This window comes from Dysidea avara, chromosome 3 (assembly GCF_963678975.1).
Source record: "Dysidea avara chromosome 3, odDysAvar1.4, whole genome shotgun sequence".
Taxonomy (NCBI): Eukaryota; Metazoa; Porifera; class Demospongiae; order Dictyoceratida; family Dysideidae; genus Dysidea; species Dysidea avara.
The window spans coordinates 17,906,415-18,050,593 of NC_089274.1; the positions used below are offsets into that span (position 1 = coordinate 17,906,415).

General features: G+C 38.0%; 8 protein-coding genes, 3 long non-coding RNA genes and 1 pseudogene across 16 annotated transcripts; 6 read left to right on the forward strand and 6 right to left on the reverse strand.

Annotated features, from left to right (window-relative positions):
- Positions 1-329: 329 nt before the first annotated feature.
- LOC136249858 (solute carrier organic anion transporter family member 4A1-like) lies at positions 330-18,273 on the reverse strand. 3 transcript variants are annotated; one of them, XR_010698360.1, is made up of 7 exons: positions 17,987-18,273; positions 7,050-8,003; positions 6,820-6,973; positions 4,274-4,427; positions 3,818-3,984; positions 3,696-3,761; positions 790-853 (listed from the first exon to the last, which is right to left on the reverse strand). XR_010698360.1 is itself a non-coding variant. In XM_066041983.1 (6 exons), exons 1-6 carry the CDS (start codon positions 18,159-18,161, stop codon positions 520-522), a joined length of 1,938 nt encoding a protein of 645 aa, XP_065898055.1. In that variant the 5' UTR covers positions 18,162-18,272; the 3' UTR covers positions 330-519. The 3 variants fall into 3 exon arrangements, 2 of the variants coding, with proteins under 2 accessions (XP_065898055.1, XP_065898056.1); XM_066041983.1 differs by lacking the exon at positions 3,696-3,761 and having other exon boundaries at positions 330-853; positions 17,987-18,272; XM_066041984.1 differs by lacking the exons at positions 3,696-3,761; positions 17,987-18,273 and adding an exon at positions 14,788-14,957 and having other exon boundaries at positions 330-853.
- Positions 18,274-22,158: 3,885 nt separating this feature from the next.
- On the reverse strand, positions 22,159-34,319 carry LOC136249859 (solute carrier organic anion transporter family member 4A1-like). Of its 2 annotated transcripts, none has more exons than XM_066041985.1 (6): positions 34,059-34,307; positions 29,857-30,804; positions 29,659-29,812; positions 29,451-29,604; positions 23,678-23,838; positions 22,159-22,702 (listed from the first exon to the last, which is right to left on the reverse strand). In XM_066041985.1, exons 1-6 carry the CDS (start codon positions 34,243-34,245, stop codon positions 22,324-22,326), a joined length of 1,983 nt encoding a protein of 660 aa, XP_065898057.1. In that variant the 5' UTR covers positions 34,246-34,307; the 3' UTR covers positions 22,159-22,323. The 2 variants fall into 2 exon arrangements, with proteins under 2 accessions (XP_065898057.1, XP_065898058.1); XM_066041986.1 differs by lacking the exon at positions 22,159-22,702 and adding an exon at positions 28,084-28,165 and having other exon boundaries at positions 23,684-23,838; positions 34,059-34,319.
- Positions 22,874-25,408, forward strand: LOC136249862 (uncharacterized). Its single transcript, XR_010698361.1, has 3 exons — positions 22,874-23,466; positions 24,431-24,485; positions 25,224-25,408. It is a non-coding gene; the product is annotated as an uncharacterized lncRNA (long non-coding RNA).
- A 3,309-nt stretch (positions 34,320-37,628) lies between the features above and the next one.
- LOC136249860 (solute carrier organic anion transporter family member 4C1-like) lies at positions 37,629-56,816 on the reverse strand (annotated as a pseudogene).
- Positions 46,793-49,208, forward strand: LOC136251588 (uncharacterized). The gene is made up of 4 exons (XM_066044049.1): positions 46,793-47,194; positions 47,631-47,936; positions 47,987-48,425; positions 49,108-49,208. Exons 1-4 carry the CDS (start codon positions 46,847-46,849, stop codon positions 49,206-49,208), a joined length of 1,194 nt encoding a protein of 397 aa, XP_065900121.1. The 5' UTR covers positions 46,793-46,846.
- Positions 56,817-58,047: 1,231 nt separating the features above from the next.
- LOC136249864 (uncharacterized) lies at positions 58,048-73,495 on the forward strand. The gene is made up of 3 exons (XR_010698362.1): positions 58,048-58,150; positions 72,557-72,749; positions 73,000-73,495. It is a non-coding gene; the product is annotated as an uncharacterized lncRNA (long non-coding RNA).
- LOC136249863 (solute carrier organic anion transporter family member 4C1-like) lies at positions 71,666-107,483 on the reverse strand. Its single transcript, XM_066041987.1, has 7 exons — positions 107,465-107,483; positions 107,173-107,431; positions 83,126-84,076; positions 82,925-83,078; positions 82,717-82,870; positions 82,238-82,398; positions 71,666-72,118 (listed from the first exon to the last, which is right to left on the reverse strand). Exons 2-7 carry the CDS (start codon positions 107,366-107,368, stop codon positions 71,749-71,751), a joined length of 1,986 nt encoding a protein of 661 aa, XP_065898059.1. The 5' UTR covers positions 107,369-107,431; positions 107,465-107,483; the 3' UTR covers positions 71,666-71,748.
- Positions 93,735-96,219, forward strand: LOC136251795 (uncharacterized). The gene is made up of 6 exons (XR_010699202.1): positions 93,735-94,706; positions 94,757-94,817; positions 94,881-94,927; positions 95,016-95,116; positions 95,671-96,041; positions 96,085-96,219. It is a non-coding gene; the product is annotated as an uncharacterized lncRNA (long non-coding RNA).
- A 13-nt stretch (positions 107,484-107,496) lies between the features above and the next one.
- LOC136249865 (transcription elongation factor B polypeptide 3-like) lies at positions 107,497-115,660 on the forward strand. 3 transcript variants are annotated; one of them, XM_066041990.1, is made up of 14 exons: positions 107,505-107,633; positions 112,201-112,286; positions 112,793-112,858; positions 113,047-113,240; positions 114,143-114,366; positions 114,419-114,508; positions 114,553-114,606; positions 114,653-114,707; positions 114,753-114,795; positions 114,847-114,948; positions 115,001-115,079; positions 115,137-115,238; positions 115,290-115,332; positions 115,384-115,660. In XM_066041990.1, the coding sequence occupies exons 2-14, from the start codon at positions 112,233-112,235 to the stop codon at positions 115,412-115,414; spliced, it is 1,137 nt and encodes a 378-aa protein (XP_065898062.1). In that variant the 5' UTR covers positions 107,505-107,633; positions 112,201-112,232; the 3' UTR covers positions 115,415-115,660. The 3 variants fall into 3 exon arrangements, with proteins under 3 accessions (XP_065898060.1, XP_065898062.1, XP_065898063.1); XM_066041988.1 differs by lacking the exon at positions 112,201-112,286 and having other exon boundaries at positions 107,497-107,633; XM_066041991.1 differs by lacking the exon at positions 107,505-107,633 and having other exon boundaries at positions 112,189-112,286.
- On the reverse strand, positions 115,485-116,071 carry LOC136249866 (putative peptidyl-tRNA hydrolase PTRHD1). Its single transcript, XM_066041992.1, has 2 exons — positions 115,804-116,071; positions 115,485-115,700 (listed from the first exon to the last, which is right to left on the reverse strand). The coding sequence occupies exons 1-2, from the start codon at positions 116,002-116,004 to the stop codon at positions 115,530-115,532; spliced, it is 372 nt and encodes a 123-aa protein (XP_065898064.1). The 5' UTR covers positions 116,005-116,071; the 3' UTR covers positions 115,485-115,529.
- A 7,361-nt stretch (positions 116,072-123,432) lies between these two features.
- Positions 123,433-133,611, forward strand: LOC136249867 (phospholipase ABHD3-like). Its single transcript, XM_066041993.1, has 8 exons — positions 123,433-123,841; positions 124,453-124,571; positions 124,627-124,687; positions 128,304-128,462; positions 131,387-131,569; positions 131,623-131,683; positions 131,733-131,898; positions 133,374-133,611. Exons 1-8 carry the CDS (start codon positions 123,594-123,596, stop codon positions 133,556-133,558), a joined length of 1,182 nt encoding a protein of 393 aa, XP_065898065.1. The 5' UTR covers positions 123,433-123,593; the 3' UTR covers positions 133,559-133,611.
- Positions 133,612-134,420: 809 nt separating this feature from the next.
- On the reverse strand, positions 134,421-135,844 carry LOC136251798 (glycoprotein 3-alpha-L-fucosyltransferase A-like). Its single transcript, XM_066044203.1, has one exon. The coding sequence runs from the start codon at positions 135,807-135,809 to the stop codon at positions 134,652-134,654; it is 1,158 nt and encodes a 385-aa protein (XP_065900275.1). The 5' UTR covers positions 135,810-135,844; the 3' UTR covers positions 134,421-134,651.
- Between the last annotated feature and the right edge of the window lie 8,335 nt (positions 135,845-144,179).

Here is a 144,179-nt window from a genome sequence, read left to right on the forward strand (position 1 = left end):
CCATCTAAATAGATAAGTACAAACTGTATAATGTGGAACCTCCAGATAGCTAGGCACTGCACGAGGTACCTCAGTTCAAATGCACCCTGAGCCTCTTGGGGTCACAAAAAGGATTCTCATATGCAAAAAAAAGTTATACAAAAATACTTTACACAAAGAGATACTAGCCAAAATTTCCAAACATTTACTGTGTGGCCTACTGCCTTTAGCTATTGGCTTTCAACTAAACCACAATATGTATTAAAGAACATTGCTAAATATTAACTATCAGTGCTGCAAAAGATCAAAATGCTGCAAAATAAAGTTGTTTGCTGTAAATCGTATGAAAATATTGTAAGCAAAAATTTTTATCATGGAAATTCTTTTTTTGCACAAAAACAAAGTGAATTACAATAGCTAACACTGTGCACACTTTTTTTGCTGTGATTCATATGATAAGTACAGGTGTTCAAAAATATAATAAATATAAATGCACCATTCATTTCAAAGAGATTATGTCACATCTGCATCCATCGTAACTTAATAATATACATCTTCCAGCTGTCGTTGTTCATCCAATTGTTCTCTTTCAATGCCACGATTGCATAGCGTTTTGTTGAAAAATCCCCAGGCAAGAAATCCAAATAATACAGACAGTGCTCTAATAGCTGCGCTTACAAGAAACAACCGCAGACTAAGGTCCTCATTGTTTAGAATATAACAGTTTCCTCGGTCTCCACACTCCTCTTGCCAAAACGCACAGGATGAATCAAATATAGCACCCACTATAATAGGACCAGGTATATTTCCTAGAACTCTCACAATCACTGACTGCATTCCCAATGCTAGACTCCTTTGTTCATCTGCAATACATCTGTGCAATGTGAGATATCATTGATCAAGTGAAATTCAATAACACTATATTACATCAGTCTCAACATGTAAGTTAACAGCTATGTCACAAAAGGATTGGAATATCTTAGTTATTGACATGAGTTGAGATGAAGACAAGGATGAGTGTCAAAAACTATGATTGCTATAATATGGCTTGGCTTCATAGTTTGCATAAACATATCATTTTATTGTTGCATGTTTGTAGAGGAAAGATGTGCATTTGGTGCTTTTGTTCCATCAGTTAATTTTCTTTCTGTTTGCAAATAAACGCTTCTTTTTGACAAAGGTGTCAACTAAACACCTGATTATATGGTAGTTATTGATCAGACAATAACTACACTATACCATATTATGTATAAATTTTCAAGGTACATAAGTTACATGGATCAACAAATGTTACCCAGTCTGGGAAAACCAGTCTCATCGCCTATTTAAAAGTATCAAGAAATGTCAGTTTTAAGTATTTAGTATGTTGTAGCTTGCCAATAGTTGAAGCTATGTGTGCCAAATTTTCATAGACTTTACACCAATTCCTTACCTTCCAGAGCATCCAACAGCTAGTAGCCAACAGTTAAGTTTCCCGCCATTATTAGGCGAGCTCCAAAAGGGGAGGGAGATAACCTGAATGGCCCATAACTTGGCCTAATTTATCCCTATGCCTTCCTTTTCGATTTTTTAAACAGCCTCTTTCCCTCCTTCCGGGCCCCCGCCTCTCAAAACTGGCTTTAATAAAAGGAAATTCACAGCACAGGTCTTTATTCAACATCATGGAGCTGTACAGCCACATACAGCCATGACCAGAGCTCCATTAAGGCACGTATGGATTGCCACTGGGCTTGGGAAAAGCAGCCAGCAAGGGTAGACCACTCAAGTCTAGCTGATTTTGATTGTGAGTTTATTTATGTAGCTTTGTGTTCTTGGCGAAAAATCAAATCTGCTGTCATAGGCAATAAGACTGGGTTTCCCAGATCCAGTCACAAATTTCAATATTTTAATTTTGAGGATCACTCGTTTTTCACTGATGTTACCTATTTTTTCAAGGATGAAAATTTCGTGGACAGCCAAGCAGCTGTGAAATCTGTGAAAATTACATCCCTCAAAAATATGTACGTATACAATAGTTCTTTGAAACATGGCTTCAGTGGGCTTTAACTATAAGCACATAACACTGCATAAAATAACCATTACCTATAGCAAGTTTTCTGTAGTACCTGGCAGTGCTACAAGACATCTTGTAAATGATTCATGGGAATATAGTTGGATGTTGACCTACTGCCATTTCTAGGGTAAGTATAATTCTAGGAAAACAGGAACAGAAACAACCTACTGAAAATGCACAATAAAGGTTCTTCATTATGGCAATAATTTTACAGGTTGCATTTTACAGCACAGTGCTTCTTTGCAGCGTTGTATCCTTTTGCTAAGATTGAAACATTCTAATAGAGCAGTCACCTATCTAGTAGAACAGTTAAGGATAACTATAGATCTGCATTGAAAGCCTGTGATGGACCATATAGACTAGCTAAGTCATCAAAATTAGTTTCTATCCCATAAAGGTAAGCTGCTTCTTTGAAATCATGAATAGTGACCTGCTGATTATACTGGCATAACAATGAACATAATAGGTGCCTGAAAGCATTGAGCATAATGCTAGCACAATAAGCAAAACACTTGTGTAATACTATAAATTCTTGCTTATCAAATGCATATCACAGAAAAAAATTTGATATACTCTAATAGAACAATCAGTAACTCTAACAGGTAGCTGACCGTTCTATAAGAGTATATCAATCTTGTCTGTGACATGCATTTTGACAAGCAAGGATTTAGTCTGTGCTCTATTTCCCCATAAAGTGCAAATTTATCAGAAAAACATGGGAACTGAAGTATAAATGTTAAGCATAATAGGCAAAATAATGAGTATAATTGGCGGGTCCCTAGCCATAAACATTTAAAAGATTCAACCATTAAACATGAAGAAGTTTAAAGTATTCTAATTAACTGACAGTGCCTGTATATATATATATATATATATAGATGTGGGAAATCTAACTGCAACCTCGAGATAAAAGTCACATGATGGGGCTGAGTGTGAGGTGAAGAGACTAACTACAACAAAACAAATATAGGAACTCCTATTGGAGCTGTTTCGCATACTGATGCACACCTCCATCATTTGACTATCATATCTGGAAGTAGTATGCAGGTGCAATTTCCAAAACCTATAAGTTTAATAGTTGAATCTTTCAATATGTTTATGGTTTCAAGCTAGTGTACATACCATAGGCGGTGGAAAGGGGGAATTAGGGGGCTGAAGCCCCCCCTCAGAATGATATCACGCCGAAATTATCCTTCTGGGAGTGGGCTGAAAGCCGTGATAAAGATGGAGATACTCTAATAGAACAGTCACTCTAATAAAGCAGACAGTATTAGAGCAGTGTGTAGCGAGCTATGTAAGGATTTTTATGTAGTTTATCAGCTTTAAATGTGTAGCTGGTGAGGTGGGCAGCTATCATCAGCTGGCTGTGACCTTTTTTTTTTTTTGGTCTCACCTTACCAAACCAGAGACAATGTAGTGCCTCAGTTCATTTTGACCCCCCCCCCCTTCCATAAGTCAGGATCTTCCCTTGGTCAGCCTCCCCCCTCATATCAACTACTTCCTCCGCCACTGGTACATACTTAATCTATGTCTGCTATAGTCCATCAATTCACAGTGCTAACAAAATGTTCTTGACTGCTCTATTAAAGTGCTTCAAGTTTAGTGGAAGGCCGAAGAAACTTCGTGCTAAATTCAACCTGTATATTGTTCATGACATGATCACCTTCATCAGGCATTTTCCATTGGTCATTCTCATTCCCGCTTTCTGTTCCTGTCTCATTCTCGTTTTCTAAGAACACACATGACTACACCACCATTTTGGGCTGCGTGATTTCTACAACCTACCTTAAAACGATTATCAATCTGGGTATTAGTGTTATCATGTTAGTGACCAGAGCAAGTGAAATAACTACCAGAAATGGAGCAAGGGCTTTACAATTTTCATCACAAAATCCACGTCCAGCTCTTCCACTGGGAGAAGTACTACATGTACAATTCTCAAACCTTGGTTCCTATAACAACATTAAATTTCACCCTAGCACAATAAAAACACTATTATGCATACAATTATACATAATTACATATATATAATTTTAAAAATGTTATTTAGTGGGGACATTGGAATGGACTACCTTGGAGTTCAATGATGCCATTAAGTAAACAAAGTTTGTGTTATAGCACTTAGTGTACTATATACCCATAGACTGTATATCATAGCAGGAGTAGAATGGCTTTGGCTTTGATGTACGGATTTATGCTGCTGGGCTACAACAATAAAACTGCTGACATCAATATACTCACATCTCTATCACCATTCAAAAAGTATTTGTCACAACCAGCTCGGCAAGGAGAGAAATAGGTGATCCCATCAGAACACACTGGTTCAAATATAGTTGATTTACAGTCACAATGACTGTTGCAAGTAGCATTAAGAGTCTGATCATCAAATAGTGTGCTATTTGGCAAAGAAATGACACAAGTATCAAAACACTAGCACACAAAAAATGACGGTTAAGGTGACAGTTATACCTGACAATTTCCAGTTTTAATTCAGATATGAACACATTTGGAGAACTAAGTTAAAGTAAGAGTTCATAATATATGTATATATATATATATATACTGAGGAGAGTATTCTACTCTCATATACCCCTGTAGAAGGGGGTACCGTGAAGTTATGATGTAGCACTTCCGAGTTTGCCTGTTTTTCTTTGTATAATTAATGATGTCATTAGTTGAACATGGTATCGATTGAACATGTGCCTAACAACGTCGCTAGCAACCAAATTAACTCCAGCTCTAGTCGTTTCTCACCGAACTACAATCATTCCATCATGGGCTAAGATCACTTCGTAGGCATTTCTTGTTAGGCCATTCGTAAATACGGCTATCCTGAGCATCGTGAGTGTGGAATGGTGCTAACAATTCTTGCACTTACATTGTAGGCTGGCTCTTCCTCTATCTACATACTGATTTGTAAGCATGGCCATCAGATCTTGAACAATGGTACTATTGTAACAACATGTGAAAATACTTTCAGTGTCGGTTTATGCAAAGCTAAGGCAAAGTAAATTGTGGAATCTATTCTTTAGCAGCATAAACAGGGTGCAATGAATACAACTTCAGCCTACACCAGCCTGAAATTCCATGGCTATGGCCTGGGATTTTAAAGTTTTTAAGGAACCTAAAACCTGCTGTAACATTAACAACCAGTACAAAAATACTCTTTTCTCAACATGCATCCCTGCTACAAATATCACTCACTTAATACAGAGGTCTTTCTCACTAGTATAAAAGAAAAAACTGACTCAGTAAGTTGTACTAACACACTAGTGTACCATACTTAAACTGCAAATGACATATGCTGCCGAAGTTCTACACAAAGAGCCCAAATCCCATGAACAATAGTTTTAAACTACTTTACTTACTTTAGAGGATGTATTCTTTATAAAACAGTAACAAATTTCTTCTTATTACAAGGCCATGAGCCTTAGTAGTCTGGCGGTGCCCACCCCTTTGAGTAGGGTCTGGTATGTTTAGTATCACTGGAGGAATTTAATTTGAATGTAATGATGTAACAATAATGGCTTTAATGGAAGTGCCTCACCCAAAACTGTGGCAGAGATATTAAACTTTCTTTGCCTTTACACAGGCGAAAGTGTATTGGTCTACTTTTATAGAATACACATGTCTCCCTACCTAGGAAATCAGAGTGTAACCCGGGTTTTTCGAGTATCAAACAAGGCAAAAAGCTCTTCCTGAAATAACACTTTCTTCTCTTTGTTCTTTATTAGCAAACTCCTTTTGTTTCTTTCAGTACTGTTAGGGCATTTGATTCATTCTTTGACATAACGTCAACAAAAATGCGCTGATTAAACGTGGAGCGTTCTGATTGGTTGCACCAGTTTTTGGTAATCTGGTACAACTCCACTGTACTAAGCGTACCAGACCCTTACTCTATGCGAAGGGGCGGGTGTCACCAGACTAGAGCCTTAGCACTTGCAACAGCCATTTTAATTATGTCAACTTGATTAGTTGTTTCGTGGGACCAACCAACCCACCTTTTTCATTGATTGAAAATTAAAATAAATTTTCACCAGTCGAAAATGAAGCTAAAAAGCCTGAGCACAAGCCTCATATTTTTCTAATGTAAATTTTACCTGCACGTATTTTCTCAAAACCTAGATCAGCACACTATGGCTACAAATGAGTGAGCAAACGAGTTTCCATTACATCAGGACCACGTTCCTTATTTGTATTTAGTCCTGATTTATGTTAATAGTTTTATTTATATACCAACCTATACCGACCCTATATACTCTTGAAATTTCATCTGTGAAACAACTTATCAAGTTGAAGTGGCCTAATTACATGATGCAATTAATGAATTTTTGTGGTGTGACATATGGCTTTGTTTGCAATGTTTTCAAAACTACAACCTCCAGGTAGAGAGGTTGTCCATAGAACTGCATATTGGCTTCAGTTTTAACATATGGGTTGAGCAGTGTAATTGTTTAATTGCTTTGACAGTTGGAGGCATGGTGCAAAATTACAATTTCACTATTTTTCTTTAACATAGATGCCTTAATGCAAATCGACACCTTGTGCTGTCAGTAAAAAAAGAAATGGGACACAAAGAGCAAAGTAAATCCATGATGCATGCATTGTATGTACAGTGGTATGCTAAAAGGCATCCGTCAAGCTCAAGCATTGAAAAAATCAAGCTCATCGCTATGGTTGTCTGAAGCATATATTTTAGTCAGTCAGTCAATTATTCAGTAGAAAATTCAGTGTCAAAGTGGTAGATAGTTACATAATAACTACAATATATAGTACAAAGAGTTTACCTATTGGGATAAGGCACGGTTACACCAGCAACATCATATGTTGGACATCTTATGAGGAAGACAAGGTAAAACACTGATGATATGAAGTTAATCACACTGAAGTAAAATGTCAACCTCTTCATGGGAGGCTTTAGAAAAGACACCAACAACGAACCTGAAACACAAATAAGTGCTACAATTTCATACAAAATTAGTGAGCATTAAAACTATGTGAACTCTATATGACCAACCTAATATGATTCCTGCTCCAGCAGTACTGATTGCAATCGATCCACTTATTAATCCACTAGTGGAAGCCGTAAAACCAAATTGTGACTGGATATACTTGGGTATAAATGCTACTAGTCCTGCCACTACAAATATTTGCCCTGCAAATGCCAATACCAGGAACAAAAATGGTAAGCGAGCCATTATATCAAGAAATTGTTTTGGGAGATCTTTCGACTTTGGCCACTTATTTAAGTCCTCCTTTGTAACTTGTTTATTACGTTTGATAGACATCTGTTTAATTCTTTCTTGTTGTATGGAATAAGTGTCTAGGTAAGTTTCAGGAAACATGAAAAAAGGAACTGATAGTATTAGAGAAAGTATTCCAAACAACACAAAGCCCATCCACCATGCTCCTACCCATCCGGTATCTGTCTGTTCAAGAGTAGTTTCTGTCCAAGGATCAACATATATAGTGAGAAATGCACCACCCAATCCAAAGCCTACAGCAGGCCCAACAACTGCAAGAACAAATACAATACCAATCCAGATGGGAGCACGATTAGGATGAACAATATCATCTATGTATGATATCCCGACTGTAAAAAGTGGTGAAGCTCCAAGTCCCAACAAAATCATCGCAATGATGAACAAAAAGTAAACATTGTTTGAATTATCATCACATTCTGGAGAGAAGTCTGAAGGATCACTGCATTCTTCCAAACTTAAATTTGCATCTTTTCCAATTTTGTAATCTTCAGTGACAAATTGAGGAATTGCAAACACTAGTGCCCCAATTCCTTGTATGAAACAACCAACTCCCAGCAATTTGGGTTTATATCGTTTTCCACCAAAATAGCTGACAAAAAGTACAACCAAGACAGTAACAATATCAAAAGTGCTTGGTAACATTCCAAGTTGAGTACTGGAGAACTTGTATTGCATCTCCAATGATGACAATGAGATAGGTATTAAACCTATTAGTGATAATATCAATATAAATAGCAAAGAGGAGCTTAATACGTAACTTACTGTTGTAATGTAAATACAATAAACTACATCCACCACTATTAAAAACCTGTACAGTCCAATTGTAATGAAGGCATATATATGTAACACTTTCACACCTCAGATCAAAGGAGCCACCTGGGCTACATTTCGTATGTAACCCAGCTAGTTGGGCTACATACAAAATGTAGCTGGGCTACAACTGGGCAGTGATTATATAGATGTTGAGGCCGAAATCAATTGTGGGGATCGATTAATACTCACGTGATTAGGATGCACGACTTGGATTTTGTCATGAAAACTGCTCAGACGGAGGAGGGTGTTTTGTTATCCTCGCCATCCTACAAGTTGAAAAACATTGAGATAGAGTGAAAAATGTTGAGATAGGGTGAGTAAGAGTGCTATAGCTTATTCACCGAGCATTTCCGCATGTTTTCGAATACGGACATGTCCCCATCACGAAGTTACCACTCTGCACAGAGTAACTACTTTACAAGCAAGCTTACCTATCTAGGCCTTTAGTGAACTTCATAATTTTTCTATAAATGATTCAATAGCACTGATTAAAACATTAAACTAGCATAACCAAAATTCTCCGTGGTATCTCTAGGATATGTCCGTTCATCGTAACTGAGAACAAACTAGCTGCTGACCCATAAAAAATTTAGGTATGCATATATAATACATCCAGTGGCTGCACTCGTATTGGCTTGGGTGATTGACTGCCCTGTGATATGTATGCTCTCTGCCCGTCAGGCATACATATCAGGCAAAGCCCTTATGCCCGTGTTACAACTATTACATATTATATAGGAAAATTATTTATCTGACAGCTATAACAATTTCAATATACCAACAGTCTACAATATTCTACTGAATAATTAGTTGGTTTGTATTTTACCGTAGAGTCTGGTTGCTAAGAGTACATAATATATATTAAGCACATACTATTTGTTAAGCATGTTGATAAGCACATGTGGATGAACATCACAAGGTGCAACTATACAAGAGAAGAAATGCTAGAGGTTTGTCAATGGCACAAGGCATGAAATTTCACATGGTACATGGTTAATAATGTACTTCACTACACTTCTGAAGTGAAACGGTCTCCTGCAGTATGCTCCACATGAAGGACATGCACAGAAACTGGACTCCAAATATTGGTACACATGGTGACTACAAATCACACCACCCTAAGACAGTAAATCCACAATTTTTTTATTAGGCTCATGCGCAACAAATATAATTGTTTTGCAAACTTTTAATAAGCATATGTGCCTAACAACCAGACTCTACAGTATATTATGAAAACTTTCCTAAAAATGACTTTGCTATCATACAGCACAGTAGGGATCATAAAGGTTCAGGCTTTCCTGCCCGGAAATGTATACGACCCTAAAGTCACCCTCATTTTTCCTTCACTATAACTTGGCATACTGGTCGGGCATAATCAAATTCAAAGATGCCTCCATAGTGACCCCAAACACTTTAACAAGTTGAATAATTACTTATTCAACTAATTATTAATTTAATTGAATTTTCTACCAACTAACTAAATGACGCCTTCAGCCAAGAAACTATTTGATGTCACTTAGGCCTAAGTTGTACCTTTTCACCTACAGCAGCAGCTATAATGGATGCGTCATGGAGTCTCCCAATTTTATTCTCCAACACCACGTACATAGGTGTTGATTCACAGGTAGTGCATAATAGCTCCCTTGTGTTGACCTAACAGAAATTGTCCATGTAGCATAATACAAATGTGACTGTTCTATTAGGGTGAAAGCTTTGAGCATCTCAATCTTTGCGGGGCATGGTCGCAGTTCCTAGTTTTCTGGTAGCTAGAACATTTTTGTAGTGAACCAATCAAGTACAAAATTAAGGGTTGCCATATTATAGAAAAGCCAACCATTATTAGTGCAGAACATTCAAACAATATTGTGGTATCTATGTTGATATGGAAAATTAATGCCTCAGTAAGGCTACCTGCATGAAGATGATGATTGGATCAGAGATAAAAAGGTAAAGGCAAGGTGCAGAAGGCTTTAAAACCTCATAAAGGCGTGTGCCACATGTATGAGCTTGCTGTTGTAGCATGAAATGGTGGTTGTATGCTGTGGTGTTTACCCTCCAGCTTTGTGACTGTGGTCAGGCATGGCAGACTAAAACTCAAGTCTTGGCAATTTTTGAAAAATTTAATAGTTGAGTTTCTGTAACATTTTCAAATGTTTTAATCCTATAGTGTTGGAAGACCCATCCGTAAAGTGCTTTTCATCACATATGATATATTTCTGGAATGATTATAATAGCAGTGGTTTGGCAGGTGCCCATTATCTTGCAAGGTTCCCTAGTATATATTACCATCATACTATATGATAAAAACATACCAGTAAAATAGTTACTGAAAATATGTAAAAGGAAATATATATATGTTAGCTAGTTATAGCAGCTAAATGACAGAAATTCCATGCGTGCCATACTTCTATCTCACAGGGCCGAGGAGTGATATGAAGTAGAAAAAATAAACTGCTGAACACTGACTGGATAACAGGTTTGCTGAGGTATTTATTTACTCAGAACATGCCTTACAATTTATACAGATTCTCAGTAGTCTAATTCCGTAACAAATTACAACTCTTGTTTTAATTTTTTAGTGATTGACTATGGTTTGTCCATTTCCTGCTCAACACAGCCATCTTACTGGTCAGGCCACATTCAGCAACAAGCAAGGATTACTCCTGATGCAGATAATTTCCTGCCAGAGATGAACAGGATGCTATCTTTTCTTTATTACATTGGATTAACACTATGCACAGCTCATTTTTAGGTCTTGCAATACCAATACCACAGCAGCAACTACTACAACAAACTTTTCTTTTCTGCAGTCAAAACACACCCCTACCCTCCCCTCACCTCCGTGTCCAACCCTTTCCCTATTGCTTTTATAGTGGCATATAATTAGTTAATGTACTTGAACATTTTTTCCTTGTATCAAACACAGTATGGTAGTATCGTTTTAGTAGGGATCGTCCCAAAAATTTCACGTGCCACCCAAAATTCCACCTTTGAAAATCATCCTAGAGACATCTTACGTGACAAAAATCACCTTTACAGAATAGTACTAGTCCATACAATATATAATACAGCATTAAATACAACAAACACTTACAAGTGGCCGGATATAAATTTTTTTTTTTTAAATTGCAAAAACCTCAAATTTTAGTCTCACTGCCTGACCACAGTCGCAAGGCTAGAGGCCAAACAAAGCAACGTACAGCCACCATTTTACGCCACAATAACAAGCTCACCAGAGGGATGTGCCTTTTGGGGTTCCAACAAATGTAGGCCCTCTGTGCCTTGTCTTTTATCTTCAATCAGGCTGCTTGTTTTCTTCATCCAACAAAACCATATCGAGGCGTCTATTTTCTGTATCAACACTCTTTTTCAGCAGCATATTTAGACACCACAGAATTATTTCAGAGCTAGATTTCAGAAGCACTTCAGTCCTGGTGCTACTATAAGAGGTATACTAGTTAGATATTTGGAACTCCACGATTGAGATCCCGTTTGCAATAGATTAGCAACCACACCCATCAAATAAAGATCTAGGTGGACTAATAGCGATAGAACATGGTGACCACACCTCTTAACAACCTAGTTATTTACTTAACAGTAAACAAGATGACCTCACCCCTTATTGGTCTAGCTAGCTGCACACCCCTTGGCTGACTCGAAATACTCTAATACAACAGTCATGTTTGATATTCTAATAGAGCAGTCACAAGTTACACTGTAACTAGCTGTGCTACAATAAAAAAACACCAACTAAACAAACTAGCATTTAAAAAAATTGTTAATTTAAAAATGAAATAGGGATCTATGCAATAAAAAGTAGTGAAACAAGAGATGAATGATGGTATTACAGCATAGCTTGGTGGGAAAGTCCCTTGTTTGGCATATTGCATAGATCCCTACTTCATTTCAAAATTATCATTTAAAAAAATACTAGTGTATCTTACTATCCACAATTTGCTACTTTTCCTGGTAATAATGTGATATTTTGTTTACACCGACAATTGTTTTCACTAATGTTTTAAAACTCTGATAGTAGAGCAATGTATTAAAAAAAATTTTTTATGCCAATGCTGATTTTAGCGATTCGCCAAATCTTTTACATCACCAATGTTGTGCACTATACAGTAAGCATTACAAACTCTGTGTTTCAAAAAGGTCTCAAAAGAATGCCTAGTGCAGTCACAATTTCTAAAGCACCCCACAAGCAACAAGATAAGCAATGAGGTGAAGAACATCTGATGGTCATTTCAAACTTAAATCTCTGAAATATGAAATCTTAAAAGGGAGCACAGGTCACAGCATTGAGGTACTGACTGACATAGTATTTACTAGAGCTGGGCGATATACCGGTATTATTAGTAATCTGTGATATTTAAGTCATACTGGTTTTGATACCGCCTGTTTTTATTAATACCGCCATACCATCTGGGCACTATGGCCTCCCTGTGGGGGAGTGTATAAACAGTGGAATGGACTACTGGAATGGTGGAATACTGGAATGGAATTTTTTAAAGGTCAATATCAGTTTTTACATCCAAATAAGTATAACCCCTCCCATTAAGTAAGCAAATAAATAGGATTCCACTTGAAGTCAGCTCTTTTAGCATAATTCACCTCACCATAGACAAAGTTTACCAATGTAATGTACTGCAAGTCAGTTATGAACATGCACAATAGCAGTTTATTGGGACTCCTGACTTAACCCTTGTTCCCAAATGATAAAGAAGTTAGCTAGCTAGCTGATTACATGTATGCATTGTAAAAGTACATTCACTGTATAATGAAGTATTCATTTATTTATTATCAACTTTACCAGTTGGGCACTGGAGGGTGAACACAGAAGGCAGAGCCTGTACGAGGTGTTTACCATTAACCTAGGAGCCTAAGCAAAAATCTTTGGGTAAAGTGAAATTGGACTATCTTGTAAGCATTTACAATGAGCCTTTTCCACAATTATATCAGAAAACAAAACTTAAGCCAAATTCGTTGTGGCAGTGCCACATTGCACACTGAACTGAACCTTCATTGAGACAGTTAGTTTCAGACAAGTATTAAAGTATTGAGTTATAAGTCATACAAGTGCTGTGGTGAGGAAAAGTATGTTAAATGAGCTGACTTCAATGGGAATCCTATTGTTTGCTTACTTAATGGGAGGAGTTGTACTTATTTGGATGTAAAAACTGATATTAAACTTTTAAAAAATTCCATTCCAGTATTCCACCATTCCAGTAGTCCATTCCACTGTTTATACACTCCCTCCCTGTGGGCTCCATATTTGTATATCGGATGGCTGTGGTATTCGGGATTAATAGTGCGAGCATTGTAAACAAGAAGGAGTAAAATAGTGCGAGGCGAAGCTGAGCACTATTTCCTTCCTGTTTACAATGCGAGAACTATTAATCCCGAATACCACAGCCATCTGTCCTATAGCAAAGTAATCCGACAACCATAGCAACTGTTACTAGGCAACAGAAATTCAAAAATAACCACTGCAAAAGACCAATCACACTTAGCAACCGTTGCCTGGCAACTGTTGCTATGGTCTCAAAATGAGTTTTGCCTTAGCAACGGTTACCTAGCAACCGTATTGTGTTATACCTTGGGGCATCTATCACTATGGTAACAATAGTTGTCAAGTCGGACATTTACTTCTAATAGAAACACACCACACTATTCTAGCCAATCAAATTAGTATTATAGATTTTTGTCAAGGGACCTTGACAAACAAGTGTAATACTAATTCTATTGGCTAATCGCTTGACGTATATCAATATAATACATCAAGCTGCTATTGAGAGTATTATACAGTAACACATTCAGTTGTTGGATTAAGAAGGTAACCAGACATGTGACAATGTTTGTAGGCAGGTGCTGATGTAGTCAGCTAACCAAACTATGTAAACAAGTTTGTTTGTGGTAAATGGCAGTTACTTTAATACTAATGGCTTTACCATCAATACTGTGATATTTAGTAATACCGTGATACTTTTGATGGAAGGTATACCGTTTGCTATTTTTCAATACTGCCCAACACTAGTATGTACCACACAATGCATGCAGCCATACACACACAGCATGTATGCATGCACACAAAAAATATTAAATACATATACACAGTATTGGGCGTAACGCGCTACTTTTGTAACGCTTTATGTAATATTATAGTAACGAAGTAATATGTAATAGTTGTATCATGTACCCGAGTGATTTGCCTGATATGTACACCCAAGCTCGAGGGCCGTTAGGCCCGAGAGCATGGGTGTACATATCAGGCAAATCACGAGGGCACGTGATACAACTGATATGTACCATGTAGGCTAATAGCCTACTGTGGCGGGCGACTAATCACCCAAGCCAATACGAGGCAACTCGCTGGATTTATTATATAGAGAGTCTTGTAAAATTCGATTATGGGTCAGCAGCAAGTAACGTTGCAGTTACGTTTGTTAACATAAACGGGAAAATCCTATGAATATCACGGAAACACTCAATTTTGCGATTTAACAAGTGTTTCAAAGTTGCTACATCGTTTAACCACTGTTTACAATGTTTTCTAAACATCCAGAGGGGTAAGCTTCACTGTAGAGTGGTTACCTCGTGATATACGAAAAGTGGGCGTGGTACGTAATCAAACACGCGGACACGCGATTGTAAATTAACCATGACACTAGTTCTCACCTTAAACTTCCTTTTGTCAACTCATAGGGTGGTAAGGGTGTCGAATCGCCTTCGTATGAGTGCTGCAGAATGCAAAATCGGGTTCATGGTTTTCATCACGTGAGTAATAATAAACTCCCACAATCGAATACTGCCAGGATTCTTATAAAAACAAACAACGTTACCTCATCAGATATATCAAGGCCATGGTACATTTAAATGTATCATGGCCAGCCATGGTTTATTTAAATGTACCATAGCCAGCCATGGTTTAACTTAAATGTACCATGGCCAGCCAGGGTTTATAAGATATGTACCCTGGAATTTGGCTTTGAAGTTAGGTGGTTTCATGGTACATAACGTGCTGTAATATATCTGTAATATAACGGCTACATTTCCAATGCTAGTAATATCTAACGGATAGTTACTTTACATAAGTAATGCATTATTAAAGTAGCGCATTACTACTCATTCGTACTATAATATTATTACCTAACGAAGTATCTTTATACATTGTGTAATATGTAATATAACATATTACTAGTTACTTTTAAACTGAAGTAATATATAGCAGTGGCAGTAATGAGTAATAAGTAATATATTGAGTAATAAGTAATATATTACTTTTTAAAAGTAGCGGCCCAACACTGCATATACACACTACACAATCTGTCTGTGAAAATTTCTGTTTCAGAAATAACTCACTATACAGTATCACTTTTGGTTTACTTTTATAATCTACAGATTCAATTAAAAAAACAATCCTTATAAACACATCAACAACTTAACACATTAGATTGTTAATAATCCTATAGAGCTGTATATTAAGCCAAGTACACAAAAAAATTGCAATTTTCAACTAAAATAGGGACCATAGCACATTGATAAAAAGTACTGAAACAAGTTGGAGTAGTGCATGATATTAAAACAATAAGAAGTATTATGTGCTCAAGATACCACAATGGAATGCACAGTAGGGTTATAATACTTCATATTGTTTTATTGTGATTTAATATCATGCACTACTCCAGCTTGTTTCAGTACTTTTTATTGATGTGCTATGGTCCTTATTCGAGTTAATTTTTTTGTGTACTTGTTTTTTTAAAAAACTTTTTGTCAAATAAAATTATTATGGCAGGTGAACCCACGCATACTGCATCAAAAAGAAAGAAATGGCACTGCTCCCCACAGCTATCAATTATCATCTGAAAAGTGAAGTATCCATTACGCTTCATTGTCAGCTATGTTCAACCTGTTACACAGCATTATGAATCAAGAACTGTTTGAAAAGCACCTCTGCAATCAAAGTAGCCACTGTGAAAAACACGGACAATTTCTGTTACGAAGGGAAGCCATCATGTCATGCACTACCGCCAAATCGACACCTTTTGCTGTAAGCAAAGATGAATGGGACACAAAGGAGGACACTGGTAAGTCCATGAAGTGCATTGCACGTACTGCGGTATGCCAAAAGGCACGTGTCCATCTGAAACGACATCGAACAGTGAAAAAAATCAAGCCCGTAGCCTTAGAGTTATGTTTGTCTGAAAGCATCAGTCAGTCAGTCACTAGAAAATTCCATGTAACATTTTTTTTTGTTGTTAAAAGTTCATAGCAACTTGTTAAAAGCATTTCTGAGTCTTGTTTGGGTTTAGTTTTATCTACTTCATCATCGTTATGGCCATGCCCAAACCTTTGTGCTCCCTACTATACAGTACTATCGTACTGTATGATAAATGAAAGTACAAGCCTAAAGTATGCTGTTTTGTACATTACACCCATACAAATTCTGGAAACAGCCAACAGTACAATGGGCTAATTAACAAGCCCAACTCACACAGGTCCCTAATCAGGAATTGAATGACATATTAATACCTTTCATATATGGTAGAATTGTTTGGTCAGTATACTAAAAGTGAGTGAAAGGTGTTTAGCCATATCAAAATGCTTGTCAGTTCTCCAGATCCGACATAGAAATAACACTGATTTACAGAGATTTTGTTTAATTTATTAGACTCCTCGACGATTTGAATGATGTGTTAAGTTTTATGTGTAGTAATGAAGAAACAACTCTTGCATTACTAAACTTACATGTTCAGTTGTGTAATTATACCACCTTAAAAACACATGTTTTCAGCATGTTTCACAACATATAATTATTATATGGTTGAATTCTTTTTCAGAGCGTAGAATATGAATTTGCTTGAGAGTTAATTGGTTGTAACTTTGCACAAAGGTAATAGAATTTTATGCTATCAGCGGTTAATAAATGTCTTTATTGGTAACATTATTAGTAAGTGTGGTTGACATTATGTAGAACAGCGCAGGGTTTTCTATTTTGTATGCATGGTGTGCTATAGAGATTATGGATCCTAATGACTATTAATCTGCATAGCTAGTGTAAAATACATGCATTTCACTTTCGACAAAGAATGACAGAGGCTTTTGATTGACCTGTTTGAGTATATAAAACTTCTTTTTATTCCATTTAGGCACTGGAGGATGTGCACAGAAGGCAGAGCCTGTACAAGGTGTTTACCACTAGCCTATAGGAGCCTAAGCAAAAATCTTTGAGTAAACGGGACAAATAGATAGAAGGGTTGAAAAAAGCAAACCCATTGTGACTTGATCTGTAGGCCACCTGGATTCCAGCCAAGCGCTACACTCGGTGCCAGAGGCCATGAAAAGCAGATATTAATTAACTTTTAGGTAGCTAAAAGTGAAAATTTAACCAATTCATCAGTTATGATAAGGCTACTCTTTCGTTTCTCTAGCCCAACCAACCCTTTATTTTTCTATACAAAATACTGATTTATGTTCATCACACGATCACCTTGCAAGTAGAGATAACGCCTCAAAAGGTGCGAATGCTACCTTGAAGATCCCGGCAGATCACAAAGTGAGGAACACCAAATACTGCTGGCTATACTGACATGTCAGTGCCACAGCCAATCATAATCTACTGTTTGTCAAACAGATTGATCCCGGCTGAGCCAGAGCTTGGTAGGAGAAACACAAGATTTAGTTTAAGTGGCCTAGTAGTGATTTGTCACAAATTCCATACAGCTATCTATTATATGCCACCTTTTAACATACGCATCCATGCATACACATTTCCTCGCACATTGTCAGCGCCGGGTAGTCAAGTATAATTTCAACCTAGACCGCGCTGGGGCAAGACTTAATATTTTCCTTGTTCTATAACATGCTGTATCCATACCTGATACAATAGCTCCTTCGCACACAGTGAAGGAGTTAAGGATTAGCAAGAACCAGTACGGCTTGGCAAAGAACTGCAACCATCTCGGTCGACAGCCGAAAAGGCTGCACTTGTGCGCGCTGGGTTTAATATCATCATCTTTTCCCGTCAGTTTATCATTGCCTGTCGCGTTCATGTTGTAGTCACTCACTACCACAAAACGGAACAGAGTGGAATCCTTTCACATTCACAGTTTCCCAGTTCCACACCACCCATTCTGGCGGGCGGCGCTATTATACTTTAGGACCTCAATACACAGCTTCTACCGTGTTTTTCAGGTTTCTGGCGAAAATCAAAGCATTAACGTGATCAAACACGTGATCCGTGCTTCGAACTAGCAAGGCTTACATATCTTGCAGCATACTAGCAATACTTGAACGTGTACAATGATCGGGAAAAGGTGCAAGTATTCACTTTAAATACCTTGCAAGTTCGAGATATTTGAATTACAGATCACGTGTTTGATCACGTTTATGCTTTGATTTTCGCAAGAAACCTGAAAAACACGGTAATAGTTCTCGCGCGACAACAAAAACAAGCGAAATCACGTGCATAGGATTTCGACTAATCAAATCGATTTATTTTTGAACTTCAAATTATAATTACCACACGTGACTTCCGCTTTAAATTTGTCGACGCGCAAGAACTATTAGAACCTGTGTAGTAGCAATCGAAAATGCAATCCCTTGAAATTTTAGAGTGCACCTCATTGATACATTCAAGGGCGTAGGCAGGGGGGTTCGACCATTGCAAATCGTATCTATTACATCACGTGATCAATTACACAAGTGATCAATTGCACACGTGATGCATGGTTGAAATGGCGCGAGTAGGACTGTTCAATGGTTGGTTGAGACATATTAGCTACAAGGCAGCAGCTGCTAAACTTGAGTGGTCGTGTTATAAATGTGTCAGGTTAGAACAAACTGTGAATTGTCACAGTGAGGTATATTTACCTGATGAATTGTTTGTTTGTTACATGTTACAGGCTCTGCCTTCTGTGCAAACCCTCCAGTGCCCAACTGGTAGACTTGATAAGAATAAGAATAGAGTTGTGGGCACGTGATGCATTGAACATATTGGAGTACAAGCCAAGTCTGAAGTTATTGACCATCAACAGGAGGACCGGCCGAAAATAATGCTTAGCTGGAAAGAAGTGCCAACTCGAAGGGACTCGAGTGTGGAGAGCTTCCGTGTGCTAGGAAATTGAAGTTGGCTGTCAGTATGCTGTCTGGAAGTGAAGATTAGTTAGTTTTACAGTAGGTTTATAGTTTCTATAAGCTGCGTAAACAACAGTGTGTAGGTTTTAGCTAGTTAGATGCACAAACAGCACCTTTTAATGTTACTACCTAAGGGCACATTTTGTGTATGCTTCATTCTCGTTCAAACATGGTCTAGGGGAAGCACCCAGACTTCCCCTTAAGGCATTCCACTTTTAACTCCGAACCCCCTTCAAAAAAATCCTGGCTACGCCCCTGGCATTCAGCCACCATTCCTGGATTTGCAGCCCTTAATATAAGGGAGAAGATGCAAGACTTGGTGGAGGCTGGTGGTGGTGACTTCAGCCTATATGTTAGTCTGGCGCCGCCCGCCCCTTCGCATAAAGTAAGGGTCTGGTGAAATACAGATACTAAATCATTTCTAGCGCCCAGATTCGGCGCTAGCCAATTAGTGCATGCCAATGACGTTCACACAGAAATCGCCTTGGCAACACAATGCTTTTGTTCGAATTGAAGTGTAATCATCTGACGTAACAAGCAATACGTACGCTGTCTAATTGAATTCCTTTTGAAATGATTAGGTATTTGTATTTCACCAGACCCTTACTTTTTTGCGAAGGGGCGGGCGGCGCCAGACTACCTATATGTGTCAGCCCCGAGGGGTCCTACACCACCCAAAAGTCACGTGTAAGATTCCAAATCTCACCATTTTTTTGCAAAGATTCTGGATTCCAAATTTGGAAATTTACGTAGCTAGCAACACAGATTAGGCCACTTCAACTTAATTTCATGTTTCTCGGGCCCGACCGACCCATTTAATTTCTTGGAACAATGTTTATGTTAACTTTTAAGATCACGTGAGTGGAAGGAAATGGCATCGATGGGAATTCCGTATCAGTAAAATGCGGAGTGAATTTGGTTATTGCAAGAAAAGACTTAGCTATTTTTACTTTTTGTTGTAAAATAACTTGGTGTATGAAGCTTACTTTTTGGGTGCTTATATAATACTGCTATAAAGTTCTTAGTTACCTGACTATTGACAATATACCATTGTCAGAGTCTACAGGAATTCTAACTGTCTACAGATCTAGAGTTCCTCTTTTGTCTTCAATTTACTCTCTGTACCAATATAATATAAACAAGTTTATTTGCATATAAACTTTTATTTCCATAAGTAGAAACTACGAGGACTTGTATGCCTCCGGTCTCCTGGATGAGTTCACCGATGTGATCACAAAGACACCATCTAAACTGAAATCTCGACAGTCATTCTCCAAGGATACTGAATATACCTTGGGTCCGTAACCATTTAATCAGGTAGAGTCGATGCCGCTGAACCATATTATTCAAATATTGCATGGTCATATATACTGTGAGTGGCATGTTTAGCTTTAGTCTAAGTTAAGAAAAAAATTATTTTTATTTTGCCTACCTACCGACCCTATGTTTGCCTATCTTTTGCCCGAGAAACATTAATTCAAGTTGATGTGGCCTTAACACATTTTATGCATTCAGCTGGCTTCCAGGCTAATTGGATCATTTGCGAGGCCTGTACAAATGTGACAAGATATGTGCACTATGCTCATGAGACTAAGCTGATTGCAACACAGCATATGAGATAATATACAGTATAATTTACTAGAAATATACGAAAATAATCGGACTTATAGAACATTTGTATTCTTGCCCAATTTACAGATTCCATTGTGGGATTCCAAGTGATTTGAGTCGGATTCCAGCTGGTGTCGGACCCCCCTGTCAGCCCCCTATGCTTCAGCATACAGATTATCTATGACTTCAGTAGCTGATTAAGTGCAGACACCTTTTAGCATACTGCTCTTTTACTTGGATTTGGCTATTCCTAGAAAGGTTAACCTTGATTGAATGACTACTGAAGTGTCATGGTGTAGCTACAGTCATGCTATATTAGCCAATCAATTGTCCAAGATGATTGGTTACAGGCCCTATTGGGTGACTATACTGAGTAATTCCTTAAATCTATTACTTCAGATTCTATATTATTATAGTTTATCATTTGAAACACCTAGCTCTTTCAAGGCAATAATCCTAAGCATCCAGTGTGGATCTAAAATTGGCACTATATTACAATTCTGCGAAAGCTTACCAGGTAAACTGAATAACCAGCCAGTTATTATTTTACATAACTGAATAGCTGATCTCGAAGATATTCACTCAATAATATATGGGTATATATACTTACAACATTGATATCACACTTTTAGTAGGATTCTGATATAGCACTTGCTGTCTATTACTTTGACCACTATAATGACAAACTGTACTACAAATTTTTATATAGGGTATTATATGTTACATGTTGAGTGCAGCATGAAAATTGCAGAAAATGTCATTCAATTCAGTTAACCAAATAACCAACAGGTATGATCTGCTCAGTAACCAGTTAGGATATTCTGTCCAGTTACACTATATGTATAGTTGTGAGAAGTTATGGTCTTATAAGTACCAATAAAGATTGGCATTTTCATGTACATAAATGGTATAAGTTTTAAAATATAACCCATAGAAGAGACTATATGGCTCAGCTTTTTTACTACTTACATTATAATTAAAGGTATAAAAAGATGGTAGAGGTGCTACACCCCACCCCCTAAATCTGCAGTGATAAAACTATGCCATTAGGAAGAGCAGTTGCTAACTTGGAGTGTGTTTTAACACAACTAATAAAATTTATATTATTATGAGGGTGCAACAAATGTTATACCCAGTCACTAGGCAACACAATAAATGCACCAAATCACTGAGAAACAGGATATAGGATGACTGCCCTATATGGACTTGAGGTTTGGTGGAATTTAAACCACTAGAATAATCATGTTTGTTTGAGTTGGGAACTCCTGTCATTACCATGTAAACACCAGTTAAACAACCATGGAAAACAGTAATATGATTAAAGTATGTCACTTTCTTCAATTATGTGTATGAATACAGTTATGTAGTTACTTATGGGACACACACGCACACAAATTTATCGTATTTACACAATATATTATTACAATATAATGCACATAGCTTGTGCAGGAAATAAATATCAACAACTTAATAATAAGTCTCAGTATTACTTGTCTCAGTTTTAGCAGCAGAGCTATCATTCATAGGAGTCATTTCTTCACCATGTTTTTCCTGCTCTTCTACTTTGTCATGGTTACAGAAAGTGACATCAAAAAATATCCAAGCACAAAACGCAAACATCAAGGACAAAGCTCTCACTCCAAAAGTCATACCAAACATTCGAAGACTCAAATTGTTATTGTCATACACCCAACAGTTTCCCCTGATACCACATTCTTCTTGCCAATACAAACACGATCCATCAAATAGTGCACCAACTATGATGGGACCAGGAATACTACCCAACATTCGTAAGAACACAGACTGTAGTCCTAATGCTAAAGTTCTTTGTTCATCTGCAATACATCTACGAGGATACATATACAATACATTATACTATGAAAAGTTCACATGACAATCAGGGTCATAGTTCTAACTGTAAACTGTAAAAACCTTCTTGAACATTGAATGTAGTACACGTTGGCGTACTTCTTCATTTTGTATTACCTAACCGTATAATTATCATCCTTTGTAAATACTAGAGATGGACCGATACCACTTTTTACTGATATTTCCGATACGAATATTTGTACTGAAATTATTTGCCGATACCGATACTATACATTGAAGCCTAGACAAGTTTATTATAGAAATTTCATTGTTGTGATACATAGCTAGCTATTAAAATATCACAGTAATTGATTGATCTCAGTTCAATCAAGTTTTAAAATATTCATTGTATAACAGCTAAACATGATAAACATCATGGTAGATTACTAATTTCTTGATTCGAGGTAGTTTTCTTGTAAGCTTATTGATAAGGCAATTAATTGCGTGGGCGGCCGATAATTGTACAATGTTTGTTACAGCTTATCAACCAAACCTTTTCATGAAAAAGCAAGCCAAGTAGTCATAAACTTATTTCTTGAGGAACAACTGCACTACCATTTAATTACAAAGGATTCACATGTTCTAATATATTAGAATACACACGGAGCAATTGCAGCAATACTTGGAAAAGAGTAACAAAGGCTTTGTTTCGCTACTTTGTTAGCTCAACTAAGTTACTGATTAGCTCAACTAAGTTATTAGCTACTGGAAACTTAGCTTAGAGATGGTTAAATAAAAATGGTGAGTGTCTACTGTGGTATCTGTACCTTGTATTACCGATACCGATCCGATACCACTGGTATCGGCATCGATACCGATACTGGTATCGGTATCGGTCCACCTTTAGTAAATACCCTGACTGCTAGAATAGGACTATTGTACTAATGTAAGAAACATCTGGTTCCAATGGCCCTGTTATATCACACAGCAAATACTATGGCATTGTACACACCTTAAAGTAACCACTACATTAGGAATCTGAGTAGACATGTTGGTAATGAGTGCCAGTGCAATTGCAATCAGGTAGGGTCCAAGCATCACACAGTTCTCATCACAATATCCTTCTTCTGCAGTATCAGCACCACCACATGTGCAATTCTCAAATCTTGGCTCCTATAATTGCATACAAGCTAATAAGTTTTCATTCTATAAATTGTGGCACACTGATTGATAGTCTATCATGCATATCATAACAATTCAATATATTTTAATGCCTTCAGCTATAGTATGAAAATGTACTGTTTGTTCAATTAGAATTTTTTTTAAAAACTGATTCTACAAAAGCCTATTAATTTTAGCAACTTTTCTATGCTCACCTGTATAGCGCGTATATCATATAGGGGGTGGGAGGGTGCGGAGGGGAGGGGTGGATGGGGCCGCCCACGCACAAGAAGTGGTTGACAGTGAAAAAACAGTCTATAAGTATCATGCAACTGTTTAAATATATACGTTCTTTGATATTGTATATGCATTAGTTTGCCAGTGATAGTTATAAATGGCAAACAGAATGTAATGAATTGCCCGCCCACACACAATTTGCGCCTTCGTTAAAATGACCTTGCTCAAAGACGATTAAATGTCTAGGACGTAGTTTTCTGTATAAATACTTTGGTTTGTTTATCATGCTATAATATTGTGCTGCTGTGTTATGCTATAATAATATTAAGCCTATATTATTATTTTAATGATGTTTCTATTACTTTAGTGCACGGTGGGAGGTGGAAGTGTCCATGATGACGATTGGGCACTGTGCAAATAAGGTGAGTGTATGTTTTGTACAAAGAAGCCCACGTAGCTATGCAGGGCTCATCTTCTGTACAGGCTCAGCTTCTGTATAGTATTTTTGTTTTTTGTTTTTTCGAAGGGTAGCCAACTCTCACGCAAAACACCGAAATGGTGTACCAGAGGGGTTGCCAACGCCCACGCAAAGCACCCAAATGGTGTGTACGAGAGTCCCAATCTTTAAAAGCATTTAGTGAGATTGCTAACTAGTAACTACTGGTACAGTTGTTGATCTAGCTATTTGTGATCGATCATTGTCTACTTTGTTGAACTCACTTTCTCCATTATTTTTACGTGATTTTGGATTTGGTTTCTAAAATAATTGTATATTTCTGATTGGATTTCTCACATAGTGTACAAGAGTCCCAAGGCATTGGCTACCCCTCGCTTTTTACCAAAAGTCAGTTCATCTCTAGTTGACAAAGGTAGTCTGACCATCAAATTATGATATTAGAATCTAAATTAAATTCTTGATCACAGATACACATTTTCCTTGTTGCTATATGTGGTGGACCACAAAATTAACTAATGTAAACAACCCTTACCATACCTTGTAGTGTTTTATTTTTATGTGAATATGTAGTGTAGTGTATGTGTGTGTGTGTGTGTGTGTGTGTGTGTGTGTGTGTGTGCGTGTGTCTGTGTGTCTGTGTAGTGTGTGCGTGATAAAGATTGTTTTAAATTCACCAATTAAAATGTGACCATTTTTTCCACAGGTTTACATGCTGGAGATCTGCAAACAGCTAACTTGAAAGTTTTATAATGACCATTTTTTTAAAAAATTAATATTTATTTGATTACATGTACAAAGTTGGATCATGTGATCAAAATAGTTTAACGTGTTATTAGCATGATGTACAAGGACTATTGACTATTGAAAAGTTGATGAATTAAACATTCATGAAAGGAATGCTTCTCCATTGCAACTCGCCCACGCAATATAGCGCACGCGTCACTAATAATCAGTGCTCGGCCGGGGTATGCGACTGAGATGGTGATTTTTATAAAATTATTTGTATCATGTAAACGTTCGTCACGAACGGTATAACTAGCTGAAGTATTCAAGCAAGGAGCGATCTAGCCTTGTATTACCGGGATTCGTTAAAAAGTCCGTGCCTGAATTGTTGGGGTGAGCCAATATTTTCATTGCCAATGGTTTTATGTGTAATGTTAAACCCCCTACTTTGTACCATGAAAAAGGCCGTATTAAGCTGTTACGTTTTACGTGAAAGTAGATGTCATGCTGGCCATTCCTGCTAGAACCGGGGAAAGGTTTAAAAGTTATCTGACGTTCCATGACAGAGCCTTGAAAACCTGCTTCCAGTGTAGACGCGTGTATCTTGTGAACAACAAAAAAAAAATTTTTAAGCCACTTAATTGTTTGATATGGTTTGCATAACTATAGTATGCAGAAATTGTGGCTTACGGGGGTGATGGGTAGGCAATAAACATACACTTTTCACAGGGCCCACAAAGGTGCATAAAAAATAGTGCTACACTTTTACAGAGAGTTTCATGCTTATTCATCTCGCAGGTTGTCATAGGCTTGTACAGGATGTAACTTGAGCACAAATTAGAGAAGTAGCTACAGTGGGACCTCGTTTATCCGAACCCACTAAGGCCAAGCCCTGTTCACAACTTTGGATAATCCGTAACTTTGAATCATCCATTAGTGCATGCGTAAATGCAGTCACTTATTCAGTATATACCTGTTAAATGATGGTACTCATACTACTAATGGTCAACACTGTAATAAGAGCACTTAGTACTTCAATACAAGTAGGTTACCCCACTGTCTGCTAGGGTTTGGTCTGTGGTCACCTCCAAACTATCAGCAAATTAACCAATGATTACCACCAAACCATCATCAATCCATCTAATTAAATGCCAATGTCTTTGAATGGCTGCCCTCCAGCTGGCAAGCCAATAACTGCCTTCAATTATTAGTCACGTGCAGTACTTCAGACCCATTCGGTTAACCGAGTGTCCGGATGTTTGGGGTCCGGATAAACGAGGTCCTACTGTAACATTTAGTATACTACATCCCAGTTTGGGTTTTGAGGTATGGTACCACTCAAATGTAACGTCTTGTGAGAGTGCGAGTGATTATAAAAATTGTTAATTAAAGGTCGTGGCACCTGTTTCACTCGTGAGTATTCATCCTGTTTTGTTTGGGATAAACACTTGTGAACAAAATGGGTGCCACGGCCTTTAATTAGTGAGTTTTTTAATCACTTGCACTCTCGCGAGACGGCATTACGTTTGAGCGGTACTGTACAAATGATAGTTTTCACATCAATTTTATCAAGGGTTCTACGTTAAAATGTAACAAGAAAGGTGGAAGTAAAAGTAATCACTGCAGAATAATGCTTAAGGGTTCCTGATTATGTTTTGGAAACTTCCATTCCAGTGGTATAGCTACCATTGAGGCAGCTGCCTCGGTAAAAGTTTGATAACTGCATTTGAATGAAGGAAATTTATTTGGTACTGCCAAAGATCGAGATACTCTAATAGACCAGTCACCTAACCATAACTCTAATAGAGCAGTCATGTGTGCCTCGTCTTCTGGTTACACCGTTGAATTTGTATACTGCAAGGTAGTGCTGCCATCACCTACATGCATGCAATTACATATGCTCTATGTGTGTGCATGTACATAATAGAATAGTTAGACTGGGTTCTACAAAATAATTATTATCCACACAAAAACAGCCAAGCTGTGAAAAAAGGTGCGGTCTTAAAAAGCTTGGGTGAAAAAAGTTGTGAAATCAAAGGTGGTGGCCAACAAATGGCTGTAATGATGTTGGTATTAATGAATTAACAATGCACAGCCATTATTAAATTTTAACATCATTGCAACCATTTGTTGGCCATCACCTTTGATTTCACAACTTTTTTCACCCAGGCTTTTTAAGGCTGCACCTTTTTTCACAGCTTGGCTGTTTTTGTGCGGATATCACTTCTTTTTGTAATTGCAAATTCCAAAGCCAGCCTATGGTTGACCTTGATAATTCCTTTTAACTTTTTTCCCTTTACTACAGGAATCATCAAAGACTCCGTGGCTATATGAAGAACTGAAATAAGATGAATTTTGAAGGTTCGTATACCCCAATGATAGCTGGGTTGATTTGACTCAAACTAGGAATGGGAGATGCCCTACCCTGAGGAAGCTTCCACTGTAGAAATAGTTAATTATACCATTCAAGCACTATGGAGCTACGGATACATGAAAACTTTTATATTTATATTTTTTATTATTATTCCCAGGGTTACCAGCACCCCTTGCCACCACCCTGACATCACAGAACTATATGACACTACTTCTGAAGAGAGACAAGGAGAGCAAGTCTTCTGTAAAATACAGCACTGAGCAGCATGACCCATGCATACTACCCCTTAACGTTGAAAATACAAGTGGGGTAAAAGAACCCATCTCAATTTCATTGTTCATACTTCCGTTGTTTCTCATGTTCAAAATGTCGATAAACCATGGTGAGTATACTTGGGTACCACGATATGAAGGTGCAATAGCCTTAACTTTGACATTACAAAAAACGCCTTCAGATGTTTGCTTACCTATCCAGAATCCTGAAGCATAAACGTCTACACGAGCTCCATCCTCATTATTAGCTGTTGCATATCGAAGGCCAGGTCTCACCTGTAAAGGATGCATGAAAACGGCATTTTCTGGTTCTATAAAACGAGTATGTCGCCCGCCCACACTGGCTGTACTTGGCTGCATGACACGGCTACTTTCATAATTTTTGTAGAACGTTCTAGAACAATCTAGATTTTCCATTGGTAGATCTATGAAATTATGAACTTGACTATTGAATAGATTTTAACTAGAATTTTCATTTATAAAGTAGAAATAAAGTGAGGTGATCAGCCATGATAGCAGCGGTTCAGTGGTTAAGGACTCGAGTGTTCAGTATGGAGGTCCCTGGTTCAAACGCTGGTCAGTAACTTTTTTTCGACATTTTTATGTACCTTTATTACCTCACTATGACTGTTCTATTAGAGTATTTTGACCCCGCGATTTACAGTTGTTTGGTTTTTGCCTTGTAACTCTGTAGCTGTTAATGCGATTTCTTTTAAACCACAAAAGGTTTGAGCTATGATGAAAGTTATTCCCATAAGTGGTTTACCCTGTAGGCGTGACAACAAGTTGGCCTTTTTTAATGCAAATAATCGTCCATAGCTCTATGAATATTAATCAGATTTGCACCAAACTTGGTACGTGATTGTGCCACAATACATTCTTAAAGTGTACCAAAGCTCAAGACAATTGAGCTACATATTTGCATTTTATAATGGTTTTTGTAAAGTGTGTGAAAAGAAGAATCTAAGCCCCCGAGCCCCCCAAGCAAAGAAAAAAAACAACAAAGAAATTAAGTCGAATTTTGAAGGCTTATATTTCACGATTGTGTTAAGCAATCTTGCTCAAATTTGATATGTGGGGTCCTGAAGGTGGAGGGTGTTTGCAGTATAAAAATGATTCCATTTCAAGAAGGGAGCACGGAGCTACGTACGCGTGAAAACAGCATTTTATTTCTTCCTGTAAATATACTCACGATGTGGCGTGCCGGCTTTCTTGGCCGCACGACACACTACCGTGTGTTTTGATTATTTAGTAATGTAGTTGTGGCACTGGAACGAGTGAAGCTGCTACTACAGGGCCTAAAAGACTTTAAGCGTTTTAAAACTAAACTTATTCAGACCGCAAATTGTTGTATTTTCACAGCCGATTGTGATATGGAAAAGTAACATTAGTTAGTAGACAAAAACAACCCCATTATATCTAGCACAACACAAAGACTATGCACTGGGTGTTATGCATGCACATGTGTGCATGGTGTGAATTTAATACAAGGTAGTTTCTAGTATTTGTGCATGCATACATGTAAGCGTGTGTCATTGTTTAAGTTTATATGCTCACTCACATTTCTATCACCATTCAAAAAGTACTCATCGCAGCCAGCTCGGCAGGGAGAGAAATAGGTGATCCCATCAGAACACACTGGTTCAAATATAGTTGATTTACAGTCACAATGACTGTTGCAAGTAGCATTAAGAGTCTGATCATCAAATAGTGTACTATATAGATCATAGAAAAACATCTACACATCATCACACATTACAGTCTACTACCTGTTGGGATAAGGGACTGTTACACCAGCTATGTCATGTGTTGAACATCTCAAGAAGAATGCAGCTAGGAAAAAGGCTGCTATCAAATTGAGCACCGCAAAATATAAAGTCAATGTTTTAGTCATCGGTTTTCTTAAGAACACCAGAAGAGCACCTAAAGTTGAATAGATAGTTAGTGTCAAATAACAAACAGCTTACCCAACATGATTCCTACTCCAGCAGATGGTATAGCTACTGCTCCACTTATTAAACTAGCAGCAGAAGCAGAGAGACTAAACTGTGTCTGAACATATTTGGGGGCAAATGCAACAAGTCCTGACACTACTAATGCTTGAAGAGCAAATGATATCGTAATGCACATAAAAGGCACATTCGCCAATAAATCAAACACCTGGCGTGGAAGTTCTTTAAGGTGAAATTTAATGTTCAGGTCTTCTTTGCTTATTTCTCTTTTATACTGAATCGACATTTGCTTAATTCGTTCTTCTTGTATAAAATCAGTGTCTGGATACTTCTCAGGAAACATAAAAAAAGGAATACTTATCAATAATGAGATTACTCCACAAATAACATAACCTATCCACCAAGCACCCACCCAACCTGGATCGGATTCTTCAAGGGTGGTCTCTCTCCAAGGGTCAACATAAACTATAAGAAAACCACCTCCAATTCCAAACCCCAGTGCTGGCCCTACCACTGCCCAAGTATAAAATATACCAAGCCAAATAGGAGCACGTTTAGGATGAACAATATCATCAATATAAGATGTTCCTATTGTGAAGAGTGGAGCAGCTCCAACAGCAATCACCATATTTGCAAAAATAAATAGAACATAGATATTGTCTGACTTCCTACACTCTGGGGAGAAGTCATTCTGATCTCTGCATTCCTCAAGTGTCAGATTGGCATCTTTCCCAACATCATAATCACCAGTAATAAACTGTGGAGATGCAAACAATAGTGCTCCAATTCCCTGTATGAATACACCAGCTCCCAACCACTTGGCCTTGTGGGTCCCACCAAAATAACTGATGAAGACTACAGTAACTAATACAGTAATGTCAAAAGCACTTGATAACATTCCAAGTTGGATACTGGAAAATTTGTATCTTGTCTCCAGTGTTGAAAGCACAACAGATGTCAATCCTGAAGGTAAAGAATACACTAATGTTTTATGTGTGCATCAGTGTTGAAACCGTGTTCACCCGGATGACTCACTGAACCAGATAACAATAAGGTCAGCCCCAGATGTGACTCAGATTAATTAAAACTGCAGCATGGACATTTAGGTGTTTCATTAGCAAGTTAAGTGATTGGGTGGCTATATGATAAGTAAGTTTTGTGACCAAGTCTGCAAAAACAGGGAATCTAACTGGCTATAACTGGCTAACATCTAACTGGCTATGTAAGTGGCTATATAATACAAGTTACAGAATGCAGCTGTGTGATGGGGTGTAGTTTGTTCCCACACACCCTATTTTCACAGTACCAGTCACAAAATTATTAATGATCAATCACTGGGCATGTTTCCGCATAAGCTTACAGACACCAAAATACTTTTCCTATATATGTGGATGTGGTTTTGTGCATACCTACACCTTACTGATAAATTACCGTGACTCCAAGCATTCCCAATACAATGGCGTGGCTCATGAAAGAAGCTGGCCTGCTGCAGGACTAGACTATGACTCATAATATAACAAATGATTAGTGGGTGTGGCTACATGTAAGCCTGCAGACAACAATGAACATGGATTTGTGCATACCTTATACTAACACATAATCACGATAAGTAGGCAAGGTTCACAAAGGAAGTAGCAGGACTAGACTATGACCCTCTAATAAACTTCAACATAATTACTCATTTTACATGTGAGTCAGACCCGGTATTCTATAAAACCAGACAAAATGTGACCCGGTTGACCCAACCATGCTTACACAATAAATTATTGTATTACATATAAAATCCTGAGTGCTAGGAATGTAAGTAACCACTTGCCCTTGTTTGAACCCATCAATTAATTATGAGAAAAAAATTGCAGTGGTTTCTAGTTGGTTGATACTCATTACTCAAACTCTCACATTATAAATCCAATCTCATACGTGAAATCACTGTTACCATTATACTTACCACATACCTGGGTCAGGTCATTTGGGTGGGCCTTATCCACATTATAGAATATCACAGATCAGATTACATGTAATGATCATTAACTGGGATTATACATACTATAGTATATACAAGTTGGGCTGGATCTTGAAAAACAGCTAAAAATTAAAAATGGAATTTTTCTCAACAGAGTTAAGATTTCAGTCAACCAGATGATTAGTGATGACAGCAAAAGTGTCAACAACAGACAAGCATGGATTGGCTCCATTACAAATTCGGGAAAAGGCTATAATGGACATTGCACTTTTATGACTTCCCATAGGAAATGTATGGTGAAAATTTTGATTGGATATGAATATTGTGTCAGACATTTGAATGAAAAGATTTTGAAATATTTTTAGCGGGTCAAGCAGTGCTACAAATGAGCCAAATTTCAAGACTGTGTAATTGCATCCGTGAGTTATTAAATGATTTTGAGGATCCAGCTCACATACTCAGGGTAGCTCACATACAGGGAATGTGTATTGTCTTTGGGCATCTATGGAGCCACACCCACTTATCAATTCTAGGGTATAGTTACATTTCACTCTTGCCAAAAATCCTTTCTATATATATAGTGCAGTTTCCTTTATAATCTACGCTATAAATTCAGGATTAACTGCCGTAACTCATAAGAACTGTGCATGGGAAGATATAACGGTACTGCTCAAATGCAATGCTGTCTTGCGAGAGTGTGAGTGATTAAAAAACTTACTAATTAGAGGGTGTGGCACCCATTTTGCTTGCGAGTATTCATTTGGGATGAATACTCATGAGCGAAACAGGTGCCACGCCAGAGTCATTTGGGGTGAATACTTGCGAGTGAAACGAGTGCCACGCCAGAGCAAATTTTTTAATTGCTCGCACTCTCACGAGACAATGTTGTGTTTGAGAGGTACCGTGGAATGAATGTGAACAGTTAGTATGTGACCGTTATAGAATGACATGTGACACAGCCTGGGCACAACAAGACACCAACGGGGTGTTCTTGAACAAGCATAATGTCCAACCCTGATGGATTTCATGAATTTTTTGCATTCAGGTTACAGATGGCCCTCTTTACCAGTTGAGCATTACCTTACTCATGCTATATGAAAAATATACATAATACTCGAAGAGCATTCATGAGACATGAAGTCAAGTGCTATATTTGTCTCCACCCACTCTTTTGCATGCTGTATTTTGTGTATAGTAGTTGCAGTGATGTTTGAACTTTTGCTTCATACAACATCGTGCCCATGCAAAACTGTACCACATATTATTATTTCGTTCTTGACACACTCCTAGTAGTATCTGGTTTCAACCTTACTACATATACACTAAAACTGTTTATTGGCCAATAATTGATGTTTTATACTACACACATACCATTCATGTTAGTATGTTTCTCAGAGGACTACAAAGCTAACTTTATAACCACAGATTATAGTAATTATTAACTACCTTTACTGTTCCTTCCATGTCTACATCACTTCAACAGGTAACTTAACAGAAAAAAACATGCATGTTCACATCCTTGCATGTAACTATGTTTGTGACAAAACAGCATATGGTACAAACATGCAGCAGAGAAACACACCCAACACAGCCTAATGCTAACTGGTAGAATTGTAGCTACAAAGGCAACAAAGTTATGGAATGGTCCACAAGAACCAATCATGATCCTTACTACAAAGGGATCAATCTATGCTGGAAATGATCGAAATATGAGGACTACCTCAGGGGACACATTTTTTATACGAACTCTTTAAAATTATTGTCATGTAGTTAGGCTTCTCATTTCATCTTACATACACAATAGTGGCTGCCATAGTATTGCCCTGCCTGTTCCTGTAACTCAACACTGCAAGTAGCTGGCTGAAACTAACAACCTACTGAGTTACATTTGGTGGCATGCGTAGAACAAAACCTTACAAAGCAGTTCACATTACAACACTTGATGCCTGCACACAATGAATACTCTTTTTGAGGTATACCTGTGTCACCCTTATAAGGTTTCCTCGTGCCAAACTTGGTGTAGAGGCTAACCAACTGTGTGAGCTGGCACGACTACAGCCTAGAATGTGGTGTGAAAATATCACAACTTGAAATCTCACATTCAGGCACTTTTGCTGCGGAGATTGTACAATAGATGCACGCTTTATACCCTCTATCTCTCGCTCAATTTATTAAGCTACTTTGAGAGCTACGTATAAACTATGTCATTTTATTAGGCGTTTATCTACAGAACAGTACAACGTTATTACCTTACCAGACACAATAGTTCCCTCCACTATGCAGTAGATATTCAGTAGGATCAAGAAGACGATTGGCTTCGCGAAGATCTGCAAACAACGAGGTCGCCAAGGACCGAATCCACAGCCAGGCGTAGACCGATCGAGATCACCATTACTTTGCGTTTTCATTAAATTCGCTGAACTATCCTTTTTGTCCTCCATGGCTGCCCAGAACTCAAGAAAGAGCCTGGTGCCGATGCTTGTATAAATAAAAAGCGACCCGCCCACCAAAGTATCCTGGTTCCGTGTATGAGGCTGTGATAGATTCTGCCACTGAGTCCGGATGGTAGCGTTATATGGAATGATTACGTCATAATGAACTTAGGGACTTTACTGCTGCTGCTCTGTCTGAAGTATTTCATAATGTGGCCATTGAACCAGTGCTGCAACCCCTGTCTGGTGAGTCCTTTCGCTATGCCACAGCTAATGTGGAGGATGAGGCACGTTTAGATGTAAGTGCACATGGTTTTTGGGGAAGTCGTCATCAGAAGGCTTTCTTTGATGACGACTTCCCCAAAAATTTTCAATCCAACTGCTCCCAGTTATCGAAACACAGCGGTTTCTTCCTTGTACAGAAGGTTTGAATCCAACTGCTCCCAGTTATCGAAACACAGCGGTTTCTTCCTTGTACAGAAGGTTTGAAAGAGATAAACAAAGGATGTATGAACAGAGAATAAGAGATGTTGAAATGGGCTCATTCACTCCATTGGTTTTCTCCACTTTTGGAGGGATGGGTAGTGCAGCTACAGTTGCTTATAAGCGTCTAGCCATGCTATCTACTCAACGGGGCCAATCTTACAGCAGTGTTGTATCATGGATTAGATGTTCCACCAGCTTCTCTTTGCTCAGGTCAGCAGCGACCTGCTTGTGTGGAGCAAGGTCACACCGTGGCAGCCCTGTGACTTGACCTTGCTATTTCGGAAGGCCAAGTGTTGCCATCTCATTGATTTTTTGAATTTACAGTCTTTTTGTCCAGCACTTTTACCATCTGGTGCTGGGGGTGGTGGCAAGGGGTGCAGGCACCCCGGGAAAAAAAAATGTTATATGGAATGATTTTTGGAAGGACAGGTGAAGGAGGAGCCTCCCAACGATTTACCACGATTGTATGTCGGTGGATATATTAAAGAATGCCTCACTAACAGGTCCAAAGTCGGACGAGTCTTATGGAAGTGTGCACGTTGATTGATTTGATTTAGGCCAGGCAAACTTGATTGCCGCTGGTTTCTCATCCACAAAAATTCAGATTTCCATGCGTGTTAAAGAAAATACTCCAAATCAAGTGGTCTTTTACTATAAAGGTTAGCCCTAAACTCGGCTCTAAAGCCGTTTAAGAACTAGTACTTAGTCTACATTTTACCACCATTTCTGAGGTGCAAGTGACATTTGCTGTGCTGTAAAATAATCCACCTATTAATATTATGCCCCACCACCCCCCTCCCGGGCAAGGGTAGGGGAAAGGCAGGAATTTAACTTTTTTTCAAAAATCAAGTTTCCCATCGTGGGGCAAGGGGGGTGTCACGTAGGTACGCGCTGTAGGTAGATCTGCGACCACGGTAAAGGACTTGACCGGCCCAAATTTTGCTTTGACCCGTGACTAAGAGCTTTTTCGACCTTTGACCAGTAACTTAGCGACGATATTTCAGCACTTTTCGATTTTGGGTTGGAAGCTTTTTACCATTGACCATTGAATTGGCACGATTTTGGTGGCCTTTGACTTAGACTTTGACCACGGTCGCAGATCTACCTACAGTGAGTGCCTGTGTGTCACCCCCCCTTGTGGGGCATGACGAGTAGTCAAATCCACTTTGGGAAAGTAGGTTATTCTCGCAGGAAGTGCATAGCTTATAAAGTCAAGCAAGTGCTAAAATTTTTTAACAGTCAAATGCCCTACTAGTGGGGAGATTTTAAGGTCAAATTCCCCCCCACCCACCATTCCCTCGTGTACGCCCGGGAGGGGGGTAGTGGGGCTTAATATTGATAGGTGCACAATAGCCAGCCTTCTCAACATCAAAATACGTGTGCACATGATAACAGCAATAATGATGAAATTAGATGCGATGGAGTAAAATAGTATCGCGGGGGCCAGACTGCTTTTTTCTCTTTGTCATTGGGTAGGGAGAAAGTTTTCTTTCTTCCTATCCAATGACAAAGAAAAAAAAGCGGTCTGGCCATGCAAGACCAGGGATAAAAAGGGATGTAGGTGGGGATGAGAAACAATTAATCAACTGGTTTGCTTGACTTCATTGATTTAACCTTGGTTTTAACCTTGGTTTTAACTCTTCGCAATCAGCTAAGCCGTTCTTTCTTGCCAGGAGTGGTAGCACAAAATACAAAACAAGACATATAGGCACAATAAACAAACAAAAAAGCCCTCCTGGGTAATTGAATACAACAACAAATACTACTATTACAATCAATCATTGAATGGTAATCATGACGGAATTACTGGTAATGGAGGTCCTTGATAATCGAATGAAAAGTGGATGATATAGCATTCCACCAATGGGAGGCTCTAGCACAGAAGTATTTTTGAGAGAAAGTGAGGTGAAAACTTTCGGGGTTATTAAAATAGTCTTTTACTCTGGTGTCATATTCAGAATGACAATGACCAAATTTAACTGGAGGTGACAGTGGAATGCATTTAGAATGGTGGTATTGACAATACATTAAACAAGTAGCCTGATATTGAATGAGCTTCCTAAATGGCAACCGATTGAGTTCGGTAAAACACTGTGACACATGATCAAACTCATAATTGTTTGCATATCTGTACAGCCCTGTTCTGCATACATTCCAGCTACCACTTGTATGGACATTTGTTATGTGCAGAACGGTGTTTATAAACCAAACTGTTAAGTGATAGCTTCAAATGTGCTCAATCTTTGGTTTGTAGGGCACGAAATAGCTAGTGGTTTACCCATGTAACCCACCATTTGGTGTTTTACTAGTAATTGGATCACACAGCAGTAGTGTTTTTGTGCTTGACATGTAATTTGTCTCCATCCCAATAAGCCTTCCTCCCTTCCAGGAGCTATATATAGGCATTTTACTTGTTTCAGGACTAAAAGTTTATGCACAAATATCTAAATCATACTTTCTAAGTGATCTATACATGTAGATATCAGTGACAGTCATAAGTTCCATGAGCCAAAAGTAAATCATCATAGAGAATGATATACAAAGTGAATTTAATTTGCAAAGAATTCCTAGCAGGCCACTAAGTGTGCCAATGGGTTGATGCTGCAGATGCAAGTTTTCATACTCAGTGAAGGATTCTGAAGTGTTACATACAGTGACTGTTCTATTAGAGTATTTGTCCGACTGCTCTATTAGAGTATCTTGTGCATAGAAATTCCTTTGTGTGAGTGCATGGGGGAGGGGGTCCTCCACTGGGCTTCCTATTGTATCACAAACTATTGTAGCAGTTGAGAATAGGTACACTGTAGAATGTTTGTAAACTATAAATCATCACTATCCTTGCAAGCAAACACACAAAAAGACTAAAGTAGGCTTACCCCTTTAATACTATGCATTCACCTAGTTATTACAAAAATATGTCACTATTCAATTATAAATGCATTATTGTGCAATGTAGTTACAGAACACACATACAGAAATTATAATACAAGGCACATAGATTGTGCAGGAAATAAATAGCAGCAACTTAATAAGTAGTTGCTATTATCAATAGTTCATGAATTCTTGTATTAGTTGAGGGTTCTCATTTATATAGTTGTCATTTCTTCACCATCATTTTCCTGTTCTTTCACTTTGTTATGGTTACAGAATGTAACGTCAAAAAATATCCAAGCACAAAATGCAAACATCAAAGACATGATTCTCACTCCAAGAGACACACCAAACGTTCGAAGACTTAAATTATTATTGTCATACACCCAACAGTTTCCCCTGTCTCCACATTCTTCTTGCCAGTACAAACATGATGCATCAAATAGTGCACCAACTATGATGGGACCAGGAATACCACCCAACACACGAAATAACACAGACTATACTCCCAAGGCTAGAGTTCTTTGCTCATCTGACGTACATCTACAGAGATATAATCTACACCACATTACACCATGAAGAACGACAACTACTAGTTGTGATCATTTTGTATGATGACTGTACTTCACTAGAAATTGTCAAAGAAACACAAACTGTAAAAACAGAATGCAGAAATATAATTATTTGATACAGTCCAAAGTAACCACCTTTTATATGAGACCACTTTTCTCTAGTGATAAGCAATATGTGACCTGCTGAGTAAAAACCTGACTTGTTTGCATTTCTTCTAACTTCATTTTATGACTTGTTTGTTGTCTAGAGGGAAAAGCCAATGGGCTGGGATGAGCTAAACAAACGATCTGTACAGTGTACTTGTTTGATCAATCATAAATTTCAAGCGCAGGGCTAGGACTTTTGTCATTCTATTTGCCATTAACTGGGGCATTCATCATCAAAGTATAGTTTTGGCCTAAATACACCCATGCTATTAAACAAGGAGGTCTAGAAACAGCAACGATAAGGTTACGTTTTATCATAACATAACTAAATACACATAACTCACGCTTGCTTCATTGCACAGAAACAAAACAAAGATATTCTTACCCATTGGTATAATAGATATTTCAATTTGAGTCTTCCTTCATTGTTCATTAAAGTGATTAAAACATGCGTAAAATTATCTATGTAGCATGCATTTTTGCATTTCAATGGCATTTATCTCAACAACAGAATTATGCAAACAAGTCAGGGTCTTCACTCAGCGGGTCACATATATCGATAATTCTGTGTATAGTGATAAATTTATATTATCCTAGTGTGTGGGAGTCTCAAAGTGCTGTGACAGGTGATAACTACCATACAGTGATGCATAATGGTGTTGCACTTTTATACAGTGTTTACTGAAATGTGACCTGGTCTGACAAAATTAGTCTTATATTTCAAAGATTGAAATTCAATAACTTTTCCTGTGGACATAACTATTTAAATATTTCACCACCTATGTAGATATTTATGGAGTTGTTCCCGAAACTTACAGAATTGTTATATAGTGCACAGAAATGGAGATACATAATATTAAGTGAACACATGTATTTTCCGGCTATATTTTGTCAGACTCGGTCACAAATGTTTAAGGCAGTACAGCATAACTTATTTTCTGCAATAGCAACTTCTTAATTTACATTGTGTTGTATTGCTAATTTTCATGTACAAGTGCTACATTTGTCAGTAATTTGTTACCATGGTTTCATGCTGATTTATATTATCATGATAATTTATTGCATCATGATTAAAAGGTGTACAATAATCATCAAAGTATTCTATATCACACAACACATTACTTCAACATGTACTTCATGACCTCACTAATAAGGCCAGGCAGCCTATTACTTAGATATATCCCAGACAGACATTAACAGCATCATGGGGTGAGCCTAAGTGTGTAGACAACTATCATGTGAGTATAGCAGCTGCTAAGCTATATATACATAAATGTTATACAGTAAAACCTCGATTATCTGAACTAATTGGGGGGAAAAGGGTGTTCATATAATCGAATAGTATGTAAAATCAAACTTCCATACATTTACATACAGAGCTTTGCTCAACTACTCTAGTAAAGCATACACTTTTTGACAAAATACCCTAATTGAGCAGTTGATTTGGTGTTTGGATAATTGAGAGTTTGGTTAATCGGTGTTCGGATAATCTAGGTTCCACTGTATAGGAATACACATAAAAAAGGAGTTTATTGATTGCTGAAATTGAAATCGTCAAAGAAAGACATAATATGTCTACTTCTTGTAGTATTAAAACTTAAATGACTACTGTAATTGCCTTACTTTTGTAGACAAAAATTTGACTCCTTTACCTAAAGAAATTTTATGCTAGTCTAACTAGCTTAATATGATCATGCTAAGAATAATAATTTATGCTTAGTATTGATGTGCTTGTGCCAACAGGTGGTAACAGGATAACAGTGTGTGTCTACAAGTGGAAAAGTTACAATATCTGTCTCATTATCTAGGCATAGCCAGATAAATCACAAATGACTGCTCTGTTAGAGTATTTCAGCCTCCACAACCTTATTAGTGCAGTGGTAGAAATCTGCACAAACAGCCAAGCTGTGAAAAAAGGTGTGGCCTTAAAAAACCTGGGTAAAAAAAGTTGTGAAATCAAAAGTGGCGGCCAAGAAATGGCTGCAATGATGTTAATGTTAGAACTTTTTTTACCCAGACTTTTTAAGGCTGCACCTTTTTCACAGCTTGGCTGTTTTCGTGCGGATATTACTTCTTTATGTAATTGCAAGTTCCAAAGCCAGCCTTTATGATTGGCCTTGACACTTCCTTTTAACTCACCTTTGAACTTTTCCCCCCTTTACTACAGGAACTGATTGTTGAAGACTGCATGGCTAGCCTATATGTATTTACGAAGGCACGGAAGATAGCTGGGCAGATTCGACTCATGGAAGATTCCCTACCCTGAGGAAGTTTCCACAGCAGAAATGATTAATTCCTTCAAGCACTATCGATATATGGCCGGATACATGAAAACGGCATTTTCTTGGTTCCAAAAAACCAGTATATGTTGCCCCGCCCGCACTGGCTGTACTTGGCCACACAACACACTTTTCACAATTTTTGTAGTACTCTAATAGAGCACACATTTTTTCTGAGCACTTCAATATAACACATACAAAATGTTTCAGAATTTCCACTGATAGAACGAGTTATCATTCTAGTGTACTAAACCAGAACTTTCATTTATATGGTAGAAATTAAATGAGGTGAGCAACTGACAGTAGTGGTAGCAGAATGGTAAGGGCTTGGGTATATAGGTGTGGAGGTTCCTGGTTCGAAACCTGGAGAATTTTTTTTCCAATGTTTTACATCTCAGGGACTGTTCTATTGGAGTATCTTGATCGCACTTTTTTTTTCAGCATGTTTGATTTTGCTTTATATCTCCTTAGCTAATACTCTCAGTACTTTCAAATCACAAAAGATTTGCACTATGATAGTAACTTCATGTACAGACCGATTTTCAAGTTATTCTATCAAGCGGATTACCCTGTAGGTGTGACAACAAATTGCTTTTGCAATTTTCAAAATTGCTCTTAATTCTGTTGTTCTTAGTTCGATCTCTCTCTATGAAAATTTGGCTGTAAATGTGCTGCATTATGTTCTTACTGCCATCCAAATTTGAAGTCAATCAACTAAAGCATGCGCAAGTTATACCAAGTGGAGCAAAAAGAAGAAAAAAAGCAGCAGAAGATGAAGAAAAATACTTTGAAGGCGCATATCTCAGTGATGACTGGGAAAATTTGGAATAGGAGGTGCCCTACCCTGAGGGAGTTTCCACAGCAAAACTGGTTAATTTCCATTCATGCACTATTGAGCTACGATTGTGTGAAAATAGCATTTTCTTGGTTCCTATAAAATACACACTTGTCTGTCACATGTCCACACTAGCTGTAATTAACCAAAAGACACACTATCATGTGTCCTGATAGTATTGTACATTTTTGATACTTCAGTTGAAAGTTAATATGTGGCAAGTTATGCATGACGTTCAGTGGTTAGCTACTGTATCTATGCTATCATGAATTTTTGCACAAAAATATAGTGAATTGTAATAAATGGGAAATTCTCACAAAAGTAAACATTCGTGAGTTGAGCATTCCTGTGGAAACAAGCTGAATAAAAGCTAACATTGCAACATGCTTATCATAACAATGATGACCGTAAAAGCCAATAAGGAAGTTTAGCAACATGATTACTGTAAACATTTAGTGATCATACAAGTAAATAAAAGGAAATCTTTGCAACATCGACCATACAAAGAAATACGGAATGTTTTCAAGACCCTCACTAGTGTGGCACTTGCCCTAATCATAGGCTGGTTATTCTACTAGATATACATCTAGTTTATAAAAATCCCCTGATTGTTGTACTAGAATTTAACTGTTGTTGTGTTAGAGTCTTTCAACTAAATGTGCATGGTTGGGAACTAATTTTGATCACACAAACTATGATATTTCACAAACCTTAAAGCAACCACTGTATTGGGAATTTGAGTTGACATGTTGGTAATGAGTGCCAGTGCGATTGCAATCAAAAACGGTCCAAGCATTACACAGTTCCCATCACAGTATCCTTCCTCTGCGGTATCAGTACCACCACATGTGCAATTCTCAAATCTTGGTTCCTATAATTACATTCAAACCAATAACTCCTAATTCTATTATTAATGAAAGAATCAATGATAGAAAAATACAACATCATATAGCTTGCTAGAGCTATACAGTTGGTTCCTTCAATTGGAAACTTTGTCATGTATATACATGCAAGGTTGTATAGTAACAGCTGTTGTCACCAGTATACATGCATGTGTATAATGCATACACAAGAGGTATCATAGTGCAGAGATCTGTGAGTGTCTCAGTCAATTTTAAAGCTTATCATTGTTCAACTATCCCTCTAGGGACCTGCGGTGAGGTAACAAGTTAACCTGTGGTACAGGGAGTCAGAAACATGAACCTGAAAACTATGCTGAATGCAGAAAAAATCCCAAACCAGGTGGAGACTTGATCTACAGACAGCTTGCAGTCTAGGCAAGTGCCTCAGGAGCCACACAGCCTGGGATCCAGGATTTCCTTTGCATTCAGCCAGTACTTAACAATCGTGACTTCTCGTTTTTTTTCATTAGGGTTTATCATTGTTCAATTATCACTCACATCTCTATCACCATTAAAATAGTACTTGTCACAACCAGCTCGACAGGGAGAGAAATAGGTGATCCCATCAGAACACACTGGTTCAAATATAGTTGATTTACAGTCACAATGACTGTTGCAAGTAGCATTAAGAGTCTGATCATCAAATAGTGTACTACATAGATCATAGAAAAACATGTACACATCATCACACATTACAGTCTACTACCTGTTGGGATAAGGGACTGTTACACCAGCTATGTCATGTGTTGAACACCTCAAGAAGAATGCAGCCATGAAAAAGGTTCCTATAAAACCCAACACTGCATAATATAGAGTCAGCATTTTAGTCTTTGGTTTTATGAAGAACACCAGAAGGGCACCTAGAGTTAAATAGATAGTTATAGTGTCAAATAACAAACAACTTACCCAACATGATTCCTACTCCAGCAGATGGTATACCAACTGCTCCACTTACTAAACTAGCAGCAGAAGCAGAGAGACCAAATTGTGTCTCAAGATATTTAGGTGCAAATGAAACTAGTCCAGCCACTACTAATGATTGAAGAGCAAATGATATTGACACACACATAAATGGCACATTAAACAGCAAACTAACCAACTGATGTGGAAGCTCTTTAAAGTGAAATTTAATGTTTAGGTCTTCTTTACTTATTTCTCTCTTATATTTAATAGACATTTGCTTAATTCATTCTTCTTGTATAAAATCAGTGTCTGGATACTTCTCAGGAAACATAAAGAAAGGAATACTTATCAATAACGAGATTATTCCACAAATAATATAACCTATCCACCAAGCGCCCACCCAACCTGGATCAGATTCTTCAAGGGTGGTCTCTCTCCAAGGGTCAACATAAACTGTAAGAAAACCACCTCCAATTCCAAATCCCAGTGTTGGCCCTACCACTGCACAAGTATAGAATATACCAAGCCAAATGGGAGCACGTTTAGGATGAACAATATCATCAATGTAAGAAACTCCTATTGTGAAGAGTGGAGCAGCTCCAAGAGCAATTGCAATGATTGAAAGAATAAATAAAAAGTAGATATTATCTGACTCCCCACACTCTGGGGAGAAGTCACTCTCATCCCTGCATTCCTCAAGTGTCAGATTGGCATCTTTCCCAACATTATAATCACCAGTAATAAACTGTGGAGATGCAAACAATAGTGCTCCAATTCCCTGTATGAATACACCAGCTCCCAACCACTTGGGCTTGTGGCTGTTCCCACCAAAGTAGCTGATAAAAATCACTGTCACTAATACAGTAATGTCAAAAGTACCTGATATCATTCCAAGCTGGACACCAGAAAATTTATATCTTGTCTCCAGTGATGAAAGGACAACAGAAGTCAATCCTACGGTAAATGATACCTCAATGTGTAATAATATGTACATACAAAATACAAACATACATACACACACATATATATATATATACATATGTATGTATGTACATAGATACATACATATATGCATACATACATACCTATGTACATACATACATTTACAGTGAAGCTTCCTAATGCCAAAGGTAAAGTTTAGGGTACACAAATGGTTTACCATATAATTATTGGGAATGATTTGTGGAAGAAAAAGCTTGTGAAATTTGCAAATTCATGAAGCATATTTTTCATTATTATAATTATGTCTATCGTAGAAAACTAACTTTTTGAAACTTCTCATTCCTTTAGCAGACATATAGCTGTAACTTTTAAAAAAGTAATTACTTGCACAGAACTCTTGTACAATTTGATACCTTAGTTCAGCCTTCATATGGCAAGTGGGAATAGTTATACTGAGGTTTGTAGTAGGGCTGAAACGGATAGTAGTTTTTACTATCCGGATATCCTGAACAAAATCTTTCCAGATATCCTACGGATAGTGACATCATCACTTGCTATAAAAGCATTGTATATTTTGTTGTGAACATGTTTGTTTTACTAGTACTTTAGAATAAAACATAATACTTAAATGAAGATTAAGTAAGTTTGTAATAATGTTTAACTGGATCAAGGAAACATTAACATAAAATTGCTTCAAATTATTAGAAATTATCCTGATGGAATCAAATCACTATCTGGATAGTAAACTATTATCCGGATATCCGGATAATACGGATATCTGTAGTTTGTACTTTGTAGTAGTGTTCAAATCGCACAACAATCATGTGGGGCGTAAGCATCATCGTAGCGAGGTTGAGTTTTGCATCATGCTAACTGCTACACGGCTAGCCTCAATCATGCACAACGCCATGCAATTCAAACAGAGATGCAAACGTCATTAAGTGACAGTGGAAGAAAGCCAGTGTTACTCAAGAGAAATGGGGCAAATACTTAAGTTGATTCACTATGGCATGCCTATTATCTGCTCAGTATTATGAATGTCACTCGCTTCTTTGCTGAAAATCAGTCATCCACACCCTTGTCACAGTCAACATGTTACAGTAACAATTTAACAGTCAAGTATGTGCCCATCAACTGACTAGTTGTAGGCGTGTGCCCACAATAAATTGTGAATGTTCTCTCGTGAATGAGGAAAGGATAGACTATTCACGAATATTTTCTTCCATGAATCATTCCCAATATACAATATCTGTAAAATCATTTATCTTGTTTCACTGGAGTGCATAAAAGACACAATTACCAGAAGGTTTCTTTTGGAGCAGTTAGCCAGACTGATTAAATCTGAGTTGAAAGCCTTATGTTCTACTAAAGAAAGTAATATGCTGTACCAGAAAACCAATGAGGCTCTGAACCAGTTTTCCTGATGTCAGAATTGGAATCGAAAGCCCCAGTTTTATTGTACATTTTGAAAGTTTGTACAAGCACCAAGGGCCAGAGGATCAATACCAATGCAGTGATTGGTATGTGTATAGCTATCATCACTAAACACAGATACTTCAAAATGAGTTTGGTGCAAAGAATCATCTCCCTAATTCTTTACAGTGGTCATGCTAGCAAACAGGTATTCTGGTGGCTTGTTTGCTTTAGCTAGTCCGCTATAATTCAACAGGTATTTCAACGTCTGCAAAGGCTCAATCTTTGTTTGTCTCACCAAGTGACAGTAACACTGGTCAAATCATTAGGAGAGGATTTTGATAATCAAGTACTGAAGTGGAGAAAAGCTTTGGCTACCACATTAGAAGACCAACAAGAAGTATGTATGGTAGTTTGCATAAGCCTCAACAATTATATTGTTACGTGACCCAAGTATTTCTGTATGCCTTAGTAGGGCAAATTCAATTGGAATAGCCACAATATCATAAACTGTTTAACAATTGGCTAAATCTTAACTTTTATATAATTATGGTGTCATTCATATCATTGTTTCTTTAGGTGGATGCCATTGCAGAAATGTGTGATATGCCTGGAACATGTGTGTTCTCCAGTAGTTCTGATGAATCAGACTGTGATTCAGACCAATCAGAAGGACCAACATATTCTATTTTAACTGATAACGAAGTGTGTGACTTTGATGATATTTCAGTTGGTTCACAAGATGACGCACCAGAATTGGCAATTGATGAATCTTTATGTTCTCCATTTACTAATGAAGAGTTCGAAACAGTTCTGATTTCTACGGATCCCATTTGCAGTAGCACTAGTACTACCAGGGGTAATGAAACAGTTCTGATTTCTGTGGATCTCATTTTCAGTAGCACTGCTACTACCAGGGGTGATGAAACAGTTCTGATTTCTACGGATCCCATTTGCAGTAGCACTACTACCAGGGGTGATGAAACAGTTCTGATTTCTACGGATCTCGTTTTCAGTAGCACTACTACTACCAGGGGTGATGAAACAGTTCTGATTTCTACGGATCACATTTGCAGTAGCGCTACAACCAGGGATGATGAAACAGCTCTGATTTCTACGGATCCCATTTGCACTGCTACCAGAAATGAAGAAACAAATTCTAGGGATCCCACCAATGATGATACAGTTCTGATTTTTGGGGTTCCTGATGCTGCCACCGTTGATGAAAGAACTGTCAATCCCATCAACAATTACAAACTTATGGGGGACAACATAGACATTTCTATTAAGAGTAGGTATATGCGTGCTGGTGCACATCTTCACAATCAGTCGCTCCACTATTTCCAGTTTTTAGCAGTCCGTGACAGGATCGATTTTAGTGAGTTGGAGACAGTCCCAAAACAATTGTGCCATAACAACTCATCAAAAATAGCTAAGGAGTTATTACCCAACACTAATACTGATCATACATTGCTCTCAGATTTTTCTGTGATTGTGTCACGCATTCTAGCAGCAAACATACCACTCTTTAAGTTTGCTGTAGCTGATGTTGCTACATGGCACAAGGACCACAAACATTATGAGGAGATGAGTTTGAAATCAGAAGTGGTAAGCAGTATAATAATTGTCTATAATTATGCTATAGTGTGTAAGTATGTACATGTTGAGCTGAGCCTTGAGAAAGCAGCTAAAAATGAAAAAAAATGGAATAGTGGTGACAATAATAGTGCCAAAAGCAGGCACGTACAGTTTAGTTCCGTCATAAGTTGAGGAAAGGGTCGTAACAGACTATGGACTTTACTGGCTTAAGAAATACATGGCTAAAATTTATTGTTCAGAAATAATGTTGTCTCGTTTTGGAGTGGAAAAATTGAAATAATTTTAGTGGGTCTATCAGTACTGCAATTGAAATAGTTTTGGTGGGTCTATCAGTACTGCAATTAAGCCAAATTTCAAGAACTTGTGTAAATCCATCAATGAGTTGTGTGTTTGGGAACTCAGCTCAACTTGGACATACAGTACTACAATACTATGTGTCTTGCAGGTGCCGTTGGGTGTTTTATTACTTAACGAAAACAAAGGCGATGAGATGATCAAAATTGTTAACCATATGCACCAGTATGTGCCAATTGTTGAGCACACAGCAGATGTGTTGGTGCCAAGCATCAGTGATGTAGTACAAGTTGTGAAAACTGAGTGCCACCCAATTCTCTTTGGTGGAGACCAATTGACTGTTGCTCGAGCACGTGGATCTCAAGTAGCAATGGCTGATGGTTGTTCAGTGTCCAAAAGAATGGAAGGTCTGATCCCTGTGGTCGAGGATTGGCATGCCAGAGTTGTGTTGGCTGAAGTAAGCTTGCTAACATGGATTATAATGCTATATGTTATGTAAATTTGCAGGTTATATGGAAGTATTTTTATAAAGAGCAGTCTGAAGGAGAACATGGTACCCTGTATCAGTTTAAAAATCTGATTAATTACAAAAATGTCCCGAAGAATCCAAAGTCCAATTTTAATGCAGTAGATGATTTTTTAGAAATTGTGATAACTGCTTACGTAATACAAGGAGCTCTGCATTTGTTGCACATGTCCAGTATTGATAGCGAACCAGATAGTGCCATAATTGCATCCCCTGAGTTGCTATGGACTAAAACTGATGAAGAAAGAAAGGAAGTTTTGATGGAAGTTAGCAAATTGTTTGTTGCTGAATATGTTGACTTTTCACTTAACCCACCAACACCAACCAATACTAGTGATTATGTGTATGATTACACCAGGCATTTTATGAGTATTGGATGTTTTTATTTGAATTTTAAAGATGCTATTAAAGAGGGGGATGGTGAGAGAGTTCTAGAATGCTGGTGTTACTTGCTCCGTGTTCAGAAACTCTGGAAGAAAAAACTATTGTTATGAAGCATTCAACATGTTATGTCAGTACTATTTTGATTTGCCTCCTCTCCAAGCTGAACAGCTATTGTGGTGTTGATTTGTCAACACCCACGGAATTAGGGGACAAAACATTCCTTTAGATTTGCACCAAGAACATCTTAACCGGCTTTTGAAGGACATAATCAAAGGTATTGGTGCAAATAAAACTGAAGAGGCGATAGTTAGATCTTCAAAAGCTCTGGGGACTCTGCATAATATGCTTTCCCAGTTTGATAAAGATAATCATTTGGATAATACTAGTGAAGTTCATCGTCCACCCTCTTGTAAAAGGGAATTGAACACTATAATAAAAGAACTGAAGACACATCAAGTTTTTGAATTTATTGATGGCAGAACATACAAAACCTTTCCTAAGCCAAGATGCATCCTACGCTTACAGCCTAGAAAAAAAGTCAAGAAGTGGTTGAAAGATCACATAAAGAAGCGGTATTTTAAGTGACACAGGTACATTTAGAGTGCATTAAACACAAAATAATTCATTGACAGTTTCACAATGTGTACAACGACAAGTTTTGACACATACATCACAGCATGTGCATGGAGTACTTGCATTGTAGCTATACCCTTCGTAGGCTTCAAAAAGAATTTGGCGTCAACACTGGTCAGTGTTAACCATATACTGCTTTATGCTTGTATCCATGTCGTGGATTGTCATTTCCTTGACTTGCATTAACAGTGCAAGTGACTTCTTCCTGAAAGTCCTGTTTCCTGTATGTAAGAGTCAGTGCTCTCTGGTGGTCCCAAGTGGATTACTTGTGTTACATCTTGACAATCCACACCCATTCCAAATGCCACAGTTGCTAAGACTACTCGGAGACATAATGGTGCACAAAACATCTTCAGTATGGTGTCTTTTATCCATGGATAAGTACAGCTGTGGAACATACCTACAAGTCTAAATTGTGGTAGATCAGGTGCATCCAAAGGTTCATTGAACTCATTACCCATCACCTTTTTAAAGTATTGATATAACTTGCCACAGTAACTATGTTTTTGGCAATAAATTATCGTTCTAGGGAACCTGTATCTCAACCTACGTAGTTTATCAGCCATTGTGAAAAATGCCTCTTCTATACTGTCACTTTTTCTAACATAATAAATCATATTAGGTTTGCAAGGTGACACAGCCACAATTAAAGGGTTCCTCATTCCCAAAATCTTGCTGACATCTTCCCGAACGGCTGTAGTAGCAGTGGCAGTCAGAGCTAGCATGCGTACTGATGCTGGCACCAAAGATCGTACTTCATGAATACGCAGCATTGTCTGACGAAAAGTTTCACCCCACTTTTTAACTGTGTGTGCCTCATCTATGACCAAGACACGCAAGTGCTCTGCATATACAGGAGATGATAATAGCCCTTGCCATCGTCTGGTTAACAGTAATATCTCAGGTGTAAAAAACACGATCCTATAGTGGCCATCAATCACTCCCTGAATAACATCCCCATCATCTTGGTCTCCTGATATGAAGGCTGCTGGAACTCCTTGTGAAGAGAAACGTGTAACCTGTATAACAAAGGAAAGACGATCATTTTATTGATGAAAATTGAGTGTTACAACAATAACATTTGTGTCATTACACATATATACAACATTTTTGTATACAGTACAGAACAAAGCACTTGCAGTACTAACTGTATGGGGGTATACGAAACTGGTATGCAAATCAACATAAAAAATGGCTGCGTGCCATGCCTGTTCTACCCATGCAGTGAGTTAAAACTTTTAGTCTAACCTGATCTTTCATGATGGCGATCAATGGACTCAGTACAACCACAATGGACATCGGTACTCCCATCAAATGGTTAAACACGCCGGGTAATAGAGCAAAACAAAGGCTTTTGCCATAACAGTTGGTAGCACTGCGAATACGTCTTTCCCGCTTACCACATTGGTAACCACTCGCAGCTGTTCATCCTTCACTCTACGATAACCTAACAAGCTCGCTTCAGATTCAATATCGTTAATAATACTCATGGTGACCGATCTTTTACGTCAACATTGAAAAATGCACTGATTATGTTTTCTACGATTTGATTGGTTGCACCAGTTTTTGGTAATCCGGTACAACTCGGTGATACTAAGCATACCAGACCCTTACTCCATGCGAAGGGGCGGGCACCGCCAGACTAAGCTACACAATGCTGTAGGCGTATGCAAGCCAGATGAACCAGATAAAGGAAGACAGCCAAGCCACTAGAGCCTAGTAGCTACGCCAGGTGAAGGCAAAAAAGATTAAGCACGTATTGAATTGCCTGACACCAACACAAAGAAAGTTCGCCATGCCAGCTGCACAAGACAAAATTGTTTACTTGTATTTTATATGTAACTGTAAGCTTATTGTAAAGAGCGTGGCATATGTCAGTTTAATGTTTTCTTGTATTGTTTATTTACGTGAATGAATCCACTGGCAGCTGGCATGGAGACTTGAGATGTTACAAACATAAAAACTTACTTGTAATCTTCTTGTTTACACAAGTGGCTTCTGGCTCTCCTGCACGGGCATCACTAATCTTCTTCGCGCAATATGTAAGTAATTAAGCAAGGGCGTGGTACTGGGCGTTATATAGAATTACACGTATGGTCAAGTCATCAGCACAAACAGGAGCGACGATTATACGTTTGTGCCTTCATTCACAGGCGAATCTATCCCCGGTTAGTTCATGTCTCTAGGCCTCGTAGTTTTCTCAAACATTAATTATTTATTTATGACGGAATTTTAACCGCGTTTCGTATTATTCTTAGTACTTGGTTGTATAACTAGGCCCAGGGCACATATAACCAAGTACAACTACCAACGGGGCAATCTATAAATGGAGCAATCTACAAATGGGGCATGTACAACAGTGCATGACCAGCACAGTGAATAGTGATAGTCACAGGTTTAACGATAAAATAACTATTTTGCAAAAAAAATAAATTCTTGCAGGCTACATAAGTACAAGTATAAGAAAAATTAGGACTACACTGTAGAGTAGGAACAATGTACATGTATATGTGTATATGCAAGTAGTCAGCAAATTTTTGCCGATTAGTTAAAAGTATAATGCACCACATATTGCTAAACTGCATGTACTCACTTAGAAGTTTATCAAGTTATCTAGCTTAACACAAGGTTCACTCACTAACTATATTTACATGGTATTACATGTATAGCTATATTATGTGGTTTGCTTGACATATCATGTGAAGAAACACAAAGAAAGTCACGAAGGAAAGAATGCTACCAGTCCGGATATGATGAAACAAACAAGAGAAGTGTGCTTGACTCTATCCAACCAATACTGTCATGTCATTATGAAGAAAAATCAAGGCAAGTTTTTGGGTGATGTTTTATCACCAGCCGCGCCCACCCTGTAATCATCTTTACTATGCAGTACTATTGTACTGTATGATAAATGTGCCCTTGGGATGGTGCTACTGATGTAAGTTTTCATACTCAATGGAGGATTTTAATAGTGTTGCATATGGTGACTGTTTTATTAGAGTATTTGACAAGACTACAAAATCTTGTGTACAGAATTAGTGTGTGTCTGTCGGTTGAGTGGTTTCCACAGCCTCAGCCTGTGCATGGAGCTAAGGTCCATTGGAGAGACAAGGCGAGGCAGGAGCCATAGGACCTGATTCAAGAGATTCAGTACTGCCTTGCCACTACAAGGACAAAGAATAACAACACAAAAGTACACTACAAAGAAAAGAAACAATAATTACAATAAGCAAAACACACAGAGACTTAAAAAGCTACGTACAAAAAGATGATAAATGGAGCGACGAAAATAATTTACAGATTTAATAGTGAGTGTATCAAATGATAAAGTATTCCACAAAAATACAGTATTCCCTAAAAAAAGAATAACGGTGACTGTTGATAGAAAATAGTAAAGGTACAATAGACAGTTCATGGACTCTGGTGCAGGAAGTATTACAGCGATAGTAATTATAAAAGTTAAGAGATGTTCTGTTGTTGAGGATATCATACAGTGTTGACACAGACAGATAGTTATGACGATCAGTGAGACTAGGCCAGCACAGTGAATTGAGACAATCAAGTCAAAGGAAGGCAATCAAGTCAAAGGAAGGCAATCAAGTCAAAGGAATAGTCAATTAATGTCATGCACTAGTAAATATGGAAAAAGGAATTTTAAGGTTGCTTTAATTAAACAATGGCACTCGAAGAATGTTTGATATTTGCAGGGTTCTTATTCTGGACACCTAGCAACAAACTTTGACAAACCAACTGCATATCATGTGATTCCTAACAAAATTCCAAAAATAAGGCATGTCAGTAGCATTACTAGAATTCTTCAGTGGAATAACACCTTTCAGAAATGATCACCTCATGTAATAATGATCACCTTAAGCTTGGTGACTAATTCACCATACCTTAACCACTGAAGAATCCTAGCACTCCATGTCTTACCTATACTAGTAGATCAGGGCCGGTGTAAGCACTACGGTCACTGCCGTAGCAGATTTTCACAGCCCAAGCCAGTCATGTGAGCGCATGCCTAGCTAAGCTAATATAGCTACACACTAATAAGGTAGCTCCGTATAGTAGTTACGTCGTCATGACATACACTAATTTATATGTTTCTAGACAGACACCAACCATTCTAACCTTTAATGCAGTAAAAGGATGTGCAACCGACTTCACGTTACCACTTGCTTATCCTCTATTATATTCGTGCGTCTAATGATCGAAGCACGTGATGACCAGTGAGGTGGACGTTCTTCCAGCTCTGCTGAAAGGTAGGTTATTATTATGGGGGTACAGGTAAGAAGGCAAAGCCTGTAAAAACTTGATCAATTCTATAAACGAAATTAGACTTTACAACATACAGAAAGGTAGTGTGACAGCTAGGGAAGTTACAAAAGTCAGTGTATGTATGAAGCAATATCTTAAAATCAACTCTTGTAAAGTGCTAAAATTGCTTCAGAATGTGGTTTACAAACACTAAAAATTCAAAATTTTCCTGGGGGGGCATGCCCCCAGACCCCCCTAGAGGGGCATGCTTCGCGGCACAGTCACTCGTTGTGCTTCGCACACTCATCACAATCCCTGAACCAAAACCTGGCTTGTTGCCTGACCAGCCACTAAGAGCTTCCACCGGCCCTGTAGATGACAGAGTTACACAAGTCATAATAGGCTCAGTGCTAGGATTCTTCTTGAATAAGCATTATCCTGAAGGTGATGTAATAATCACCAAGGCAGAGCCAAGGTGATCATTCCTGAAGGATGTTTATCCACTGAAGAATCCTAGCAATGTTCTTGCTTGTATGACTGGAATTTTGTTATGAATCCACAAAGTATGTGATTTGTGCCTCTATGTACAGGTCTCTTAGCTAACAGAATAAAAAATCCTGTAGCTGTACCTTGCAAATATCAAAGCATATTCTCCAAATGCTATTATTGTTAAGCAGCAGGACCTCATGATCAGGCGTGATGATGCTGAAACCATGTCCGGCGCATTTCCTTATACCACAATATACGATATTCTGTATCACCTTACCAGATACAATAGCTCCCTCCACTAAACAGTAGATATTCAGCACGATCAAGAAGACAATCGGCTTCGCAAAGATTTGCAAGTAACGAGGTCGCCAAGGACCCAATCCGCAGCCGGGAGTAGACTGACCGCCCGCATTACTATGCGCCACCATAGATACAGTATACCAACAGGGATTGGAAACGGAAGTAACTCACGTGATATCTCTGTACAAATTCCCAATATGACGTAACAGACGTGAAATACCATCCGTGTCTCGAGCGCGAGTGACCGTCACCATAGATACCAGTGCAGCGCGAATTCGTTAGAAGCCACTTTTGTGCACGTTGTAGAAGAATTACAGCCTAAGCGTTGCGACAATTGGGCTAATTGCTGTTCTATTCGAGGGCGAAATTACCTGTGCGTGTTCTAGTACACGAGTGATTTGAAACGACCATTGACGCTCACTTCTGTGGTAAGCTTAATGTAACCCAACAGCGCTTCTAGCAGTTGTGTTATTTTGCAAGCCTGCCAGTAAGAGCAGTTAGAAAAGTTTTATATTTTCTGGTGTTTACATTGTTAGTGCCGTGTAAATAGCTTATTGAAATTACTATTCGTGTTACCATACTGGACATTTTAATAATTTTACAGTTTACACTTGTGTTATTTTGGAGGACACATCAGTAACTTTGTGTACCAATATACCATGTCATCAGTTACTAGTACATTAGTAGAGTGTAACGTGAATATTAGATTGTTCTGAAACCAATCCTACAGGAAATGGGAGGTACAAAGATGGAATCCATACCTATACACAATATTGCTGAATAACCACCATTAGCACTGAAGAATCTGAGAGTTGTTTACCATAAGGACAAAAAAGAACAGTGCACTGATGTGAGAAGCACAGCTCAAGATTCACTACCAATATCTTCTGATAAATGATACTTCCGTGTTAATGTATTGACGACATGGCTTCAAGTTCACTATCTGAACACTTGGATTGTTCTGCACATACATATACTGGAATATATTTGAATGTGACTTGGTAACTGGTTATATTTGTTTGTTTGCTTTTCTTCCTTTACGTTTTGTTATCTTGTGTGGTGTTGCAAAATTAATGTTAGCTATTCAGTATTTGTTGTACTATTATAGCAATGAGCATGCACATTATCAGTTGGTCACTAATATACTGAGCTTTAAATTGTGTTATATAAAGATGGTGCCAGCTCTGTTGAATGTGTTGTGTAGACAAGTTGGCATGAAGGGTACATGTGGATTGTATGAGCTGGCTGCATGGGATGTCTAAACTCCTGCAAAAGCGCTTCCAAATATCATGCAACGTGTGGAGTCTTTTACGGTGGAATTCACACCAGAGTTTCTCTTTCTTTGTGGAGGTGGACTTGTACTCCCTCAAATTTTCGAATATTTCCTTAATTGACATCACTAGCTCTTCGCTGAATTCGTCAAAAGCGTCCATTGAAGCGTCTCCGTTCGTAATATGCCGTAGCGATTCCGGGAGAATTTCAAACTTTATGGAAATAGTTTTTATTTAGCATAGCCTTGTGCAGTACTCTCTGAGGATCTCATAAACACTTAGTTTTTAAAAATCTGTCATAGGATGGTGGAGTTATAAGCAATTTTGTCCTTGAAAATAAGTAAAATTTTCTCCATATCTTTCCATTGAAAATAGTCCCAAAAATGGCACAATTGAACAAATGTTTATAAGTGAGCTTTGCAATGACATTTTGATCTTCTGCTTTCTGTTGTAAATACCTTAATACATGGACCACAGTGTAACCTTACTTGTAAGACCCTCTGAATAAAGGTCACCCCCATAGAAAGCCACTAAATAGTTGCATGCATTTAGCATCTTGCAGATGGCAAAACAGTATACACATGGCGAAGTGCAACCACTCTATACCAGTCACCTCCACTCAAAAATACAATGTGCATGCAAAGCAAGGAGTTGTACTGTTGATTTATAGCTGCTTATATGATTATTTTTTCTCTTAATGTACAGCTCCTTGACAGCTACCAAAATGGTGCATCAAAGAGATGAGCTATTTGTGGTGCAAATTTGCTGACTTTTAGCATAGTTATATTGAAACCTACATGGACAAAAATGCTCACCTTGGTGTAACTAACATGTGATGGGTCGTTTCTTGCTAAGAGAACATAACATTGTGGTGGCTATATTGCAAAATAATCTTATAATTGGCATAAAACTCCACACAAACATATTTGTAGCAGAAAACTAACTGCACCATCGTATTTCTTGCCCCCAGAAACCCTAGAAACGATACAATTGTTTGATCAATCACTCGTACAGCAGCGAATCGATTGTGCCAACTCTCCAATGGAAGATTCACGGAGAAAAGTTTACGCAAAATTTACGGAATTCCGGAATCGCTAATTATTATATGGTACAAAAATGCTTCGAAAAACTTTCTACCACTCTCCATCCGGGAAATTCTTCCGCTTCGTCACAAAACTACTTATAAAACTACGGACAATTCCACTCGCCATTACTAGCTACGGATGAAAGCCCTAGTGACGGTGCGCTCTTTACGTCATGCAAGACACGGATATGTTTGTGCGCGAGTCTCCGTTTCCAATCCCTGTTGGTATACTGTATCTATGGCGCCACGGTGTTCACTAAATTCGCTGAGCTATCCTTTCTGTCCTCCAGGACCATGTCTGCCCAGGACTCAATAAAGAGACTGGTTATGATAGAAACAGGACCTACTCATAGAGAGTAGGGCTGTATATACTATCTATGACCTACTGCCACCATAAATTAAAATTCTATGGTATACGAGGGCCTCTTCTTCAATGGATCTCTTCCTGGCTAACCAAACGATATCAAAGGGTAATTGTTGATGGAGAATCATCTAGCACAACAAATGTTAAGTCTGGGGTACCACAGGGTACTGTACTAGGCCCCCTTATGTTTCTTGTATATATTAATGACATAAATGAAAACATTACATCTTCAGTTCGATTGTTTGCTGATGACTGTGTTATTTACAAGACTGTTACAACACCGCAAGATTCAAAACAGTTACAGGAAGACTTACATAAAATATGTGAATGGACTCACAAATGGCAAATGAAAATAAATGTTGAGAAATGTGCTGTGCTGAGGTGTACTCGTTCCCTGAACCCCATACAATATACGTATACCTTATCAGGTCATAATGTCGATATAAAGAAGTGCCATACATACTTAGGTGTAGCGATTGATAACACTATGTCATGGTCATCACATATACAAACAGTAAGTAACAGAGCAACCAAAGTGCTAAATTTTATTAAACGAAACCTAAACAACTGCCCATCTGATACTAAAAGAACAGCGTATTTAACATTGGTTCGACCAATTATGGAATATGCCGCCCCAGTTTGGGATCCGTATTATAACACTGACATTTATAAGTTAGAAAAGGTGCAAAGAAGAGCTGCTCGATGGATTTTATCAGATTACTCCAGAAATAGTGTTACGTCATTATTGTCCTCTCTTAGTATACCTACATTACAACAACGCCGTCAGTCATCAAGATTAACACTATTCTATAAAATAATTAATAATACACTACCGATCTCCATCCCCTCACATTATCAAAGAACTCAATTTTGTACCAGGCAACATCACCCCAATCATTTCATTCTGCCACAAGCAACCCTCAACACCTATAAATATAGTTATTATCCTAGAACTGTTAAAGACTGGAATGAGTTGCCAATTAATATAATAGGATCAAGAAATTTGGATGAATTTATTTACGTACTTAACCTTCACTACTGTAATTAATTATCAAATTGCATGTATGTATGTATGTATGTATTTGATTGTACCATTTGGGGTTTTCACCCCCTGGGCAAACCAGCTGAGCTGACTGCCCAGTACCTAATCTTAAATCTTAAATCTAGATACTAGACTTATAATAGGGATTGGCAACGCACTATAAAATTATTATTTTCGTAAATTAATGCGCGTTTCGCTGTTTCGCTGGTGAAGTAAAATATGGTGGAGCCTTTGAGTGACAGGCACTGGAGCAGGCGTGCAGTGCACGTATTCTTCTTGCGTTAAAGCTGAAGCTATGGCTATATGAAGTACATTGGATGGGTAAGTTTCTTATTTGTGTGTTTTAGCGCGCTGTCATTTTGTTGTCTTTACTGTGGAGTTCAACGCTATTTACCGTTGTGTAGTTTTCTTGAAGTGACACAACGTTCCTAAACGGTGTTAATGTTCTATACCATATGCGTATTTTGTACCATAGGCGTATGGTACATACCATATGCGTATACGCGTACGGTACAACCATACGTGTATGGTACAGCAATTCGTACCGTGGCCATATGAGTATAGCTAACCTGCATGGTAGCTATACGTATAATATCAAGCATGCAGAAGATTTTTGCACTGCCATACCTATTGACTATGCTGGCTGCTTTCATTTCCTTTCAGGGAGGGGGAAGGGGCTATAGTCTCCGAGACTCGCTTAGCGGTTTCTGTTCAGTGAAGATCGAGATACTCTAATAGAGCAGTCATATTTTGATCTGATTATTCTATTCTCTAGAGCTAAGATGTATTTTGCTTTACTGTGATTAAGATATAACTTACTTGATTTTCTTTACTGCATGATGCATACCTAGCTATATTATGCAATTTAAAATAAAAGAATATTGATGGCATGATATAAGTAATGAAACTGACATCTTATTTTGTTAGGACAATATATAGCTACAACATAACTGCAAGGGTCTAGACTCAAGGGTAGCATGCACTGATACCATGCACTTCTGCCAAATCATAGAATAACCACTGATAGCTACTGATGAATGAATGAATTGGACCAGACATTTGATTGAGACCATCTGTAGCATTCTACTACAGTCATCAAATGACTTGATCATGATGTATTTGTAAACATTATGCAAAGATAAATGGTACATAGCTATTTAAATTAATCCTTTACAGAATTGTGCACAAAGTTTAATTGCAATATATAGCTATTGAATAATACTTTCAGAACTGCGGGTCTACCGGTGTCACCAGTGTCTAGCACTGGTAGCTGGACCTCAAGCTGGACATATAAAATTACTAGTAGGTAAAATTTTAAGGGGTATATAGGAAGAATCCTATAGTTAAATAATGAAATAGTTCAGGAATCGTGGAGCGTTAATTTGCAGCAGGGACTACTAAGTACAAAATTTATTGCTGGCAAATTTATTAATGGAACATTCCAAATAATAATTTTTCAATATAAATTTATTTGATGGGATAGATCAATTATTGGTGTACTGTTCCACAGTCTCGGTAGCTATATGATAAAAACAGTAATTCTGGCAGATCCAGTCTTGAATTGTGTTAAGTCCTGCGGATCTAGTAGGATCTGATAAGAATTCTACATAGTGAAAATTGATAAAGGATAAAGGGAAATAATCAACTGGGTTGGAAACTTCACGAAAAAATGATATCACTTATGTACATGCAGTAAGTCATAAAAGTATAAATCAAAGGAAGGGGATTAAATATCATAAGTCTTGATTTCTAGTCATTGATGTAATCTATAACAAATGGATCTCATTGTCTGCTTAACAAATGTATTTCATTTCATCAAAGTATCTGGCAGTTTCAATACAATAGTGCCACCATGCACCCATGGATTCCCATCTTGCAATTTTATAATAAATGACTTCATTTCTCCACAGTGGAAAATGCTATTGCTTTTAAACTACACAAGCTGGTATAATGCATGCTCTTTAGAATAGTTGAGTTAAAATTATTTATTTATTTATTTATTAATGCTTTACAGCACAAGTGCTGAAGGTCTGTAGGACACCTGGTCCTACAGCCTGCTCAAAGACTTTAGCTACTTAGACTTTAACTACACTACTTAAGGTGTGTTTGTCTAGCTGTTGCATAGCAACCGCATACACTGAAAATGTATGGTAAATTTTAATTTTTGTTTCTTCTTCCACACAGTACATTGTGGCTGCAATTGCTACACATATATTGCTTCCTATTGGATTCATGACCCATTGTTTAATTGATACCTGAAGATAGTCAAAGATTAGTACAACAAAGCTATAGAGCGATATTACCCAAAAACTCTACTAGGGGCTTCTCTATACTTGTACGAACTTTGTAAAAATAATGTGCTTGTGTTTATGGTGCCCAATTATCCTTTCAACATAAAACCAGAACAGTATGCTCCTTGCCTTACTCAGAAATCTTGAAGTTTGATCTTCTAAAGCATTATTTGAGGACAAAAGACATTGATTTCTGTAAGGCTGTAGAACTGTTTCCAGCATACTGATATTCATGATTATTTTTTCAATGAATATCATTGAATGCATGGTTTTAAGTGATATAAACACTAAGCCAGTAGAGGTAGTGTTGTAGCTCAACATAAACATATTATAGATTTTGATTAGGCCTGTGCGATAATGAAAAAACCTATATCTCGATAAATTCCGATAATAAAAGCCTATTTATCTCGATAAACGATATTATCTTGATAATGATCATACAATATAACACTGAACACTAAAGAACTTTCAAGTAAGTGATGGTTGTTAAAACAAAAGATTTAATCTCACAATAAACAATATTGTTATACTGTTAGTCATACTGTTACTTTTAAATTTATCTTTTCTTCTGGTTAACTTCTAGGTTTGCACCAAGGAAGACCAACATGTTAACATTCTCCGGTAGTAGACAGGCTCTTTTTTCATTTACTACATGTCCAGCCACACTAAACGCACGCTCTGATGGTACTGAGGTTGCTGGAATACATAAAAATTTCCTGGCTAACTGTGCTAACCATGTGGATAGTGTTTCTGATTGTCTCTCCACCATACTAGAGGGTTACCCACTGTACTAGGATCAATTTCAATGGCAATGTAATTGCTCATTTCCCTTTCTACTTCAGCTTTGATTCTTTCACTGTCTGATAGTGGTGCACCTTCATCTTGAGATTTGGAATTAACAACATCATCCAACAAAGACATCAAGCCTTTCTTGGCCTTTTTAGATGGTGGAGGAGCATCATCATCATCAGTCAGATTAATAGTGCTTGTACTAGTATCAAGGCTGTTGCTATCATCATCATTCAACTCTTGTGCTTCTTCTTCCACAGAAGCAATTGTAAAGCTCTTGTCACTGTCAGTCATGAAAGCAAGGGCTTTAAATCTAGGGTCAAGGAAGCATGCCTTGTTAATCAAGCTCATGACATCATCGTAACGATCTTTGAGATCACCCATCACAATCTTTTTCATTGTTTTAGCCAGTGAGGAATCTGAAGAATTTTCAACCAAATGTATTGACAAAAGCTTGTATAATAGTGGTCTTACGGCTGAAATGGTCACTAATTTTTCACCACCCAGTGTCTCAGTGATCTCCACAATGGATTGTAAAACTTCCAAAAATGTTTCCATTATTCAAATCTCAGCATCACTAGGCATAAAATCTGTTGTTTTTTTTATTTCAATTAAGGTAGCACACAGTGGCTGACGCTGTGTGAAGCAAACGTTTCAGCATGTAATACGATGAGTTCCACCGTGTAGTGACATCTTGAACCAAACTTAGTTCCTCAACATGCAAGTCTGTTTGTTTCTGCTTTAATATATATGAAGACTTAGAAGAGTGATGAAAATGGGTCACTACATGGCGGGCACGAGCAAGAGCTCTTGATATTTGTGGAATTTCCATAGCTTTCTTAACTCCAATTTGAAGAGTGTGGGCTAGACAACCAAAGCGAGGCCATGGTAGTATTTCAGTTGCACAAACAATGTTTCGTGCATTATCAGTGGTTATAGACACAAGGTCATCATCTTTAAGATCCCACCTTGCAACACTATCCTTTAACTCATCAGCTAAATTGACACCTGTGTGTTCCAATGGCATTTCAGCAGTGTCCAAAAGGTGAGCTTGTAGATTCCATAATTCATCAATATAATGCACAGTATGCGTAATATAACTATGGTTAGCACGGGAGGTCCAACCATCGGTGGTAAGTGAAAAATTCTTTAGACCATGTGCCATAGCAGCAGCAATTCTTGCTTTCTCACTCTGATAAATTTCTGGAATGTAATTCTGTGAGAAGGTCTTCCTATCAGGAACCACGTATCTTGGCTCAAAAGTACGCTGTCACAGTGATATATGTTTCCCCGGGTAACGTGTTTCCCGCACACATATCCCTAGGGATCCGTGTTTCCCCGCACACATATCACTAACTCGCTAGCGACCTACAAGTCACAGTGATATGTGTTTCCCCGGGTAATATGTTTCCCCTTTATAAAGTCATGTGCGACGTACGTAGCTAGTGTTAGCATAGGCGCGCATGCACTTTTAATAATCATAACGCTCTGCTGATCTTCAACTACTATTAACCGTCCATGACTTAGCATCCAGTTTAAATGACAATGCACAAACTGATTGCATACTGCTGGATTTCAGCAAGGCTTTCGACAAAGTTTCCCATAAACTCTTACTGTTAAAGTTAAGGTACTACGGAATTACCGGAGAGACAATTAACTGGATTCAGTCTTTTTTAACCAACCGTAAACAGCAAGTTGTTTGTGATGGTTCTATTTCAGAAGTTGTCAATGTTACCAGTGGAGTACCTCAGGGCTCTGTATTGGGCCCCTTACTGTTCCTTGTTTTTATAAATGACTTACCCAGCTGTATCAAATCTACTTGTCGCCTATTTGCAGATGACTGTCTATTGTATCGCCAAATTCACTCTAAGCATGACTCCGATGTCCTACAGAATGATTTACATTGTCTGGAACATTGGGCAAACAAATGGTTTATGCAATTTAACCCAATTAAATGTGTTGTTTTAACAATTACTCACAAAGTGCATCCAACTGTCACACACTACACACTGTATAATCAAATGCTTGCCCATGTACAGGAAGCTAAATACTTAGGACTTACATTAGACAGTAAACTTACTTTCAACAAGCATATTGAGTGTATCTGTAAAAGAGCTAACTCTTCCCTAGCATTTATAAGAAGAAACACTCATTTCTGTCAGAGGAATATTAGAGTTGACGCTTATTGTACATATGTTAGACCAATTTTGGAGTACGCAGCTTTTGTTTGGTCCCCCTATACCAACATTAACATTAACAAATTAGAATCTGTTCAAAGGAGAGCTGCTAGATATGTGATGTCTGATTTTAACAGATACAGCAGTGTTAGTGAAATGTTATCAACTTTACAGTGGGACAGCTTGAAGAAAAGACGAGATATTCAGTCTCTATATGTCCTTTATAAAATCTTAAATGGTTTAATAGATGTTTCACTCCCAGAATGTATGATTAAAAACTCTCTTATCACTAGAGGTCACAACAAAAGATTTGTTACAATATCTTCAACAGTTAATAGCTATAAGTACAGTTTTTTTCCACGAGTAGTCCCTCAGTGGAATGCTTTACCAAGTGTCACTGTCAATGCACCAACTCTACAACAATTCTCTACACTTGTACACTAGTGATCTCTTCAATTACTTAATTACTTATCCTTAATTAATTTACTTACTTAATTACTTATACTTAATTAATTAATTTGCTTACTTATTTACTTACATTCTAATTTAATTTGTAACTAATCATTGTACTATGCTCATGCATATGAGTCTTACAATTATAAAATATAATAATATAATAGCCATACCTATCCCTATCATTGCAAGCATCAGTCCTCATTTTTTCCAGCAACAATTTCACTTTGGAATGATTTACCTAACCTATCTAAAGACTCTAATTCACTTGAAGTATTTAAATCTATAATTAAATTATAATTAACTTATTGTATTGAATCATTTTTTTGTGATTCGTCTACATTTTTCTTCATTTCTGAAGTTGTACAGAATAGGTAAATAAATAAATATACAACTAATACTATAATTATACATGTTGATGGAGGAAATCAAGCCATTCACTGGCATTCAACTATAACTGTTAAACTGTGCTGTGATTTGGCTATGTAGCTATATAGCATCAGTTTAATAAAATAGTAGCTACAAGTACACGTATACAATAAAATACTATCTCTAGCTATATAGAGTAAATCATGTGATTGCAGCTATGTATAACTAATCAATGTAGCTACAGCTTTGGCATGCAGTCAGTCATTATCTACCACCTTGCCGGTTCTATCTGGGGTTCCCCAAGGGAGTATTTTGGGACCCCTACTCTTCATTATTTACGTGAATAATTTACCATCTTGTGTTACCATCAGTAAAACTTTACTATTCATTGACGACACCAAGGTTTATTATAATACTGTTTGTAGTCCTGGAGATATTTCACTGTTTCAAAATGATTTAGACTCAGCAACTTTTTGGAGTACGAGATATAATATGTTCTTTAATCCTAAAAAAAGAGTGCATGCATGTCCACCTATATTAATGCAAAAGTCATCACTAATTACAAAATAGCTGACACATAGGTTTTAACAAATAGTTCACCTAAAAATCTTGGTATTCTTGGGGGTTTGGGGGCTGAAGGGTGTATCATGTACTTGGTTGACTGTGAGAGGGGTGCATCATGTACTTGGTTGTCTGTACCTACCCAAACTTTCCATTAGCAAAATGCTTCAGAGAGCCATACCTATACTCTAAAGGCAGTATATATAATCTACAGGCAGAAAATATTATGAATTTTATGTGGGAATGTCTCCAAATTGCAGTATTTTAGCATCTATTTTTCAAAATTTCCTGGGGGAGCATGCCCCCAGACCCTCCTAGTCCAGCATGCTTTGCACACCTCTACCCAAGAGACTAGTACCTTGAGTTAGCCCCCCCTTTTATAAATCCTAGATCCACCCCTGTCAAGGACATCACACTTATTGAGCAGCTCCAGAGAAGAGCAACAAAGTTTATTTTAAATGACTATAGTTCTGATTATTAGTATAGCTAGCTAGTATAGAGACGTGTGGGTAAAAAACAAAAATAATAGTTATTGCATTAGCTTATATAGTACGTAGCTATATAGCTAGTTAGCTAACTATAGCTATATGCATGCAATATGCATGGATGTCTATTGGCTAGATAGCAATATATCTACTGAATAGTTGGATCGCGTATTGTTTGCAACTAGCCAAATAGGACCTTGGAGTTACTGCACGATGGCTATATCTTAGTGGGAAACACGGATCCCTGGTGATATATGTGCGGGGAAACACGAATCCCTAGGGATATGTGTGTGCGGTGAAATATTTAAAAAATCGCTATGGGAAACACATATCACTGACAGCTTTTGGTGGGAAACACGGATCCCTAGTGATATGTGTGCGGGGAAACACGGATCCCTAGGGATATGTGTGCGGGAAACACGTTACCCGGGGAAACATATATCACTGTGACAACGCAACATAGCCCGAAATCCCACATTGTTGACTATGCTAATGGGCAACATATCCTTTGCTATACAATGGCTTACTGATTGGTTAAGAGTTTTCCACCTTTTCGAGTTTGTTGACAGTGACTCTAACTGACGGAAAGCTTCACTAATGGGTGGTTGGTTGGCAGACACGGCACTACACTTTTGACCAGTTGCCGTTTTGGCTTTTACTTTCAAATATTCCGAGCGGTGGTTGTATTCCAAATGAGAGATCATATTGGTAGTGTTACCAAGATAGTTCATCTTCTTTGGGCAGAGCGTACAGTAGACTTCAGTCCGCTTCTTTTTATCTTAACAGTTCACGAGACTATCGCGACACTCACTGCTTGAGTCACTGCTAGAATCACTACTCGCACCACTATAAGTGCTCATTTCACTAACGCAGATAAAACAAAACAACACGAGGTGAATCACGAGATACATGATTATGTAAGCAATTGCATCATAATTAATTATCGTATAATAATCGATTACAAGGAATATAATATCGATATCTCGATAACCCTTCATCCTATCGCGATAATCGTATTATCGCTATTATCGCACAGCCCTACTGTACAGGCTTCTAGCCTCAACCCAAATCACATCATAATCATAATCATGATCATAAATGATATTGCTCTCATAGAAATGGAACTGAGGGTGACTAGGTCATAGTATGTAAGATCAGAGGAGGTGATGGTGTGTTCTTATGTGATAGAGATGGTGTTGTATCGTGTGTTAATAAGGGTGGTGATGGTATTCGACTGTGTAACATTATAGGGGGAGATGGTGTGCTGCTACTTGATACTATAGATGGAGATGGTGTTATGCTATGTGACATTTTAAGAGATGATGTTGTATATGACATTATAGGGGAGATGGCATTGTATCGTGTAGCATTATACGTGTTGTACAGTATGATGTTGTAGGATGAGATGATATTGATGGTTGATTGTTAGTGGTAGGTGTTGACTGTAATGTAACGGTTCGTGATGTACATGAGCTTTCCTGCTGTAAAATGTGTAAACGTTGATCTTCAGAAAGTTGTTCTTGTAAAGATTTACTGGTAGAAATGTTGTGTAAACATAGATATCTGTCTGTACTTGCTTGAAGGATGGCATCTCTTTGTTTGACAGTGATTGCAGTCCATTTAGTTCTGTCCTTTTCTCTTCTCTTAGCTAATCTAGATTCTCTTTGCTGTGGTGATTCTCTTATTCTTCTATATCTGTCATGCTCATTTCTTCTTCTAAGCTGGTCTTCTCTGTTCATGATTACTCTCTGTTATGAAACGACACCGATCAATCATTGTGTTACCAACGACGTACGTACCTTATATGGATGATCAGTAACGACGTACATACCTTGTACAGACGATCAGTAAACGACACTGATAGTAATCAACGACGTACATACCTCATATGGATGTGTTATCAATGACATACGTACCTTATATGGATGATCAGTAAACAACACCGATTTTTATTTTGTGTTATCAACGACGTACGTAACTTATATGGATGATCAGTAAACGACACCGATTGTTATCAACGATGTACGTACCTTTTATGGATGATTAGTAAATGACACCGATTATTCTGTGTTATCAACGACGTACGTGTAAGTTTCTGATTTTTGTCGTAGTTTTTGTGCATGAACCATGCTACGAAAGTCCTGCTAGTGTGGGGCTCGCTCAGGCTCACCCCAATTATTTTCAATACTAATAATTTTTATACATGCACACAAAAACAAACAAACAAGTCAAACATCTTCCTCCACAGCTGGATGCATGAAACATTTCTTATAATTATTTCTTAAGTCTTCATTTTGTATGTAGTAAGACATGTGGATGGGAATATTAGTGATTCTAAGAACTTGCACTTGGAAGGGTTAAATATCATGTTAGCCCATTGTTCTTGGCTTGTAACTCACTGTTAAAAATCATCTGGTGTTGTGATTGTTGAGTTCATCAGTGTAAGAGTAATTGAGTTTCTCGGGATTGCCCATCATGTCTAAACCATGCATGTTGGTTAATTCAGTATCACATGGTATTTGATGTGTGTTAACGTGAGAAAAAGGTGTATCAATGATGTGTTTGAGGAGTGTGCAACAAACATTGCATGGTTAGTGATCAGTGTTGGGCAAGTTACTTTGTAAAAGTAACTAATTACATATTACTTGCAACTGAACTATTTAGTTACAGTTACATATTACCCATAAAATAAAGTAACTATAATAATATTACATATTATATTACTTTGTGTCCACAGCCTTAAGCTGTCACATGTGAAACTATCACCTTATCACATAACATGATTGCGTTGTTGAACAATGTGCAAATCTTGGTTATAAGTAAGAAGCTGATGAATAAGCTTCATTCAGCAGGCTTCGTTACTTCATTGTGGCTAGGCGTTACTCAGAGGATAACTAACGAGATTAGTAACTTCATTACTTGTAGTAATAATATTACGTAATATTAGACTCATTACAGTAACTATATTACTTAGGTAACGTGTTACATTTGTAAGTAAAATAACTCCAGTTATATTACCTGTTTTTATAGCGTATTTCGTTATATTACTTAGTTACCACAAAAGTAATAATATTACATAACGCGTTACTCCCAACACTGTTAGTGATATATAATGGTAATTACTATATGGGAGTGCTGTGGTGTGCCTTTTTATGAACAGGGACAATGTTTGCTGTTTTCCAATCTGCTGGTACATGCTCAAATTAAAAAACCTTGAAAAATCATATGCATTGGTGAGGACTGCAGGGGAAAACTCTTGGGTAAATTGTTTCAGCAAGCATGTAGGTACATTATCTGGGCCAGTGGCCTTGTAGCTAGGTTATCTAACAATAACTCTTCAAATGTTTTGCAAAACTTGACAAAGGTTTTCTGTGTACTCAGAGTTTGCAAACTATCAGTGATTGATTGTTCAGAATAAATCCACATGCTACTAGTAAGAGTCATAGTTCAGTTTGCAGCAAGCAAGAGTGATTTTGTAAACAACAAGTACTCCACTGTGTAACCATCTGTCCTGTCTATTCTTGTGATATTATAATGAAGAGGAAGGATCTCAGCAGAAAGAATGTTAAGCTACAGTGGAACCTTGATTATCCGAACACCGATTAACCAAACTCTCGATTATCCGAACAACAAATCGACTGCTCGATTAGGGTATTTTGTCAAAAAGTGTATGCTTTATTAGAGTAGTTGAGCAAAGCTCAGTATATAAATGTATGGATATTCGATCTTACGTACTTTCGATTATCCGAGCACCCTTCCCCCCCAATTAGTTCGGATAATCGAGGTTCCACTGTATATCTATAACATGCATGTATATAGATAGACCTTTGGGAGTCCAATTAGGAAGGAAAATTCTAGTAGAGTTTAAGATAATTATAACATAGCTATGCTATAACAAAAAGTCCACTGTAAAAAAGGGAATTTTCGTTTTAACGAAGAACTAGTTGTCATCCTTGCTGCAAAAACACAGCAAACACATTGTTTGTTAAAATAACAATGGGGAATTATTGTTGTTGTAACATCATTTTCTTGTTAAAATAAAAAATTGTTGTTACACTACCAGTCACTTTTCGTTAAAACATCTAGAATGTTAAAACAGCAATTAACAGTTCTGCTGAAACAATGTATGCTTTTTGTCATTTTTGGCATATTTTACAGTGTTAACAAACTAGCTAATACAATTAATTTTAAAGGTTCCAGCGATAAAAGTAGTGAAACATTAAGAGATTATGAATAATGATAGCTATTCAACATAGCTATGTGGCCTATGTTAGCAGTGAACAGATGGTGATAGCATGCCAATGTATAGAGGTTTTCCCACATAGCTATGTTATAGTAAACTATAGCATCATTCATATCTATAGTTTCACTATACTTTTTATTGCTGGAACCCTACTTCATTTTTAAAAACAATTTTATTAGTTTTAATAAGCTGGCATATTACTTAGTCATGGAGTCAGTAATATCTATGACATGATGTACCGTATGAGCAGAATTTTTGGCGTGGAATTAAAATTGGCGGACGCTCACAACATCGCCAAATTAAAATCTCGCCATTAGTATTCCTAAATTTTTAACCGATTTGAACAGGCGAAATATCAAGCAAGAAGCAAGGTGGTGTATGTACTACTGGAGGTCAGCCAGTGATTAATCAAACAATTATACGATTGTCTCCGACTCTGCATAAATACCACAGATTAAGAAGGTCCTACTGATACTATTTAGCCAAACAAATATACCGCTCGAGGAAGATACACCTTGAGAAACACGCAGCGGAGCCGGATTGTAACTACTGTTGATTTCATTTTCGTTTGAACATTCCGTCCACGCTGTGAATCATTCTGTGGCAGTTTTTTTAGCCACCAGCAGCTTACATATTGGTCACAACTACTCATAAGAAATCACTGTGACAATACAGTGGCAAAACTAACCTGAAGAAAGGTTTGAGCTTTATCTTATTGATAACACGGAACTTGTATTGCCAGACGGAACTGTTCAAACGAAAATGAAACCAACATGCAGTAGCTACTTGGCATGGAGAATGTTCCCAATCACTTTGTTTCCTTTTGCTACACTGCCATTGATTCTCTGTCTCACATAAAACTCTCTCCAGTATGCGGGCCAACGAAGTAAACGTACATACATCTTTGCAAATGAGAAGCCAGCTTTATAATTTGCTACCACGCGGGCTCGCACGCGAGACTCCACTTTGCATTTCGTCAAATTAAATTCTCACCAAATACAAATTATTAAGCAAATTCCAAAATATTCTGCTCATACAGTATTTACACACATGAAATACAACACGGTAAACTGTAGTAATAGATGGGTTGCCTATTCAGGGTGTGTCCCTTGTGCAACGCAAGCAAACGCGACTTTCCATTTTACGCATGCTTACAGTGTTGGTCAAGAAGTCAACAAAAAACCCATTTTTAAAAAATAGTTTGACAAACTTTTTTGTTTCTTCAAAGGAACAAGGTGAGTTAAAATCATCCAGTCTATCATTCTAAGTAGTAGCAAAGTCTTACAAAGAATGTTTTCAGCGAGTTTTATTGCTTTCCAAAAACCCGAGATTGAGAGGAAATCATCTTCTCATTCAAATTCAGCCTAAGTGTGTGGAAAATTTATGGTAAAACAACCACGCCTTAAAAAAGCAACCCGTCTATAGTATTAGCATGGTTCACATATTAAATATATAGCAATGACTGTTTGTAAAGTATGATGGATTCAATTGAGACACAGCATATATTACACTCAGATATCCATGTTGAGTTATGAAAATAGGTTGCAAACAATCAAAGGTGGCTGTCAAAATGACTGCAATGATGTTAATCCTATATATAGCAAAGATTTATAAAAAAATAGCCATTAATTTTCTTAGCTACCATGCACCTTTAATTGTAACTAGGCCTGTGAAACCACGAAGTACACTCCATCACATCACAGGTCATATCTCATCACTGCATTGAATAGATATTTGACTTAGTTACGTAAAAGGCTGAAGATATCTTGTCTATAGCATAATGTCCATGAATTATGAAAGTATGCAAAATTTATGTGCCCACATATGCTCTGTTTACACAGACTCAGTCACAATAATTGATTTCACCACTGATATGTTAACACCATCTCCCTTTTTCACAGCTTAATTGGCTCACATGACATGAATATGAATATACACATTAATCTTGTGTAATGCACTAGGAAAATAGCTTTAAAAATCTATACCTAACGCAAAAATATGAAACAAGCAAACACAATTGTTTGACAAATGCATGAATTTCATGATTCATTACATTCTTAACAATGATCCAGTTTGAGTAAGCCTTTATTAGTTTAATAATTCTGAAGTGAATACATTAGTGCAATGTCAGTTTATATCATATTGACTTGTAAATTATTGCACAACCACAAAATTTTAATATCGACTATATTAGATCAGGAATCGATGGGAGAAACCAAATGAAACTTGGTATATGATTGTCTCATGATAGACTGTCTCTGTGCCAAATTTGGAGAAAGTGTCAAACATTTTATGTGACATTGAATGACTGAATCAATATCCTAAATTACTCTATGCTGATGGAGGTCCAGCAGAAGCAGTCCATAGTATGGAGAAACATTTTATAAACTATACAGACAATACTGCAAGGTTCACCCAAAAATGCCCTTTCTTCTGCCGGACCAATCAGTTATCGGAATGTTAGTAAATTTCCATATTAGTGTACCTCTAGAGATTACAATACAACATGCATATATACAACGTGCATATATACTTTGTGCAGGAAATAAACTTAATAATAACTAGCAGTATTGTCTGTTTCATAATTAGCAGCATTCGTAGCAGTCATTTCTTCACCATCATTTTCCTGCTCATTTACTTTGTCACAGTTACAGAAGGTGACATCAAAAAATATCCAAGCACAAAATGCAAGTATCAAAGCCACAACTCTCACTCCAAGACACAGACCAAACAATCCAAGACTCAAATCATCATTGTCATACACCCAACAGTTTCCCCTGTCCCCACATTCTTCTTGCCAGTACAAACATGATCCATCAAATAGTGCACCAAATATGATCGGACCAGGAATACCACCCAACACACGGAAGAGCACAGACTGTATTCCCAAGCCTAGAGTTCTTTGCTCATCTGATGTACATCTACAGTGATATACACACAGTACATTACACCAAAAAGGCAAATCATTTTGTATGACAATTGTACTTACTAGACATTTTCTAAAAATATAATTTGATACAGTGAAACCTAGCTCACTTGTTCATGTTCACCTTAGCTCTATGTTTCTTGTTGTTACATGAGCCAGCTGCCCAAACATTTAGTAGTGTTTTAGTTATATTCCATTCATTCAGTATAGAGGATTCAGGCATGCAAACACAGAAAACATGCTTGTTTCAGTACAAAATCATTGGGAGTCAGAGGGTGAACACACATTCACCTCTTTGATATTAATGTTTTTGGTGGGGTCTCAGGTGAATGCATATAAATGAGACCACTTTGCTCCAGTGGCAACTTTCAGTAGGTCTCAAGCATAGCTATTATGTACTTCATTTATTAAGGTCATGTTTTTTGGTCCATAGGTGGTCTAGACATAGCTATGAAAATTTTGCTGCCAAAAATTTTTCACCGTTGACTGACTGCATCAATGAAAATTAAAACCGACAACTTTTTGCTACTACCACTACCGAGGGAATTCAGCTAGACTTGTATACCCCAATTGATCCAGCAGAGTCACTAGTGTCCTGAATTACAGGGTAGCTAAAGCAAGCGCAGGTGTAGTGGCTACAAGCAAGCGCAGGTGTAGTGGCTACAAGCAAGCGCAGGTGTAGTGGCTACAAGCAAGCGCAGGTGTAGTGGCTACAAGCAAGCGCAGGTGTAGTGGCTACAAGCAAGCGCAGGTGTAGTGGCTACAAGCAAGCGCAGGTGTAGTGGCTACAAGCAAGCGCAGGTGTAGTGGCTACAAGCAAGCGCAGGTGTAGTGGCTACAAGCAAGCGCAGGTGTAGTGGCTACAAGCAAGCGCAGGTGTAGTGGCTACAAGCAAGCGCAGGTGTAGTGGCTACAAGCAAGCGCAGCAGAAGGCTTCCCACGATCAACATTGTTCCAGTAGAGAGTTCCACCATGCAGTGATGGCTCAAATTTTTAGGCATAGACCTTTGTGGCTTCCTGAATTATTACTGAACGACAGGGACCACTGACATACCTAGTGGAGATGGACAAGGACTGGTCATGGAAGCATCATGTTGACCAACTCAGGCTCCATGGAGACTCACCTCTAGAGACTTTGACTCTTGCTGCCACTGCTGTGTCAAATGTCGAGGAGCCAGAATTTGAAGAGAATGAGGTCTTACCTGAACAGTTATCTCCTGATGATACCGTCACTGAAAGGTCACTAACAAAGACTGTGTTAATCGGTAATAGATATCCTCAGTGAGAGTGGAGACCTCCTGACCACTATAATCCTTAATCCTCCCAAGAACTGATTATGGACATCATTAGTTGTACCAAATGTATGATTGTAACTTGCTTCTCTTTAGGAAGGGAAAAGTGAAGTATAGTTATGCAATATACAGTTGTATCACGTGTACACATGAGCAGTGTGATATGCTGCTATGCCATGCAGCCCCATTGTATTAGTGACTAAAGCTTTGAAATCACACATTACAAGTTTTGAGATAAACACTGTTAAGAATTCAAGCCATTATAACTTGCAAAGAACAATGAGCACGCATATGAAATTTACACAAGATATGCATTAATTTGTTACCTTTCAGACCACCTCCAGTGCATGTAGCTGCTTGCAGAGTTTCCCACCAAATAAGACAGAAAATCTGAGCAGTTGGACAAGCAAAGTAGTATCACGAGCACTCACAAAGAGGCCAAGGGTGGCAGGGTGGGCAAGAAGTATGTTTCAAAATGGAGTAAGACTATGATTGGAGTCCAGACACAAGATTACAGGGCTGTGCTGGCTCTTTAGTGGCTGATATGTAGTAAAATCAACACTGAAAATGTTTGGCCAACTATATCAGGTCATCCACCTGTACACCACTGAAGCCGGGTCCTTCACAAGGCCAGAAATCGCCACCACACTGCCCAGAAAAGATATCTCTTAAACCAAGCAGTTTGAGTAATGCTGAGGTCAAAACCAACAGTATGGTAGTATAGCTATCCACAGGTGGTGTTAGTTTGTTTTTGCCTGATGTATGATTTGGATCAGTTTGTAAAATCTGGATTCTGATCATATTTGTTGATTGAGTAGCGATCCTAATTGTAATCTTATCCGCACAAAAACAGCCAAGCTGTGAAAAATGGTGCAGCCTTAAAAAAGTGTAGTGAAATCAAAGGTGACGGCCAAGAAATGGCTGCAATGATGTTAATGCTATAATAAGTTTTCATAACAGCTGTGTGCATTAGCATTAACATCATTGCAGCCATTTCTTGGCTGCCACCTTTTAGATTTCACAACTTTTTTCACCAAAGCTTTTAAGGCCGTGCCATTTTTTCACAGCTTGGCTGTTTTTGCACTTTTTTTGTACTTTATAAGGCCCCAAAATCAGCCCATGGCTGACTTTGGGGTTTGTTTTTACTCACATTTCTTCTTTTCTATACAGACACAATGATGATTATTGAAGACAGACTTATAAATGCATGTTTTAGTTCAATATTTGGTATAGTAATGTAATACTCTAATAGAGTGCACATTTTTGATGACTTTTAATGTTCTAGAACAATCTAGAACTTTCATTAGTAGATCATATTTGGTAATATTATTGTACTACTTTAATTTTTTTTGTGGATTTCTAATAGAACATACATAGAATGTTCTATATCAAAATTATTGCTTACTATAGTCTGTTTGCATTCACCTGAGCCCTTGTTTCTTGTCAATAATTCTTGTTACATGGGCCAGCTGCCCAAACATTCAGTAGCGCTGTGAAGCCAGAACTGTTAATTAAAAAAGTGCTTTGATACAGGCAAGAACAAGTGAGTTATAATGCTTTAAAAATATCCTATACATTTAGTATGGACAATTCAGGTGCGCAAACATGTCTACAGCATGAAAACGTGCTCATTCCAATACAAAACCATTGGGAGTGAACACATGTTCTCCTCTTTGATATCACTATATTTGGCGGGGGCTCAGGTGAACCCGTACCGACTATATATGCAGAACTTTCATTTATAAAGTAGAAATTAAGTAGTGATCAGCCAAGATAGCAGTGGTCCAATGGTTAAAGATGTGGGTGTTAGGTGTGGAAGTCCCTGGTTCAAAATTTTTTCCCCGATATTTCTGTGCATTCTTTACCTGTGGTGACTGCTTTATTAGAATATCTCAATCCCATGATTTTACAATTGTTTGGTTTTTGCTTTAAAACTTTTGCTGTACTTCTATTGCTATCAAAAGGCACTGCTACGATGATCAGCCTATGTACACACCAATTTTACTCAGTTTACCCTGTAGCCATGACAGAAGTTTGATGTGAATAAATGCTCAAAACTCCTTGGATATTCATCAGATTCACAGCAAACTTGGTACGTAAATCCACCGTTACACACTCTTCATTTGTGCCAAAGATCGAGGCAACCGAGCTACACTTTTGCATTTTATAGCAATTTTTGCAAAGTATGTGAAAATAAATTGAAGCCCCCATAGCCCCCTACAGCTTAAGAAAAAACAAAGAAATTAAAATGAAATTTTGAATGCCCACATCTTACAAATGGCTGGTGTGAATTTAATCAATTTTGCTGTGTGGCCTACCCTACCTATGGGATAGCTATAATGCAAAAATAGTGTGCTTTGAAGAAGGAGCCATGGAGCTATGCAGGTGTGAAAATGCTGTTTTATTTCTTCCTGTCAATATACTCACGGTGTGGCATGCCGGCTTTCTTGGCCGCATGACACACTACTGTGTGTTTTGAACAATCCAGCAAGTGCTACAATATTACACATGCATTCAATTGAAATGTGGTACTACTTTTCCAACAGTTCACAATGTGCTGTGAAGTAATACGAACTCAAGTATGCACCAAAGACAGATGAAACATTCTACTGCTTGGATTTGAACCTGCACCCTACACTAACCACAACAGCTCCAGGGAGGTGTTGTACCAGCTGAACAGTTTGTCCTGTGGTTTGAAATGGAATGCAGTGGTAATTTCTCTACATCATAGCCTCCATCACACTGTAGCTTATGAAGGAACCATGTAGAAGCTTGCAATAAACTTTGTGAGGTAGCCAGATGATGAGCATGTCATTTTGCTTGTGGATTGTGTCAATACATTCACAGATTGATGAGTAACAGCCTGTTTATACTACAAGATTGCTCAGGATGATTTCACTTCAGTGTGATCAAGATCAATTGTTGAGCAGCATTTATACTATGAAGGTTGGGCCCAATCCAATCAGCAAAAACTTTAACCCACAATCATAATTTTCATCAAAGTAGAGATTGTTGATGCAGTTAAAGGATTTCTGCTGTCTATTATCGTCAGATTAGTAGGCATGATAAAGTCTTAAGTGCTGACGACAACCTTCCAATTTTGGGGAGTTGATTGACTTATTCGCACGTGTACCTGTTCTTTCTTGAGCCCTTACATATGGTGTTCTTGAGGCCGTCCTTCCATATCGTCACCTAAATACTTTCTTGTTGCTTCATTTTATCATTACAGTTGCCATTATAAGCTGTAATTCTTTGTTTCTTTATTCTGTTTACTAAAGCCTAAACGAACTGCAGGGTCGCAACTGTTTATACTGGTAAGTGGAGAGAGCTACATCCAACCAGACCCACATCCCTAGCAGGTCCATTTCAGAGCAGTTCGACATGGTTCGATTTGATATGGTACGCACTTGCACTAACTTCAAAATCACTCCAAATCAAGATACTTTGAACTAGATGGCTAGTGTAAACAGGCTGTAAGTGTCATCAACATCTGACACATGAAAAGGGATGTCACAAAAGGTGGCACTGAGAAGAAAAAGTTGCCATGGGCAGGAATTGAACCCTGGACCTATGGATTAACAGTTCTACATGCTAACGCTAGGGCTGTTTGCATGTGGGTATAACGCCTTCAAGAGAATAAAGGACAAACTTGGGAACTGCCAAGTGTTAAATGCTTAAAGCCACCAAAGTATTGTGCCTCAGTTGCAGAGTTAATATCACAAAGAATGAAATGCAGATAAATGAACAGTTAGACAGACAGACAGCTTTAGATTTCAACTACATGTGGCTATGAAACAAGTTGATGCTGTAAAAATCAGGTGCTCATGCAGTCAATAAAAAAGATAAAAAACAGCGAAGCTATGAAGAAGGATGCAGCCTTCCAAAATAGGCTAATATACAAAAGATGTGATATCAAAATTAGCAGACAAGAAATGGCTGTAATGACTGTGTCAGTTTATAATATAGCACTGTCACTTAATTTGTAATATTATGGCTAAGCGGATTCAACTCAAATTTGAAACAGGAGGTGCCCTATCCCGAGGGAGATTCTACAGCAAAAATGGTTAATTTCCATTCCAGTATTAAGCAATGGAGGTGTTTTCCTGTAAAATATACACTTGCATGTCACATGCCAGCACTGGTTGTACTTGGCCGCACAACACACATGATAGTGTTTCCTAGCTAAATAGGTCCATATATATATATACTAGGGGGGCAAAAAAATTGTAAATTTAAACAAGTAGAATAGGGATCGAAGTTGTGATTCTGAAAAAAACTGCGTAAACAAGAAGTAATGGGGATGGTAATTCAATACAAGCCAAGCAGCTTGATTTGTGTACACTGAATTTAAGATTCCTATTTTGACTGTTCAAATAAAAAGCCGAAATAGGAATCTTAAATTCGATGTACACAAATCAAGCTGCTTGGCTTGTATTGATGTATTAAGCAGTATTGTGAATCACCATCCCTATTACTTCTTGTTTACACAGAATCACAACTTCGATCCCTATTCTACTTGTTTAAATTTACAATTTTTTGCCCCCCTAGTTTCTGAAAATTTTTCATGTCCATGCACATGGACAACACAATTTTATGGCTGGTGTGCACTGCATGTAGTAATATGTGACCAGATTTTACAAAACTGATCCAAATCACACATCAGGAAAATCAAACTAACACCTCCAGTGGATAACTACACCATTGTACTAGTAGTTTTGACACTCAAACTACTTGAGGCTGGTTTCAACAGACGTCTTTTCTGGGTGGTGTGTAGAACTCGAGTGGCTGTTTTAGGCCTTGTGAAGGACCTGGCTTGCCAAGAACCAGTGGTTTACTGGTGGACAGCCTGATAATGTTGGCCAAACGTTTTTCTGTGGATTTTGCTACATATCAGCAACTAAGAAGCCAGCACAACCCTGTAATCTCGTCTCTGGAGTCCAATCGTGGTCTGCCTCCATTTTGAAGTTTAACCCCACCACCCCCCACCCCTTTGTGAGCACTCGTGATACTACTTCACTCGTCCAACTGCTCAGATTTTCTATCTTATTTGGTGGGAAACTCTACAAGTGACCTGAAAGGTAATAGATTGATGCATCTTTTTTGTAAATTTCATACGCGTGCTTGCTATCCTTGGAGAGTTATGCTGGCTTAAAACCGTTTATCTCGAAACTTCTAATGTGCGATTTGGATCGTTTTTCCAAAATCCAGTCACATATAGTATTGAAGTAATATATAGTACTGCAGTACCTATTATTTAGTCTTCACTCGTGCAGATCCTTAAGGCAACTGCTCTCAATCTTTCGATCATGTACGAAGAAGACACACCCTCTTTTTAATTCTGTTTTTTATGATGGAAGATTTTTTTTGTTTAATATAAAAGATGATAATATAAATCAATAATAAAAGAAAAGGTCTTCACGCTCAAACAGTGGGCAGAGAGGCAAACTCAGCCCGTCCTGTGATGATGGAATTGTTGCCATTACAGAAGCAACATTGCCACATTGAACATCAATAGCAACCTTCTGAATTTGTACTTTTGCTTTTATGGTTTTGCGAGTGAATGGCGTCTCAAAGCCATGACTCTTGCTCTATATCTCACAATTGCCTTAGAAAGCAAAGATTTTAATACCACACAGACCTGGGTAGGAATGATTTTAAAATACACCATGCGTTTTTAGTGCTGATATCTACTTCCTGTGGGCTGTAGACCCGCAAAATAAGAAAGAATAAGAATAATAAGAAGATGGAGATTCGGGGCAATTTTGGAATTATTTAAAAACTCCCAAAACCACTTCTCTTGTGTTTTACACTTCCAGGTCAGTCTTTACAACACTAGAGGAAGGTCTGGAAGGTTTTTGAAACACATCCAAAGCCTGGAAGGCTGCTTTTGGCGTGCATTCTATTAGAGAGCTTTGAAAATATTTGCCCTGATCCCTATCATGAACCACTATTGTGGTTGCATAATTGTGGTTCTATTGTAGTTCCACTATTGCATAATTGTGACACAGGTTGGGTTTTGTGTCATATCTCCATGGTCCTTATCTTGATTCTTTTCAAACCACAAAAAGGCACTCCTACGATGGTTACTCCATCTACATAGCAATTTTCAGCTCATTCTTTCAAGGGGTTTACCCTGTGGGCGTGACAGACCTTCAACCTTATTTTACGCGAATAATCGATCATAACTCCGTGAATGTCCATCGGATTCCTACCAAAGTTGGTACTGAGATCTGCCGTAATGAGCCCTTTAAGTGTGCCAAATTTCAGCCCGATTGGAACACACATTCGTGTTTTATGGCAGATTTTGCGAAGTGTGCGAAATGAAGTAGAAGAAAAAACGAAGAAATTAAAATGAAAATTTGTTCGCTCGTATTTCGGAAATGGCTGGAGTGATTTTTTTCAAATTTGGTATTAGACTCCCCTAACTGACCGTCATTTCTCTAGCAAATTTGGTTCCAATCGGATTAGGGATCACAGAGCTACATAGGTGTGAAAATTGCGTTTTCTTTCTTCCTGTTAATATACTCACGGTGTGGCGCACCAGCTTCTTGGGCCGCACGACACAGTACTGTGTGTCTTGATACATTCAGTGGGTGCACTCATATTGGCTTGGGTGATTGATCACCCTGTACAGGCTATCAGCCTAATAAGTGTTACATATTAGCAGTAACACGGGGCATTCAGGCTTTGCCTGATATGTATGCCCTCATGCCTCACACACAACTATTACATATATGTAATAGTCAGGGGCGGAGGAAGTAGTTGATATGAGGGGGGGCTGGGCTGACCCAGACTTATGGAAGTGAGGTACTACATTGTCTCTGGGTGAGACCAAAAAGAGACCAAAGGTCTGATAATAGCTGCCCACCTCACCAGCTATGCATTTATAGCTGATAAACTACATAAAAATCCTTACATAGCTCGCTACACACTGCTCTAATACCGTGACTGCTTTAGTTGTAACACGGGCATGAAAACCACTCAGATGGAGAGTGTTTTGTTATCCTCGCCATCCTACGAGTTGAAAAATGTTGGGCTAAGGTGAGAACTAGTGCTATAGCTTATTCACCAATCATTTCTGCATGTTTTCGATTAAGGACATGCCCCCATCACGAAGCTACCACTCTGCACAAAGCAACCACTCTATAAGCAAGCTTACCTATCTAGGCCTTCAGTCAACTCCGCACTTTGTCCATAAACGATTCAATAGCACTGATTAAAACGTTAAACTCGCATAACCCAAATTCTCCGTGATATCTCTAGGATATGTCCATTTATTGTAACCAGAACGTACTAGTTGCTGACCCATAATTGAAAATTTTAGGTATGCATATATAATATATCCATTGGCTACACTCGTATTGGCTAGATCACCCTATACAGGCTATCAGCCTGATAAGCGTTACATATTAGGGGTATTCAGGCTTTGCCTGATATGTATGCCCTCTGCCGGCTCTCAGGCGTACATATCAGGCAAAGCCCTCATGGGCGAAATTCAAGTTGTGTATCCAAATCATATGAGTATTAATTGATCCCACAATCGATTTCGGCATCAACGTCTATATAATCACTGCCCAGTTGTAGCCCTGCTACATTTCGTATGTAGCCTGGCTAGCTAGGCTACATACAAAATGTAGCCCAAGCAGTTCCTTTGATCTGAGATGTGAAAGTTTTACATATATATATGTATATACATATATATAATGGTATGCTATTATTAATTTAACTAGATAACCAGCTAACTTAGTGTATTTCATAATTCATGCAATTCAGTAATTATGTTGCCATCCACTGCTAAGGTAGCACAACTCAAACAAACCACTTTAAATCACAAATTATGTACAAAAGCATCTTCTCAAATGTTTTATAGTGCATCTATCATGAAGCCTCAAGGAGGGGTCCTTCGCTTCCAGAAATATTACCTTGAAATTTAAAAATTTTGTTGAAAATCTAGTAACTGAAATTTTAAATCCATGCAATTAGAATTTGTAGTCTTCAGCAACGAAATTTGATTAAATCATTAGTGAATGTTATACTGCATGCAAAGATGGCATTCACTGTCATAAGAAGAAGCATAGCACCATCTAGATTACCAACACCCATAATGTGCTAATGTAATTTGTTCTATACTTCCTAGACAGATAACAGTGTAAGATAAGTTAATGCTTCCGTGGATAACTGGTTAGAATCCTGTTTAATTTTCTGCTGGTTTCATCTCACTAGAGAGTTCACATGCATGCACTGACACCCCCAATGTAATGGATGAGTCATGATGTCCTGGAGTGAACCTATGCAGAAACTGCAGTTCATCTAATACAGTAGCTAAAGGCATAGAATCTATACTACAACTCAAGCTGTAACACCAAAGAACTTCCTAAGAAAGAAAGTTGGAAGGTCGGTAGAAAATCATCCAGAAATTAGAAATTGGGTTGGCAATTTTCCAAATTTTGAAATGGAACTTGTATGTAAAGGACCCTTAACTTAGAAGATCATGTGTTTCTGTCTGTCACATGAGCAATAAGTTTTGTCCTGTATGTGAAAAATGAAGCCAGTATTAACCTTTCAGGTAGGTAAGCTTTTGTTTTATTTTTGTGCCCACTTGAAATGTAAGTGAAGTGATTTCCTGAAGACATTATCAATTGCCTTTCACAATGGGCTATATGGGTGTAAAACAACTGAAAATGATATATATATATAACCTTGTAGGCTATCGGGAATAACGAATTCCTTCAAAAAACAATTATAGTAACCAGATGCATGCATGCTCCATAGCCAGTCAAATACTAATTTTGATCACACAAAGACCATGGTATTTCACAAACCTTAAAATGATCACTGTGTTAGGAATTTGAGATGTGAGGTTGATGATGAGTCCCACTGTAAGTATAATCAAAAAGGGTACAAATATCGCACAATTCTCATCACAATATTCTTCTTCTGCAGTATCAGCACCACTACATGTGCAATTCTCAAATCTTGGGTCCTATAATTACATTCAAACCAATAACTCCTAATTCTATTATTAATCAAAGAACCATCGATAGAAAAATACAAAGGTAATTGATGTAGAATAACATTAATGAGCAACAAAATCATACAGCTTGCTAGAGCCATACAGTTGGTTCCTTTCTTGGAAACTTTGCAATGTATACATGCAAGGTTGCACAGTAACAGCTGTTGTCACCAGTATACATGCACTGTATGTGCATGCTAGTGTATAGTGTACACAACATGTGTGCATAGATGCAGTGTGTGTGAATGTGTGTGTCTCAGTCAATGTTAAAGCTCATGTTTCACTCACATCTCTATCACCGTTAAAATAGTACTTGTCACAGCCAGCTCGGCAGGGAGAGAAATAGGTGATCCCATCAGAACACACTGGTTCAAATATAGTTGATTTACAGTCACAATGACTGTTGCAAGTAGCATTAAGAGTCTGATCATCAAATAATGTACTATATAGATCATAGAAAAACATCTACACATCATCACACATTACAGTCTACTACCTGTTGGGATAAGGGACTGTTACACCAGCTATGTCATGTGTTGAACACCTTAAGAGGAATGCAACCATGAATGAAGTTCCTATAAAACCCAACACAGCATAATAGAAAGTTAGTGTTTTAGTCTTTGGTTTTATGAAGAACACCAGAAGAGCACCTAGAGTTAAACAGATAGTAGGTGTCATATAATAAAAAATAGCTTACCCAACATGATTCCCACTACGGCAGATGGTATACCAATTGCTCCAAAAAGTAAGCCACTAGCAGAAGCAGTGAGACCAAATTGTGCCTCAAAATATTTAGGAGCAAATGAACCAATTCCAGACGTTACTAATGTTTGAAGAGCAAATGATAGTGACACACACATAAATGGCACATTGCCCAGCAAGCCAACCAACTGACATGGAAATTCTTTAAGGTGAAATTTAATGTTTAGGTCTTCTTTACTTATTTCTCTTTTATATTTAATAGACATTTGCTTAATTCGTTCTTCTTGTATAAAATCAGTGTCTGGATACTTCTCAGGAAACATAAAGAAAGGAATAGTTATCAATAATGAGATTACTCCACAAATTACATAACCTATCCACCAAGCACCCACCCAGCCTGGATCAGATTCTTCAAGGGTGGTCTCTCTCCAAGAGTCAACATAAACTGTAAGAAAACCACCCCCAATTGCAAATCCCACTACTGGCCCTATCACTGCACAAGTATAGAATATACCAAGCCAAATGGGAGCACGTTTAGGATGAACAATATCATCAATGTAAGAAACTCCTATTGTGAAGAGTGTAGCATCTCCAAGACCAATCACAATGGTTGAAAGAATAAATAAAAAGTAGATATTATCTGACCCCCCACACTCTGGGGAGAAGTCACTCTCATCTCTGCATTCCTCAAATGTCAGATTTGCATTCTTCCCAACATCATAATCACCAGTAATAAACTGTGGAGATGCAAACAATAGTGCTCCAATTCCCTGTATGAATACACCAGCTCCCAAACACTTAGGCTTGTGGCTGTTCCCACCAAAATAACTGATGAGCACCACCGTCACTACTACAGTAATGTCAAAAGTAGCTGGTATCATTCCAAGCTGGATACCAGAAAACTTATATCTTGTCTCCAGTGATGAAAGGACAATAGCAGTCAATCCTAAAGTAAATGATACCTTTGTTTACATATACCACTATACATACACACACACATAGGTAATTCTAGGGGGGGGGGGAGCATGGCCCCCCTGCTGAAATGTAAGCTTTGAAAAACTATGGGGAAAAGTTGCAGTATAGATTGGCATTGTTCTTTTTAGCATAAATTTTAGGCCGTTTTCAAACCTTCAAATTGCAAAAATTCTGTAGCATTCCCAGACCCCCTGAAATTCTACTTGATATTATGACCATAGAAAAATAGTCATGCTGTGCCCTATTTGCCCCCCCCCCCCCCCTCCCCCGTAGGTCATGTCTAGAATTACCACTGCATACACACATTCATACATGTAATAGTTACAACATGGGCATAAGGGCTTTGCCTGATATGTATGCCTCAGCCCTGCAGCCCTTGGGCTGTCGGGCATACATATCAGGCAAAAGCTTAAATGTCCTGTGTTACAGCTAATATGTAACACTTCTGATCCATATCAGGCTAATAGCTTGAGTGCGGGTGATCAATCACCCGAGTGCAACCACTGGATGTAACATGCCTAAAATATTTGATTATGGGTCAGCAGCTGGTATGTTCTGGCCGGGGGGGATTTGTAATAGTATTGCACAAACACTGAAAAAATTCACGTGAGTCAATATAATAGTCTCTGTAGAGGAAAGGGCATGACGGAGCAGGATGCATATTTCAGTTATATTTTGTTGTTTGCAACTGTGATTCTCGATTGAAAAAACACTGCTGTTATGGTGAAATGGGGCGTATAGTGATGATGATGCATAGCAGTCATGATTTTCATGCCAACAGTAACAGTGATTATAGATGATTATAATAGGATTGATCTGGTACTTCCAACAGGTAGTAAGTGCATGTGGGCTTCAACGTGTCATGACCTACCCTTCTGCATTCTGACTACGTTTGATTACGATGAACGGACAAATCCTAGAGATACCACGGAGAATTTTGGTTACACGAGTTTAATATTTTAATCAGTACTATTGAATCACTTACGGAATAATTACTGAGTTTACTAAAGGCCTAGATGGATAAAGTTGTTTGTAGAGTGGTTACTTCGTGTAGAGTGGTAATTTCATGATAGGGGTATGGTCCGTATTCAAAAATGTGCAGAAATGCTTGGTAAATAAGCTATAGCACTAGTTCTCACCTTAGTTCAATGTTTTTCAGCTCGTAGGGTAGTGAGGATAACAAAATTCTTTCCATCTGGGTGCTGATTGGTGAAGCCACTCACTACTGAGCAATAACATGCTATATATAGAGCAATAGTCACAGTACCTAATAATAAGAGAATGGCTTTGTCAATCAGCACCCACTGTTGAGCAGTGTGGAATGCTGTACAGAATTCTTAACGCAGTAGCACATTAAAAGCAATTTGGTGGAATGAAGGAAGTGAAACTGATGAACAAGAAACTGATGTATCGCTAGTACCGAAGCCCACAATAAATCAACTGTGTGGAGCTACTTTCGTATTGAAAGTGATAGTAACGGGCAATCAAGCAACTTGTTGAAACCAGTTTATAGTCAGTGACTAAAATAGTAATCTTTTTATTCAATTGCATTGAAAACACCCACTCCTGTACACACAAGTTAGCAACAAAAGATAGTCGCAAGAAGTCTGGTAGCCTTCAAGAAGCGAAGATTAACTGACGATAGAGCACACATTCTGCCAAGGCTAGAAGTACAGGAAAAGCAAGAAGTGGCAACAGCTAACAAATGTTGTGATGAAATGTATCGCAAAAGACATTCTTCCTATATGGCTATTGTTGAAAAGCCTGTTTCAAGAGAACGTTGGAGACTTTTGATCTACGATACTAGTTTCCCTGATGCAAACACATTTCTTCAAGTAACAATTCCATTGCTATTAAACAGCTTCTATCACTTCCATGCTACAAGGGTTAAGTCACTTCTGCAGTACCACAGACCTGTGGTCAAGTGTCAACATGCAACCTTACCTCAGTTATGCTGTTCACTTTATTAGTGGGAACTGGAGACTTCAGAGCAAGTGTCTGCTTACGTCTGCTGATGAAAATGGTGAGAACCTTGCTGAATCAATGAAATCATTGGCTTGTCTGAGAAGAAGTAGATTTGTATTACTACTGCTAATAGAATGGTAATAATTTAGTACGAGCTTGTCACCTTCTAGATTGGCTGCATATACTGTATTATTTATACCTTGCCATTACAAAAGATGATCATCGTGTTACCAGAGCATTAGGAGTAAGTAATAAGGAAACTGGTTATACATTTTCCCATAGTTGAGATTAGAAAAGACATAAACAAAGGCACTAACAGACCTGGGTATCCTGAATTATTCACACTGGTTATCAACTTCTCAACACGAATAAAGATCGTTGAAAAAGTAAGGAAACAAGAGTCAAACAAGCCAGCATGTTAAACACACAGAGATCTCTATTTGGATTCAATGGATATGGTAGAGACTAAAGTACTAAACATGTATATCAAGTCAGTCAACATGTAAATTAGCTATTACGTAGTTAGCTAATACTATCAGAGTTAACAAACACCAGTGTATTGTTTCCTTACAATTTAATGTACTTTGTGGTATACAGCTTTGATATATCTAACTACTAGCATAGGTACCTGTCCTACGTGTAGGACTATTTCACATTTTCACATTAGCAAGCCTAATAATGTGAACATGGAGTTAAGTCCCTAAACAGCAGAATTGTATGTAAGCTAAACCACTAATTATCAAGACATGTGCAAATTATACGGGGCTGTCCTATCATGCAGGCACTGTAAACAAAGAGTATTAAAGTAGTTGTAGCTATACTGCAAGCAAAGGTTTGAGCAAAATTAACAAGTACACACTTCCTGGCAGCATTATATAACACCACAAAGAATTGGAGTTACAAAAAAGAAGTCACTTACTGTGCATGGGACAAACACACAGACAAACCAATTGGCCTGCCCATGCCTACCCTATACCTATACTCATGGTACCTGCCCTACGTGCAGGACCATTTCACATTTTCACATTAACCACAATAACATGAATCAGTGCTTTAGAAATACAGCATTAAAGATCATGTCCTATATAAACTGAGTAGCATGCATGGTGATATCATGAACTTATTCCACAAACCTAATAGCTAAAGTGATGTGAACATGGAGTTAACTAAACAGCAGAATTGCATGTGAGCTAAACCAAAGAAATGTACAAATTGTACAGTGCTATCCTATCATGCAGGCACTGTAATAATGTGGTCAACAGAATTTAAAGCAGTTGTAGTTAACTGCAAGCAACTGAAGGTTTGAGCAAAATTAACTTAATACACAGGTACACACATCATAACATCACAAAGAATTGGAGTTACATAGAGAAGGCACTTACTCTAACAGAACACATGGGACAAGCACACAGACAAACAAACATGCACCCAATTGTCCTGCCCATGCCTGCCCTATACCTATCAAATGTGCTACTGTATACTGTTCTGACAGTCCATATGTGGTGTAGCAATACCAGGATGCTATGAACTTACTATGAGAAAAAAGTTGAGTTAGAAAAAGTATGCACCAAAAAAGGTGTATAAAATGAAAAAAAAGAGAGGTTTTGTCACTGGCAGGATTCCAGCTGAGTTGTTTATCGTGTGGTTAGCAATGGAATGCAGCTGAAGTTTTCTTTATATCATGGCCTTCAACGTGCTGTAACGGACAAAGGAGCTTCATATAAACTTACAACAAACTTTGCGACGTAGCCAGATGGTGAACACTTCATTTCACGGTGTGAATCGTGTCGATACGTGAACAGATTGCCGAGTAATCGTTGTCAATAGCTAACATACAAAAAGTGTGTCATGAAAAGGTGGCACTGAGAAGAAAAAAAGTTGTCATGGGCAGGAATCGAACTCTGGACCTTTGTGTTAACAGTTCTACGTGCTAACACTTTGGCTGTTTGTTCATGGTTTTGACAGGAATATAGCTCAAGTTTTCCTCTATACCAATGCCTTCAATGCTCTGTAGAGAGCAAACGAAAGTACGTAGCAATTTGCAACAACAAACTTGGAGTTGTCAGATAATGAGCACTTAATTTCGTTAAAGTACCGTGTCGATACGTGCTTTGGTTGTTAAGTTAGCAGAGTCACAAAGCAGATGGACAGATAGACAGCTTTATATGGCAGCATATATATAGCATACTATGATCAGCAGTAGTATGGCTTCTGATATGCTATGCAACTGGGTGATCACAATAAGTCAAGTACACACAACATTGCTTCTCTGGTATGAACTTAATATACTGTGGTTAAAATATGAGGTTTCCAAATAATCATGTTAATGTGAATAGATTGGATATTTATTAACACATTGGTTTCTTTGCAGAGACACTATAGGTAATGATATTCCAAATGAATAGGTCAATGTGAATAGATTATTAACATATTTGTTTCTCTTGCAGAGACTAAGTCAGAAGATCAATGGCAAAGTGAACCTACAAGAAGCAAATTACAAGATACACGCATGTTGGAATTCATGTCACACACATGTAACATGCCAGATGATGTGATACAAATAAAGAAAACATAATCAGTGGACAAAGAACAGACACAACAAACCTTATCAAAATGATAGGTGGTATATACACAAACATAATTCTTAAGAAGTGTAGGGGCTGATCCAGAGGGGAGGGTGGGTGGCTAGCCACCTACCATGCATGCGTGGCCTTGCAGCTACTTAGACATACAATGTTTTACTGACATGATTCTATAACTCTAATCACTAACATTCTTTTGTTATTATGAATGTGAACTGATTCCTGTATTGCTAATCAGATTCTGACACTACCCGGTCTATATCATCTTACAGTTGTAGTATAGCACTATGCATTAAGGAATTTATTTTAAGACAATGGGAAATATTAGCTACCACTATGTAAAGAAGTTCTTGAAAGAATATATGTAGGGTCAGAGTCAATTTGCACTAATATTTTGCACTAATATTTTGGTATATTTGCCAGCAAATCACACTAGGACTATGGCATAAAGTGAAAGTTATTAAATTACAATAATAGCAAGTGGTGAAAAAAGTACAATATAAATAGCTATAACCTTTAAGGTGATGTTTATTCCTATGGGACATGTTTGATCAGTAGGAGATGATAGTTCACATTTTGTTATTTAATGGAGCAAACCTAAACTATCATCTCCTACATATCACATACGACAGAGGAATATGTAGTATGTGCACAGGTGTTACAAGTGTACTATATTTGTTTTAACCACTATGGTTAACACTGTACTGGGCTGGATTACAAAATGTAAATGATAAGCAGACAAGACGTCTCACGATACGCATATTAACTATGCTTTGACTGTACATACTAGCTAGACGATAATGCTGTCAGCTCTTTTCCCAATGTAAATGTTTCTGCTAGACACAAAACTCTCAACTTGAAATCTGGGCCAGCTTGATTTATTTCTGGATCAGTGCCTGAAGTGTGCTACAAAACAGTCTGTGGGTGCAAAATATAATATGGATATAGGTACACAGAAGTTAACATAATTACAATGTCACAAAGCTACCTCATGCACTTCAGAGCATCAAAAAAGTGCTTATTGGAATATCAGATTTGTGCAGTGAGCCCTCCAACATTGTAACATTTGCAGAATTTTATAAGCAACCAACTAGGATGTCAAATAGATGTTGTGAGTGACACAATGTTTGTCAGCAGAGATTATACATTGGAAATGAACCAAAATTGGACATAGCATAGCTGTTGTGGTATGGATTGGTAATGACCCGCCTGCCCTTACTCCACATTTGCAGAAAGTGATCCTATACCTGGTAGCAAGAGTCCGTAATAAAGAGATTATGAACTCTTGATAGTAGATTGTAACAAAGTGCAGCTACAAGTATGGTGTCTACTAGCTAGTAATACCTCTTACAACAGTGTAATAGCTTTAAATCATTTCATGGTATCTAAATACAAAGAGAATCGATATGGAAATTACGAGATATGGTTTCATTGCATGAAGATGACAACCACCATGATTGAAGATAAAAAGGAAAAGCAAGGTCAGACTACAGACATTCATTGAAACCCCAAGACACATGGTACTGGTAAGTTCATTATCGTGGCATAATATAGTGGTCATACGATGCATCATTTAGCCTCTAGCTTTTACTGTGGTCGGGCAGGTTGTCAGGGCAGGCGGGTATACAGGCAGGCAGGCAGGCAGGCAGGCAGGCAGGCAGGCAGGCAGGCAGGCAGGCAGGCAGGCAGGCAGGCAGGCAGGCAGGCAGGCAGGCAGGCAGGCAGGCAGGCAGGCAGGCAGGCAGGCAGGCAGGCAGGCAGGCAGGCAGGCAGGCAGGCAGGCAGGCAGGCAGGCAGGCAGGCAGGCAGGCAGGCAGACAGACAGAGTAAAAATTGGGTTTGGGTGGTTTTTAAAAGTTCAGTATCCATTCTTCTAAAGGTTTTATTGTTTTTTAGTAACACTATAGACTCTTCCGAAAAGGTGCTTTCATCGTATAAAGCGTTCCTAAGATGGTTTTATGGGTGGCATTTTGGAGACGTACATCATTTTGAGGGGATCCCTACTATACAGTACTACCATACTATATAATAAATTCTTGTTCAGTTAGCTACTCTCAGTATTCATAACACTGTGATACATATCATCAAGCTGGTGGCAGTTACTTAACAAGACTAAAACATAAGCTACTTCATACTCACACAATCAACTTTATCATAGCTCTGGTGTTGTAAGCTAACGCGAAATGTCTGATGGCCATTCCAACGCAGAAAAAAGGCAGCACAAGGGGTAGTCACTTCTATACTGTCTGTTGAAAGACTTACAACCAGGATTAAGATTCAATCAACTGATGATCAAGGGGTCTTTGCACAGTGAATCAAGTGATCAAAACGTCTGAAAAGGTGGCGATCAAGAGCGAACTGTTAGCAACACGAGAATTTACTAGGTTTTTACGGTTGACCATCAAGAATTAAGGTGCTTTTATAGGCTGGATCAAGCAATCAAAACAAAATCTCAATGATCAAAATTCTTGATCCTGTGTATCAACTAACAGTATGGAAGTGACTACTCCTTGCAGGGGAAAAAAGGCTTCTTAACTGGTCTCCCCTAAAGTCATTTGCCCTCCTTTAGTGTTGTCAGCCTGGATCATGGGATCACAACATGGTGACAACATGTGCACTAGAGAAGTTAGTATCCAGTATGATGTGTGCAACATTATCTGAAAAAATAATATGTGATATTTCTCAAGTCTGCCAAAAAAATCGCTTAGTTTATGGGATTGATAAGCAGCAGCACCAACAGAAGCCAGTCAAGAACTTGAACATCTGCTGTAATTCCTGCCTTTGTCTCTGTGTCCTTTATCATTCTTATCAGTTGCGCTCACATCTACGACAGTGATTATAGCTAGACAGTCGACTTGTTAAGGGAAAGTTATCCTCATCTGAGTAACCCAACTACTTAAGGGTTATGATCTCTCTAGTAAACATGTACGTCTTTCAGCCAACAATCAAAAATCAAGACATTACAAGCAATTTCCACCCACACAAAAATAATTAGAACTGGTTGAAAACTAGTATATTACTAAAGAATACAAGCCCATAGTGACACAAAACTAGTCCTTCAGAGCCCAGTAATAACCTCACTAACCACATAATGATTTAGATTTCCAACATTTGTTAACAGTGCACTTAATCCTGAAACACAGTTTATTTGTAATTCAGCAAAAGATTGTTTAAGTGTGACAAGAAGGTGATACAATAAAGAGCCTGTCTTATTGACAATAGAAGCCTTGAGTACAACAAGTAGATAGCCAATCAGAAATGCTGACATGCAAAGCCTTTTAAGTACAACAACTAATGATATTATCCATCCCAAAAACACCTTCGCTGTAAGAAAAAGGTGCGTCCAAGAAACTACCAGTACCTGGAACCCTATGTAAATAACAGCTCAGAAAAGTAACTGGTAACTTAAAGAGCTGATATCTGGAGCGGCCAAGAATACAACTAACTACAATTACTAAAGTTTTAATCCATGTAACAACACCTGGCTGTAAAGCAGATGCATGTACAATTATACATGAAAGTAAAAGTAACTGGCAACTGAAACAGCTGATATCTGAAGCAGCCAAGAATGAATGTTCATATACAACTAATTCAAAATTTAAACATTGAACTTTTATCATTCAGCTGTGTTCTATATTCACTCTTGCTGCAACCTTAAGTAATTTCTTTTAATTCTATAATTGGCTGGTAATTTGGCCGCCTTTTTTAAATAGTCAGTATATAGAACAAAAAAGGCGGCCAAATTACCAGCCAATTATAGAATTAAAAGAAATTACTTAAGGTTGCAGCAAGAGTGAATATAGAACACAGCTGAATGATAAAGGTTCAATGTTTAAATTTTGAATTAGTTGTATATGAACATTCTTTCTTGGCCACTTCGAATATCAGCTGTTTCAGTTGCCAGTTACTTTTACTTTCATGTATAATTGTACATGCATCTGCTTTACAGCCAGGTGTTGTTACATGGATTAAAACTTTAGTAATTGTAGTTAGTTGTGTTCTTGGCCGCTCCAGATATCAGCTCTTTAAGTTACCAGTTACTTTTCTGAGCTGTTATTTACATAGGGTTCCAGGTACTGGTAGTTTCTTGGACGCACCTTTTTTTTACAGCGGAGGTGTTTTTGAGATGGATATCACTCATTTTTGTCAGTGATATACTCTACAAATTGGTTAAAAGGGTAACTTTTATATGATGTTTGAAAATGAGCAATTAAAATTAACACAGAGTATTATCTCGGAGAGTCAAAGATGCACCTGTCATCTTGTCTGACAGTGTTATAAAAAGCCATACATACTAATGACTGTTTCACAATACCGTTCAGAAGTATGACTTTACAGTGTAGTATGACTGTTCTATCTATCAAAGTAAATCTATCTTTACTGCATGCAACAATTACTGTTAGAATATCCCATATCTGTGCATGGTAAATGCTTCGGACACCTTATGCTCAAAAGTAAACTTCCAAGTGCCTAATTAGTTCACAGTATATACACAGCCAAATATTGTCACTATTATCAAGAGTCCTTAATAAGAGTACATTACGGACTCTTAAATTGTTATTATTATAATATTATAACCATTTTTTGTACTGTGTTCACAGCTTCAGGATTGGAGCAGCAGAGAAAGGGATGGGACACTCAATCATCAAGACTCGGGGAGATGGAATAGTATTGCCATGAACAATGCTGGTACTAACCCCTCAAGGGTTACATAGCTCTGATCTTATACACTGGTTACATAGATATAACCAGTGTATAAGATCAGAGCCTTGATCATCACCTTTTGACTGAATTTTTATACTTGATGAAGCAATTAAAACTAAAAAGTTGTAGTACTTACACTTTCCTCAGGGAGCATACTCCCAGACTTCCTGCCTGTTCAGCAGAATAATAGGATGAGCCTTACTACCACTTTCACCTTTACTCTGCAGGTCTCCGGATGTATCAGCAACATAATAATAGCTGTAGGTAATGCTAGTTAATGCCCCTAGGCAGAGCTATAGGGGTGGGAATTTTACCCTACCATCACAGTACTGTCTGCAGTTCTCGCAGTTCTTTGCCCAGCCATCATCAACTGCTGTCAAAACATTAGTCTTCTCCCCCAGACCCTTCCTCAAGCGCGCTTATCACACAAAAATAACTTAATTAGTTTAGCAGTGCACAAATAATTCTTGACAGCTTATACTATATTAAAGTACACGTACCGTATTGTTGAACCATGGCATACCACCAGAATCCAGCTTGACAACTATCACGTGATCTATTTAGGGGAAATCTCGTGGAAAGTCCCTGATCACCTCAAGCGGACATATGTGATAGGCAGTTTTTAATTGAATGTTTAAGAAAATTGCAGTCCACGTCTTTGAGAAACTCGCCCCTCGTGAGAAACTACAACACTTGAGCAATGCTTAAAGAAAGAAGTAAGAGTCTAGAATACTGAGGTACTCAATGATATATATGCCGGTATTGGGGGCTAACGAAATGAGGAGTGAAGTTCGTCCCAGTGTGTAAAGTGCCACATCGCTTGCAATCGTCACACACTGATTAACTGTGAGGGTTTTTGGCTCGGTTTTTGGACCTGTGCAGAGCTGAAAACTTCTAATGCTACTAAGACTAAGTAGCAGCAAATGCTGGTATTACCTCATGGCGAGATTGTCAACAAGGTGTACGGACCAACTGCCACCTGCCACTTACATCGTCAGAAGTCCAGGAACTTTGGCTGCAGGTTGAAGAAGTAACTAGCGAATGTAACGTGTGCAATGTTTGTATGTACTCATTCACACTGCACACTGGTCTAAATGACTGAATTGATATACAGTGAAACCTGACTAATCAGGTCTTTGTGTAGTCTTTTAAACCCAAATGTGTCGTTTGTGTAAAAAGTGACAGATTTTTTTTAGGTGTAATAGCTATATGTATTAAATGCCCACCTTTCAGTTTTTACAGGTTATCTGGTCATAGCATGCGGTTCACCCACTAGCAGTAGCAGTTGGATATGGTCATGGTACATGACATAACTTGTGACCAGGCAGAAACTGAGTGTATGAATTTCAGGTCAGTTAATATATAGAGGAATTGTACCATCTATTGTGTTCTTTTTGTAGTTCTCAGTTGTCAAGTATACATGGACTGTAGTGACATATCAAGGGTGTTGTGAATTTCCAGGTCAGTCTACATACCAAGGAATGTAGTTGTTTATTATCTCAGGTATGTTTTCTGAATTTCCAGGATCAGGCGTACATACTGTTGTGGTGCGACCAAACTTTAATACCCCGGTCAGTTTACATGTGGTGCATAGTGATATTTTCCAGTACCCAGATTTTAGGCATATTGTATTTAATACCCACTTGTTGGTTTTCGTAGGCCATCTGGTTGTAGCAGTTCACCCAGTAGCAGTTGGATGTGGTCTTGCATAACTTGGAACCATACAGGAACTCAGATGAAAAAGGGTGTTGTAAATTCAGGTTAGTTAACATACAGAGGAATTGTGTTGTTGCAATTCTCCCTCATCTGGACATCTATTATGCAGACACCTCTATTATCCAGACACCTCTATTATTCAGACACCTCTATTATCCAGAAACCTCTATTTGAGCACCTCCATTGTCTGCACAGCCTAAATTAGTCATGTGGCTTCTAGTTTATTGACCACAATGAAGTTAGCAGTTGAAAGCTGTTTGATGGCTTGTTTATTCTACTAATGATAACTACCACTTGGTTGCTAGGTGATAACGTATTTTTTACCGCTAGGGGAGGGACCATGAATGTTCTGTAGTGACTTCAATTCTGCACACTAAACTGCACAGCACAACTGATAGCAATAACATTACTTTGCTTTAGTACAGTTTAGGACATTTCTGATATAGTAGTATGTACCGGACTGGCTGATAAGAGAGGTTCCATTGTACTCAGATTGTAGGTTCATTGTATTTTATGCCTGCTTGTCACTCTGTAGTTAAGCCAGGAGGATCCACCAGCCTGGCATGTTAGTTTTTTGTACATTCTCTTTTTACTTCAGTGCCTGCTTGTTGGGGGACTGGTCTCTTGTGTCGTCAGATATCAAGCAAGTTCATTTGGTGCTGGAGGTTCACGAAAGTGATTAGATCAAGGATCAGATCAACATCAACACACACTGATTCACCATGTCGATGCAATTGGTATTTTAGACATATGTGTAAGCAGTGCCAATTCACCGAGACCCGTCAGGTGAAACTTCTAGTAGCTCAAATTCCAGTATTATCTCGTGGCAGGATTGTTGACAAGGTGTACGGACTGAATACCAAATAACCATGGCTCTGTTATCATTTGTGGTCTCAGATGCTTCCGGATTATACTGTTGTGATGGGACCAAAGTAATATCGAGGTCAATAATGAGATTCATCTGGCCTGGTAAGATCTTAGCATTATTGTTTATGATCTATTGATTTTCCAGGATGAGGCATACAGTTGTGATGGGAATAAACTAATTCATAGGTTACATGACTATCGCATTTTATAGTCAGAATTTTATTGTTAATATCACAAACAATTAATGTGATGTATTTTGTTGTATATTAAGTGACATGCATGATGAAAGCCACAATGGGAGTGGTTAGGGTGGGTAATGCTATGTAGCTAACAAGCTGGTTTGAGCTCTACCAGAAGCTTGACAAGCGAGTTGACAAGTCAAATGTTAAGCAAGTTTAATACACCATGTGTGGCCGTGTGTGGTGTGGCACAAGAATTATGCTTGAAACACCTTCTCTAGTGACTACGTTCTTCACGCTTTCACACCTTATTTATAAGACATCTGCCAATTATCAACGCTTGAATGAGGCGTGGTATTAAATGGAGTTTAAAAAATTTCTGCTTAAAACGCTTTCCCTAGGGAACTTCAGGTTCTGCACGCTTTCACAACTTGTTTATCAGACAATAGGGCTTGTGTACACATCGTGTCTTTAAAAGTTACTGTAGGGATTAGAGGTTTGATCGAAGAAAATACGTGAATGAACAAACCAGAATTAGATAATGTCAGTGCTATACAGACTGTATAAACACAGCTATGTTGACTAGTATAACGTGACGGTAAGTGTACATAAGGTAGAGAAATAAAGTGAAATATGTGTAAATACGTCTATTTTTATATTTTAGCAAGGTCGCAAGACGATGATGACAACTCTTAAAGATTTTTTTAACACATAACGCAATACAAATGCATTGAGAGATGTTGCATAATCCAGGGCTAATATTGTGAAACCGTCCCTACACGTAAATAACTCATAGTAGTGGCCGCACGCCTTTTAATTGGGCATGTGCTTCGTAGTTTCTTGGCCGTGTGACTCACTACTGTGAGTCTTGATGAGAAGCCAATGAGATCCAGAAGTCTTTAAGTGTTGAAGTAAAGTGGTCACTATGTAATTAGTAGGCAATCACACATTTTCATACAAATAGGGAATAATTGTACACGACAGCCAAATTACACTCTGGCTTCACCTCATTTTAAGTGCAATTTTGACTATTACTCGTACAGTTATTCCCTAATTGCACTCATGTGTGTGAACTCATACCAAGAGTTCATAATCAAGACACATGGTAGTGTGTCGTGCTGTCCAAGAAGCCAGCGCGCCACACCATGAGTATATTAACAGGAAGAAAGAAAATGCAATTTTCACACCTATGTAGCTCTGTGATCCCTAATCCGATTGGACCCAAATTTGCTAGAGAAGCTCCGGCCAGTTAGGGGAGTATACATACCAAATTTGAAGAAAATCGCTCCAGCCACTTCCGAGATATGAGCGAACAAAATTTCATTTTAATTTCTTCGTTTTTTCTTCTTCATTTCGCACACTTCACAAAATCTGCCATAAAACTCAAATGCGTGCTTGGATCGGGCTGAAATGTGGCACATGTAAAGGGCTCATTAAGGCGGAGCTCAGTACCAACTTTGGTAGGAATCCGATGAACATTCACAGAGTTATGACCAATTATTTGCGTAAAATAAGGTCAAAGGTCTGTCACGCCTACAGGGTAAACCCCTTGGAGGAATCGGTTGAAAATTGATATGTAGATGGAGTAACCATCGTAGGAGTGCCTTTTTGTGGTTTGAAAGGAATCGGGATAAAGACCATGGAGATATGACACTAAACCCAACCTGTGTCAAAATTATGCAATCAATTTTTATGAATAAAAAACTATTACCGTATAGGGGAATTTGTGAATTGGGAATATTTATGGATTTTTCATGTGTCACAAAAATTTACGAAACTGGACCATGACTGGACGTATAAAACTTGGCAGTCAATAGACAAAATGTGAAAAAGCAGCTCTGTCAGGTACTCTTATATATTAAAGAAGGTTTAGGATTAGTTGTTAATGTTTTTAAAAGCTTTCTAGCGACATATTTAGCGAGAAAATTCAATAAGAGGGTGGTTTTGCTCGTACTCATGCCTGATACAGACATTGGCATAACAGCCTCACTGTTAAAGCTTCGGAGCTCAAACTCCCGACACAACATTGGTGTGAACTGGTTAACAACAAGACGTGCTCAATTACAAAATCGGGCTGCTTGTTCAGCAGAAACCTCAACTTCAATTTTGCCATTGGAAATGTACGGTGATATTGAAGTCGAGATTTCTACTAAACACGTAGCACGATTTTGTAACTGAACACGTCTTGTTGTTAAGCAGTTCACAGCAATGTTGTGTCGGGGGTTTGAGCTCCGAAGCTTTAACAGTAAGGCTGTTATGCCAATGTCCGTATCAGGCATGGGTACGAGTAAAACCACCCTCTTAGCGAAGTTTCTCTCTAAATATCTCGCTAGAAAGCTTTGAAAAACATTAGCAACCAATTCTAAACCTTCGTTAATACATAAGAGTACCTCATAGGGCTGCTTTTTAACATTTAGTCCAGTTGCCTCGTAAATTTATACGTCCAGTTTTATTTATGTTCCGTATACTTCGAGTATGCGAGTACTCTCTACAAGGAAACTTCTTCTAGCTGATCTCTCTACAGGGAGATTTGTTTGTAGCTGAACTCTCTACGGGTGATTTGTTTGCAGCTGAACTCTCTACATGATGGTTTCTTTCTCTCTACAAGGTAACTTCTTCTAGCTGATCTCTCTACAGGGCGATTTGTTTGTAGCTGAACTCTCTACATGATGGTTTCTTTGTAGCTGAACTCTCTGCGAGGTAACTTCTTCTAGCTGATCTCTCTACAGGTTGATTTGTTTGTAGCTGAACTCTCTACATGGTGGTTTCTTTGTAGCTGAACTCTACGAGGTGATTTCTTCTAGCTGAACTATCTCTTTCCATAGTTGCATGAACTCCCCACAAGGTAACTCCTTCTAGCTGATCTCTCTACAGGCTGAATTGTTTGTAGCTGATCTCTCTACAGGGTGACTTGTTTGTAGCTGATCTCTATACAGGTTACTTGTTTCTAGCTGATCTCTTGAATTCTCTTCAGGGTGACTGCTCTATTAGGATGACTGCTCTATTAGAGTATCTCGATCTCGCACTTGCTACACCAAGTTGGATTTCGTGTTATAACTCCGTGGCTTTATGTCTGATTCTTCTACACCCTTTCTAAGATGATTAGTCCATCTATACATTTTCAAAGCATTACTCCAAGCGGTTTATCTGGTAGGCGTGGCAAGCAGTCGTTTTTTATTAGCTAATCTCGATTGCATAATTGTTACACACTGTTGGTTTTTTCGTTGTATCTTCCTGGTTTTTAGCTCGATTTCTTTCAAACCACAAAAGGTTTGAGGTTCAATAGTTAACCTATTCACCCACCGATTTTCAGCTTCTTCCCATACACGGTTTACCCTGTAGGCGTGACAACATATTGGTGTTATTTTTCGTGAATAATCGCTCATAACTCTTTGCCTGCTTATCGTATTCCAGCCAAAGTTGGTACTGAGATGCGCCCCTTCTGTGTGCCAAATTTCAAAGCAATCGGATATGGCGTTCGCATTTTATAGCAGTTTTTGTAAGTGTGCGAAAAGAGGAAGAAAAATAAGAAAAAAAACGAAGAAACTAAGCCAATTTGTGAAGTCGCATATCTTGAGAACGCTTGAAGCGATTGCACTCAAATTTGGAATGTGGAGTGCTGAAGTTGGAGGGCGTGTCCACAGTAAAAATCGTCTTGTTTCATCAAGGCAGCACAGAGCTACGGAGGTGCAAAAATTGCATTTTTGTTCTTCCTGTCAATATACTCACGGGTGTTGCGCGCCGGCTTCTTGGGCCGCACGAGACACTACCATGTGTCTTGATATATATATATATATATATATAATTTGTACAATTACTGATAAATCTGAATTAGTTAAAGTATTTAAAATCTGTTTCATCTTGTTCTTCTTCCTGTGGTAAAGAAAAAATTAAAGGTTAAAAAAGCCCTAAAGCTGGCCATAGGCCGGCTATGGGGGTATACAAATACAAAAAGGGGGTATACAAATACAAAAAGAAGTGAAATCTAATCCAAAACAGCCAAGCTGTAAAAAAAGAGTGTGACCCTCAGAAAGGCTATAGTGAAAAAAGATGTGAAATCCAAGGTGGCGGCCAAGAAATGGCTGTGATGGTAGGTTAATGGTAAAAAATTTAATAACAACAATTCAGGTGAATTTTGTGCCAAGACCAAGTGGCACCTGAATTGTCGTTATTAAAATCAAGCGGTACAAAATTCACCTGAATTGTCATTATTAAAATTTTTACCATTAACCTACCATCACAGCCATTTCTTGGCCACCACCTTGGATTTCACATCTTTTTTCACCATAGCCTTTCTGAGGGCCGCACACTTTTTTTACAGCTTGGCTGTTTTGGATTAGATAATATATATACTAAGGAGAGTATCCTACTCTCATATATCCCTGTAGAAGGGCGTATCATGAAGTTATGATGTAACAATTCTGAGTTCGCCCGTTTCTCTTTGTATAATTAATTATGTCATTAATTGAACATAATATCTATTGAACATGTGCCTAACAATGTTGCTAGCAATCGAACTAACTCGAGCTCTTAGCACTTTTCACTGAACTACAAGCGTATCTTCATGGGTTTAACACAACTGCATAGGCATTTTCTTGCCTGGCCATTCGTGAATATGACTTTCCTGAATGTTGTGATTGTAAGGTTTGTTCTATAACATATATCCATGGTGTAAGGCAAAAGGATGATTCCTACCCTACGAAATCACGAATCTTGAGTTTTTATAATAGGGGGTAGCAAAACTTGATACCATACTTTTACATAATGAGCAGCCATAAAAGTACAAGAATCATTAGAATTTTGCCAACATACTTGCCATACTAAGGCCAACATTTATTAATTCCTTGTTTCCCACATCACCCGCCTGCATGCCAGTTTTCCTATTAAATTTATTTAGAAATACAAATAATTTGTGTCAAAGATCAAGATACTCTAATAGAGCAGCTATCAACTCTAATATAACACTCAGCTAGCTTACTACAGCAATCAAAACCATTACTTATCTAGTGGGAGGCATTTTACTACGTAGCTACAAACTCCTCCAAAAAGTTTGGAAAGTGCTTTGTTGTTGTCTGTGACACATATGAAAAGCCAGTCCTTTGAAACACCTAGCCTGTTGCTTGAAACACGGTGGCTAGTGGACAGTGTATTGCACCATTTTGAAGGTTCACCAAAATAATGAAATTATATTTATTAATAATAATAACTGCCCACCCTCACTACCTGATTGCTAGGTGACAGGAAACAAGGAATAATCTTATTATTTTATTTATAATGTGCAGGACTCAGAATTGAGTGTAGCGTACATGTACAGATACAATTGATTAAAATATATAGATTATTTTCTATGTTGGCCTAAGAGCTGAGGATAGTTAGCACGCTAAAACTAAGCAAAATGTTTGACACCGCCATTAGGCCCCGCCATTAGGCCCCTATTTGGTGATTATTAGTTTCTCATCCACCACCCGCATCCTTCTTAAGCTACCGCATGGTAAGCCATTATTTACTCTGTGCATGCCCAGAAGAACACGTGATACCAAACTGATATAATTTTTTGTTAATGAACGCTACAATGCGCTATATATTGCCAGGAGAACTGTTGTTTTCCTTAGCAAATTGCTGCAGTACCAGTTGCAATCGTGTTCTATCGACTTCATCAAAGCAGGCTTTCAGTTGACTGTCGAAAAACAGTTGGTGATCACAAAAAGTAGAATCAGCTGGTGAAGGAAACGTTTGTAGTAAGAAAGAAAGACAATTTGGACAAGGTCTGTACATCAGTGTGTTAATATTATAAAATAATGGCATAATGGTAATACCCTCCCGCCCGCATCATAATAATTAGAAAGGCTGGATGAGAAACTAATAATCACCAAATAGGGGCCTTAGCCATAATACATTTCTTGACCAACAAAACTCGGAGCATGTCACGGAAAGGTTAACATGACCACACCTTAAAATGGCAACCCAATATACCTTCTGTGGGAAATTTAATTGGCTCAGTGATTTAAAAATAATAATTAACTCGACCATTATACAAAAGTAACTTAGATATTGCTGTAACAATATACACCTATTAAACTACTACCTATATACTTATTACTAGCTATGTACTTAATAACTTAGCCTTATTTATTTATTTATTTATTGTTAATCAGCAGGACCCTCCAGGGGTATAATGCTGATGTACAATTACATGTGTACAATTTCATAGTTACTTAACTATATAAGTATGTACAATTACTTAATTATATACATATGTACAATTACAATAATAAACTATAAAAATATATACAATTACGATAAGTTACTTAACTATATACATAGAAGGGGCTAATTTTTGCTTAAATTCTTCAACACAGTCAGTCTCAATAATCTCATCATCTAATCTATTCCATTCTGGTACAGTTCTTGGGAGGAAGGAATATTTATATACATCAGTTCTTGGTTGGTAAGGTACTAGTTTAAAGTTGTGTGAGTGTCGGGTCCGTAATACAGTAGATTTAAATGGGAGATAACAGTTCGGTATAATTAATAAATCATGTAGTAGCTACTTTATCTAATCCAAAACAGCCAAGCTGTAAAAAAAGTGTGCGGCCCTCAAAAAGGCTATGGTGAAAAAAGTTGTGAAATCCAAGGTGGCGGCCAAAAAATGGCTGTGATGGTAGGTTAATGGTAAAATTTTTAATAACAACAATTCAGGTGAATTTGGTGCCGCTTGGTCAATTGGCACAAAATTCACCTGAATTGCCGTTATTAAAATTTTTACCATTAACCTACCATCACAGCCATTTCTTGGCCGCCACCTTGGATTTCACATCTTTTTTCACCATAGCCTTTTTGAGGGCCGCACACTTTTTTTACAGCTTGGCTGTTTTGGATTAGATTTCACTTCTTTTTGTATTTGTATACACCAAAGCCGGCCTATGGTCTGCTTTGGGACTTTTTAACCTATCTTTTTTCTTTACCACAGGAAGAAGAAAAGATGAAGCAGATGTACCTTAAATATTTCTGATTTTATCAGTAAATGTACAAATTATATATATAATACATATATTTATTACAGAACTGTCCATGGTGGTTTCTTTGTAACTGAACACTCTTCAAGGTAACTTCTTCTAGCTGTTCTCTCTACAGGGTGATTTATTTGTAGCTGGATTCTGTACAGGTGATTTTTTTGCTGCTGAGCTCTTTACAGAATGGTTTCTTTGTAGCTGAACTCTCTACTAGGTAACTTCTTCTAACTGATCTCTCTACAGGGAGATTTGTTTGTAGCTGAACTCTCTACAGGTGATTTGTTTGCAGCTGAACTATCTAGATGATGGTTTCTTTGTAGCTGAACTCTCTACAAGGTAATTTCTTCTAGCTGAACTCTCTACATGGTGGTTTCTTTGTAGCTGAACTCTCTACAAGATAACTTCTTCTAACTGATCTTTCTACAGGGCAATTTGTTTGTGGCAGAATTTTCTACAGGGTGATTTCTTTGCAGCTGAACTCTCTACATGGTGGTTTCTTTTTACTGTAGCTGAACTCTCTACAAGGTAATTTCTTCTAGCTGATCTCTCTACAGGGTGATTTGTTTGTAGCTGAATTCTATACAGGTGATTGTTTGCAGCTGAGTTTTTTACAGAATGGTTTCTTTGTAGCTGAACTCTCTACAAGGTAACTTCTTCTAACTGAACTCTCTACAGGGAGATTTGTTTGCAGCTGAACTTTCTTCATGATGGTTTCTTTGTAGCTGAACTCTCTACAAGGTGACTTCTTCTAGCTGATCTTTCTACAGGGTGATTTGTTTGTAGCTGATTTTTCTACAGGGTGATTTGTTTGCAGCTGAACTCTCTATATGGTGGTTTCTTTGTAGCTGAACTCTCTACAAGGTGACTTCTTCTAGCTGATCTCTCTACAGGGTGATTTGTTTGTAGCTGAACTCTCTTCATGATGGTTTCTTTGTAGCTAAACTCTCTACAAGGTAACTTCTTCTAACTGAACTCTCTACAGAGAGATTTGTTTGCAGCTGAACTCTCTTCATGATGGTTTCTTTGTAGCTGAACTCTCTACAAGGTAACTTCTTCTAGCTGAACGCCCTACATGGTGGTTTCTTTGTAGCTGAACTCTCTACAGGTGATTTGTTTGCAGCTGAACTCTCCACATGATGGTTTCTTTAAATTTGTAGCTGAACTCTCTACAAGGTAACTTCTTCTAGCTGATCTCTCTACAGGGTGATTTGTTTGTAGCTGAACTATCTACAAGATAATTTCTTCTAGCTGATCTCTCTACAGGGTGATTTGTTTGTAGCTGAATTCTGTACAGGTGATTTGTTTGCAGCTGAGCTCTTTACAGAATGCTTTCTTTGTAGCTGAACTCTCTACAAGGTAACTTCTTCTAACTGAACTCTCTACAAGGAGATTTGTTTGCAGCTGAACTCTCTTCATGATGGTTTCTTTGTAGCTGAACTCTCTACAAGGTAACTTCTTCTAGCTGAACTCCCTACATGGTGGTTTCTTTGTAGCTGAACTCTCTACAAGGTGACTTCTTCTAGCTGATCTTTCTACAGGGTGATTTGTTTGTAGCTGAATTCTGTACAGGTGATTTGTTTGCAGCTGAGCTCTTTACAGAATGGTTTCTTTGTAGCTGAGCTCTCTACAAGGTAGTTTCTTCTAGCTGATGTCTCCACAAGGTCACTAGTTTGTAGCTGAACTTTCTACATGGTGGTTTCTTTGTAACTGAACTCTCTACAAGGTAACTTCTTCTAGCTGATCTTTCTACAGGGTGATTTGTTTGTGGCTGAACTCTCTACAGGTGATTTGTTTGCAGCTGAACTCTCCACATGATGGTTTCTTTGTAGCTGAACTCTCTACAAGGTAACTTCTTCTAGCTGATCTCTCTACAGGGTGATTTGTTTGTAGCTGAATTCTGTACAGGTGATTTGTTTGCAGCTGAGCTCTTTACAGAATGGTTTCTATGTAGCTGAACTCTTTACAAGGTAATTTCTTCTAGCTGATGTCTCTACAGGGTCACTAGTTTGTAAATGAATTCTCTACATGGTGGTTTCTTTGTAACTGAACTCTCTACGAGGTAACTTCTTCTAGCTGATCTTTCTATAGGGTGATTTGTTTGTAGTGGAATTCTGTAAAGGTGATATTTTTTGCAGCTGAGCTCTTTACAGAATGGTTTCTTTGTAGCTGAACTCTTTACAAGGTAACTTCTTCTAGCTGATGTCTCTACAGGGTCACTAGTTTGTAAACGAATTCTCTACATGGTGGTTTCTTTGTAACTGAACTCTCTACAAGGTAACTTTTTCTAGCTGATCTCTCTACAGGATGATTTGCTTGTAGCTGAACTATCAACCAGGTAACTTCTTCTAACTGATCTCTCTACAGGGTGATTTGTTTGTAGCTGAATTCTGTACAGGTGATTTGTTTGCAGCTGAGCTCTTTACAGAATGGTTTCTATGTAGCTGAACTCTTTACAAGGTAACTTCTTCTAGCTGATGTCTCTACAGGGTCACTAGTTTGTAAATGAATTCTCTACATGGTGGTTTCTTTGTAACTGAACTCTCTACGAGGTAACTTCTTCTAGCTGATCTTTCCATAGGGTGATTTGTTTGTAATGGAACTCTGTGCAGGTGATTTTTTTTGCAGCTGAGATCTTTACAGAATGGTTTCTTTGTAGCTGAACTCTTTACAAGGTAACTTCTTCTAGCTGATGTCTCTACAGGGTCACTAGTTTGTAAACGAATTCTCTACATGGTGGTTTCTTTGTAACTGAACTCTCTACAAGGAAACTTCTCCTAGCTGATCTCTCTACAGGGAGATTTCTTTGTAGCTGAACTCTCTACAGGTGATTTGTTTGCAGCTGAACTCTCTACATGATGGTTTCTTTGTAGCTGAACTCTCTACAAGTTAACTTCTTCTAGCTGATCTCTCTACAGGGTGATTTGTTTGTAGCTGAACTCTCTACATTGTGGTTTCTTTGTAGCTGAACTCTACAAGGTGATTTCTTCTAGCTGAATTATCTCTTTCTATAGTTGCATGAATTCCCTACAAGGTAACTTCTTCTAGCTGATCTCTCTACAGGGTGAATTGTTTGTGGCTGATCTCTCTACAGGGTGACTTGTTTGTAGCTGATCTCTATACAGGTTACTTGTTTCTAGCTGATCTCTTGAATTCTCTTCGGGTGACTGCTCTATTAGGATGACTGCTCTATTAGAGTATCTCGATCTCGCACTTGCTACACCAAGTTGGATTTCGTGTTATAACTCCGTGGCTTTAAGTCTGATTCTTCTACGCCATTGAAGAGCCTTTCTAAGATGATAACTCCATCTGTACAGCAATTTTCAAAGCATTACCCCAAGCGGTTTACCTGGTAGGCGTGGCAAGCAGTCGTTTTTTATTAGCTGATCTCGATTGCGTAATTGTTACACACTGTTGGTTTTTTCGCTGTATCTTCCTGGTTTTTAGCTCGATTTCTTTCAAACCACAAAAGGTTTGAGGTTCAATAGTTAACCTATTCACCCACCGATTTTCAGCTTCTTCCCATACGCGGTTTACCCTGTAGGCGTGACAACATATTGGTGTTATTTTTCGTGAATAATCGCTCATAACTCTTTGCCTGTTTATCGTATTCCAGCCAAAGTTGGTACAGAGATGCGCCTTTATACCCCCCTTCTGTGTGCCAAATTTCAAGGCGATCGGATAACGCGTTCGCGTTTTATAGCAGTTTTTGTAAGTGTGCGAAAAGAGGAAGAAAAACAAGAAAAAAAAAACGAAGAAACTGAGCCAATTTTTGAAGTCGCATATCTCGGGAACGCTTGAAGCGATTTCGCTCAAATTTGGAATGTGGAGTGCTGAAGGTGGAGGGAGTGTCCACAGCAAAAATCGTCTTGTTTCATCAAGGCACCACAGAGCTACGGAGGTGCGAAAATTGCGTTTTCTTTCTTCCTGTCAATATACTCACGGGTGTTACGCGCCGGCTTCTTGGGCCGCACGACACACTACCGTGTGTCTTGATATATTTTTATACCTCGCCGGGGCGTACCTCGCACAGTATTGCCTTACCAGTCACAATAGCTCCCTCCAGTATGCAATAGATATTTAGTAGGATCAAGGAAATTATCGGCTTCGCGAAAATTTGCAAACAACGAGGTCGCCAAGGACCTAATCCACAGCCGGGAGTACACTGATCCTGATCGCCATTACTATGCGTGTATAAATTCGCTGAACCATCCTTTCTGTCCTGCTTTCTATCCTCCATGTCTCAAGAGAAAGTAACACCAATCACCAAAGGTGTGGTGTGATCGAGCGGAGGGGATATAAACTCGGATATCAACAACACCCACCAAAGAATACTAATAACTCACTAATAAGTAATATCCGGATTCCGTGTATGAGGTTGATTCCGGATGGTAGGCGTTATATGGAATAATAGAAGATCAGCCTCCAATGATTTGTTGTGACTTTTGATGTCGGTGAATAAATTTAAAAAGCAGCTAGAACGCCTCGCTGAAAAAGAAGGCAGGGTGAGAGTCTTATGGAAATGTAACTGTTTATAGTGTGAAGGTTTCAGTGAAGGCAACTTTAGTGCCTGGCGTAACTCCGTAAATTTCACCTTAATGGGATGTAACCCCTATTATTATTGTTGACTTTAGAGATTGTTCTTAAATTGGTTAAAAGATTCTTGACACACAGGCACTCACTGTAGGTAGATCTGCGACTGCGGTCGAACTCCTAAGTCACAGGTCAAGGCCACCAAATCCGTGCAAAGTCAACAGTCAAGGATAAAATTTCCAACCCACAATTGAAATATCATTGCTAAGTCACAGGCCAAACATTGAAAAAGGCTCTTAGTCACAGGTCACAGTGAAATTTTGGCAAGTAAAGACTTCGACCGTGGTTGCAGATCTACCTACAGCGTGTACCTACATGACACTTCCTTGTCCTGGTGTTGGTAGTCTGTTCCACATACTAACCGTTGATGGAAAAAGAGTAGTCAGCCCTGGTTGCTGGCTGTATAGACTTACAGGGGTGGCCTCGGAAGAGGTTAGAATGTTAGGGGTAGATTTAAGAACACTAACCAATATATATATATATATATATATGTATTTGATTGTAATACTCATTAGTGTGTTGCCCCTGGTGGGCTTTGCTAATTAACAATAACAATAGAATGAGGTGCGCAGCGTTCGTAATAAAATGCGGGCCCCACAAAACCTGAACACGTGTGCCATTTGTAGTGGCAAGTGTTTCGTGGTGAATCTTGTTAATCTGGAGAGGTTAAAGAATGCCTAAGTCTTGCAGTGTTCCTGAGTGTAAAAATCATCACCCGAAAGGCAATAGGGTACATTTCTATGCTTTTCCTGCTGATAAAATTTGACGAGCTGCATGGATAGCTGCCATTAGCATTGAAAACTAGTCGCTGTCCAAGTCTTCCTTGGTGTGTTGTACTCATTTTTATTTCAGATAAGACTACACTATCACAATTCTCCATATGCTTCATTCTCATGCAGTAGGGGAGAAGAGTGATGATCAATTTCATCCTGACTACATAACTACAATTTTTAGGTTCGTCAAATCAACAGAGCTAAATGACAAAGGCAGTTGGAGAAGTACAAAATTATTCTCAAAATATGAAAATCAAAAGGTTAAGAGCAGCATTGTCACAATTAGACAAGGAGTATGTGAGGAAAGATGAATCACGGAATGAAACTGAGCAATTGACTTGAAAATGAGCAAGTTTCGAATGATAATGAAGAGGCCCAGAATGCTAGCGAACATCAGAATGGAAATTAAAATAAAAATTTTAAAAATATGAATGGAGAGGCCCAGAATGTTAGTGAACTTCAGAATTACAATGATCAAGCAACAAATAAGACAGTGCCAATATTGACGGTTGACAAGGAATGTCAAACAGAAGATGTTGTGTTTATTACTGCCCATCAGCCACAGACATTACCATTCAACCAGCAAACATGAGTGATGACAAAAAAGTGAAATATTATACAGAATAACAAATTTACCCCATTCTACTTTTATTGTTAAACTTTTTGTTGCCAGGAGTGAAATCAATTGAGAGAAGCTTAAACCATTTTCAACAAATAGTCATGGTTTTAATAAAACTACATCTGAATCTTGAAAATAATGACTTGGTGTATCTATTCAGTGTTTCACAAATCAATCATTTCCGGAATGTTTTTAAAATGGATGTCATGCATAGGTCATAAGCTAGGTCCTCTGATTCAATGGCAATGTCGTGATGAACTAAGGAAAACTATGCCAATGGGTATTATTCAGCAAATGTATTATTGATTGCACCAAAATCTTTATTGACCAGCCATCTGATTTGAAAGCTCGTTGTCAAACATGGAGCAACTACAAACAACTACCATTAAAATTCTAACAACTGGCATTACGCCCCAAGGGAGAAAACTCCACCATTTACCAAAGAAATGAAGTGGTGTATAAAAGGCAAGAAAACCAAAAAAAAAAAGAGTTTGAGTCCTGTAGTCCAGTCCAGTAGTTCAGTCCAGTGAATGGATACACCCAGAAGGAAGCAGCTGAGTAGATGTGAGATTGACTGATCACGTGAAATATCGTATTTCCATATACATGTTGAATGTGGCATAAAATTGCTGAAGCAAAGGATATTACAACACCGACTCCCACTGGGGAAAGAGGTATTCTAAATTATTCCATGGGGGTGTTCACACAACAAATTATAGATCACAGATGTTCAGCTGTGCCTGTACTTGATAGTAATGCGCACTATCTTCCTTTAGTTTAAAGCTATCACCATCAATATCATGTTCAAGGATTTAGTCACTGGAGTAGGAAGGACATGGGATTTCCAAGGTTCCAATTCCATGGTAATCACACGATATAATCCCATCCAGGGATGATGCACTAAGAGAAACAGGGGATAAACAACCCACAAGTACTGATTCCAAAGTTACTGTGCTCAGGCGAAACACAAATTGAGCCTTGCTTCAGATTCATGCTCACATCCCCACACAAATAAACATGGTCAAAATAATAGCTTGAACTTACCAAGTAGCAGAACTTTTAGAGATTCATGATAACAAACTGCTTTTACAAGTGACTGTGAAGATTGTGCCACATTTCTAGATGCTGTGGCTTTAAACCGTGATGCAGTGACTCTACCAGCCCTATCGAAACCGTAATTTGGAGTTGGCCTGCTTTCTAGTACGTTACTCAAGTTTTGAGGCTTGTTCAGCATCAACATTCAGTGAGTCATAAACCTCTGTGCATTTAAATTATAGCTCTGATAAAGTATATCTAAATATTTTGCACTGTACAATGTGGATAGGCAGGTTGGTAACTCTCGCAAACAACAAACCTATCCGAATACTGTAATACAGTTGACCGAATGGAAGCTGAAGGATTAACAAGGGATAAGCCATTAAAGAAGCATTCCAGTGTTATTGCTGTATGAGCTGTGCAGCTGTTGATGATGTGGTGGTCCATCATTTACTGCTAAAATGATCAGGAAACATCTTCTTTGAACATTTTGGTTTAACAAACTGGATCTCTACAACAGTGCAAAATGTGGTCTACAGAAAACAAGCAGATAAACTTGAGCGCAATTAATATTGGTGCATACCGGTCCAGTAGTGTCAAGCCATCGGAATGTGATAGCTGTTTCCTGTTGCTTTCGTATTCAATCCAAATTATGTAATGCATCAATGTGTGAGCGTGCTTCGCCAGCACCAGCCACGTAATTGCAGTGTGTACACTATTTTTCCATCATCCCTGCATCCAACCCATGGTCTTAGAGGTGGACTACTCATGTTTTGGCTGTGTTTATATAACCTATTCAGAGAGTTTATTTTAGCTATTCATTTATTGACACATCTACACTACTTTTGCTGTCATCAACAATGTGTTATCTGATAGCTTGGTAAGAAGCACTTCCTCTACTAATCCAGCTGCAAAATACGCATACCCTTCTGTGCTTTTGAATGCTTTCAGCGCCTCCTTTGTGTAAGAACTTGGAGAGTTCAGCAAATACACGCATATATCTGTGAATGTCAGACACTCCTGTGATATTCATCAGTTGGCAGTAAATACAGTCTGTACTCATCCCTAACATCCTCATCTTGTACTGTATAATCTTTGCTCAATTATTTATGATAGGGCTAAAACGAATATACCGAATATTCGAATTTGTATTCAATTCGACTTCGTTCGAAGGAATTATTGAATTCGAAACATCGAAATTACAGTAAAGATGGCGGACACTAGTAATGAGGAATCTTTGTCAGTCTCTACAACATCAGACACTGGACTAGAGATGTACCAATAATCGGATTGGTGATCGCGATCGGTTGCTGATTTGCCTTCCATATTCAGTAATAATGGGCACAAACGCTCTATGAATCTATTAGTTTGCATGGCCAGCTATCAAAAGCCTTTTTGCTCGCTACAAACAAACAGAAAGCCTCTCTACACTATTCTATAAAACGCTAAGTTACGAGAAGCCATACAACTGCGCGTGTGAGTACTGCTATTAGTGTTAAAGTATTCTTACCCAGAACAGTAGCTGTTAGCTGCACTTTAAGAATAAAAAAACTGCACTACAGGAAAACTAAAGTGATCACCTGTGTATTTCAGCCATCTTGGTAACTAATCAAAATACGGAGTAATCCGGACAAGGAAGCATGTATCATAGTAAAATATTTGTGGTGCCTAATTGTCTGGGATGTGTAATAGAGGCCACACCACCATAAGTAGTTGTGCAATATAGTAAAGTTACATTACTTCTCTTTTCTCAATGCTACAAATCATTAGAATATGTACCATGAAACCACCTAACTTCAAAGCCAAATTTCAGGGTACATATCTTATAAACCCTGGCTGGCCATGGTACATTTAAGTTAAACCATGGCTGGCTATGGTACATTTAAAATAAACCATGGCTGGCCATGATACATCAGTCTTTTTGAGAGCCACTTACTTTGCATGGTTGTCGGATGCACCATTCTTGTTGTCGTTCTTGTGACTTCATTGTCTAGTTTATTACATTCCATTGTTACAACTCTCCAATGCTAGAGTGACCTCTCTATGTTCTAGAAGGGGTGACCACTGCCCAACTAGTTCACAACATGGCATGGTTTGAATACATAGCAGTGGAATCAGTCAGCCCAATACAAGACAAAGTGGGCTGGCCGATACAATGTGAATGTATTCCAGTATGCTTAACTATGTTCTAAAAGTATTCTACAATGTGACTACTTCACACTATGCTTCTGGTAGGCTCTGTGACAGTTTTGCTAATGATGAGTTGATATTCCTGGCCTAAAAAGAACCCAGTGGCTTAAACACAGCATTGTACAGCTCATTTCAGCTGGTTCTTTACTTTGTTTTCAGTACTGTTTTATTAAGTGTCTAATCAAAAGCTTATTATACATTTTACTTTTGTTATTATTCGGTGCTGAGTTGTGTTAGATATAGAAGAGTGTACAAGAGCCATTCTAAGTTTAGTAACCTGAGTTGATAATGTGAGGGTAGTGTGAACGGGCTGTTAGTGCATCAACTGACCTGGAAAATAAGAATGCCTTGTCAATCCTGAAATTTCCATATTACAGGTTCAGTTTTCATGCTCAAACATGTAATACTTTATTTCATTTTGTTTGTAACTCTAGTACATGTTGTTTTGTTCCAGGATAATGACATCCTGGATATTTTGCATCAGCTAAATTCATTTCCAATGACTCTAAGTATCTTGAAGGTATGTAATATCCGTATGTAGATCATGCTTGGTACAATGAAACTTGTCTATCCTAGTCAATTTTGAGTAAGTTTCTGACCTCATAGAGTAGGTTAGTAGGTGTGCATTAGACAGTTGACGTTATTATACATACACTGACCATATCAGAGTGTTGTCACTGAATTCTACTGTATATTGCTCTACTGTAGGAGACTCATATTGGGAAGACGGTGAACACATTAAAGAAACGCAAAGGCATCATCGGAACTACTGCCTTACAACTGGTAAATTCTTGGAAACAGTTGGTGACTGATGTTAACAAGCCAAAGCCTAAAATTGTGGTAGAGGAGAGTCGTGATGACTATGAGGCTGAGGAACCAGTCGATATGTATAATCGTTCAAGGTGAGCCATGATGTGTCTGTTGTATTAGTCTTCAAAGTATTGGGTGGGAGTTGGGTAATTATTTAATAATAATAAAAAAAACTGGCAAACAGAATAGACCTCAGTTGGCCACATTGAGGCACTACCGTATACGTAAAAAGTTTCGAGGTAGAAAACTTTCGTAGATGAGCAACTATGGCAAGATTCAGAGGAAAGTTTTCATAGCTAGGCAGTCACAATAGCTAATGATATGCATAATTGCTAGATTCGGAGGAAAATTTTCGTAGGTGAAAGGTGATCTATGAAATCTATGAAAATTTTCCACCTCAAAAATCTTTACATATGCAATACTGCAATTATTTTGTTAACACACACTTTTCTATTATGTGTCTGTTTGTCTGTCTGTGTTTAATCTCTGAACTCTTGGTTATATTGTAGATCTTAAGGTTGACAGAAAGTAAAGTTACATTAGAAACTGTTAGACAAAACAATTTTAGTTATTAGTGCTCTTGTTCTGATTTGTGTACAAATGTATGGAATTGTTTTTGGTGAGTTTCTTGTGCTGAACAAATGCTGTGCTTTCAAATAGTAACCATCTAAAGAAGTTATAGGCACAACATATTTTACTACTATGTAGCTAGCTGATATGCCCAATCAAAATGCTTTTAAAGCTCAGAGAGTAAACAAGTATTGTAAATTATGATTGACAGCACTTCCAGTAGGCAATGTGATATTCTGGATACCCGTGTCCATCTTTAGAGGCATTACCTTTGATACCATGATTACTGGGGCTGATCAGCTTGCCACCTTCCTTGTTAGCTATCAAGGTGTCCTTTGTTCTTTTAAGAAGGTTTCCACTATGTAAAAACGCAGGTGTTGTAATGACTGAGTGAGTGTGTGTGTGTGTGTATGTTGGTTTGTAGAGTAAAGAAGTCACCATCTAGTCTGAGAACTTTCAACATGTTTGAGGGTGTTGAACAGCCGTCATATTCACAAACAAGATCACGATCTCCTTCGCCATTATCTTCGACATTATCCCTCTCACTGTCACCAGAAACACCGAGTACTTCCAAGTACTCTCCAATTACAGAAAGAAGAAGTCTGTCACCTCAACCATTCTCTGGTGCCTCAACTGCAAAAAGAAAAGGTAAAGTTGGAACCATTGTTTCCAGTGATAGTGTATTTTGTTTACTTTCTAGTTCCTATGATGGATTCTCCTACTGAATCAGTGGCACTCTCTAAAAGGTCACGCACACAAGTGTACTCAGGGAAGAGATCGGGATCTCAAGGTGTGTATGTATGTGGATTCTTGTATTTTAATTGTTCTCCATAGCCGTCCTTTCACTTTTTGAACTGGCATTAAAAGTTTTAATGGCGAACATAAATGGTAAGATATTTTCTTTCTTTAACAGTATAGACAGTGTCTTGTGTAGCATTAGAAGAAGTAAAGGGAGTGCCATATCGAATTATGGAGCCAGTTCTAGCCAGGTAACACTTGATACACTAAATGTATGTTATATGTCAAGTGTTTAGGTGTTCACCTGCACAGCTTCAAAGACTAGAAAGCTTTAATCCAGTTAGTGTTATGTAGTGTTTTGTATCACACATAAATAGCTGTAATTTATAGCACTTTCTTGGTCGTGGCGATGGTTTATGGCACAAACACTGCCAGAAGGAATTTAAAGGAGTCCATCCGAGACCAGGACAGTTGTGGAGAGACTTATATATGGTACTAAAATGTTACACAAATGTAGTCGTATATACTTGCTGATTCCTATCAGAAACAAGTTGAAGCAAGGGAGGATAGATTGAAAAAAATATCTGACAATATTAGTGCCAGAAAAGCTCAGCAAGAACCAGGTGTGTGCGTGTATGCTATCTTGTACATCATGTGTAGTATGTGGTGTTGCAATACAGTTCGCACTGTAAAAATGGCTGAGGCAACAAGAATGAGACGTCGTAGAACTGCAACACCATTCAATAACACATTCATCACACCTTCAAACCAGCCAAAATCAGGTACCTATATCCATTTTCATTATGTACTGCTCATATTTACTGACCCCTTAGTGACACCGCTGATGAAGAAAGCACGTGACATGGCCAAGGAAAGGCATGTCTACTTGTAATCTGTGTATCTCATTGACTTGCTGTTTATTAATAGATCTATGATGTTTGGAAAATCAAGGAGATGAAAAAGGCATTTATATCACCACTCGCCCACCCACCCACCCACACCGCTCGATCCCTGTACAGCACATTCAATGTGACAATTGAAAATTTGTACATAAGAAAACTAATATATACTATTTATTTGAATAACTTTAACTTCTTAAAATATTTTTGTATGTCTGACTTCTCGTATGGCTTTGTTGCCAAACAAGTAGCTATATTTTCTGGTTGTTCTGTCCATAATTTGAAATCCATTTTGTCATCTTGAAGTGCATCAGCAATTCCAACTAATTCTGCCTCATCCTTGGCCTGTTTATATATAAATATAATTGCAAACAATAAAGTAATCGACTGTTCTATTAGACTTTAGAGTAGTTACCACAAATTGGGTTGAATGTATACGTGTTCTCACCTCTACAACGACTTTGCGCATATTATCCAAGTTCTTGAAGTAAAGTTGAGTGTTAGGGTCTTCTCTAAACTGATGCAGTACTGCTGCAGATGCGTGACATGCTTGAGCAACTATTGCTCCAATTGGCCATTTTTCTACTCGCAATAAATCTCCTCTTAGTGCTATGTACTGTACAAGGCCACAAGCGACTCTTTCTGCCATTTTACTTGGTCTTTCAACTGTCGGTGATTATCAATTTCTAGCTAACGCACACCTGTTCGTTCTAATTAACGCCATCATGACAGCTATAGTTCTTTACAAGCGAAGTTACTTTAAAGTGTAAATGTTGTGGATACCAATTGTACTAGCGTTGCTTGTTGTACTCTTATGCCAAATCCCCAGAGGTGGCTAGGTGCAACAAGGATCTCCTGCTCATAGTGATCGAGAGCCAAGGTTGAATGAAATGCTGTGCAATGTTCTTTTAGACAAGGTCACATAAAGTGACATCTTACCTTCAGGAACAGAGGTAGCTATAAACTGAAGGTGTCACGTGTATTACACATTTTATACCAGGTAAGTTGGTCAGTAATGCTGACTTAGTTGACCCAGTAGGCAGTAGCATACAATCCCATGGCCAATAAGTGGGTGTGGTATCCCCAGGCCTGCCAACCTAGGAAACAGAAAAACCTTGAGACTTGGTCTTGACATCCAGAACGGACTGCTGTATCTGCACATTATTATAGGCAGACACAGCAAGTTGCAACTGCCCCCATCCCATACGATGGGCAGGTAGGCCATGTACCAAACAACAAAAATACACATGCCCATCTTCATATGGGCATCAATATAGCATTTAAAACATGTTGTGCATCACTAATCCATGCATGGAATAGCTAGACCTGCAGTAAATGTGTGCATGAGTCTTATTTCACCAGCTAAATGTACTTACTTGAAAGTCATTGTGTTGAAACAGTTACTCTTTTATTGTTGTGAAGTTGTAACGTGACTGGACTGTGGAACAATCTTGATATAAGCCACTAGGTGCTTATAATATCACGTGATGACTTAGAGATGTGTCAATTTCATCATAGAGGCTGAAAGCAAACACATAGTACATACCATTTGTATAGGCTACAAACCCAGGAAAGCCGGTGCTCTTGTATGGGGTCTCTTGTGTGACGTGCAAACCAAGTGCTTCAGGGTTGGTAGTCTGATCAGTTCTGACCACTTAAAATCAACCCCAGACCTTGCTCCAAATACCCTCCAATGTATTGGTATTAAATAGAAGGCGAATCCTTGCCACAATTAATGCCCACCTTTATAATCACGTGATCTTGCCTCTATTATTAAATGTACCTGGGGAAATCCCCTGAGAACTGGTATTCTGAGAGCCCTGAGCTTGAAAGTGAAAGAAATCATGAGTTTTACAGTGATGATCCGTGAGACTTAACTAAAAATCCTTGAGTTTAGAGCTACTGCTTGTGAGACCTTGAGCTTGGTAGTGAAATCGTGAGTCTCACGGTAAACCCGTGAGGGTTGGCAGGCCTGTATCCCTACAGATGGCAAACACATTCACATAAGTTTCTTGAGTATGTACAACTGTATTGAGCTTGCTCATATGTGATCGCACATGATCTCATCCTGAGACTCACATAAGCAACCCAGATAATCTGGATGACCTGCAGCTGACCCACTTACAATACTGCTTTATACTACTGATGCTGTGTTTTGGTTACCAACAGTAATCATGTTTGGCATGTGCATTGTTGCTCTTTTGACGTGGATTTTGCTGTATTTGCCTTTTTGCAAAAGGTGATAATCAAACGACTTACTAGACTGTAAAGTAGTTATTGCCAGGCAATGACTACCATTCACGTGCAGTAAACTCTTTGAAGTATAAAAGTTAGAGGATTAGATCACATTTAATTAGTTTGACAATGTGAAAGTATGTTAGCACATCATAATCTAGCCTGCTGCAGCCACACCTACTTATCAGTAGTATTGCAGTCTGAAGGTATGCCATGTCTGTTGCTGTCTGCAGGCTCATGTGGAACCACACCCTATTGTATGAGATGTAGTCTAGTCTTCGGGGTAGGCCAGATTCTTTCATGAGGCACACTGCCACACCCACTTCAATATTGGAAATGTGTAATAGCAAATTTAATTTATCAGTACGGTGAGATGAAGGTTGTAGGTATTGCACCTACTTACAGGAAATGTATCTCGCTGTCTGTTAGCTTACATGGAACATGTTCACTGACTATTCATTAATTATAAACCTTACCACCGTACCCTTATACTTAACTGTCTTAACATGATAGTCAAGCGCCCAAAATGTAGCTCAGTTTTGGTTCAGTTTTAATAAAATCCTATAGTGTCAGCAGTAGTGACCCGGTCCTTGTACCTCCCTTGTTTCATTGCTTTTTTTATCTGTCGTCAAATATAACAACTTTTCGTAACATAATTCATTACCATTGCATACCACATCAAAGGAAAGAATGACATCAGACACACTTATCACACAACTGAACACATGCTCCAATTATTGTCAATGACTGAAATGCAAATTTGCCATTCTACTTCTTTTCAACCATATTATCTATGGTTCAACCTATTATACAGCTTTACAAATGAAGAACAGTACAAGAAGTGCAATCAATCCAGTCAATATTGATGTGGTATGGAATATGGTGATTCGAGTGGAACTAAGAAACTAATAATTAGCTTAATATTGGACATATTTCATCAACGAGAAGCTTGTGAGAAATCATTAATTCAACATCTGCCTGCAAATTGGTTTTCTCGTACTATAATGTAGAGCATAATGTGGATGTTATAGTCTTGCCATGCTGCCATAACACTATAACTCTATGCTATAATGCACACCTTTCTTCTGTTTGCTGCTGGTGAAATGGTCACGCAGGAGAAGCTTAGGACAAGATTATAGGTGTCTGGTCCGTTTTCATTTATGTTCTCTTTTAGTACTAACCAATAACTTTATTTGAACATCTGATGATCTGTGTTGTCTTCAGCACCACACATTACTGGTGCATCCAACACATAGCATATGCCAATGTCCTTTCATAAACCCAAGTCTTATTGCTCCACTATTTTGTTTCTCATCTATAGCTATTCCATAGGACAATATTCTGAATAATGATTAACTCTGACCAAAAAAGGAAGTCACGGTGCCTTAATGCAGTGTATATATCACCATTTGGTAAGAACCCAATGGACCACATATTGATACAACTCACTAAGGCAATGTTCCATCATGGACGTGAACTTCTACAGTCTGTATCTTGGCATAAATTGAATTGCAGAGCTAATATTTTTGCATCAATGTTTATAGTTGCATCTTTATTCGTGTACGAATCACATCATATTATAGACACTTAAAAGCAGCATCTGGGGGGAGAGGGGGTGTAGTGGTAGTGGATAACCAAATGAAGACTGATAAAAAATAACAGCTCATGGTCATGCAAGTACTGGTCTATTAACCACAGTTTTAGCAGGTACACAAAGAATCTGCTACCTTTAAGCTTTTGATACAATGTAGAGTTACGACATAATAAATTCAGAGCCAACTTTATGCCCAGTGTGCACACACCTACTTTAAGGGATTGACTTTTAAAGGTAGCTAAGTTATGACTATATGGAGGACTGTAGCTATTTCTTTACAAAGTGACTAGGTATATACCGGTAGCTAGATAGCAGTATAGGGTCAAAGTCCAATGGACTTAAGGTATAGAGCTACATGGCTATGCATGTGTGCCAAGACTAGACATGTACCTATCACTATTTGGTGTATCTGGATAATCAAAATGACTGTTCAATTAGAATATTTGTCACAAGTGTGTGTTCTGTTAGAGTAGTTGTATTATGTTAAATTAATTGAACAGAGCTCTGTATTTTAGTCAATGGCTATAGGCTTTAGTAATCTGGACAAATTTACCAATTTTGTATTCAAGTACATCACATCTAGCTGGCATTCATCTTTTTTGCTGGTAGATAGATGGTAATCTCATGCTCATTAGTTTGGGCAGAAATTTGATATCACTAAATGTATGGCCATAATGAGCCAATGGCCTATTATTAACTTATTTGTATTTTTGACCTACTATATATATTAGTAATAATGTATAGGCAGTAACCAGTCACAATAACTGATCATGTATAGCATAACAATGCATGGGCAGGGTGACATGCCTGTACTGAGTATAAATAATTCAGCTAGGTCACTAGCTAGCCCAGCACTGGTAGACCCAGCCTCAAAAATCATCTTGTCACAGACTCCACACGCTTGTACATGATTCTGTAAAGTGATTAACATTTTGTGGGCCTGGGTGAATCAGCCAATGGTAGCTATATAAGTACTGCTTGTTTTACTTTACTGGCATTTGTGTGTATCAAGAGTGACTACTACTACACAGTTTGTTATGAAGATTGTGATTATTCTAATAGAACAATCAGTTATTATGTAGTCAGACTCACTAACTGCTTTTACTGTTCTTCAGTCTCCTCCACTAAGTCAGTGTTTTAAAACTAGCTAGTCATGCCAATTCCTGGCCCAAATGATGCCATAGCTATAATAATTATCCAGCTGATTATGTCCATGTAGGGTAGGTTGGTTACATGACAATTCATTGGTATTCAGCTAATCAAGTGAGTGGAGTCAGTCAGTAACTTGTGGAGGGAGGTCATTCCATTATCTTATTACTCTAGGGATATGTTCATGTAGGCATCAATGTGAAGTGGTAGCTAGGATTGATGATGTTGAATTCACTGTAATAGTGGAATTGTTAATGTTCATATCCATCAAAGAGCTCTCCTTTGAACTCTATAGACGTACACAGTTAATATGATTGTTATGGTGGGATCCTACACTGACAGAACTAGCATAATTGTCAAGCATTAGCCATAAATTATAACTATTGTGTGAACACTACATGCAGCTACAGGCAGGAGGAGAATCCAACCTTAAAGGAAAGGTGACTGCTTAATCAGAGAATATTACACTGATAGCTGATTGCTTTACAGAGTATTCTGTGATCATGAATGTTATCTCCACTAGGAACCTGCGGGAACTGAGGCCTATAACCTGTGAATACAGAGGATCTAGGTCTGTTCTTTACTAGATTTATTACTGTGCAAACCTCACACGGAGTATAAAATGCACAGATAAACAATTAGATGTATCATCAAATATTATCCTAACGTTAGTTGCTAGTTTATAGTATGTACAAATTGAGCTGGATCCCGAAAAACAGCTAAAATTAAAAGTGGATTTATTCTCAAGGGAGTTAGCATTTCAGCCAACCAGATGATTAGTGGCGACAGCAGAGGTGTCAACAACAGACATGTACAATTTGGCTCCATTACAAGTTCAGAAAAGGGTTGTAATGGACACTGTACTTTTGTGGAATCCCAATAGGAAATGTATGGTGAAAATTTTGATTGATCATAATACATTTTTTTAGTGGGTCAAGCAGTGCTACAAATGAGCCACATTTCAAGATCATGTGTAATTGTATCCATGAGTTATTAAATGTTTTTGAGGATCCACGTACATACTATTTAGCCTTGAACTGATTCAGAGTTGTGGACAAGATCACATCATCGAGTAGTGTGTTCCAAATCGTTATGGAGGAGGGAAAAAATGAGTGTAAATAATAAGAGTCAATTCTAGTGGTCAGCTACTGAACTTCATTGCGGCCACAGGTGGTATATGAGTAGGGTAATGGTAGGTTTCAGGTATGTCAAATATAGCTTTCAGGTGGTTTCAGTAGACGGGTTGGCAAGTTTAATACTTGTAGCATTTCTGCAACACTTGAGTGGTAGGAATAATCATTAAACACAAATTTCTCTGTACTGACTTAGTGTGTGTGGCCCCCAGACAATGCAAGTATATTCATCTAGTTTGACTAGAGACTTATAGCTAATAGTTGGCCTAGCTTGACAGTATATATACTGGACACTCCGAATTCAAGTCTGGAAGTTGCGTTGTAGAAAACCCTTGACTTTGTTAGCTAGTAGCCTCTTGAATATGTTGCGACCATGATAATCAGGTTTGCTAAAATGGTAGTTATACAAGTACGTAGGACAATGTAGGACTCAAGGATCTTGGTGGAGCTCTCGAAAATAATTAATTTAAAATTGCGTGCAGAACACATGCCTACATCAGGATTATACTCCATATTCTTCAGGAAACTCTTGGGATCGTATTCTTCAGTAAAGAGTTATGGGATCACATTCTACAGGAATCCAAAAATCAATTCTGAATTAAGCGATCCCGGGATTGTATTCTTCAGCAAGCCCAATTTCAGATTTACTGATCTTCAAGATACTATTTCAAGGCAATGAAAAAGAAATATTGGATGGGTGAAATATGTGCTACTTGTATACTGTATCTATGGTGAACTGAATCATGGGGGCAGAGAATTGGCAAAACCATAATAACCTGTAATCTCACATCTGGTGTTGTGAAGTAATACCGGCAGCAAGAAAATCTGGCTAATAACCGAATCAGGTGTAGTTAATGATTCCTATATACCCATGGATAATTGATAAAACACGATCATGGGATTTTTAATTGCCCCTCTGATAAGTGTATATTTCTTTGATTCATAAATTGATATAAATTGATATACATAAAAGGTACACAGTATACATGTAGTTGCAATCACTGATAGACTTAATTACAGTAAGTCTGGTAGAAGGTATCTTTCAGTGATATGACCAATCGTGCTATCTATTTGCCTCTTTCGCTGTCCTTCCAAATTTCTCCCTCCACATGAATTCATCAAGATATTCCGGGAGATGGTCATCACATCATCCTCTTCAACTTGGCTTTTGCTCTTGACTGGTAGCTGTCTATATGCTGGGCCAGTATGAGTCCAATCAACAAAGTGAAGAGACTATGGTTAACTGATGAATGGGTATAGCCTGCTGCAGATATACGAGAACAAGCTGCTCACTAATCTGAATGTACCATTGTCCCTGGATGCATGTGTTGTTGTATGATAGGAAGAAGAGTAATTGCATTTCTTTGAGCCAGTAATTGCATGTATCCTGTTTATTTATTTATTGTTACTGCGCAGACGACAATTGCAAATGCGCCCAGGGGGCGATCAACACCAGAAATCACACATACACATAAAATATACAGCAAACAATTAGATAGACAATAAGTAATTAGTAAATGTATCTATGTTTTCTGATTCTATGACAGATACTGGCAAACTATTCCAATCTTTGATTGTTCTTGGAAAAAAAAGAATGCTGGTAATAACTGGACTGCGTAGCTACTGGGTTGAATAAAGTGGTGAGTGTGGTAGTGTCTGGTGGATCATTGAGTTGGCAAGAAATATGGTGGAATGGGTAATCCTGGTAAGTTGTTGATCCCTTTATAAAATGTTTGTAGTCAACCAATCCTGTTGCTGAACGTGACGAGCTGAAATATCCTGGGCAGTTTGGGGAGATCTTCTAATCCCTACTACTTTGTTAATTAAATACTGTACCTTAGTCTCGTGTCCAGACCCCACCCACTGCGTTGAGTCATAGAGGGGTGTATTATCTATGGTTGAGTTGAGTAGGTGGGTGGGTGGGTGGGGTCTGGGTACTAGACTAACTATCTATGATTCACTGAGCGGCCCGCCGCTTACTTTTAAATAATGCACCCTACTATTTGGATTTTGTTTATTGCGAGGTTTATTGTGCCATCTAATGTTAATGATCGAGCTACGCCCGTATTTTATTGCGTCTGATTGCAGTGCTTCGAGGAGTACCTGATTTTTGCTATTAATATATACATGCTCTGGGTACCAGTTTTACTAGCATTATTAGTTGTACTCGGATCGCTATATGCGACCTACTATCTGGTTAGGGTGGTTTCACCTCCCAAGATTATCACCTCGAACAAGAAAATGAGACGGTTTCTGGAAGAACATTGTCCGGTGTTGTATCAGTCGTATTGGCCAACCTTTTGGGCTTTTCAGGCACACATACAGACCATATCCAGAGTGTTCCTGCAGTCTTGGCCGTCGATCACTATGAAAAGGTAAATGTTCTAGCCAATTAAGTATATGGTGCTAGGGTTCGGTCCATTCTTCCCTCTTTTTCCCTCGCTTTTTCCCCAGGGGAAAAGGGGCATGGCTTATGCAAGACTGGACATTCAACAATATATTGTTGTATATTGTAGCTAAGGCTGGGGGGTTTGCATAAAGCTATATGAGAAACCCCTTTCATGGGGAGAGTTTTGTGTAGCACCACAGAAAACCATTTGTCTATGATTGTTGCAGCACCCCCACCCCACCCACAACCTGGGGTACAACTTCAGTTGATGACTTCCCTACCTGGGGTAGGTGGAGCATATCACCGATTGATTTTTCACTAGCATTTTATTGGTCCACTACTGTATGTAATTGTAACCAAGAGTTTATAATGTGGGAGGAAACTTGTATCTAAATCATTATATGGGTGTATAGTCTTGGATCTCAGACCTTATTTATTCCAGATAGCGGACCATATTTACATGCCATGCCATTATGATGTATGTAACCGAGTCCATAGGACACAATGCTTATGGGCTCCTCAATGTTGGTTAAAACTTTTGTGTTTTGTGTTGTGCATATCAAATGTTCCATGATAAATGTTAGCACGTCTTCATAGGGAGAGAATAATATTGTCAGATGGTGGACACATCTGTTTGGATTGGTGTAATGAGATGGACACTGTTGAAGACTCAGAAAGCTGTAGACCAACTGTCATTATACTGCCTGGATTATCTGGTCAGGGTTAATATTATGATAGAAGTGTTGTAACAAATCCTCCTTGTATATACAGGCAGCAGTGGTGAGAACTACATCAGCCACTTCTTAAAAGACATGTCAGAATGTAATTACAGGTAATTTGAAGATGAATGTGTTTGTCTAATATTGAGAATGAAACCCGAGAGTATTTTCAAAAGCACTTGGCAGGTTTTAATTAGTGGTAAATGTATATATAGAAACTGCTGCTTAGCAGCATCCATAAAAGGCTTATATCATGTGTTCTTTTGTTCTGATAACATATATAGTGCTTTTAGAAAGTGTTAACTGTCTCACTTGTGTAGTCAGCTCTGTAAAGTGTTGATGTGAACTAATTAATACCTTTAGAATGTGATGCCACCATGCCTCAGTCACAACTTCAAGATTATTTTGTCACCAGTAATATTTCTGTGTTGCCATATGACAGAAAATTTCATGAAAGAAAAGAAATTTGTCTAACATACCCCTAAAAGTACATGTTTAGATCTATGATTTCTTGGTTCTTGTCAATATTTAGTTTGTCAATACTGATGAAGTGTGGATTCAGTTTGTCAAATTTTAAAGCGGTTTCCTGTTGTACGGTAGGAGAATTACCATATAGCGGAAAATTTTGGCGAATTTGGCAAGTATGCATGGAATCGCCACCTGCCATTTTTCTGAACACTGAAAGTGTAGTAGACACTGTTCATCACTTTTATTCAGTGAGTGAATATTGTTACAGCAGTGAGTGGTTAGTCTTCCGCAAGTATCCCATATGGTTTTAGACTGATAGCTCAGGCAGATGGGCAATCCAGCTGCCCATACACAAGCCTCGCCACACATGTTCCAGTCAAGGTTGCAGTCTTGACATAGATACTATAGTATCTATGGTCTTGATTACTGACTTAGCAAGCTACCAGTAGTGCATGTTGTTTTTGCTATAGCTAGCTATTTACATAAGAAGAGCGCGTCGATTTGAATGAGAGGTATTTGAACTATAGTACTTCGTCTGTATACATCGCAAAGCTGTGTCACCAACGCTGTCAGATTAAAATTATGTGAGCGAAGTAATGTGATGCATTCGCCAAAATATTATTCACCAATTTCTGTCAATGATCAATTCACTAAAATTCCTCCTGCCAAAACTTTCTGTTATATAGTAGTCCAGGCTGATGTATGCTGTATATGCATACATTTTTGTGATGTGTGTTTAAGTGAGTGGGTGGGTGGGTGAGTGAATGAATGCAGGCGTAGTGCATGTGTGTGCGTATATGGCAGGCAATTCACCAAAATTCGGTACATATTCATTATGGGCAATTCTAAGGGAATTAGGGGTACCCTTATGAAAAAAATGTTTTGTATTAAATATCGGAGAAAAGGCAGTAGAGACAACATTATTAGTTTTTGTATTTTTTATCATGCAGTACATAGGGCTGGGTTGTAAATAATCATGAATGTGTATTAGTCAATTAAAAATGGTGGCACACACTGTTGTGGAAGAACTCAACCTGGAGAATAAGCCTACACTTCTGAGACAGTTCATTGTAGAGTTGTGACACTTAACCAGTTAACCGATTAATTGACCAGTTATTTTTATAAATTCAGTTATCAGTTATTTTTTTTAAGATGCATGTAGCTTAAAAATTAAGTCCTACACAAAAAATAGAGATAATTTCATTAAGTTCAGTTAACCGGATAACCGGCAGTTACGATTTGCTCAGTAACCGTTTATGATACTTTGTCCAGTTTCACAGCTCTAGTTCATTGTGGGAATGGTTAAAAAGCTTACCTGATAGAAACTGTTGAATTTCTAAGGATACTATTATTCATTATACTGTTTATATTATAGGTGGCCTCCCTTGTTTCCCTACTTTTTTCTATAATCCCTAATCAAACTTAAGATTTTGGTTGTTTACTTTTTTGTAACATTATAATGACTGGTGAACCTGCATCCAAAGAAAGGATGGCACCAGAGGTAATGTTTTCGACTGAATGTGCACCACAACTATCAATTACTGACAGACAAAACTGAAGCTTCGCTTTCAGCTATGTTCAGCATGTTACAAACGGAGAAGCACTTCTGCAATCAATCCAGTCACCATGGAAAATACGGATGATTCCTGTATACAAATGTAGGTAAGCTATTGCACTACTGTGAATTGACACCTTGGGCTGTCAGTAAAAAGAAATTGGACACAAAGGAGGACAAAGGTAAGTCTATGATGCATGCATTGTACATACTGCAGTGTGCCTGTTGGGCTGAAGTGAAGTTGAACAGATCAAGCCTGTAGCCTTAGCCATTATCAAGTTACGCTTGCCTGAAGGCATCAGGCAAGCAGTTAGCCAGTCAGTAGAAAATTCTATTGAATATGCATTTTAAAAATTTTGTAGCAATCTATTGGAAGCATTTAGGGTTGTGTTGAAGGCACTTTTGGGCTTAGTTATACCTAACCAATACTGCCAAGGTGCCAGGATGGTAATGTGAAGCTGGTTTTTGGGTGATATTTTTGGCCAGAAAATCCCAAATCTCCATGATCCATAATATACAGTACTAACATGCTGTATGATATATTATGACTAGTGAATTAACCTGCAGAAACAAAGGATGACGCCAGGCCACATATTCTAAAGTTTCATGTACGTATGAACGAGCCCAAACTATCAATTACTGAAAAGCAAAGTGGCTCATTTCACTTTATTTTCAGCTTCATTTCGTCCACTACAAACGAAGAACAGTACGAAAAGCACTTTCACAATCAATGCAGTTGATACTAAAATTATCCATTTAGTAAACACAAGGAGCTATATGCTATCTGAAAATCAACATCTGCAGTAGAGGAGAAAGAAGCGGGACAAAAAGGACAAAGTTAAGTCCATGATGGATCCACTGTAGTTGCTGTAGTGGCACATCTTGGACCTAGGTGGCAGCAAGCAGTAAAGAAATCAAACCCGTAATGTTGAGTTATGCTTGGCTGAAGGCATCAGGTAAGTTAGTTAGTTTGTTAGTTAGTAGGTACAAAATTTCATAAAACTTGTTGAAAGCTTTTAGGGTTGCTATTTGGGCTTGACTATGCCTATCCAACACAGCCAAGCAGTTGTGAAGAAAAAATGAAGCTACTGGTTTCTGGGTGATACTTTTGGGCAGAAAAAAGTACAAACTTTTATGATCCCTAATATACAGTACTATTGTACTGTTAGGGCTGAGCAATTGTGAAATTTCACAATTGTAGGATGCACCGGATTATGATTATGATAACTATCACAATGTTACAACTTTACATGTATCAATAACATCATATAGCTATGCACAACTTTGTATGAATTAGGTGTAGGCGACCTCCCTTGTTTCCCTACTTTTTTTCTACGATACTTTTCTTTATATGTTACAACAAATAGATACAAGGAAAATTAGGAATTTAAGAATCACATCAGTAAAGAATAATAAGATAAGAGAGGTTGGCTACACATGCAGACATACTAGTGGACATTTAATTCCTGCTTCAGTCTATAGCTGTGATTGTAGACGGAAGTAGGAATTAAACATCTACTAGTATATCTGCAGATGTAGGCTTGTTTCATAACTTTTTTATTTCTATGACCCATTTCAAACTTAAACAAAAATCTGGGGGGTTATACCCCAGTTCCAATCCCCTGAAATTCACTTTTTATTGTTACATTTATATGGTATCTCTGGAATTTTATCAAAATAAATAGTTTGTACATGTATATTTTCAGGTCAGTAGTATTCAACTATCGTGGGTGTGGCAATACAGGCCTGTCCACTCCAGTGTTGTATTGTGCTGGTAACGTGGATGATCTGCATGAAGCAATAGATCACATCAAGCAACGTTTTCCCAAGTCACCATTGATAGCTGCTGGAACTTCCCTTGGAGGGTAGGTACATACTATTTATTATTTTTTTAAATCATATATGTACTTATACTCATTGATTTGTGGCTATATTTTATTGCAACACTCTGCTCAATTTTTGTGTTACATTCCAGCCAAGGAAACTCTAATATTGGTGTTAGTTGCATGTGTTTGTTTTCAACTCGGTAGTCATTATAATAATCATGACATGCCATAAGTTTATAACATCGATTCATCATAAATTATGTTTACCGGTACTCTGGAAGATGTAACAGTGCTCGCATTTTCTAATGCAATATGTCAGACTTGAGAATAAATTTATAGTACATTCTACACAGACACTCTATTAGAACAATTGAAAGCTGCCCCAGTCAGAAAGGGGAGGAGGGCTTCTTGGCTGGCTAGGGAGATGAAAATAGAATAACTGAAACATTTCTAGCAGTGGGATAAAAACTGTGACTGTGAAAATATTGTTCAAATACCCTAATAGAGCAGCAATCATATCAAAAAAGGCTAATGAAAATTGTAACATTTGGAAAATTTTACAAAACACCAAATTTTAACCTTAATTCTTATGAAATATGCATTAAAACAGTGTAAAAACTACTTCATGTCCTTTTTGTAACTTTAGCTTGGTCCCACTGATCAGTTTAAAATATTTGAACAGCCATTGTTTCTTGCCCAATAGAAAATACATGTATTTGCATTATATACAAATAAGGCAAAAGTACACCCGTTAGAATCCATAATTTGCCCGACAAACCATACATAAAAACAAAGCCCTTGAATTTCTCTATACAATGCCATCCGAACATTTGTTGTAACACTTTCATAGTGGCAGTTGTTAACAGTTGACTCCACCACAATGCGCACTCCATACAATTTTCTATAGGAGAAATTCGTTACCTCAGTACGCAAACCTCAAAAGTACAGTGGGTTGACCTTACCCAAATTCACTAAACTTGGTCTCATTCAATGAGTTGAATCGTACAGATTAAGAATCCACCCAAACAAATGACTTAACTGGCCATTTTACAAAGATACATCACAAAACATGAAAAAACAAGGTTTTTTCACAATACAATTTCGTACCTGGCTGTGTAAATTCGCCGTACAAGGCTCTTTCCTCTCTTTTACATTATTCGCTATACAAAATCTTGCATATCACTCAATGTGCAATTTATCAATGATTCTGGTAAATGCAATCCCATCTCCGTAAACTGAAGTATGCGGAAGTTATGATACGTTGTTTGAAAGACAGTGTTATTTTCCGTAACTTTTAATTAAAAAATTAAATGTACAGTAAATACATCAAAGTTTTTGATATTTTCATAAAAGTGCTTTCCTAAATATAGAAACTGGGATAGAACTACTTGTGTTATTTGTACATATGCCTATGGACTCTTGTAGTGTCTATAAATGCTTTAGCTATGATCAGAGATGTAACATTGAAATCTTAGCCAAAATTCTATTGGCTGCAGATAACTAAATTTTAAAAACTGTATTAAAGTGCTATTGGCTAGACATACATATACGTTCATGTTATGTACTTCAAATTATATCAATTCTGATGCCATGAAAGCTATAATGGCTACACCTTCTGAGACTGTACTCCTCAGATCTCCTGCTGACGAAGATTCTATACTCTGGCCCTAGCATCAACAACTTCCTCCACCACCAAGGCCCCCAGTTAGTTTGGTAGTGATACCCAATTTCTCTTAGCAAAACTTGAAGAGTGGGTATAGGATCAGAACAACACTAGTATTCCAATTTTTGGAAAACAGTTGATGCATGCACATGAATAGATTGGGAGATACATGATTTAAAAGATTTCAATCCACTACAGTGCCATGAATGCAGCCAACCATGCATGGTGTTTAAACTTCAATCCATAATAACTACTGGTGTGACCATGATTTTGAACAACTTTTTTCTTGACTATGTCTAGAACACAGGTACATCATGACCATTGGTGTTGGTGGTGGGCATGGATTCAGTATATCAACAGAAAATGTGACCAGCTGAGCAAAACCTGGTTGTTTCCGCACATTCCTCAAATTCTTTTTCTGTTATCTATAGCAAGCCAAAGCTTCAGCCGTTTATGATGAATAGTCTTGGAGTTATAGCGATAGACAATTGGACAGCAGTAAATTTGATTTGTACAGCAACAATATGGCAAATAATTACAGCTACTTATTTAATTGATCACAACTCACGATTGAAACAAGCTGTGAAGATGAGACTTGGCTCAGACTGTTCAATATGAACTGGCAAATCAAAGGCCATTCCAACCAAGAAATGACATCAGTAAACCCGCATTGTAAATAAGTGCTCGTATTTCCTTTTTGTTGTACAAACACGAAACAAATATTTTCTTACTCTCCATTAACCAGCAAATCCTATGGTTTATAACTTTTATTGATTGAGGGTGAACCAAAGTGATTATAATGTGCATAATTTTTTTAATGTAGCACACATACTTTTACCCCAATATACTTTCAAAAGCAAATTTTGCAAAAATGATCGGTTTTTACTCGGCTGGTCACAAATGATATCAGGATGATATCGGCAGAAAAATGACTGAGCAGGTCGTATGGAGTCTCCAACCTGCTGCCAAGGGGTTAGACCTGACCCATTCAAATATACATCTTGGCACAGGTTCCATGTCTCTAGCCTCATGTTACAGATGGACAGTGGCATTCCAGGGTGCCAGAGCATCCCAGTGGCTGACACATCTCTATAGTAATCCTCTCTTGAAAATGCAGCTTGAACAACTAGTGGCATGGCTGTGATACAAATGTGTAGTGTATTGGTGTGGCTATCCATTCATGTTTTAAAAAGTCAAGGAGAAATCAGAAAAGTTGATCTTACATGTCTAGTACATTTGAATGTGTATTGCTAATGTTCATTTTTTATGTCCCAGTATGTTATTGCATGTTTTTGTACAGGATTCAGATAATATGTTACCTTAATGAGTGTTACAAGTTAAAAAAGGATCCACAATTGATAGCAGCATTTACTATTTCTGTGCCATGGAATCTTCACATTGCAACAAGCAGAATTCATCAACCAATAAGTCGATATACAATCAATGCATTTCTTACCAATAAAATAAGACAGATTTTGAAAAGGTAATTAATGTTTTTTTTTTAAATTGTATGGTTCAGGTTTTTTTATTTGCTAGAAATCAAGATATATTTTCGGACCGAAAAAATCTTTCTTTTGATTATGATACAGTAATGAAGGTTTGTATTCTATTGGTGGTGTGATTGTATGTTGACTGACTCTTTTTAGTGCTACTGCTTTGAAGACCTCGAGCGGCATTTAAGTTGCCCCATGTTTGGATTTAAAAATTCTGTTGCATTAAGAGATCATGGCTCACCTCATAGTAGAGTGGATGGGATTACAATTCCATTGCTTTGTCTTAATTCTGAAGATGATCCGTTTTGTCCAACAGTTGGTATGGATAATAATGTTTAAAGACGCTAATCTGTTTGAACATGTCTGTTTTCTTTCTGAATTCATAACTAGTGTATCTTTGTCTTACTCGTACTAAAATGTAAATCACATCATTTGTAAAACCAACACTAGTATGTACAAGTTGAGCTGAGCTCTGAGAAAGCAGCTAAAAAAGAAAAGTGACAAGCTTTAGCCTACCAGATGATAAATGGTGACAGTTATGTAGTCTGGCTCCAGGAAAGGATCATAACAGATTATGCACTTTACCACACGAAATGTATAGTGAAAATTTTGAATGAGACAAGAGCTAGAGTAATTCCATGATTCCATCCATGAGTTATTAAATGTATTTTAAGGCTCAGCTCATAGTTGTATTTATTCGACATGTGTGAAAGTGAAAATAAAAATTAAAAGATCATACAATTATCTGAGCCCAATATCCAGTGTTCTTCTCAGGAAATAATCAATCTAATTGCCAGACACCTCAATGTGAGACAAGGAATCTGGTTCTATTCGATCCCATATAAAAATAAAACATATGTATGCAACGGAAGTGGATGCATCCTGTAAAGCACTACACAATAAATACTTTGTCTAAGTCCTTGAAATGGTAATCCTTAGGCTACAGCACATGTTGCTGTCAGACCTTCACATGTTGCTGTCAGACCTTCAGTGCTGGTCACTGTAAAGCTCTAATAACAATAACAATAATCATCCATGATGTCAGCACTGATTATAAAGGAGGGGATTCTACTTGTTTATGCTTTAGCTTTTCTGAGCACATATTATTAAATCCTTCTTCGATTCCACCAGGCTTGTGTGAGGTTTATGTGCAAGTGCATCACCTAGTATACACCTTTATACAGATTCTCTAATACCATATAGGGGAAACTTTGGTAGAGGTAAACTTTGGTGAATAGCAAGTTAAATTGAATTCAGCGAAAAAATTGAAACTCAATCTTGCTAATCTTGGATGCTACAAGTAATCAGTTGGTGGGTTAAACTTGGCAAATTTGTAGCAAATTGCCAAATTCGCCAAATCTATATGTCAAAATATTGGAAAACTTGTATACATACTAGGTAACTTTTGATGCTGCTTTATCTGTTTAACCGATATTTATAGTTTATAAATCACAATGCATTTCTTCTCGCTTCTCTGCCACTGTTTAGTTCAATATTATTAACGTATCATTAATTAATAGAGTGGACCCTCTGTTATCCGAATCCCAATGTATCTCAAGCAATGGTAAAAGTGTTCAGATAAGTGAATTGTTTAGATAATTGAAGCCCATACATCTATCTGTTGAAATAGAAGATACACCTGTATTCAAAAATAACCTGTATTCAAAATACCCTAACAGAACAGTCATTTTTAATTCTAAGGTACAGATAAACAAGGGTCGGATAACTGAGGGTCTACTGTAGCATGAATCTGCAGCTTTTAAACATATATATGTGTGTGTGTTTCCATTCTAGCTATTCCAGAAGATGACATCCTAAACAATGAGAACATTACACTAGCTATTACTAGTAAAGGAGGTCATGTTGCCTTCATGCAGGGTGCATTACCATTTGGCAAGAACCTAATGGACCATACTTTAATGCAGTTCACCAAGGCAATGTTCCATCATCAACATGAACTTCAACAATCTTCATCGTAGATTCAGAATACATTTATATATTGTATATTATATTTTTCTACTGTTCTCTACAATGGACAATGTTAGTCTGGTGCTGTTTGCTCCTTCACAAAAAAATTAAGGGGCTGGTGAAACACAATGCTTCTAGAGAGCAATCATCTGCCATAACTAGTTGTTATAATGTACACTGTCTCTTTGAAATGATACGGGATTGTGTTTCCAAGGAAATTTGTGTGTAAACGTCATTGTATAATGCATTAATTGGCTGGTACAAAAGTTCAGTGCTAGAAATGATGTGATTTGTATCTACCAGACCCTTAAAGTGGCGGGCTAGGTAAATGTATTGATAGTATTATACACAGTGAAACTTGTTCATATAAGAATTATAGAAGGCTATAAGGATGGCCATGCACTTTGTTCAAATGAATGACCATCATATAATTAAGACAGCATCTACTGTATTGAAGATCAAGATTATCAGAATCATGTGCCTGTGTGTAAGTTTGAAAGTTCTGTTCTATAGTAAGCTGGTGTTACATTTCCACAACACACGTCGAGTTGATATTTTGTGATCTTCAATCGACATTACAGGTGTATGTATACCATATTAAGAAAGACAGTTGGAGTTGTATACTATAAGTTCAGATCTCTTTGTGGGACAGGCTGGCCAAAAGTTTTAGTTTTGTCACTGCCATTGAAAGTGGGAACTATAAATATTTAACTATATATCTCGATCGTGTACTTGTTACACCTAGTTCACTTTCACAGAGTAGCTCAGTGGATTTTACTTGTAAACCACTGAAAGATTGCTCTAAAATAATATATCTATACCTCTCTACCTGATTTCAGCTGATTCCGTTAACTGGTATAGGTGTGGCAAGTACTACTCTTTTTTATTAACAAAACTTGATATAGAATTATATATAAACTCAATAAACTATAGATAAGCATTCATTAAATGTTTATTTCTAATCTGAATGTGAGGTCAGCTAAAATTTTTTCTTATAGATTTACGGTACGTGTGACTTAACAATTTACATTCATTTTGATAAACTGAAAATAAAACACACCTGGAACTGATGTTGGTGTGACCATCACACTCTGTTCTGATGTTCTAGTTACTTGTGTTAATAGCAGCGCTAGCTAGTGTATACCTTCCTCTACAACGTTGCTGTTTCAACTGATATGATTCTTTGCACATTGTACAACCTAATAATTCTGTTGGGCAATTCTTTTGAAACTTCAGAGTATGATCAATATCAAATTTGAAAAATGACTGATAGAGTGATTCATCTTCATCAATTTTCTTGATAAGTGCTGCCAATTGTTTGGGTTCATACTTCTTAGCATCTATAAATGAGTTAGCCCCTGGTACCTGATCATATATGTAACTGTCACCATAATATATAGGAATGGCTTGAGCCAAGTAAGCATGCCAAATCTTTTCTGAAATATACTCACGAAGGCTAGGGGAATTTTCAAACGTCAATACAAACTTGTATCCTTTGCTTTTAATAATGTCCAATTTTATTGAAATAAATGAATCCGATCCTATATTTCTTGAACTTTTCATATCAGTATTATGCAAGCATTTGCCATATGAGTCAACATCAATATATTCCATTAGTTGTGTCATATAATCTTGTCTCCATTTGATACAGTGACTAACAAACATGGCAACTCCATTTCTGCCAACTGGTGGCTCCTGTCTTAGTATATCAATCAGAGGCTGTTTAATATCAGGCCAGCAAATATATGGGTAAGGAATTGCATTAGCTAATGTGTAACTAACTCTGATGTCACCCAGTGGTAACACTTTATTGCACTCCTTATGTTCTGGCCCACGATTGTATCTAAGCATTATTTGTCCAGGATATGCTGGCTGAGTTACATCAGTACCACATTCACGAATAAGTAACACATCAGCAGTTTCATAATCATACTCGTTACTGGTTAGCTCACAGACTGCACCATTAGGTAAAGTACAGTTTTTAGCCTCTTCTCCATGGGCTATGAACTGCCATCCCACAGTATCTGGTCTTGTTAGCTGGTAGTATATTGAAATTTTGGCCTGATCCTTACACAGAGGACTGTCTATGCCCACTGATGGTGTGGAACGGATTTGTCCCAAGAATCCTTGCCGTGCACTAATCGTATTCTGTTCTTTACTCCAAAAATGAGGGATTCCATATAGTAGTAGTGCTATTATCAACAAGAATACACACAGCTTCAATCGATAATTTACAATATATACACACGTAGTTTCCCACATAGCCACAAACTGACAAAGGCGCAGGCCTCGAACAACAGAACCGGAATCAGGATTGGAATGGAAAGGAACGGAACGGAATGACCAATTTTTTGTGCTCGCTTCTTGTAGCTACTTTGCCAGCGACATGTCGGTAATCCTCATATTGCGAGGCGTATATTGTACTTTACATGAGTCAGGACCGAGGTGTGACACGCTGCTTGAGGAGCAATCAGCTATAGTATTAGCTAAGCAGTCAATACCGAAAATTTTGCAAAAGATCGAAATACTCTAATAGAGCAGTCATTCACGTAAATCATACGAAAATAATTATCATGATTTTTTTTTTCCACGAGAATTAGTACTGATTTATGGTTGGACTGATTCTCCTCTTGTGTCTATATAGAGTAAATTATCTATTCTCGGACACCATGTATACTCGGACACTCGTTCTCGTAAACTGCTGGACAGAATCCTACGAAAATTGGTGTGGAGATACCTTGCATATAGCCTAACTATATAGCTACCTCAAAGTTTGAGCCAAAACGCTTGTTTGATTGTTGTGCTAGACCACATCAAAGTCGTTGCTCGAAATAATATATTCTCGGACAAAATTCAAGTATTGTCGGACACCGGTCAGTAATCCTACATCAAATACTTTAAAGACTTACCACCAAACCATCTGTTAGGGCTATTCATTAGCTATCAGCAGAGCCATAGTTTATTTCTTTCTATCTCATTTGCAGGAAGCTGTGATCGGAAATATGCGAGCATGTCACCACCTCTATTCTCGGACACGAGCTATCAGCTGGTTCCCGTACACGGTTATACCAAACCGTATGAAAATTATTGTGGACATACTTTATACATAGCCTATCTGAACCTCCAAGTTTGAGCTAAAAAGCTTTTATGGTTAGCTAACTAGAGCGGATTAAAGTTTCCACGAGAAAATTAGTATTCTTATTTTTCTCGGATAATAGCCAATGCTTCCTACCCCAAATAATTTAGCCACTTCGTACCACCACCATCTGATAGAGCTGTTCATTGGCTATCAGCAGAGCCACAGTTTATTTATTTCCATTACCGTTATGGATAGTTATGATCGGAAATATGCGAGTATATGTAATTACATCTATTCTCGGACACATTGTTTCTGTGCTGTGTGATTGAATCTTGGCTCCAGCTATTACTGGGGAAATTTTTTTACTTTTCATTGACTTGAACTACTTTAAATAGCATGTAATGCCAGTGAACTACCTTTTTGTACCACCAAAAATAGCTGGAGCCAAGATTCAATCACACAGCACAGAAACAATGTGTCCGAGAATAGATGTAATTACATACTCGCATATTTCCGATCATAACTATCCATAACGGTGATGGAAATAAATAAACTGTGGCTCTGCTGATAGCCAATGAACAGCTCTATCAGATGGTGGTGGTACGAAGTGGCTAAATTATTTGGGGTAGGAAGCATTGGCTATTATCCGAGAAAAATAAGAATACTAATTTTCTCGTGGAAACTTTAATCCGCTCTAGTTAGCTAACCATAAAAGCTTTTTAGCTCAAACTTGGAGGTTCAGATATAATATAGGCTATGTATAAAGTATGTCCACAATAATTTTCATACGGTTTGGTATAACCGTGTACGGGAACCAGCTGATAGCTCGTGTCCGAGAATAGAGGTGGTGACATGCTCGCATATTTCCGATCACAGCTTCCTGCAAATGAGATAGAAAGAAATAAACTATGGCTCTGCTGATAGCTAATGAATAGCCCTAACAGGTGGTGTTGGTGGTAAGTCTTTAAAGTGTTTGATGTAGGATTACTGACCGGTGTCCGGCAATACTTGAATTTTGTCTGAGAATATATGATTTCGAGCAATGACTTTGATGTGGTCTAGCACAACAATCAAACAAGCGTTTTGGCTCAAACTTGGAGGTATAGTTAGGCTATATGCAAGGTATCTCCACACCAATTTTCGTAGGATTCTGTCCAGCAGTTTACGAGAACGAGTGTCCGAGTATACATGGTGTCCCAGAATAGATAATTTACTCTAGCTATAGCTAAGTCATGCAGTGTTCATGCACTGACACATAAAACTAGCCGCCATATTTATAAGCTGAGACAGCTCCCATGATGCAGCTGCATGATTATGCCCATGCAGTGAATTTGACAAATTACAGTTTGCAATAAATGACACGATTAATAAGTACAGAAATGTCCAATAATTATTATAAATCAAGTGGTCATTCCAATATCTTATTGTTCTAGGAAAGTTGCTAACTGTTCATGTAGGCACCTGTTCTGACTTGTGGTGGGTGGTATAGCTAGGATTGATGATGATGAAATATTGTTATGCATGTTAATGGAATTATATACTAGTATGTAAGACGCATCATGCATCCTTTTTGTAATGATGTAATGTACGGCGTAGTGGTGACAATGTGACTATAATAATCATTTAATATCTGTTGAGGAGCTCTAACCTTTGAGTAAGGATCCTATACACTAAACTAGCATATTCAAGCATAGTCGTGCTGTATGAACAGGGCCGCCCACAGAGGGGGGCAACTGGGACATTTTCCCCGGGCCCCGACTTGAAAGGGGCCCCAGGAGGTCCCATGAAGGGCCCCTTGAATACCTGTTTAAAAGATCGATATACTCTAATAGAACAGTCAGATATAAATACTCTAATAGAGCAGTCACAGTACTCTTCAGAGGAGCAGTGTAACAAGCTTATTTATTTATTATTTATTAATGCTTTACAGCACAAGTGCTGAAGGTCTGTAGGACACCCGGTCCTACAGCCTGCTCAAAGACTTTAGCTGTGTTTGAAAAGTTGGAGAAAGGAGAAAAAATCCATGACTGGACCTAGGTAGCCTCGAACCTGCAGCCATCCGATTTACGCTCGAACGCTTACAGTAGTCTACCAGGTGGTCATGCAGGATGTTTTCTCCTTGTTATTTTTCATGTAATTATATCCATAGGAATTCTAGAGAGTAACTCATTATCTCTAAGTACCCCAAGTAGAACCAAATGGACACTAGTTTATTTATTAATGCTTTACAGCCAGGGCCGCCCACAGGGGGGGGGGGGGGGGGGGGGGCCCAGGAGGCCCCATGAAGGGCCCCCCGAATACCTGTTTAAAAGATCGATATACTCTAATAGAGCAGTCAGATCTAAATACTCTAATAGAGCAGTCACAGTATTCTTCAGAGGAGCAGTGTAGCAAGCTTATAGATAAGGAGATATGGTTGGTGATGGGTAGTTATTGTCACTGCCAGCAGGTTGTGACATTTTTTTTTTTTTTTTTTTTTTGGTCTTCACCTTTACAACTTGGGTGAAGGGCCCCACTTTAACTCTTTGCCCTGGGCCCCTTAATTTCTCTGGGCGGCCCTGTTTACAGCACAAGTGCTGAAGGTCTGTAGGAAACTTATAGATAAGGAGATATAGTTGTTGAGTGGTAGTTATTGTCATTGTCAAGAGGTTGTGACTTTTTTTTTTTTTGGTCTTCAACTTATAGCTTGGGTGAAGTTGTGATTCAGAATGGAAACCTCCTTGCCTCTGGGGCCCCACTTTAACTCTTTGCCCTGGGCCCCTTAATTACTCTGGGCGGCCCTGTGTATGAACAGTATATACAGGAGGAGAATCCAAAAAAAAAAAAAACAGGAAACACTGTTAACCAGTACCCACATAACTTTTTAATAGTGACTGCTTAATTAGAGAATATCACACTGATAGTTTATTGCTCTATTAAAGTAATTCAATCTTCAAAACAATCAGTGTGTCTGTAAGCCTCACGGTTAGTCTTGATATACAGTTGTGTGGTTCAGGGCATCTAAACGTAACCATGCAGATACCTTCTTATCCTCCTACTAATGTTGTATTGAAGGTTGTTACAAGTCAGAAATATTTTGACCTAGTGTTTGATCATCTGGATATGTCTCACAAGTCTGCAAGAGAGCGTCTTATTATACTTGTATGTCATTTGATGTCATCAGAATGCTGTCGGTTCTAAATTGCTGAAGCTTTTAACTGAACTACAGTACTCATCCTCTCTCATCGTAATTAGTCTCTTCCTACATACTCAATCTTTACAGAGATTCAAGAGGATGCAGAATATATGGCAGTACGTCTTTGTATATAGGATATATACAACATCTCAGAACACTACCAGCATCTTTATAGTGGCTTCCATTGGAGTCTCCAATACAGTATCATTCTCTATGCCTAGCCTGATGTATCGATTACCAATTTCATGAATTGCAGTATATACCACTACAACCACTTATTCTGTTTGATAGGCATCACTGTCATAATACTAGACATGCCCTTTCTTTGCTAATTTGTCTTTGTACCATCTAAAATTTTTACAAAGACATTTCTGATTACAAGACCTCACAATGATCACAGGTGGAATGGTATTATAACAATGAGAATTTTACTGCAGCTATCAATGACCATCTGTTCTTTTTTGTTTTTGTGTAATTTGTTTGATCAATTTTGTAATAGAGTTGTAGCATTTTTTTTGATGTGTTTTTTTTTGTAACTGTGTCCACTTTTTGTAGCCATCCACGTGTTTAATAAGTTTTGTACTTGTTAACTAGTTATGTGTATTTCTCTGTTTTGTGCACTGCTCTGGCAAGGAAAAATAGTATAGTAGTTGTCAATTACCAGAGGATAAAACATAAATCAATCATTCAATGTAGAGTATAATTAGCATACGCAGCTATATGACTGGCTATCATGGTGCAGGTGAGCACAAAAGTTGATCATTCCATTCCTCATTCTGATTCCGGTTGTTATAACTTGTTAGCTGAGAAGCACGGTAGTCTATGTACCTGACTCTTTGAAAAGTCTCATGGATCAGATTCTAGTTATCTTTTTGTCTACTTCAATTCGGCAATCCAATGTATTATAGGAGTGACAAGGTTACTACATTATGTGTGCTCCAGTGAACTTAATTCATTCAGAAACTCAGCTTTGCAGTTAACACTTTTAAAAATTAATATCATATGTATGTATGATTTACTGTTGTTGATCAGTGAAAAGTAAGTCACATCCTAACACAGCTCTTTCCATTTATCAGACAGCAAACTAGCCAGTCTCTTATAAAACACAGTTGCTTCATGACCCATTCCTCTGGTAGCTAAAGAACACCAATGGGATAAATGAACTGTGTGTTCCACCTCCCGGATTCATGACTCATAAGCCCAAGATTCCTATAACGTGATTGGATATTGGATCCACTGTTGGATGGGCATGTGTATATTAAAGACTCTGATATCTGTGTAGCACTTTTTCAAAACGTCTGCCCCAAAGACCATTCATTGACATATCCAAAAGCACCGTCCTGAACATTGTCTGTTTTATATTAAAAGTCTTGTCATTCAGTGGCTGCAAATGAGGTTCAACTGCTACATCATGGCACACCTCAATGTTCAACTAGACACCAACTACCCTTACCACTTCATCAAGGTACGTAGCTACATGAACCGGCATTCCTTCTTTCCAAGAGCTGTCATCGACTGGAATAATTTGCCAACTCAGTGATTGAGTCAGAAAGCATTAGCATATATAGCTACTACATACGTGTGCTGTAAAGTAAAAAATGGTATAGGCATTGCCTTTACCAGGTAGATATAATTAAGAAGTACTATTGTTATCTTGTGTAATTTTTTTCCTTGGAGCATTACTCACCCCTTGGCACATCGGCATGCCCAGCAATAATAATAAATAAAGTAGCTGATGGTGATACATGTGATAAATTGGGGCGAGCCTGATAATAGCTAGCTCAGCAGGGAGATATTTTGTGATACCATTGTAAATGTAACATCTGATGGTAGACCTGCTCCAATTGTCACCTCAGACTCAGAGTATGTGGAGAAATAGCCTCATGCTGCTTACACTTCTTTTATCCATGGATTATATTATTAGTATGTATGCTTCATCATTTTTCTGCTAACTTGAGTAGGTATTGAAAGTTTATACCAGCCTTGACTGGTCTTGACTCCCCTGGTATACTACAATGCTCACTTTTTGCCCTCCAACAGGTTTGGGCATTGTTGCTCCTGATTCTTTATCACGAGCTGCATTTGGAAAGTAACCAAAGGAAGGACCCAATGAAGACACTTTGTCCCAACATGTTCGAAGAGCAGAAATCTCACCACAAGCTGCAGCGTCAGCTGCATACCACATTTGAGTGACAGGAGTGGTCATTTTCTGATCAAGGGCACAGTAGCAAAAGCATAAAATGGCATTGTGAGAGGGTCACCTTGAGTAGTCCCGTTCTCTGAGTAGAGAACATCATCATCAACATAAAGGCAAGCTGGGTACTGATAGGTATTTATCAGAATGGTAGCACAAATGCTGAATGTTATAATATTATAATGCCACAGCTCTGTTAAGAGAATTAAAAGCACTGATAGCATCAATTAGTAACATACCATCAGTATCATCACCATAAAAGGCTTCCCTCATTGCATTCAGCATAGAACCAGCAGTAAACTGAATGACAGCCTTAGCAATTATGCACCTATCAATGTATATCTCCGCTACCCCACCTCAGGCATAAGTGGGGCTTCACAGGGGGACTCAGTTGACATGAAACTGTTGCCCCACCCTGGGGAATTTCACAACCAATAAGTGTCCAAGTACTTTTTGTTACTACTTTATACCAAGCCAAATCCCCATGTTGTAATTGGGTGGGGATTTGATACACTAGATTACGGGATATTTGATATTTGAGTGTGTCAAATTCCTACCATAGCCCTGTTATACCCAACTTGGAGGGGGTGGTTACATCTGCTCGAATTTAAAATTTCACACAGTTTGTGATTTGAAGTATTAGTCTCAGTGCATAACACTATAGATGGCAATTATTTGCTAATTTATCTCCAAATCTTTGGCATGACAGTTGTAATTAATAAGTGATTGCTGCACATGCTTGCCACATTAAGTGGTAGGCCAATTTTAGATTGCATTGATTATTACTACTACACAATGCATTTTGTGCCAATGGTAGTGGTGTAAAAGCTTGTTGTTAAGCACTTAATGACAATGTTGACATAAAATTTTCTCTTTAGAGTTAAAGAAATGATTGGCATAAAATCTTCTCTTTAGACATAAAGACAGTTTTTGTCATCATCACGAATGTCTGCACAACAGGCAATTGTAGTACACAAACAATGAGCCAGCTGCAGGATGGCTAGGACAGAACAAAGGTCAGCACATGCAAAAGGACATAGTCTCAGTCTCCAGCATCAATGCCAGATGGATCAGCAGCACCTAAAGTTTGAAGTACAGCATAACTCTAAAGACAGAACCATCTAGTATGTCAAAGATAGCTGAATGTGCTGGAGTTGCCTGTCTGGTAGCAAGCTGCTGAATGTAGTGGAGCAGCAGCTGGATGTTTAGACTTCAGAATGCCATACTTTACCAGAATCAGGTATAGTGTCATCTAAACAAAGAACACAGAAGACAAAAGCAGGAGAGCAGCAGTGTCTCTTACCAGAAAACATCAACTTTTCAAAGGACTGTGACAAACAACTATTATTAGAAGAGTCTCAAACACTTGTGTGAAAATGACTTTAAATAGCTCTGCCTTCTATACTTACTATATCTGTCCATAGTGACAATCTTTACAAGATAATTATGTGGTCCTATAATTTTGATGTACGTGTTAACTTCTGAGTTATTAAAGTACGAATATGTAAACTTCACAGAATAGACTTAAACTAGCTAAATCCTTCCTTTGCAGATAGAAAAGGCTGGGCAAACTTAACTCTAACTAGCACAATTTCTTGCCAATGTTTCCAGAAAGTATTTTAATACTGTTGCTTCACTTAATTCACCATAAGTAACCTCCGTCAGCACAGGAGTGGATGAAGGTACAAAATCTGGTAGGAAACAGGATTGATCTTCAGTTGACTCTTTATTTAATTTAAGAATCAGACAAATGAGACTAGCATCAAAGATGATGTAGCTAGATCAACAGATGCCTTAGGGCATAGATCAGGGGCATGGTTTCCATATTTGGTAGCTATAAGTGCAGGGTCATCTGTGTCACAGCCCCAGCTGTTTGGACATTAAAATGCTTCAAAATTACTGAGATTCATGATTCCATGGGTAGTCAATACTGATATGGTTGGTTAACAGTTGGTAGTGATCCAAACTGAAAACCTACTAAATTATATATTCTTAAAATTTTCTTACATTAATTTTATTCTTTACAATTATATTCCATTATGAATATTCTATTAGAGTATACTTTTGATTGTTCTATTGGAATTTTACTCTATTAGAGTATCTCGATCTTTGTTAACAAACATACTGGTAGCTATCTCCCTTGTTCTCTCCTGATCGACTTCAATGTATGTTTCCTATTACGTA

Coding starts and splice junctions, on each gene's coding strand:
- LOC136251798 (XM_066044203.1), bottom strand. CDS start 135,809: ATGTGGGAAACTACGTGTGTATATATTGTAAATTATCGATTGAAGCTG.
- LOC136251588 (XM_066044049.1), top strand. CDS start 46,847: ATGGGGGACAACATAGACATTTCTATTAAGAGTAGGTATATGCGTGCT. Junction 47,195..47,630: donor TGAGTTTGAAATCAGAAGTG/GTAAGCAGTATA, acceptor TGTGTCTTGCAG/GTGCCGTTGGGTGTTTTATT. Junction 47,937..47,986: donor CCAGAGTTGTGTTGGCTGAA/GTAAGCTTGCTA, acceptor GTAAATTTGCAG/GTTATATGGAAGTATTTTTA.
- LOC136249863 (XM_066041987.1), bottom strand. CDS start 107,368: ATGGAGGATAGAAAGCAGGACAGAAAGGATGGTTCAGCGAATTTATAC. Junction 83,079..83,125: donor CGTAGTGGGAATCATGTTGG/GTAAGCTATTTT, acceptor GTTTAACTCTAG/GTGCTCTTCTGGTGTTCTTC. Junction 82,399..82,716: donor ATTTTAACGGTGATAGAGAT/GTGAGTGAAACA, acceptor ATGTAATTATAG/GACCCAAGATTTGAGAATTG.
- LOC136249865 (XM_066041988.1), top strand. CDS start 107,577: ATGTCGGTGAATAAATTTAAAAAGCAGCTAGAACGCCTCGCTGAAAAA. Junction 114,367..114,418: donor CTCAACTGCAAAAAGAAAAG/GTAAAGTTGGAA, acceptor TTTACTTTCTAG/TTCCTATGATGGATTCTCCT. Junction 114,607..114,652: donor TTTAATGGCGAACATAAATG/GTAAGATATTTT, acceptor TGTCTTGTGTAG/CATTAGAAGAAGTAAAGGGA.
- LOC136249858 (XM_066041983.1), bottom strand. CDS start 18,161: ATGAACGCGACAGGCAATGATAAACTGACGGGAAAAGATGATGATATT. Junction 8,004..17,986: donor CGAAGGAGCTATTGTATCAG/GTATGGATACAG, acceptor TATCACTAATAG/GTTTAATACCTATCTCATTG. Junction 3,985..4,273: donor TTTTGAATGGTGATAGAGAT/GTGAGTATATTG, acceptor ATGTTGTTATAG/GAACCAAGGTTTGAGAATTG.
- LOC136249866 (XM_066041992.1), bottom strand. CDS start 116,004: ATGGCAGAAAGAGTCGCTTGTGGCCTTGTACAGTACATAGCACTAAGA. Junction 115,701..115,803: donor TGCGCAAAGTCGTTGTAGAG/GTGAGAACACGT, acceptor ATATATAAACAG/GCCAAGGATGAGGCAGAATT.
- LOC136249859 (XM_066041985.1), bottom strand. CDS start 34,245: ATGGAGGACAAAAAGGATAGTTCAGCGAATTTAATGAAAACGCAAAGT. Junction 30,805..34,058: donor GGAGGGAACTATTGTGTCTG/GTAAGGTAATAA, acceptor CTTTACCTTCAG/GATTGACATCTGTTGTGCTT. Junction 23,839..29,450: donor TTTTGAATGGTGATAGAAAT/GTGAGTGAGCAT, acceptor ATGCAATTATAG/GAGCCAAGATTTGAGAATTG.
- LOC136249867 (XM_066041993.1), top strand. CDS start 123,594: ATGCTCTGGGTACCAGTTTTACTAGCATTATTAGTTGTACTCGGATCG. Junction 131,570..131,622: donor ATAAGACAGATTTTGAAAAG/GTAATTAATGTT, acceptor TTTATTTGCTAG/AAATCAAGATATATTTTCGG. Junction 131,899..133,373: donor TCCGTTTTGTCCAACAGTTG/GTATGGATAATA, acceptor TTTCCATTCTAG/CTATTCCAGAAGATGACATC.